The sequence below is a fragment of the Leptonotus elevatus genome, chromosome 12 (genome assembly GCF_054856555.1).
Source record: "Leptonotus elevatus isolate MCC_2025b chromosome 12, RoL_Lele_1.0, whole genome shotgun sequence".
NCBI lineage: Eukaryota > Metazoa > Chordata > Actinopteri > Syngnathiformes > Syngnathidae > Leptonotus > Leptonotus elevatus.
This window is the reverse complement of record NC_141250.1, coordinates 22,883,659-23,000,604: the sequence shown is the minus strand read 5'-3', so window position 1 is coordinate 23,000,604 and position 116,946 is coordinate 22,883,659. Positions and strand designations below refer to the sequence as shown.

The 116,946-nt window shown below is 45.4% G+C and overlaps 5 protein-coding genes and 1 long non-coding RNA gene across 10 annotated transcripts; 2 read left to right on the top strand and 4 right to left on the bottom strand.

Annotated features, from left to right (window-relative positions):
• Window positions 1–359: 359 nt before the first annotated feature.
• On the bottom strand, window positions 360–20,550 carry tbx15 (T-box transcription factor 15). Its single transcript, XM_086091187.1, has 8 exons — window positions 20,100–20,550; window positions 16,033–16,333; window positions 13,016–13,117; window positions 8,872–9,043; window positions 6,473–6,640; window positions 6,333–6,397; window positions 3,095–3,192; window positions 360–1,740 (listed from the first exon to the last, which is right to left on the bottom strand). Exons 1-8 carry the CDS (start codon window positions 20,317–20,319, stop codon window positions 932–934), a joined length of 1,935 nt encoding a protein of 644 aa, XP_085947313.1. The 5' UTR covers window positions 20,320–20,550; the 3' UTR covers window positions 360–931.
• A 2,342-nt stretch (window positions 20,551–22,892) lies between these two features.
• On the bottom strand, window positions 22,893–42,508 carry wars2 (tryptophanyl tRNA synthetase 2, mitochondrial). Its single transcript, XM_086090372.1, has 6 exons — window positions 42,380–42,508; window positions 31,266–31,526; window positions 28,573–28,653; window positions 27,618–27,700; window positions 26,713–26,834; window positions 22,893–25,271 (listed from the first exon to the last, which is right to left on the bottom strand). Exons 1-6 carry the CDS (start codon window positions 42,491–42,493, stop codon window positions 24,823–24,825), a joined length of 1,110 nt encoding a protein of 369 aa, XP_085946498.1. The 5' UTR covers window positions 42,494–42,508; the 3' UTR covers window positions 22,893–24,822.
• A 7,640-nt stretch (window positions 42,509–50,148) lies between these two features.
• Window positions 50,149–64,649, bottom strand: LOC147165083 (uncharacterized). The gene is made up of 3 exons (XR_015096757.1): window positions 64,566–64,649; window positions 53,738–53,995; window positions 50,149–50,275 (listed from the first exon to the last, which is right to left on the bottom strand). It is a non-coding gene; the product is annotated as an uncharacterized LOC147165083 (long non-coding RNA).
• Window positions 64,650–67,034: 2,385 nt separating this feature from the next.
• Window positions 67,035–91,558, top strand: lrch1 (leucine-rich repeats and calponin homology (CH) domain containing 1). 4 transcript variants are annotated; one of them, XM_086090386.1, is made up of 19 exons: window positions 67,035–67,454; window positions 74,247–74,391; window positions 74,722–74,848; window positions 74,938–75,043; window positions 75,752–75,888; window positions 76,657–76,772; window positions 77,835–77,922; window positions 78,768–78,873; window positions 79,467–79,585; window positions 79,992–80,080; window positions 80,558–80,647; window positions 80,731–80,808; window positions 81,587–81,623; window positions 83,077–83,146; window positions 83,622–83,735; window positions 84,573–84,682; window positions 85,527–85,664; window positions 85,741–85,818; window positions 89,602–91,558. In XM_086090386.1, exons 1-19 carry the CDS (start codon window positions 67,238–67,240, stop codon window positions 89,725–89,727), a joined length of 2,091 nt encoding a protein of 696 aa, XP_085946512.1. In that variant the 5' UTR covers window positions 67,035–67,237; the 3' UTR covers window positions 89,728–91,558. The 4 variants fall into 4 exon arrangements, with proteins under 4 accessions (XP_085946512.1, XP_085946510.1, XP_085946513.1 ...); XM_086090384.1 differs by having other exon boundaries at window positions 87,813–91,558; XM_086090387.1 differs by lacking the exon at window positions 83,622–83,735.
• Window positions 91,559–91,641: 83 nt separating this feature from the next.
• On the bottom strand, window positions 91,642–96,259 carry esd (esterase D/formylglutathione hydrolase). Its single transcript, XM_086090390.1, has 9 exons — window positions 96,122–96,259; window positions 95,106–95,173; window positions 94,904–94,992; window positions 93,987–94,085; window positions 93,784–93,908; window positions 93,587–93,706; window positions 93,108–93,206; window positions 92,700–92,867; window positions 91,642–91,819 (listed from the first exon to the last, which is right to left on the bottom strand). The coding sequence occupies exons 2-9, from the start codon at window positions 95,171–95,173 to the stop codon at window positions 91,739–91,741; spliced, it is 849 nt and encodes a 282-aa protein (XP_085946516.1). The 5' UTR covers window positions 96,122–96,259; the 3' UTR covers window positions 91,642–91,738.
• Window positions 96,260–103,123: 6,864 nt separating this feature from the next.
• On the top strand, window positions 103,124–113,895 carry htr2aa (5-hydroxytryptamine (serotonin) receptor 2A, genome duplicate a). 2 transcript variants are annotated; one of them, XM_086090388.1, is made up of 3 exons: window positions 103,124–103,890; window positions 109,715–109,915; window positions 112,759–113,895. In XM_086090388.1, exons 1-3 carry the CDS (start codon window positions 103,512–103,514, stop codon window positions 113,556–113,558), a joined length of 1,380 nt encoding a protein of 459 aa, XP_085946514.1. In that variant the 5' UTR covers window positions 103,124–103,511; the 3' UTR covers window positions 113,559–113,895. The 2 variants fall into 2 exon arrangements, with proteins under 2 accessions (XP_085946514.1, XP_085946515.1); XM_086090389.1 differs by lacking the exon at window positions 109,715–109,915.
• Window positions 113,896–116,946: the final 3,051 nt, after the last annotated feature.

The window sequence follows — 116,946 nt, the reverse complement described above, 5'->3', positions numbered from 1 at the left end:
TGACACGTGTGTTCTCTGCTGTCCCAAAGCGCGGGACAGCCTCCCTCCGGCGTCCTCGCACCGTCGCCTGCGAAACACGGAAAATCTGCCCACAGTTTCTCTCCCGTTGGCGGCGTTTTTGCCCGCTTGGCCGGCGTACGTTCGCAAGCGTCCGGCAGAAGTCGTCGGCGTGACGAAGCGCGTCGGCGGCCGAAGCCTCGCGAGAGTTGAGGTCACACAAAAAAAGGAAATGAAAAGCATTCAAAGGTGGACGTGAATTGAAACATTTATTGACCTTTTTGACGTGCTTGGCACTTTAGACATTTTATGTACATTTGCACAAAAAAACAGATCTTTCTTTTTTGCTATGTCACCCGTTATATAAGAACGACGGTTCTGCTCAGCACTTAAATACCACAAAACACACCTGAGCAACCTGCTTTGCTATTGCTGATAAATTCACACGTTTAAGCTTTTTATTTATATATATATATATATATATATATATATATCTCACTCCAAAATGGCGACAGCGGGTTCCAGTCCGTCAAGGGACTTTTCTTCGGGGCGGATGTTCCCAGAGGACCGTGTCCCCGAAACCCGTGCCAAATGTTCCGATTGTCGCCGCACGGCGGTGCGAGGAAGGGAGACGGTAAGAAAATCCAATCGGCTCTCGGTGACTCCGCCCCCACCTCTGCCAACCGCGGCGCCACCCAACCGCCCGAGTCGCCCAAGCCAACACGGCCGGCGATGTCGCCGCTGTCCCCGCGAGTCCTCGTCATCCCCGCTGCCCGCGCCGCATCAAAAATAAACTTAAATAGTAGTACGGGCGCCCCCACGAAGGCCTTTTTAAGAAGAGGGGGCGCGTTCACAAGCTCCGACCCTTTTTTAAAAGGTTGAGCCCAAAATTCACATGTTCCGAATTTGCGTCAGAATACCCGAGCCGGCGTCTCTACACCATGTGCATGGACATCTGGGAGGGGGCGCCGTACTGGCGGCCGTCGCAGGCGGCGCCGCCCTGCTGCTGGCCGCCGCCGTTGCCGATCATGTGCATGGTGTCCATGTTGCCGTTGGACAGGTACTGGCGCTCGGCGAAGGCGCCGGGCTGGGCGGAGGAGCACAGCAGCCCCCCCCCCTGGGGCTTCTCGGGACTGGCGGCCAGGCGGGGCGAGGCGGGGAAGTTGTATCCGTACAAGTTGTAGGGGTTGTGCAGCGAGAAGGCGTTGTAGGCGCCCTGCTGCACGTGGTGGTGGCCGCCGCCGAACACGTGGGCCGAGGACGGCGAGGATCCGGAGGGGGCGGCGGCCGAGGCGCCCCCGGACCCGCCGCCGCCCGCCTGCATCACGTACTGCAGCTGCGAGGCGGGGAAGGAGCCCAGCTGGCCTCCGTAGGCATCCATTTTGCCGGCGCCGCCCCCGGAAGCGCCGCCCTGCATGCCGATCAAGGAGGAAGTCCTCTGCGGCAGGAAGGACTCGGCGTGCTGGGCGGAGGCCACGGCGCCGCCCGGCGCCTGCAGGCGTCCGTAGGAGCCGTCGGCCAGGCCGCCGTAGCCCTGCAGCGCCGCCATGTTGCTGCGGGCGCACGGCGGGTACTCGGACAGGCCCAGGTTGCACAGCTGGCTCTCGCGGCAGCCCACGTTGAAGGTGTTGGGCGCCAGGTGGAACGCGGGCGGCGAGCAGGACGGGGACAGGAGGTGGCCGGCTCCGGAGGGGGAGGGCGTCCCCGTGCTGGACGTGGTCGGGGACGTGCCCGTGCTGCCGCCTGAACACACACAAAACCGCACATTTGAGCACCGTGGCGGCGGCGGCGGCGGCGGCGGCGTGATGCGTGCCGAGGCCTTTCATGCAGACGGCGCCGGTTCCAGTCCCAGCTTGTGCCCCGGAACCCGCAAACGAGGCCATCGCTGATGACAAATCATGCGAGGGACTCGCCGTGACGACGGAAGTCGCAACAACTGCTCCCGTTTTGGCGGTGCAACAATTCATTAACGATTAACAACCGCGTGATTGTTTGCAGCCAATTGTGAAATTCGCTTAACAATAAATATGAGATTTTTGTCATCTTCTTTGAAAGGCGACCGATCACGTTCGGCTAAGCAGTCAGAAAACGCCGGCCATTTTATTGTGGTAACTTTTACTACTTCCTGTTTCCGTACGCCGCTTTCCTTTTCCTCTTCCTCGTGTCAGCCGTCTTCGAAGGAAGACGTCTTGCTCTGCATGTAATTAGTTTGTGTTGAACCACAAAGAGCTGTTTTTATTTACGCAAATATGACGAGAAAAAAATGGACAATAATAACAGCATAAATGGACCCAAACAAAAATCCGCGATGGGTGAAGAGCAAGTCGTGAGGGAACATTGCATTGGAAAAGTATTCTTCTACTGTTTTTCACTTCCTGTTTTCATCGCGTAACCATGACAACGCTCTCGGCTCACAGTGAGCAACTTCTGATTCTTCGGCTACGTTAGCGCTTAGCGTTAGCCGCAGACGGTTTCAATTGAAAATAATGACATGCAGCATATGCCTTAGATAAGTGGCAGGACAAACGAGGCTCGCCGTGGGGGAGGGCATTCGCGTGAAGTAGATGTGAAGTCATGTTTTCCTTCGTTTCCAAGGACTTGGGGGAGATTCGAGCGGAAGGGAAAAAAAATTGGCCAACGATAACAAACACGACGTCCCACTGCGGCGTCAGGCGAGCCGGGTCGCCATGACGACGGTCACGCGGTGTCGGGAGGCCGGATCGGGTGACTCGCGTCGCGCTGACGCCGGGAGAATTGTTACCTCCGCCAAGGAAGAAGGTTCAATGACGTAAAACCACGGCCGTGAACTCGGAGGGAAGCGGCACGTTCGGCGGAAAATGTCGAGTTCCTTCCACCAAAAATGGTTCCAAAAGACAAGAAGTTCATCTTTTGATTGTGGGATCAAAAGGCCGTAAAAGTTCAAGAAGAACTGGAAAATGCTCCCAAGCCATAGAAAAGTGCACATTGCACATTTGTCATGCGGCGAGAAAATGAGGAAATGGAAAAGTGCACAATTCATCAAACTAGCAAGACGTGCGAAGGCGTGCGAAGGCGTCCGCGGTGCGAAGGCGTCCACGGTGCGAAGGCGTGCAGTCACCTTGCTGCTTCTGCATGTTGGTGAAGTCCTCAAAGGTGAGCGTCCTCACCGGCGGCCTCCAGAAAGCGTACGTCTCCATGATGGCCTCCAGGCCCGTCCTGAAGCGCAACACACGAGACACAACGAAACATCAAGCGACGTGCTAGCTCACGAGCTAATGCTAATGCTAATGCATATTCTTCGAGTAAGCTACTTTTCATTTCTTTACTTTGATTATCAACGTCTTTAGTTTCGAAATGTGTATGAAACGCGCTCTAAACAATAAAGCCACTTTGCCTGACCTATGCTAACAAGTTAGCAACACGTGACGTCACGACGCAGTTCGTCGCGCTAATCCTCAACTCAGCTTCGTCTTTATCGTGCGCTCGCAACCGTCTTTTAAACTTCCCGTTTGTGGCTTCATTCTTTCTTTGGTTGCAAAGCAAATATTGATTTCGAAGGGAGGGCCAGATCGGATTGGATTAAAAAAAAAAAAAAAGTGCACATTGAGAGGCTAAGAAACAGGCTTGCCGGGTGGCGCGTTTCAGTCCACAAACGTTTTTTTTTCTTTTGGTGCTCACTTTCAGAGCAGCACGTGTGAGCGAGCGTTACGGAGACGAAGGAAGGAAGGAAGGAAGGCGTAATATTCCGACTCAAATGAATTCATCCCCACAGAAGTAAACATTCTGTGATTTCTGTCGCGGTCGGTTCAAAGCAAACTTTTGTCAACATCTGTTTTGACTTTGAAAAACAATCAGCAACATTTTGGCCAATTTTCTGACATATTATTGACCTAATTACTAACTGAATCATAATCAATTTATGTTTGTGCATTTTCTGTACTGTCAATTTGAAATCATGTCCTTCCTGTTTTGGACGACTGTGAGGGCGGGAAAATGTGTCGTAGCCTAATGCTAATAATCAACATGCCTTTAGATTTTTTTTTTTATCTTCGGTGGTTCCACAATGATGCCATGAGTGAAACGTGTATGCTAATGCTAGCAAGCTGTGGCTAGCAGCAGCCCCGCCCCGCCTGGTCTAAATCACGCTCGTTGTCATGCGTGACGCTAAAAGGAAACTGGAGAGGAAATGTCGGCAGTAAACTGAAAGCTATTGCAAAGATGAGCTACAAGCGGCGCAAGCGGCGAACGCGTCGAACGCGGCGGGAGAAAGCAAAAGTCCCGCCCGCAGGAAACCCGAGCCGTTACAGGTTTTACGGCGGGCATAAATCTGCGTGAAAGCCTGCAACGCAAACCGCTGCGACGAGGCACTTCCTGCCCGAGCGACTGTGGCGGCGCGTTAGCGCCGATGCTAATTGGCCTCGGGAAAACCGCCTGTCTTTTATTTATTTTTGGACTTTCATGAACACTTTGAATTTGACCTCAAAGCGGAATTGGTCGACTTAAAAGGTTGAGTCTTTAGTTTTGCCCGTTTGTGTTTGTAAACAACCAATTCAAAATGGACTCCTCCTCTTCTCGTCAACATTGCGCCCGCCTTCAGTGACACGCCCCCCCGCTCTGTGGTTGGCTGGAGGGGTAAACATAGAATTGCCGCCCACCAACGTCCCACTCATGGCAAAACACAACAAAATGGCAAAATACAGGCCAGGGTACACGTTAACGGAAGCCCGGAGGTGTCGATTGAGGAGGATGACGCGTTTTTTTCCCGAGTGAAAACTCAAGACTTTAATTGTTAGTGGCTTTAATATTTGTAGAAAAATGTTGTTGTTTTTCGGCACATTTGTGAAAAGAGCCAAAGAAATTTGCTGGGGAATATTTGTGACTTTGGGTCAGGTTGAAATTTGTTGGCGGGACGACGCGATGCGCTTCTTCCATTTGGAGCGTTTCCCGCCGGCGTGAAGTCGCCGTTATCGTCTCGTGTGTTGCTCTTTTTTGCTTTTAACGCTCGGCTACAAATCACAAAGTCTATTGTCTGAAAAGCAAAAAAAGATGTCTGCGCCGCTAATAATGCGGACCAGATGATGGGGGGCTGCTTTCATGTTCGAGCCCCCCCCCCCCCTTCCCTTGTCCCTCCAACATGCTGATTCAAAGAAAGACAAAAAAAAAAGAAAGAAGGTATGATGTCACCGCTGAAGGAACGACAAGAACAACAGAAGCCAACAATCGGCCCAGTCAGGATTTTCATTTCTTACAAATATGTGCTAATCAAACAAAAATGTGTTTGACCTTTGAACTGCATTGCTCACAAACAGTAGCCAGTTTCACACAGAGTTTCACGCAGCAGATGTCAGTGTCAGCATCACGACGTATAAAATGGTAACAAATTGCTTCAACGCAACCGGGGTGGGAGACGTGGAGGGTAAAGTCTGCCGTCCCGGCTTTCCGTATACCCTTTCACGCGGCGACACAGCATTCCGCAATCAAGAGAATTGAGTCACGTCCGCAACAGCTTTCAACAAAATTTGAAACGAGTGTCAGTTGGGAAGTTTAAAACACCGGTCCCGGATTTCTTTCATACCCTTTCACACAGAGAGACAGCGTCAGTGTGTGGCAGTACATAGAAAATCGGTGTCAAACAATTGTTGTCAACACAACGAAAGCAAAATGAGAGAAGGAGCGTTAAGCTCACACCGCTGTCCAAGCTTCTGCTATACCCTTTCACACAGAGACAAGGCATCCCACAATCAGGTCATTTCATGACATCAGCATCTGGTATGACATACAAAATAGTTGCCGTATAATTGCAGTTAGACTGCAACAATGACTTTCAACAGAAAAGTGGCGGGAGTGTCAGGTGTAAAGTTGGACACGCGGCTCTCGGCTTTACTCTATACCATTTCACACAGACGCCGCATTCCACAATCAAACATTGGATCAAGACCAACGTGAAAATCGATGTCAGATCGGGATGATTGCTTTCAACACAAAAGGTGTGTAGCAACCTGGTCCCGGGTTTCCACAATACCTTTTCATACAGACACGGCACAAAAGAGTGTCAGGAGTTAAAACTCACGCGTCGTCCCAGATTTTCATTGTGGCATTTCACACAATCATAACAAAATGACATCTTCAGCCTCAAATAGTTGTCGGACGCAAGGTTCAAGAAACTAGTGTTGGGTGTGAATGATCATTTCTGCTAGAAACTTCCACACAGAGACACCGCATCCCGCCATCCAGCAATGAGATGACACCAGTGTCAAACGAGTTGTCGGACAGTGACAGTTGAGTGTCGGGTGTAAAACTTCACACGGCTTCTCCGCAATTCCCTTTCAAACCTCCCAAGAGCGCAAAAACCGCACCTGTTCCTGCCAGAGTCCCGAAAACCTTTAGCAAAGGGGTTCCGGTCGATCTTGAGTCTGGTGATCTGCAGAGAAAAAGCCGGCGGTGTGAATGCAGGGTCCACTTGTGACGGAGCGCGACGCGACGGCGCGTACGGCACCTGCTGGTTCTGGTACGCGGTGACGGTGGTGAAGACGGTCTCGGGAAAGCTGAAGGTCTTGACGCCCTCGCCGCTGGGAACCGGCTTGTTGGGCGACAGCTCGCTGCTGAAGTCCTTGCGGATGACGTGGACGCGGGGCTGGTACTTGTGCATGGAGTGAAGGATGATCTGCGCGGGAACAGCAAGGAAGCACTCGCAGTCACAATGTAGCGCGTGCGGGAACGCTAACGCAACGCCGCTTTTACGATTCAACTCCAAAACGATTGTCAGAACCAAAACAGCATGAGGTGAAGGGTGCGAAAAATATAGAGGACCGTCATCAATTCTTCCACCTCGTGTAGTGCGTACGGGATCATCAATATGACACACGTTGTTAACTGCGCCAAAAACTATGATCAGAACCAATACAGGGGATTAAACAAAAACACAATGTGATTGAATAGTCAGTGAGGGAAAAATCATGCATTGTCCTATCAGAATAGAATTAGAGTGCAGCGCGTACGGGATCATTAATAGAACACAATTATTAGGTTTGAACTGAACTCAAAACAATGGCATTGTCAGCATGAAAAAAAAAGATGTCTATTTGGATGGACGCTCGCCAAGAATGGACATCAATTCTTCTCCGTAAGATGCTCCAATGTAGCGCGTATGGGAGCGTTTTTTTGACGGTTTCAAAAAAAACGAAAAAAATGAATATGACAATAGGAGCGATCCTGGCGAACGCTCCCCTTTGATTTCCTGGCCAGCGCGCGTGCGCGCCTCCTTGATGACATCACGTGACCGAGGACGGGACCTTGGTCTGCTCCCGATTAGTCGCAAGTGAGAAAACCTCCTGGGGGGGCCAAAACCTTCACACCCCCTTTAAGGGCAGATAGGGGGCGTATAAAAACTAAATCAAAATGAAAATAAACAAACTTCCTGTAAAAAGACAAGACAAGCCCTAAACAGGACAGACAGATGTTTACGTGAAAGGACAGACACACATGAGAATGGACAGACGGATGTTTTGATGATGCGTGGACGGAAGACAGACGCTTTCAATATGTACGTTTAGAAAGGACAAACAGATGTTGACACGATGCAGGTGCGAGTGTTAGCCGGCCGCGGTATAGCGCCAACTACTGGCCAAGGGACTCAATGTCCACTTGCAATCAGGCCGGCACGAGCCCGAAAGCGGCACCCGCGCGTCGTCGGGGCTCGCGCGTCTCCACTGCCGCCTTTCGTGAAAAACATATTTGCGGCACATGTAGCGAGCGCGGGAGCGAGCGAGCGCGGGAGCAGCCAGGGGACGAGCGCTCGTCCTTGTTCGCACTCAAAGGCGCTTAAGGCTCACGAGTGATGTTTGTCTTTCATGTGGCAGCTGGATCGGCGGCGAAAGTCCAGCACATGCAGACAAAAAAAGCTGTGAAGCCGGCGCCAAAACCGACAGGTGGCGGCGCCATCGTCGTCGCCGCCGCCGCCGCCCGGCCATCGCCAGATGATCAAGCAAAATTATTATGAAATGACATTTATGGAAAATATCAGAAAATCATGTGGAAGATTACATTCCTTCTTCAACTGAAGTGACATCAGCGCCGTCACGATGGAATCGTTTTTAGAATCGATTATTCAATCGACTTTTAATGAACTTTTCAATGACTTTAATTTTGCATTAAAGCGTATGATTAAAGCATTTTTCCCCGATTACTGTTTATTAACCAGTGATTGGTGTTTATTTCGTATTCATATCGTGATTAAAATTTTTTGGGATTAAACAGAAGATAATCGGTCTTCTTTTATGAATGATTACAAAAAAATATGCTGAAATGAGACAATTTAGATAATTTTACATTCAAAAACTCCAAACGATGACTCCATTATTAAAATAGCTGTCGATTAATTTGATCATCGGTTACTTGTCAATTAATCCATTAATGTTGACAGCTTTAAATGACATTAAAAAAAAAATCTAAATTAATTTTAAATGACATACAATAATTAACTACATGATTTCAGTAAGACAAAAAGTAAATCAATAAAAAAATAAGTAATTACGCTAAGTATTTAAACCAGCTACAGCTAAATTGAAATGATTCTACTCAATTAAAAATGAAGTGAAATGGCATTGAATTAAATCCAAGATTAATTCAAATGAGCTCAATTAAATTGAGTTTCAATCGAATTTGAAGCGCTCATTTCAACTTCAAAGTCAAATTGACTCCAATGGAATTCAGTTCAATTGACTTGGATTGAAAAGAAATGCCTCGAATCCAACTCAGCGGTGGCGGCCATCTTGCCTTCTATGACCACTCGCCGCGGACTGAAAAGGGCATCGCGAACGCCGGGCGGGCGGGCTCAGCTTGCGAACGTCACATGACCAGAGCCAGCCGGGCTCTCGCGGGCGGGCGGGCGCTTACGTGTCCTTGGTCGTCCAGCTCGTTGTTGGTGAGCTTGAGCTTGTCGAAGCTGACCACCTGCCGCATCCAGGTGTCGCCCGACGCCAGCGAGTCCGGGTGGATGTAAACCCGCGGCGGCACCGGCGAGTCGGCGTTGCCCGCCACCATCCACTTGGAGCTGTGGTACACGTACCTGCCCACACACAAAATGTTCAATTGCTACGGGGGCTGCCGGTTTGGGTAGCAATGCACTTCAAATGAGGGAGGTTTTGTTTTTTTTCGTGCCTCAGTAGGTGCTGCCGTTTAGATTAGCAACAGATAGATGTCTTTAATGTCCAAGTAAGAATGATGATGACAGTCAGCAGACAATATTTTGTACTAATGGCAAAAAGGGAGACATCTATTTGAGGGAGGGGTTTGCTTCTATTAAGTACTCACCTCGGTAGGTGCTGCTGTTTTGGTTAGCGACAAATGGACTCAAAAGTTCATTCTTTAATTTCTTAGTGTGAAACATAATTTGAGTGACGAGGCCATATTTTTACTGATTGAAGAATTGGGACGTGCATAATTGAGGGAGGCATTTGTTGTCATTTTTCACAGCCCCGCCCGAGCTGGTGCTGCTGTTTAGGTTAGCTTCAGAATTCAACCGTGAAGATAATCAAGCTAAATTCTGATGCTGACATTTTGTGATGCTAATCGTTCCTCGTGTTCGCAATTTGTAAGGGCTTGGCATGGATGGCATTTGTGTGACTGAATGCTACGTTTGCTAACGGACGTCGTCGTCGTTGGCATCCAAACATGAAAAGATGGTTTTCATTTGCAACCATCATCTTCATCATTTTCCCACATGATTTGAATTCAATGTCAATTTCACGTTTGTTTGCTCTGGCCTGCAAACTTATTAGCCGTTAGCGTTAAATGTTAACAGATGCTTGTTTTTCCTTGTAAACGCTTTTACAGCTTCCTGTCCTTTTTATTGCTTTGTCTTTCTTTACATATTCTCATTTACATAACATATGAAAAGGTCAAATAACCTGCTTGCCACACAAGAGGAAAACAACATTTTATTACATTTTTTAAAGCCGAAGAAATTATATATATAAGATCTGCAATTATGTAAAAGCTACTGTGTATGTTTTTTTTTGGTGACATTTTCTTGCTTTTCCTTTTACAATATTTACTTTTAAAATAAATAATTCGGAAAATGTCCTTTTCCTTGATGTATTTACATAACTGTACAATTTACGTAATTTATTGATTTACTGAATTTAATGTCAAATTCATTCATGTGTTTTCGTTTTTTTTACATTTTCTTGCTAATTGAACAATTGCTGCTTTTACTTCATTTATTTTCTTACTTCCTCATCATTTATTCATTTCTACAATGATTGACATAAATTAATTGTTCATCTGTTTTTAATCAATTTTAATACAAAACAACACTTTAATTCATGCATTTTATTTTCGTGTAAAAAAGTCCATCCAAAGTAAAAAATTAAAATAAAAAATAAAAAATAAATATATATATATAAATATATATATATGTGTGTGAATATAATTAGATTCTGTGATTATAACAATATCTTCGGTTATTTTTTTATGGTTGCCGCAGTCGCACGTTGCGACTTTGGCCTGGTTGTAATTATTTCAGCCACTAGATGGCATAAATACATCAAACGTGTTTATGTCCATCGCCGCGTTGACGCCCTTGTGCATTTTGTCACAGTTTAAAGTCGTAGCAAAAAAAAGAAGAAGAAGTCATAAATCTGTACGTCCACGTTTTCGATTGAGGATTCTTTGGCGTGGAAAAATAAAACCAAATTGTAAAAAAAAAATGCAAGCTATTTATTCTCCGTCAAATTCGAGACGTCAACGACTCCTGCAAATAGTTTCTCGACTGTCAACACTTTTAATTGTTGCCATTCGAGCGTAAGAAAAACGACAATGAGGTTTCGGGGAAAGACGCTGACTCGCGCAGAATGTTTTGAAATGAAAATGCTAGCGATGAGCCACGTTGCGTGCCACGTTTACACGCCGCTCGCGAGAAGTCGGAAAGCAGGCGAAGGACGAAAACGCGCGCTTGGACGCCTTGCTACGGTCATCGCAATCACGTGACCAATTCAAGCGTGATCAAATAACAAATATGCGAGTTCTTGTGTACATTTCGTAGTCCAAACATTGCCAATCATCCTTTGATGTTTTTTTTCTCCACAACGACATTCACGACGATTTGTGAACAGAAAAGCTCTCAAATCACATTAACCGAGTGTAAGCGCAACTTGCATTGGTAGTGATTTATGTTGACTTTTTAGCACCCTCTGGTGGGCAAAAGTGCATTACATCTGCTTGGCTTGCGTTGACGTCAGTTGTTGAATGAGACCGCGGAAGACGACGAAGCGCTGACTCGGTGGCGCGTTGGGCCACGTCACTTCCTGTTGGCTGTAACGAGCCAAGAGGTTCAATGCCATGTTTGGGGGAATTCGATTGGTCGTAAAAATGTCGAAAAACGAGTCATTGAAGACGTTAGCATCAGTTAGCATCTTATGCTAGCGGATCTGAGTTTGCTACGCTAACTATGTTAGCCTGCCTCGGTTGTGTCAAGCATGCTCATTTATTTGACATTTTCAGTGCTGTGCTAATGTTGTCTTATTTTCATTTTGTTTGAGTTTTACTTTTAATAAAGAGATAAAAGCAACATCTCGTCTGTCTCGCTGGATCGAGCGTCTCGTGAGGACAACAACGACTGTCAAACGGAATCTGTTACATTAAAGTGTGCTACAACTTTTCTCAACCTCGTGTTGCTTCAGTCAAAATGGCTGCCAGTCAATGAGTTCATTCAAAAAAATCGTAAGTTCCATCTTTGCTCAAATTGGGACGCATCAAACGACTTTCCCGTCATTCATGTCTGCGATTGACTTGTCCTACTTTTTCCCAAAGTTTGGTTTTGTTCCTCACGGAGTTTTGTCTCAGCCGGCGGGAATTCTGCCCGCCTGGATGTGAGGAATACATTTGAATGCCGGCACCGGGCTCGGCTCCGGGCTCCGAGCTCGGCTCCGGGCTCCGGGCTCCGGGCTCCGGGTTCGGCTCGGGCTTCAAGCCAAAAGGCGTCCGTCTCGTCCAGTTCCCAGAGTCATCCATCATCACGCCGCCACCGCCGCGCAAATGACGGGAGAACGCCGGCGAACGGTTCGAGAGGCCCCGCCGTTAAGAATTGGCGTCAAGCGGACGTTCGTCTACGGGGAGCGCTTGGCTGGGGCTAGCTAGCTAGCGCTAGCAATAGCGTAGCGTGCGTGTCAATATGATGGACTACCACATCGGCCGAAGTCTACTTTGAGCAAAAACTCAGCTTCGGCGCATCTTTTGGAAATTTCCTTGGCTTTAAGTCTTAAAATACGACGACAAGCTCCATCTTTGTGGGGTTGCGGTTTTCTTTCAAGGAAAGATGATTTTATTCTCGTAATAGCCTCTTGCAACTTTAATCCTAATGAAAAGTAACACGATTACAATTTTGGGCTCCTTTCATGTAAAGAATGTTTGTTTTGTAGGTTTTGTATTGCAAAACATGACAAACTTTTTTGTTGAAAAAGTCTCGAGAAGGAGATTTTCGGACTTCTCAAAATATAAAAAAAAAAAGACTCCTTTCTCGAATGAACGAATGAATATTTGTTTTAGAATTGTAGTGCGAGAAGTCAAATTATGGCCACAATATTCTTGTTGAACATCTCAAAAAACAACATGTTCTTTTTGGAGCCAAGTTGTCAAAAGGACAATTTAATAAACAATAATTCATCTTTTTCTGTATTTTTTATTTGTATTTGTTCACATTTTACTGAACAAAACGATGTCGCTAACCAGTGATATAAAGGCCTAAAAGTAGATTTTTTTATTTTGAAATAATACAATGAAGTTGATTCCCAGGCACGAATGTCGCGCTTTAGGACACAATTCCGACTTTTTGAGCAAAATTCAAGATCACGTTTGAGATCTGAAAAATGCCATTTTTGACTTCCCGGCAAACATTTGGCATCTGGACTTGCTGGGCTGGTCTTTACGTTCTCTCTCCTCACGGCCGCTACTTTTGTTGCGCAATTCCGAAAAGGAAATGGCGAAGTGAGCTTGGCATTTTTCCCAATTCCAGCAAAGGCTAGCGGTCGTCGCGTCTCACCGGTATCGCTTGTTGTCCACGGGTACGATGTCCATGGCGATGTAGTACTGCTGGTGCGGGTCCAGGCCGGCGATCTTGACTCGCATGGCGGGAAACATCCTCCTGATGGCGGCGGGAAAAAAACCCAGCAAACAGTGAGAAAAATGAGCACGCCGAGAAATGGAATTTTTTTACATCTGCTCAAACATCGGCTTGTGATGCGCTGCGGAGAACAAAAAAAATCGACGCGCGATTCCTCAGTCCAAATATGATGCACCAAATTCTGCATTTGCATTTTGGAGGCATTCTTGGTTGCCGTCCTCCATTTTGTCACTCCTTTTGACGGTTGACAATAAAATAGCCCAGAGCAGCGATTTACTCTCAACAATCGAAGAGCGCGAGAAACAATGAAAAAGTCAACCGCAAGCCGTTTGAGGTTAGCGTCGTGTCGCGAGCAATAAAAGGAAACAAGTCTGTGGCTTGTTATTATTGCACTTAATAACGGCAGGCAGCAAAACGCTCATCGGACGACCACGCAAAGAAAGAACAAAATGTGCCGTTTGCCGCTCAGACGCCTGCTCGGCATTTTTCGCACTCCAAATAGGATTCCAAAAATGCAGAATGTCGTCGGGACCTTCCGTGGTGGGACTGCCGCAACGTTGTCTTCCGTGGTGGGACTGCCGCAACGTTGTCTTCCGTGGTGGGAGTGCCGCAACGTTGTCTTCCAGCACAATTGCGCATTTTCGCACTTTCGTTGCCGATCGAAGCGCTTTACAAACAAAAACAAAGCTCGATTAACACTCGACTCATTTGCATGGAGTGCAAAACGAGAAAACAATTGTTTGTCTTGTTCTTCTTGCAATCAATAACTTTTTGCTCAAGGAACACAACGTGAAATTTGTCCTGCTCGTACTCAACATTGCGACTTTTCTTCTTGATTTTCGAGCTTCGTTTTTGGTGTATTTTGTCAGTGATTTGTTCTCGACAATCGGCAAGCTAAAAAAAATGCTGATCTTGTTACCCGCAATGCAGTCATTACGTAACAAACGACAAAACAAAAAGAGTCGTTTTTTATTGCAATTCGTCACAAACTAGCGCAGAACGATATTATATTTTCTCAGTCCAAACTTTATGAAGTCGGATCTTTTTTCCACAGCATTATTTTCGATAAACAGTTGAAATGTAATGAACGACGAAAAGCGAAAGCATTGTTTGACGTGTTTCTATTTTGATCGCGCTAACCTCGACATCACATCAGCTGTAAATTTGCGAGTATGTTTGACTGCATTTTCGCCGTCAAATAAAGATTTGAATTAACGGCGCAATCCCTCATCGCTTTGTGTCGCAAAAGAACACAAGCAATGATTGGTCCCAAAACCTCACTCGAGGACAGTTGCGTTAACGTGACGTCACGTGCAGGGCGTGATGTGTTGTTATGTAGCCTAATAAGTTAACCAGCGTTGTTGTTTTCGACTCCAAAAAATAACAATAAAAACAATAAAGAAAGCAGCACATGGTGAGAAAAGACATGACTCTGCGGGATCAATAAACGTTGGAATGATCTCACGAGGGCCGCCGAGTTCATTCAAATTCCGCGCTGACGTCATCACAGCTGGACGCAGACGCGCCGCTGTTTTACGGCCTTCACTTCGGAATTGAAAAAATAAAATAAAAACTTATAATAAGCCCCGATCTCTGTGTTCTTATCACACGAGAAAAAAAGATGGAAAGGCATAAAAACAATAAAAATGTTTAATGAGGCAAAACCAAATGGAGGAAAAACAAAAGTCTCACGAGAGAGAGAAAACGCAAAAGTCATAAATGAGCCACTTTATTAGGTACACCAGTGTTACGTCATGACACCGAGCTCTGGGAGAAGGTCAAAATATTAGGAACAGCTGTCAGCTTGGCGCAGATTGAAAGCCATGAAAAGGGAGAATTATTTTCCTCGCTCGAGATTGGATTGCGCAGGGGGTACCTAATAAAGTGGCCGGAACCACACCAGCACATTTTGCTTCAACAGCAAACGAAATAACACACAAATAATACATTCGCCATAGGAATCATAATGTTTACCCATGAGACGCTAATGAAGTTGATCTGTCTGTTCCTTTTCCACCAACGCACTTGAGTTTTTCTTGGTTTTATATTTAGATGTAAAAATAAATAAATGAAAATGTCATATTTTCATCACAGGTTTAAAAGGATGCAAAAACGACATATGTGTGCATAACAATTGATGCCATTTTTAAATATACATTTGTTTCATCTCCAAAATATCCAACTGCACAAACAAGACTGTTGTTTATTTTTGGATTATTAAAATGAACCAGATGCGTGCCCAGGGGTGACTTTAAAACTAAATAGGCTATATTGCATTTATGTGCATTAACAAACTATCTCATAGTTTCAAAAGTTAATAAAAAAAAATTACAAAAAATACAAAAACGAAGCCAATCAAGATAAAAAAATAAACGTTAAAATAATTAAGAAAAGGCTTTGGATTTTATTTTAATAAACACAAAATATTTTATAGAATAACTACAAACAGAATATAAAATACTTTATTGAGAACTAGAATATGGTATATTTAATTTTAAATAGTGTTTTTAAAATAACCCAGCAAACCCAACTATGAAAAAAAAAAAATATATATATATATATATATATATATATAAAAATTAAAATTATAAGACAAACCGTTTCTTAAAAATGAGCCACGTGGAAAAATGTTAGAATCAACATTTCACAAAAACAAACTAAGTCATCTTTCATATTAGAGTTTAAAACAAGCTTTAGTCAAAATTTGTATTGATTTATTTAAACAACAAAATAACTAGATTTTCCCTTGCAAATGATAAAACATTATGATATACCCCCCCCCCCCAAAAAAATTTTTTTTTTCTTTTCTCGACCAAATATATAGCTTCATTTGGGGAATTTTATGTTATTTTATTATCAGGATGATGCTGATGATTTATGATGATGATGATGATGATGATGATGATGATGATGATGATGATTATAGGCTACTATACCTGCCGGCCTTGGTGATGATCATCTCGGTTCCGATGTCGTGGAATCGCTTCCACAGGTCGGCGCACTGCAGCTCCACGTGGATCTCCTCCATGGACGCGCCTGAGGAGGAGGACGGCGCTGAAGCGGAGGAGGCCGCATGCAGGGAGGAGGCCGCCAAGGAGGAGGCCGCCAAGGAGGAGGCCGCCAAGGAGGAGGCCGCCAAGGAGGAGGCCTCACTGGCGGCCGGCAGCTCGCCGAACGAACACGACGTCCTCTCCGCCTGCAGGTCGGAGCCATCCGAGCCGGGACTCGCCTCCGAATCTGCGCGAGGACGTTGGACGTTATATATGAGAAAAAAATGACTAAATGGCGCTAAAATATTGGAATGGCGTCACATAATTGCCTCAATACAATCATATTGTTATGTTGATGTCATTCAATATTTTTGTGCTTTAGTCAAAACAAGCATTTGTTAAATTGTGGTGAAAAATGTCCAATTGTGAAATGCATCTTTAATTGCTGACATTATTATTACATTAATAAATATTCATCTTAAATAGGAAGGATTAAAAGTGAAAAAATGTTTCTTAAACTTATTTCATGTGTTATTATATTGCTGTCAAATGATGCATAATTTACAAATACAATTCATTAAAATTACACATACGGATATTATGTCATATTTTAAATGACGTTAAACAAAAGCCTGTATCGTGCAAAACTTGTTGGAAAATGGCGATTAAAAATCTGACGTCATAGTCTCCACCCCCCCCCCCACACACACACACACACACACTTACACTAATCTAATTTCCAATTGACCTGTAGTAACTCCCAATATAAAACTGAAGAATTTTATTTCTTTATTATTTTTTTCATTGTTTTTTTTAGACTCCACGTAATGAAACAAGAGTAAAAGAAAACACCAAATATTTCTTCCCACACTAGCGAAAAGTGCAAAATTCGACAAAGCAGAGCATGGTGACGTCATAGCCATATGCGCAGATGCTTAACTTGCATTTTCACACCTGCTTGACTAAAAAAGAAAAATAAAGTATTTATCATTAACATCCACATTTATTCTGCCTGTGACGTCATACATCGCAGGGGACAAATTGTCATTTAAACGTCACAAATTGTGGATGTCATCATTTTGCGCAAGCTTGCATCGAGCAAGATGCTGATTAGGACGATTAGGATCATTATTAAGATGATTATTAAGATGATTGAGGCTGCAAGAAGCTGTCGCCAACATTTTATCCGCCTGCAAGTTTTCACATCAGGAAGGGAAAAAAGGAAAACCTTTCAATTTAGAAGAAACTCCTCAGAGGGGAAAAAAAGCGGAGGCCAAATAGGAGCTGTTAAAACACACTCGCACACGCGCACACGCGCACACGCGCACACCTCATTAGTGCCCCCAAATTAGGTCAGGAGGGATTTTGTTTGGCCAGGCTTTTCTTTTCTTTTCTTTTTTTAAGGTGAAAATGTTGTAGGTGCCCTAAAAACAAAGTTGAGGTGACTTAACAAAGTCCCAAGTAGGAATTTTGTTGGAAAAGTGATCAGATCTTGTTGTTGTCCTCATTGAACCCAAACAGCTTTGGAATACTTTTTTTTTTTTTTGCGCTCGTGAAATGTATCATTTTTTGTGGCAATTGTAAATTGGGAGCGTTTTTGTTGCTGAACTTGTTTTGTTGTGGCACTTTTTGGGGAGATAGTTTGCAATAAAATAAAATAAAAAACAAAGCCAGCAATTTGGTGCAACATTTTGCAATTTTTTTCTACAGGTACATTTTTGCAGGATTTTCTTCTTCTTTTTCATATCTTGTGAATTTTTACGTTGTGACGCACAAAACATGTTTTATAGAACATGCCTTATAGTGCAACATTTTGGTTGAATTTTTTTTTGGGTGGCATAAGAAGTGTTTATTAATGTTCTTTGTCATTTATTGCATTTTCTTCTACATTTTCTACATTTTTTTAATTGTGGCTTTTGGTGGCAAAACCGAGCGTTTGGTTTTTTTGTTGCATACTTTTTCCTTACTTATTTCCTCGATCCATTGGATGAAAATTTGAAAACATGATATGTTGATCACTTCTTCCTTCATTTCGTCATTTCACCACAATTTTACACAATTTGTCTGCTATATTTTGACCTTCCAATTATGATGTTTTTGCTTTCCTGAATGCGTGTTTGATGTGTGACGTCACAGCGAATACAATCTCTATTTGGTGATTTGGAGTATGTGCGTTGGCCCACTAAAGAACTGAGACGAATTTTCTTTCGAGCGGTTTTTGCTGTTGGGGAAAAAAAGAAGAAAGAAAAAAAGAGGCCAAGCAGCGCGGGATAGCAGGCCGGCGAAAGAGGCTCGGCTGCCGGCCACGAGCAGCTCGATCGTCCGCCGGAGGGTTGCGAGGGCGGGAAAAAAAGGAAAGAAAAGAAAAGAAAAACATTTTCATTTTCTCCGCTTTTGGGGAAAGTTGCGACGCACTTCCGACTTCACCACAACTTCTTCACGGGATTGCAAAAACACTTTTCGACGCGACTTTTGCATCTTATGCTCAAGACTTAATTGGATTAATTATGTCAATGTCTTTTGCCCTCACCAAAAAGAAAACACTTCAGACAACAAATTGAAATTTGGATGAAGATATTTTGTTGATGGACTCGCATTTAATTTTTGTATGCCGTCGTCCGTTTGCATCACGTGCATGCGATACTGCCACTATCAATAATAAAAATAATAATAATAAACTGTCGCTTTTTAGATTTATTGATTAAACACTAAACATACTTTCTTGAATTGTTTCAATATTTGCACAAATATTACAAAGCTTATTTGAACATGTTTGACACGAAGCGCTCTTACTTTAGAAATATGAGCATTTAAAAGTTGATTTTTGTTTATATTTAATTTTATTTTTTATACAATACTGATATTTTGTCTGTAACTTGACATTGATGTTATTTTTACCATTTTTTATATATAAAAAAATATGGATAGGTGGTGTGTTTTTTTCTCTCCTTTACATTCTTAAAATGTTGACATTTCGGAGATTGTTTAAAAAAACGGTGTAACCTTTTTGCATGATTTTGTTTTACATTTGTATTAATTTCCCCCCTGGAACTTGAACTGATGTGATTAAAAACAATTTTAAAATGACCAATGCGTCGTTTCAAACAGCACGTGGCTGTAATTTGAATGAAGTACACATTACATCATAATTGGGATATTACATTGTGTGTGTGTGTGCGTGTGCGTGCGTGCGTGCTTGCAGGTTGTGTTAACAACATGACTCAAGTTCATTGCACGCACAAACAACTAAAAGGCAAATTCTGATGATAACGTTTGCCGACCCGTAACTCGAACCACGTATTTTGTGTTTTGGGACGTGCGCGCTCCCGCTGTCCTGCCGCCAGACTTTCGGACACTTGGTGGGTCGTGCACGCGAGATTAGTGAAGCCTTCAAAATTGTCTTACACTAACAGTTTTTAAACAATGTTGTTGTTCATTTTTCCTTTCATCGTTTTTAGTTTTTAACATTTTCACTAAATAATATCTAGAATATAATTTCCACATTAAAGCTAAACATTTTTTTTCCATGACTAAAATGTCTGTTTTTATTATTTTTGGGGTTTGTGGCATTTTATATGACGTTTTGCCATTTTATTAAATACATATTACAACATTATGACATTTTTGTATAGTGCTACTGAGGATTCTGGCACAACATCGTATACTTTCATTCATGTAAATACGAATAATATAAGTAAAAACTGATTATATCCGCCATTTTAAAAATATCGGTATTATTTATATTGGCTATATAAATATTTGTATTAAACAAACAATTTTTTTTTATGTTGTTTTCGCACGATTTGCGACGTGCGCGCTCCCGCGGGCCCACCGCCAATCTTTCGCGGACATGCACGGCGATCCGTGCTGCCTTCACGTACCGGGGCAAAAGTGGGTCTCCGGTAAATTAAGCGTTGAAAAGACGGAGGTCTTCTTAAAACTAAAACAAAACAACAACAACAAAAGCAAAGAAGACAAAGTTGGCGTGTGGTGTTGCGAGCATGCGCACTGACCCGGCTCCATGTCGAGGCAGTGCGCGGGGTCGTCCAAGTGGAGTTCGTCGTCGTCGTCCTTGTGGTGGTCCCAGCCCACGCCGGAGGCGGCGGCGGCTGCTGCGGCGGCGGCGGCGGCTGCCCGGAGCTTCCGTTTCTTGCTGGAGCCGATGAGGGCTTCCACGGAGAACGCGTGGGCTCGCGAGCTCAGAGCGGCGGCCGAACGCCTCCTTTCACTCATGTCGGGAGCGGCGGGAAGCCAAACCAAGCGCCCGCTCGGTCCTCACAGCGCGCGGCGGCCACACACAGACGTTGACTTCCCCAAAAAGAGCCCGGAACCAAAAGTAATCCAGTACTCAGAAGGACGAGGAGAAGGAGAAGGAGAAGGAGAAGGAGGAGAAGGAGGAGAAGGAGGAGAAGGAGGAGGAGGAGGAGCGCTGCGTGGAGCTTCCCCTGCAGGCCGCCATGGTAGAGTGTGTGCTGGGGCGAGTCGCCTCTGATTGATCGGACGCCTGCACAGGCGCTTTTTTTTCAACACTAGGGCGGGGCCGCTTCCGCCGTCCAATCGGAAGCGAGAGCGGGCTGCCAGGCAAACTTTTTCCACCAATGGCGCGAGAGCCACTCCCGCCACACGGCCAAAATGGAAGATTTCACCACGGCTGTCAATCACTCGCACACACGCAACCAAAAAAAGCAAAATGAGGGAAATAGCTAAATAAATGCTTGACGTGTAGCCTATAGTCGACATGGATTAGTCTGACATTTAAAAAACAATATAGATATTAAAATAAATAAATAAATACAACTCGCAAATGAAACCACGCGAAGGGGGTCACAGAGGACGCGCACGCGCAGGTATGCCTAAAAAAAGGAAGAAAATTAATATTTGAATGATTTACATATTATTATTACCGCTAATGTAAAAGTATTTCATTATTTATTTGAACTTGTAATAATAACATCAATTGAATTCCAACAAGTCAGTTGTTAAATGCACAAATGGGAATGTAGCCATTATTATATAATTATGACAAATTGCTCTCGATATTGTTAGTGAAGTTGATTACATAGTCTAAAATGAATGAATATAGGCCGACCAGTGGTTTATTAAAATGTAGAAAATCAATCATCACAAATATTTTTATGCTTACACAACAACAATGTGCTCTTAATATCCACCTCATTAATGTAACATTATTAAAGTGGAACATCAAGATGTGCATGCCTTACAAACTCAATAAAAATAATAAATAATGCATTTACAACCAAAGAATATAACTACGAGTGTCTTTTTCTGCTCCGCACAATAATAACGAGGGCAACAAAATGTGAAAATATATACAAAAAATAATCAAATAAATAAAATCCAGGCCGGAGCAAATTGTTGTTTTTAGGACTTTTATAATCTGATTTACTGGCATTTTGCACCTACTTTCCGAGCACGTGCAAAAATCGTGTAGGCTTTTTTTTTTTGCGACTCTGCACGTCGACCTGCAAACACACACACACATACACGCGCACACACAGACACATTTGTATATCATAATTCATATTACAGCGCAAAGGGGGGAGGATTTGATATAAGAAATCAAGAAAAAAGACGTAGAATATAAAACATTCATATTGCTATTATTAATTTATTATTATTGATATTTCATATTACAATATAAAATAGTTGAATAGTTTATATTGCATTTCAATACAATCATGTTATTTTTTTGCTGACAATACGTAAACAGCGGCGGACCTCATTTAAATCTTGTCGAGATCTTTAATAAATCTATTCATAAAACGGGACTTTACGAATGAATAGCTGTTGCTTTCTTTTCAATTCAAAATGTTTCACTCACATTTTCTTGGTTTCTTTTGAATGAACAACGTGAGTTTGGTGAATTTCATCTTTCCGAGTGTCCACGCTGCGCACGCCTTTAATGTGCAATTAGCAGAACCTTTCTGACCCCGAGCGTGCAAAATAAAATCATAATAAGAGTAGTAAAACACTTGCACGAGGCCCGCGTAAGCAGACCTCCGCCAAGCGCACACACACTTGCACGCACGCACTCCCACACACGCGGGCGTGTTTTCTCTTTTATGCTTCAATAAAAGTAGTCAGCGATGTGATTGTGTGCACAAAAGTACAAATGTCATCATTTTGAACAAGAAACATACAAATGATACACGCCATTAAAGAGTTGTTAAGAATAATAATAAAAAAAGAAGCTTTAAAAAGAAAGAAAGAAACGTTTTTGCAGTTTAAACACAAGTTTGAATTGTTTAGGGTTATGGTGACTTTATTACGTTTTTATATTTCTGTGCATAAAACACGTTCGCACATCTTTCGGTTTATTGTAGACTAAAACGAAGTAAATAACACTTTTAGTATGTTTTTATTTGACGTTGATTTTTAGGGTGTGAAAATGTCCTTTTTTTTAAGGAAGGTTATTAACTGAGGCGTGTGTGTGCGTGTGCGTGTGTGGGGAGAGAGAAAGGGAGAAAAAGAGAAGAGGTAATGGTAGGAATGTTGGGTATTTCATTTTTTCAATCAAAATTATTGTAATAATTGAGTGCATGTTTTGGACAAAGCAACGGACGGACCTTATTATTTTAACTTGCATTTCTTAATCTGGAAAAATATAAAACACACAAAAATAAAAGGTTAGATGTCATAAAATGCTTTATTTTAAAATGGAGGACAAACATTCGGATATGTACAATTAAGTACAAATAAAGACAAAAACAAATGTTTTGTTGTCTCAAAATGGAGGTAGGACGCGAGTGTGTAATTGTGATGCCATAAAAAAAAAAAAGAACCAATCAAGTGGCGTAAATTTAATGTCTGCCTGTTAGTAAAACGAATGTGACCAAAAGTCATTTTAGTGAAAAACAAAACATTGTGTTGTAACTGACAAAAAGAAGATCATGTCTCACATTTAATGATCCATTCCAAATGAACATGAAAAGACGTTTTGCAGGAAAGCAATGACGTCAAACAACAACAACGACGACGAACCAATCAGGTGGTGGCCAGTCCAATTCCGCCTGGCAACAAAACCTGAGTAGTCTTCTCAACGTAACTGTTGTCGAGCACAAACACAACAAAAAACAAAAACTGAACATAATCACGAAAGAAATGGAAAAAAAAAACCTTGTGGAGGCAGGATGTGTGACGTCATCCAACCAATAGACTAATCAGGTGATGCCGAATCCAAGTTTGCTCGTCAACAAAATCCAACTTCTCAAGTGAAAACCTCATTAAATGGCCTTTAGTATTTTCAAATGCGTAATATTTCTTGTTATCATGATTAAAAAATAAACACACATTTCAGACGGATAAGAATCGACCATGTCTTCAAAACAAAACAAAAAAACAGACCAATCAAGCAGCATCTGTTCCAAGTCCGCCTTTCAACAGAATCGGGTGGTTTCAATTAGGTATGGTCTCAGTATCGGTGCCGATAGCAGCCTTGTTTGAAGATGTCGGTACTCCCAACGGTCTTCCATGTTGTGGCCGTTTTGCAATCAGGAATTACAAGGGAGAAATGACAGGAATAGAAATTTGCCTTCAAATTCATGCAAATTTAAGGGAAAATACTATACTGGGATGTATAGATCTGTCTGTGAAATTATCTGTCATTTTGGGGGGGAATTTTATTTACTCGTGGTATTGGTATCTAGTATCGGTATCGATGACTACTCAAGCGTGGAGTATTGGTGTCAGTATGAAAAAAGCGGCGCCAAACATCACCTGGTTTCAATTCCATGTCTGCCTAACAATGTCGCTTATTCGTCATATTGAGAAGTGAAGCCATCGGCGGCCATCTTGCATTGCCACTCGCAAAGCACACCTGACTTGAAAACGTTGATTTCTCTGCAAAGTTTTGACGCTATTTTCTGTCTCCGCGGTGAAAATGCCGCAGCGTGTGGCGCATGCTTGCCCAACAAGTGCGGGAGAAGCGCTACAAACGCGTATCATTGCTGAGGATGTCAATGTTCGCTCCAAGTGCATTTCTACTCAAAGGTGCGTCTGCATCATGCTGCCGTCAACAATGAAAGGCCATCAGAAAGAAAAATGGAATGAAATGTAAATCTAACCTCTGGAAGTCACAGAAGAGGATTAGGGCCAGTGAAGAGAGAGAGAAAAAAAGGTTTGGCAGGATTCTGACTTTAATCTCACAATTCTCACTTTAAAGTCAGAATTGACGTTAAAGTCCAAATCCTGCCAAACATTTTTCTCTCTCTCTCTCTCGCTTCACCGGACTTAATCCTCTTGCGTATTAAGCCCCGATTCACCATGCGGAGATAAACATACTCTGAATGGTCGACGCAAACTTGTAACAGTTGTCAGTAACAGTGGCAATGCAAGATGGCTGCCATCTGGCATCGTCATTAAATGGTGAAATAAATCAATTATCTTTAGCATTTAAAAACCTGCAATATTTCTTGTAATCATGATCCAAAACGAAAACGACAACATTCAGAGACAAGAAATCATGTACGATGTCATAAAAATAAAAATCGGACAATTCAGGCAACATCTGTCCCAAGTTGGCTTTTCAACAGAATTTGACGAGACTTTTGTAGTAACGAAAACATTTCTTGAAATATTGTTTGTATTATTTATGGTAATCATGATTAAGTCCAAATAAATAGAAAAATAAAAGGTTTTGAGGCAAGGCGGCCACCTATGACGTCATCCACAAAAATGGACCAATGGGGTGGCCGCTTTCAGTTCCAAGTCTGCCCGTCAACAGAATCCGACCAATCTTTTGACTTGCTGCAACGTGGGCGTGGCCAGCTCCCTGGCTTTGCGTCGCCCCTCGGCCAGCACCGCCTCCAGGTGGGGACGCTCCGCCCTGAGCCGAACCAGCCGCTGGCGAATGGGCGCCAGCCTCTGGACCACCGCCTCGGCGACCACTTTCTTGTACGCCGCCGTGTCCAAACCTCGGGCCCGCGACACGGCCTCGTCCACGTCGACGGCGGCGGCGGCGGCGTGGATGCTGACCAGGTTGGACACTCCGGGCCTCGTCTCCGGATCATACGTCACCTCCGAGGTAAAGTCGGTGACGGCGCGTCGGATTTTCAGAGCGATGTCGTCCGGCGTGTCCGTGAGGTAAACGGTCGCCATGGTCTGGGGGTCCGATTTGGACATTTTAGATGAGGGGTCGCGGAGGGATTTGACTTTTCGGCTGGAGCCTGCGGAGGCAATCGGATGGACAACGTGAGGGTCTGGGAGCGGTGCGCAAGATCCTGACAGGGGTGTGCAAGTGCAAATGGAAAAGGGTAACGTCATCGCTTGGAATCACCACAGTTCCGTCAAAACGGAGTGAAAAGGGAGAAATTGATCGGTGGGACACAAAGCAGGGGTGCGCTAACATCCGCGGGGGTGCAAAGGTTAAAATCTCTGTGAAAGATTTAGCTAACATGTCACTTTTGCATAATTCCTAAATTGGGTCATTTGTTTGAGGGTGTGCAAGCTCCATTCAGATGTTGAAGGGGGTGCACATGAGAAAATGTTGGCGCTAGGCTAACGAGCAAGAAGGTGCAAAACATTTCCAGGCCAAAAGTGACTGAAAAGTAAAGTAAAGTCAGAGGTGAGAGACAAAGTAGGGTCTGCACTCAGTCTGGTCAAGGGGGTGCGCAGTTGTAAACATTTGGCAAACACTGAAAAAATAGCAGTCACATTTTTAAGGGGGCGCTAACAGCCTAAAGCTGATTGAAAACTTGGAAAGTGATGAGTCAGACGCAAATTTGAGGGTGCGCTGGCTCTGTTGAAGGAGGTGCGTGACATGAAAATCTTGGGAAAAGGAGGTGTGCAGCAGAAAACCTCAAGAAGGAGGTCTGGTATATGAGGACATGTTAAGAGCCCAAAAGTGATAGAAGGGTTAGAAAGAAAAAATTGGGGGTGCACTCGCACTGTTCAATGGGGTGCACAGCACAAGACATTGAGAAAATGGTAGCAGAATGCCAGCCATGCATTCATGACACGTTTACACACCAAACTGAATGCAAATTTGGAAAGTGAAGGCCCAAACACAATTTTGGGGGTGCACTGGCTCTGCCGAAGGGGGTGCGGAGACAAATTTCTTGAGGATAGTCTATTAAGAAAGTGATACAGTAAACAACCACACATTGACAGCCCATACGGGACTTCAACGTTGGAAAGTGAGAGGTGGCACACAAATCAAGCGCTCTTGAACGGGGGTGCGAAGCTGGAAAAACCTGACCCAGGACGAACTTTTGCTAACCTAGCATGATGAAACCTATTGCAATTTTTTGAGGGGCCTTCAAAAAAGAGAAAAAAAAGAAGGATGGCGGCAGGCCACGGGAGATCAGACCGTCTCGTCGCCGCCCGCCAATCAATCAGAAGTCCCGCCCCCCTCAGCAGTCAATTATCACCCTATTGGTGGCAAAGAGGTTTCTTTCATCAAAACTGCTGACGCCATTTTGTACTTTTACGATGCTTGGGAATAAACAACCGCACTTTGAGAGTGTGTGTGTGTGTGTTGACCATGTGTGTGTTTAATTGCAAGGAACTTTTAGTGCAAGCGTTTAAAAATAGTCTCATCCGTGTCATTATGATCACAATTGCTAAACGGAGGTTTGATTAACTCAAGTGCAGACGGGTCCGGCTTACTGAGCAAGGCGCGCGGCTGAGGGAAGACGGCGGCGTCGAAGCGTTGGTTGAAGATGCGAGCCAGGTCCTGGGCCAGCTCCAGATGCTGGACCTGGTCCTCGCCCACGGGGACGTGCGTGGACCTGAGAGACGTTCGAGCGGACGAGAGCACGTCAGCAAGACAACATGCGCTCCAGCAAACAAAAACAACAACTCCGATTGCAGGATGAAATGAATGTTTAAAGACTTTTTTCATGGAGATTTTTTTCCAGCAGTGAAAAGGATACATTTGAAAACCTGGTGGATTTTTACGAGACTTTACACAGATGTGATCAGTTGGATCGGATCGGCAGATATTTTGCATTTCATGCAAAATCTTTGATTGGTTGTAATGTTATAATTTACCAATCGATCAATGACATCATTGATCATGTCTGCAAGATAACCTTACAGCAAACACAATCTCCTTCACTCCGGGGAATTCTATATTTTTAAATAATTATTAAAAAAATATATACAAATGTTATCAAATGTTTTCATTTAATGTTATTTTTGAGAAAAAATAAAAATTGGGCCACAGCCCGAACTGATAAAAAGTTTGTTAATTTTTTTTTTACGATAATCCTGATCTTTAACAAAAAAAAGAGACAACAAAACAACAACGTCAGTGTCAGGTGTAAACTCAATTTGTCCAAATATGGTCAATTTCTGTAGCTTTTTTGGGGGTGGGGGGGGGGTTCCTGAAAAGTAGCCAAATGATTCATGGCCATGCTAATATGTAAAAAAATAATAATAATAAGCTCAAGGCTGATGATTCTATTTTGGCACGCATCAGGATAAAGCTGAGTTTGCAATTGCACATAACGCCGCCTACAGGCCTGGAGTGAAAGTGCGAGTGGATTGTTGCAATGTGTCCATATTCTCACTTGTAGAGGAGAATATCGGCAGCCTGGAGGACGGGATACGTGTACAGGCCAACGCTGCCTTCGTTCTTCTGCTTGCTCTTCATCTGGACACACAAAAAAAAACAATACCTTCAGTGATTCAAGACATTTTCCGACTTGTCTTTTTTGTTTGACTTGTATTTTTTTTCTTCCTGTTTTTGGCCGCGGCGCTTCCTCAGGGCCCGATTGACGCCGCATGTGGCCGGGAAATGACGGCTATTAAGAGGACAAATCTGGCAGGTGGAGAAAGCAATAAAACAGACGACGACAACGACAGGGAAGCGAGACGGAAATGTGATACGCGGCGGGAGACGAAAAACAATGTGCAACTATTACAAAAAGCTTTGTCCACTTGAACAAATTAACACCTTGACTTTGTGTTGACAAAACTGAAGCTCTCCATTAGGGGTGGGTAATATGGCCTAAAAACGATATCACGATATTTCAAAGAAATTTGCGGTGACCATATTTTTGGCGATATTGGTAATAATTGGTGCTTTGGAATAATAGAACTTTTAATTGCAGCACAATATTTAAGCCACCTTTTTTTCCACAATTGAAATGTAAGTTGTCCAAGTTGTACACAAAACAAAATGAATAGATTGTGTGTGTGTGTGTGTGTGTGTGTGTGTGTGTGTGTGTGTACCTGTACATACAACATTGTGAGGACCAACATACGTCTTAAACCAACAGATTGAGGACATTTTGGCCGGTCCTCACAACTCAAGACCTCTTTTTGAGGGTGAAGACTTGGTTTTAGAGTTTAGGTTTGAATTGGGTTATGGTTGAGGTTAAGGTAAAGATTAGGAATGAGGGCCCTAGGCAATCATTTTGGATGGTTGGGGTTAGGGGGAGGGGCTAGGAAATGCATTATAACTATGGATGTCCTCACATTTATATAAGCGCAAGTATGTGTGTGTGTGTTTCCCATAGCTACCTTCCACTGCGGCAGGTGTCGGAGGCGCGGCATGCTGGTCAGGCATCCGAGGATCCAGGAAAGTTCAGCGTGCTCGGGCACCTGCGAAGGTTGGAAATGTCCGCAGGTCTTTAAACGCAGCAGCACCTTCAAGCTGAACTTTCGTAATAATCCATGATGTTTAGGAGCCACTAAACAAAACAAGACGGCAAGTGTGAAGGTGACTCCCTGTTGCCGCAGAGAGGCAGCGGAAGGTACTGCAGCCAATTTTAAAAAACAATACGATGACAGACGCAATAAGGACATTTGAAGAAGTATGCAGTGGCTCTATTGGTTTAACTGAGAGATGTGTGTGTGTGTGTGTGTGTGTGTGTGTGTGTGTGTGTGTGTGTGTGTGTGTGTGTGTGTGTGTGTGTGTGTGTGTGTGTGTGTGTGTGTGTGTGTGTGTGTGTGTGTGTGTGTGTGTGTGTGTGTGTGTGTGTTGCTGGGAAATATCCTCCCACTGGGGCAAATTAAAGTTTACGGTTGTCTGGCTGCGTTGACATCCTCTCTCGTCAACGTCAGCTAACTGGGACTTGGATCAGGAATGGACATTGGGGACCATCTCTCCCCTTTCACGCCGTGAAAAGAACCAAACGTAGGACGCGAGATACTTGGTTAGGTACGCAATCGGATGGACAACCGCACATAAAAGACGTCAAGTGGAAATCCACGCGGATTTGAACGCATGACCAGGGACCAGAAGCACTAAAAATGGAGTCTTCTGTTTACTTTTTTTGTTCTAGTCATTTTTTCTCTCATTCCTCATTTTCACTTGTCAAGAGTAGTCTTTTTCTTTTTCTTTTTTTAATCCAAGAAGGGACTTCCTAAATTCAGCAAGAAAACAGTGTGCCACTAAAAAAAGGAGACTGTGGACTATCATACTAAGCAAAAGCCTAGCGATGGAGAAAGTTCAGGTTAGCAAAAATGGAGAACAAAGACTTCCAGTCTCTGCGCGGTAAAGAGAATGTGGTCTGCTGCAACTAGCAAGAGACTGGGGAGTGTCATACGTAGCAAAAACGCAACAACAATAAGAACTCACATTAGCATCTATGGAGAACAAGGGTATCCTGTTTATTTCTGGTAAGGAGACTAAGGATCGCTAAAGCAAAGTAGAGTATAATACTGCAGTTGCAGCTAAGGTCCAGAAGTTTTCAAGAGCATGTTATCATTTCTAACCGTGTGTTTGCAAATGTTACAACGAGGTAGCAACTTTATCCGAGAGGAGACTAAGGGCAGCAAAAAAACAAGGACGCCCAGAGCCATAGGGTAAGCTAATATTAATGCACATGCTTATTTCTAGCCATGCATCCACAAATGGTACAATGACGAGGAACTTTCTTCCGAGAGTGGCAAAAGCTGCAGCCAAGCAGAGACTGTGGAGAATTCTACTGCAACATCCCTAACTAAAAATCATCAAAAGAGTAAATGTATTATTGTCATTTCCAGCCGTGTATCCTCAACCGGTTAAAGGGTGAGGCAATGTTATCCAAGAGGACACTAAGGGCAGCAAGAAAATGCAGTGCTGCACTAAGGTGATACAAACATTAACGTGCGTTAATGCTTGTCACTGCAGATCAACAAATGGTAAAATCATGAGGATTGTTTATCCGAGAGGAGATTAAGGGTTGAAAAAGCTGCAGCCAAGTGGAGACGGTGGAGAATCGTACTGCAGCATGAAGAGCGAAGACGGACAGCTATCCAAAGATCCTGTTGGCCATGTTCAGAATTTTATCCGAGAGGAGACTAGGGGCGGTGAGAAAGCGGCGCAAACTAATACGGCAACGTCCGTTTTAACAAGCGCTGGCATATAAAAAGAGTTTGTGGTGACAAATTGCACCCTGGGATTTGCCGCTTTGTCGTCGCCGTAACGCTGACATCTGCAATTTGCTCCAGTGATGAAAACGCGCAAAATGGCTCCTTGTTTTTTTTCCCCTCCTTTCCACCGACATTCTTTCATGTGGCTGAAACGGCCACTTCTCTGCGGTTTCTGTTTGTGTGTCTTTCCATCCTGCCCTGTCAAACAGCCTGCCTGGGTGTGTGCGTGCGTGCGTGCGTGCGTGCGTGCGTGCGCGCACGAGTGAGATAAAAATCAAGCGAGCGCCTTGAAGCACGCGAGGGTGTCGGCAGGTAAACACGCCGGCGGTAAAATCAACTACAAGAAAGAAAAGAAGCCATTGACAGATTGGGGTTTCAAGTAAGGGTTCGATAAGGTGTTCAAGGAGGGTTGGCAAGTGTGAGGGATTCCAAGCTTGTGCTCGCTTTTTAAATGAGAGTTTAAAACCTACGGCTGTGTGAATTGTGTTAGGCTTTTGAGTGAAGGTTTACTTGTCGAGATTCGGGTTTTGAAACAAGCACTATGGTTACAGACTAGGGGATGGAACGGCCGACCTTCTGGTTACTGAACGACCGTCTCGACAGCCGCCAAATTAGGGTTTCGATCCTAGGGCTGGGTTAAAAAAAAAATAAAAAAATCTATATATTGATATCAAATCGATATTCATTTTCATAGCCCAATATCGATTCATAAAACCATGAATCGATACTTTTAAATGCAAATGTGCCCTTCTATTATTCAGAGTACCCCGAGAGGAGCCCAGTGTTTTTTTGCCACTTTATTGACATAATGCTGTGGTTGTAATCCACCATGCAGATTTTGTGCTTTTGAGCGTCACCTGCGACTGCTGGAAGAGGACAACCTTGCGCGGGTCGATTCCGCACGCCAGCAGGCTGGCCACCATGTCCAGTGTGTTGGTTCTGAGAGCGCGCGGGTCCTGCGGCTGCGTTATGGCGTGCAGGTCCACCACGCTGTACAGCACCGACGGATAGCGGTCTTGCAGGGACGTCCAGTTTTCCAGGGCGCCCAGGAAGTTGCCCAGGTGGGGCACGCCCGTGGGCTGGATCCCGGAGAACACCCGCCAGGTTGCTGCCGACTCCTGCCCAAGAAAAGAAGATAACTTTGAGCATTAGCCAGTTGGCTAGAAAATGCTAATGCTATGCAACTCATGGACACTATGAACATGGTTCGGCCCCTTATCCTAGTTTGACACCCCAATGCAGGTACAGGACTCCGAAACCTGGTTTGAAACCTGACCCCAAGTTGTAAACCTTAACTTGAACCTAAATCCAGGCTTCAAACCCTAAATGCCAGTTTGAACCCACTGACGCCTTCTTCTTGGTGTTTAGGGCCCATGTGGATTGAGAACGGCGCCCTCTGTGGAAGGGAGTAGACATCGCAGCATTGCCGGAATTTTCTCGCAAGCCCAAAGGGGGAACAAAGTACGCCCTTTTGTCACATTGTGGATGTGGAACGGCACACTCGACCATTCCGGAGGTTTGTCGCTCCCTCTCCAGCTCCAGCGTTCGCTCCGGTGGCCAACAAAGAAGAAAAAAAGTTTATTTTGGCCCGCAAGGTGCTGCATTCTTTGCAGGGAGCGCGTTTGGGAGAGAACACGAGCGCTTGCGTCCGTGGTGTCAATTTGACACTTTGCTCTCGCAAGTTCACTCTCGCACACTCGTTGCCACTTTCGCACATTTTCACTTTTTCCACTTGTGAGCATGTTTATAGTCGCCGCATAACAGGAAGGATTTCAAATAAAAGGTTCAAGCTTGGGTGCCGGTTTCAAAAAAGATTTTGGGTTTCAAAATAGGGTTTGAAGCCACCCTGAAGAGTTTGAAATTAAGGTTTCACCGACGACTAGGTGACGTTTTCAACGAGGCTTAGGGTTTCAAGCTTTGGTTCAGGTTTTACAGAGGGATGGGTGCGTACTGATACGTTCTACTTTTAAGGTATCGGGTACAGGTGGAGGTTGCTGATACCAGCCACCAATACTCAAGACAATAATAATAATATAAAAAAAGATCGGACCTCAAGTAAGTCCTCCTTGGGAGTAGTTGGTGCTATAACGCAGTAGTTTGACACATCAGTAAATCATCATCTGAATTAGTCAGAAAGTTATTTTCACAATCTTTGTGTTTAATTAAATGTTATGGATCAAAAGTACGAGACGTATCGGTCTTGAATATCACTCGTTTTAAACAAAGGTTGGGTTGTTTCAAAATAGAGTTTCCATCTCGACATCGATCAAAATCGAGCCAGATTTAGGGTTGGAAATGAGATTTTCAAGCCTTGGTTATGGTTTTAAACTCAGGTTAGGGTTTCAAGCCAGGGTCATGATTTTCAAACTCGTGCTATTGTTTGAATTTGGGATTTCAAACAAAAGTAAGGGTTACAAGATTGGATTAGGATTTATCAAAGGTGCTGAAGTCTAGACTGGGTTTGGGTTTCTTGTCTGTGGCTTAAGTCAGGTTTTAAGTTCCAAGGTTGGGCTTTAAATGTGAATTTCAAGCCCGTTTGGACTCTGCAAACTTATCAAGCAATTCAAATGCTCCAGAGCTTTCTTTTCATCGGATATCCTTCTTGCGGCACATCGAGGAAACCGGCATCACATTCAATCAATCTCCGCGGACCGGTCCCGAGATCAGCCGGCAGCCGAACCCCTGCACGTCGCAGCCCTGCAGCCGCGGAACAAGCGCCGATCGCAGGTCTCCGAAAAGCCCTCGGCACGTCGGAACACGAGCGAGGCCGGAAGGAACTGAGCGCTTATGTCATTAGCCACCGCGTAATTGCGCCGAGCCTCTTCGGGGGTGTCAGGGTCGATTTGGGGCGCAGACGGGACCCCGAGCCTGGCTCTTGTGTGTTCTCACCTCCAGCCGACATGGTACCCCCTCAGCCCCCCTCGAGGGAAGCCATTAGCCACGCAGACATGCTAATGGCGTCATTTGAGCCAATCAAGTGTCAAGCAGAGTCAACAGCGGCCACGAAGCAGCCGTCACCTGGCCCGACGCCTCTGAGGAAGGAAGGCCGGGGTCTGGAGACCAGTTTGCGGGGAGCGAGCGGGGGGGGAGGAAGAGGTAAATCAGCCCCCGCCCGACGACAGGCCGGACAGCCAATGGTGTACGGCAATTAATTTTATGACGGATGCCGCAACATAAGCGCAACAGTCGTAAAAGGTGATACGCTTTTAAATCACGGCAGCGAGCGTCTGAATGGAGCGGACATGATTTGTCCCGCAATATTTCATACGGCTCATAAAATTATCGGAGAATAAAACGCGGCATGTACTTGGTAACTTGAGTTGACGTTTAAAAATGGACTCGATGAGACAAGCATGTCAGTTTTCACCACGGTCAGGATAAACTAAACCATTTATTGTCACCTGACCATCTTGAGACAGATGAGCCCGTTTGTGATCAATCAATTCTTACTACGGCTAAATTGGCTCATCTGTACAGTTCGCTCCGCAATTTTGGAATCCGCAAGCCAGTTTTAGTATGAATTAGCATAAAAATGTAACAGCGTCATATTTTAAAGGCTTCGAGGGTTCATCACTTGTTGCAGCTTGACTTTGTTTTAGTGGTTGAGAATTAGCGGAAGCTCCCAAATTGCCAAAGTGGAATTCAACTAAAAGGACTTTTGCTATGACAACGTCTTCCTCCGGGCCTCGTGCAAGCCCTCGCCTGGAGTTCAAATGTTTCTGCGCCTCTCGCATGTATTGTATTTATTAGGCATTCTTGCGCAAGGATGTCATTTTGTTGCGGCTGATTAATCCAACGTTTTCTCGCCGGCGCCGCAGCGTGCGGTCGCTCGCTCCGCGGCGAACAAGAAGAGAGAGAGACGTTGGAAAAGGGCTGTCCTCTGCAAGTGGAGTGGAAAGAAAGCCGCCGCTCGCTCCAGCGTTAGCGTACGAGTCGCTCGTTGTCCTCACATGACGTGACGGCTATTTTTCCGTCTGCCTTTTTTTTTGTGGGGGGGGGGGGGGGGGCTGATCTGTCCAAGTTTAAAATGGACACATTTCCTCCACACCATGTTTGCGCTTGACCTCCGCCCCCCGCGGACGTTACCGCACACGAGCACCGTCAGACAAATGAACAGCTATTCCGGGAAAAAGTGTGAAAACACGGCGCTAACGTGTACGTAACCTTCCGAAAGCCATCGCCCTGCGTGCCCCCCCCCACCCGTCAGACTTTGACTTTGCACACACAAAGCATGTAATGTCTTCAGCATATGGCGGCCGCGAAAGAGGAAAGCTTTCGTCACCTTAGCGACGATGTAGCGCGACGGCTGTTGGTGCTAAAATATGAGGAGCGAGGGGGTCTGTTATGCGTCGTCGACAGGCTTCCATGTGCTGACGTTTGTTTTTTCTTCAATTTTTTACATTTCATTTGCCAAAGAGGGAGAACATTTTGTCAGCCGCACTTGGCCGTGGAGACGCCTCAGAATGATCGTCGAACTTTGACGCCATGCTGCGACCATATTAGGGTGCGTAAATAAAAACACTTCACCACTTTAGCACCCAACTTTCGAAGTTTCACTTTACAACTACGCGGCCTACAATTCACCCAAAATGTCTGACAGTGTGCAACTTTAGCCATTTTGTGCGTCCTCTTATGACAGACATGTCCACCTAATTTCGTGTCAATTGGTGAAACTGGTCTGGGAGATGATTTTTTATTTTTTTACCAACTTTGTAAGGCCTAAAATTCACCTAAAATGGCTGCTTCAAGCCAACATGTCCGATTCCCTGTTCAATTTTGGTCATGAGACTTTTTTCTTGCGTCCTGTTATGACAGACATGTCCAGCCGATTTGGTGTCCATTTTTTGTGAGCATTTAGTCACAGACAAAACATGCCCCCTAGTGGCTGTGGGCAGTATAGTGTCAGAGATCTTCAATTGTAATGAAATTGGCCATGCGCTTTTGGCCATCAATGGATGTCATTTTCTTTTGCAGACAACATCCAATATTTTGCTGCTGATAAGCAACAAGCAACACATTTAGTTTTTGTCCTGTAATATTGCGCTTCTGATAAGTGCTTGGTTCTGAGCAATAGATTTGGATTTTGGATTGCAATGCTTGACTTTTTAGTCCCCAACAAGCTACACATTTAGTTGTCGTTTCATTTTCAATTGGGGATGAAGTTTCTGGCCATGCCATGACATCAATGGATGTCATGGCATGGCCATGATCTTGAAAAATGTCCAATATTTAAGTAAAGGAAGCATCATGCTGGGGCTGCTTGATTATGAAGAAAATATTCATCAGGATTAATTTGGTAATAATTGAAATCACAATTAGGATGATCATTTGTTTGTTGACGCAAAAGAAGAAAATGTTGGAAATTAAAGCAATATTAAGACAAATACATTTTCGTTGAAACACTAGAATTTTGCAAGTTTCTTTTGGACCCAACAAGATTGATTAAATTAGTTATTTAAAAAAATAAAATAAAATTGCAACTCTATACATTTAAACAACTCAAAAGAAGTATTAATAATCTTTTAGTGCGGTTTACAATTATGGTAATTTTGTAATAATTGAAAATGCACTTGAATTTCGATTCATGGCCCTTCGTCATGCAGCAAGTGAGGAGTGGCTATTGTCATCAAGTATTTTCCAGCAGAGCCGTCAACGTTAATTAATCACAGCCCAACAGAGCATATCTGTTCCGTGATGTGCTCTGGGCGTCCTTTCAGGGCTCATAGGTTCGATGGCAGCCAAGGCATTTCACACCGACGACCCGCGCCAATTTCAACAAGTCTGCGGGATGGCCGCCGCTCGGCCCCCCCGCTGTGAACGACCATCAAGTCTTTGTAGGGGGACTCCGGCGTCAGATCTTTGCCAACGCCGCATCCCGACAGGAGTGCAGTTGGAAGGACGGAAGGATTTCCCCCCCCCCGCCAACTCCCCCTTCACCCGACTCTCCCGCTGAGCATCCCGACACAGAGGGTCCAGTGTTCCCCTTCCGTGCCGGAAACCACCGCCCCTTCCCTTCCCCCGCCGTTAACACCGGCACGGCGATGTTAATCCACCTTGACGTGCCTCCCCTCCCTATCCGACTTGGCCATCTCTGTCCCGAGACCTGTTAACCGAAATCTACGGCATTGTGTGTTTTTTTGTCCGAGGTGAGAACACACCGCAGCTTGGGATCGAGTACGTAGCAAGAAAATGTCACGCGAAAAGAAAACCGGAATGTTCATCCACAAACCTGCGAACTCCAAAATTTCCCTTTTGATGGTTCTTCAAACCGTTTGGGTGGATTTGCACCTGCAGAAGTAAAGTTTTCATCCGTGGAATCTTAGCGTTGGCCATGTGGTTGGAAAGAAGCCAACCATAAGAACCTCAAGCACCCGAACAGCAAGTGGGACAGAAGAATGCAGCTAATGAGGTCAAGTGAACAAACGCAGACATCGCAAATGCGACTACAAGTGGACGATGTCATTTATTTGTTGATATTTCATCGGCTTCACAGCAACAGGTCACAACTTCACCTGGCCTGAACCCAAACTGCGCCGACTGTCAGATTCTCCCTAACCCCTCAGCCGTAAACCCATACACATGTGAAAGGAAGAGAGGACCTTTCTTAACCTTAATCCTAACCCTAAACCCTTTGTCCAAACTTTCACCCTAGGATTTTTACTAAACTAGTAACTCAAAGCCTTTAATCCCAACAGGTGTGCAGATGAAAGGTTTTCCCTACGCCTAAAATGCTAACCATAGAAAAGAAAACCTTTACACTAAAATGAAAGGTTACCGGGTCTTTAATCCAGTAACCCCCTAACCCCAGATTTAACCCTCAACCAGATAGGACTAAATAACCTGATGACCGTGACCAGAGGGAAACATAAGCTAACCTCAAACCTCAACTTGAACGTGAACCTAAATCTTGTCCAATCATGTTAAGGTTCAGATCTGAACCCAGACTTTGGTATTCAAAACTACCAAAGTCTGTGCCCGTGCCTCCTCTGCCCTTTAGTAGGCCCCGATTTCTCAAATGTAACCTCAACTCATAAGGCAAATCCTAACCCAGATGTAAGGATCTTCCGAACCAGAAAAGCCCAACACTAACCCTCAACATGTACCCTCGTCCCGACTCCTAAACTCTGGAACATTGCAGTCACACATTTTCCTGAAGTGCCTTAAATGCCAGGAGGTTAGAAAGAAAATGCCGCAAAAAACAAACATCCAGCAAGTGAAAACTGTTTTTTTTAAAGCCCGTTCCAGATTTCGCCGTGCGTTTTTCTGTTTTTCCTCCACTGAGGGTGCCGGAGGGAGGCAGGGAGTTGAGGGGGTGGGGGTTGCCCCCCCCAAAAAAGAGCATTTGATTAAATCTGCGGTGGGAAGGCGGGACAGGTGAGATTGATGAGGTTCCTCCCAGCTTCACACTGTGCGGAGAGCGCGGGAACAGAAATGCCGCAGTGTGGCAGGCCAGGCAGGGCTGGCGGGCCGCACTCGCGCCGTGGGGTCCCCGGCCTGATTAATGGGGGCTGGAGGCCCTTCAAAAAAACGCTCCAAAAATAACTTTGACGGGCCGCGGCTTCTGAAGGGTCCAGACTTCAAGACAGCCTGGAGGGAGGCCAGGGGAAGAAGGGGGGGGGGGGGGTCAGGAAACCGTAATCTGCCTCATTAGGAACTCAACCTTTAACGAGCGTTTCCAGTTTGCGCAAAGTGACAAAAATTGACGAGGGCAAGCCTATCAACTATATGATCTTGCGAGCGGTCGCTGTGGTTACGCGCGAGTGACAGATGCAATTAGCAGGAGAAGTTAGCGGGACACTCGGGCCCATAAACGACATGATTTAGCAACGTTTGCGGACGTCTTTCAACAGCGAGTTAGCAAGTCCCAAGGGGACACCGGCAACGGAAAAATCGACTTTGCTCTTACTTGCGACAACATTTTCCAAGTCGAGGGCAGCAAGAAGAAGACGGGAACATTTTCAGCTTAAAAAAATTAAACACAAAATGCAACAAGGATGTGATTTGTCACATGACCAATTTAAGCAAAAGAAATATTGCAATACCGTGTATGACCGAAACTGACAAAACGTGAATGGAGACTTAAGGATTTGGTTTGCTGCCTCAACAGGTTGCGTACAAATCAAAACGGAAAACGTCACATGAGGAGTTAAAAAAAGAAAACCACAAGAAGGTTGACCCCACATATTTGGGTTCAGGAATTGGGAATTCATATATTCAACGCAACTCAACGCAAACATTTTTTTTACCCCTAGTTTGGATATTTTTTTCATAGCAAATATTAGTAGCATCAATAATTTGTGGATTTTTGCTATGGGGCAACAGACCGGGCCCAAACCCGAGTTGTCAAAATCCATAAAGAAATGATGATTGGCATCAAAAAAACAAATTCTGACAAAAATGTGAATAAACTGTTTTATTGTCAAATAAATGCAAATAAAGGCTAACAGAGAAAAAAAAAGTCAGTTGTATTAAAATATGGCAAATTAATTACCCGTAATTGAATTAATTTGTACAACAAGGGTATTATTTGAATAAACAATTTGGTGTGCATGCATAAGTGCTGAATGAAAAGAAGTTTTAAAACTCAAATGTGGTCTTTGAGGAGAAAAGCAAAGTCGAACATTTTTGGGGCTGTTTTGACAACACGAAGTGAGCGAAGGTCATGCAAAGTGTGACCCGAAGCGTCATCTGTCCCCCGGAGTTGGCTTGTTGCAAGCAAACGGTGCTGCTGAGAATGACCACGGGGACGACTTTGCAAGCCGAGCCAGCGCAGCGGGACGCCATCTTACGCTATCATCGCATGGCAACTTTTTCACTCCTGTCACCGCGCGCTTGCCTTCAGGGAGGTAACGAGACGGAGAGGGGGGGCAAATAGAGACAAATTTCAAGTCACAACAACACACGCGGCGTGGAAAAGGGGGCCGAGGGTTGGTGGCGCGCTTAAGGCAAAACATCTCGGCGGGTCGCTTCCCTGAAAAATATCATCATCATAAATCTGACTCGTGTGGCTTTTTTTCTGTTCTTGGGTAAGAAAAAAAACCTTCATAAAAATGGGGAGCAAGAAAAAAAACGTGGGAATGTTTCATTTCCTCCAGCTTGGGAGGTTGACGCTGGATGCAAGCAAGGTCTTGGCACAAGCTCTTTTCAACGTCAAGCTGTCTTGCTATGATTTGTATTATGTCAATATGTTGGCCGAACCGTGTACCACCTGGAGGAATTGGCGCTCCTGCCTGACATTTCAAAACAGCCAGTTAATGAACAATCACCCCCCCCAACCCCACACGCAACTCTCCCCGGGTGGGGCCGAGGGGGCTTTAATGGTTTTAGCCGACACTCGAGTAAGTGAATTTTGGGGCTGCGGGGGGGGGGGGGGGGGGGGGGGGGGGGGGAGGAGAACCCAGAGGCCGGTCACAAGTCACTTCCTGTTTCCTGCGGCCACGACGCTCGCAACATATTAATTAGTGCAAATGGACGCAGAATCCATCGGATCTTTACACTTGAACAGCAACAAGAAAATGCTTCTCGAGTGGCGCGTTTGACACATTTGAGCTGTCGCTCGCACCTCGCGTGCGTTCACCCTTGCAGACTTTTCTGCTTTTATTGTGACAGGTGGACAGCACCACAGAAAATTACAATCGCCCCACGGGTCACAAAATTCGGAATTCCAATTCCAAACAATTCTCCGCCATTATTTACGCCATAAACACACCTCTACACTTATGTTTGCCTTTCATTATTTCCACCTTGAAAATACGTCCGCATTTTCTCCTCAAAAAAACAACGGCGCCTTCATTTTCGACTTAGACTTCAAACATCTCTCCATCTAAACTTCAGTCCTAATCCAAACTTTCAAAATACCTCCCCACCTTAAATTCCACATTCAAATCAGACCATCAAAAACACAACTCCATCTTCAATTCCAACTTTAACTTTTCAGTTGCATCTTCATTTCCACCTTAAACAAAGCCCTCCTCCTCTTAATGCCACCTTAAACGTAATTCTTGATAATCGATTCATCGGTCAAAAGTTGATGAATCGGATAAAACATTTGAATGTTTGATTAAAAAGAGGACATTATTTCAAATTGACAGTGGAGAAATACACAACTGTAGTTACTGGTTTTGTCCGTAACGTCAGAAAATCAGGGGGAAATAGTTGATCATTGTTTTACAAAGTAAAAGCACATTTTTTATTTTGATCAGCCCACATTTTTGAAGGATTATATAAATGAGAGAATATTTACTGTTGAGAAGTTGAAATTTGGATATTTGAAAAATATTACATTACAAAAGGTATCTAAAGTAAAAAATGTATCAGTTATTTGTCAATGAATTGCTGCAGCTCCACTCTCCACCTTAAAAACACATCTCCTCCTTTGGCGTTGCCTTAAACACACCTCACACCTCTGCTGTCTAATTTATTACTTTAAAAAAACCTTCCCACATTGACTTCCACCTTAAAAAAACAAACACCTTTGCATCTTTGATTGCACCCTAAAAACAACTTTCCGCGTTCACCTGCCCATGCTTATTATATGCATCTGGGTAAATACTTTGTTTTCCTGTTCATCAGGTAAATTGACTTTTGCGTTTATGTGACATTTGAGAATGTTAAGATTTGACATAAAACGTTGCCTGAGTGTATACACTTCATAAAATCTTTTCCTCTGGCGCGCGTCCACCATTTGCTACGGGAAAACATTTGCAGTTGAGGCCGAGGAAGGAAGAATTCTGTTGAGCTTGCAGCAATAAGACGGCAGATGAAGTGTTGCTTTTCATTTCTTGCAACGCTCCCCAAATGTGCAACGCGCCTCGCACAAAAGGGGCGCCGAGGTGTGATGTGCGTCAAACCTGGACGCCCTTCGCTTCACGTTCACGCCCTGGAAAAAAACACAATTCTATTTTGATGGATTTATTTTCTAACCTGACTGCAAGATGAAGTGTTGCCTCTCCGTCACATCTTCGACACTCTCACACGTGTGGGCAACATTTTAACATCAACACTGCTTCAATTCTCTTTACACTTGTATGACAGCAAGACAATTTAAGACGGAAAGAAATGTGGAGAGGTGCTAATAAAGGTCATTATTTATTTATTTTACAGTGGAAATAAAGGTGGAGAAGTGTTTTGACGGTGGGAATTAGGATGGGGAGGTCGGGTTTAAGGCTTGCATTTTCAAGACAAAGTAATGAGTACGATTACATATACAAATACTAGTATTTGGTTTGTGTTTGTTAAGTGTAAACTTCAACTGCGAGTGTCAATAAAAAAAATTCTTCATGGATATGAAAGTGGAGTTGCATTTTAAAGGAATTCTTGACTCATTTAGCCATTTTAAGCAATAAAAAGTTCATATTTTTTTCCACAATTAATCTGCTAACTTCATTATTTTTCCCAGAATGCATTTCCCTCATGAATACATTATATCATATAATAAAATCCTGGCCTGCAATTAATACATTTAAAACGTTTAAAGACAGCGAGTATTTAAAAAAAAATATATATATATATATATATATATTATTATTGTTGTGCTAACAGAGATATTTGTAACCTAGAATTATTGTACACTCTTTAAATAACTTATTCGAGCTGAGAAACATCTTCTGTGGTTAAACTGTAGACTATAAACTGGAATCAGGACGCTCATCTGCTAGTACGAATAAGTCAAATATTACTAGTAGAATTAAATTAGTGAAGTTAGTAAATTCATTCTGTAGTCAAGTGTTTATACATGAAAATACGTTCTGGTGCAATGCTCATTTAAAAGGACAGAATTACCACTGAATGTCACATTTGGACCAAATACAAGACAGATAAAAAAAATATGAACATTTCGCGTTTCCTGAAGATTTCTACTACTCGTGAGTGAGGGCAAACAGGAGAGTGAGCTTCCGAGTCGGCGTACAGGCAGACAAAAGAGCATGAAAAGACACTTGTCCACACACAAGATGGACAACATCTCGGTTACCTTGTCTTCCGATGTGCCGCCATCGCAGAGAAACTTTCGGTGGACTCGCTGAAATCTCCTGGTGAACCGAACGAGGAGATGTCGCGCTAGCTTAGCCCGCACCGGCAGCGCCATGTTGACAATGGGCAAAGGAGGGGGAGGATGGTGACGTCACGTCGTAACGACTACGGCAGCCTCGCGAGGACAAAATGATTTGAGCGAAAGGACGCAGGACATTTTCCATTCAAAGAATATTACTAATTAAGTCATTTTAATCAAGTCCTTGTGGTGAATGATAAAAAAAAAAGCAACCATATTTATGTGGTCATCGAGGTGTGTTAAATGCATAAATGAAAGTGGAGAGGTGAGCTGAAGGTGAAAAGATAGTTGGAAAGGTGTTAGATAAAATACAGGTGGGGAAGTGTGTTAAAGATGAAAGGGATGATAAAAGGGTTTCTTAAAGGAAAAGCAAGGACACTGTGGGGAAAATAAAGGTGCTGAGGCAATTTAACAAATAAAATAAAGGTGAAGAAGAGGCAAAATAAACAAGAAACAATGTAGAGAGGTGCGTTTAAGGCGGAATCGAAAGTGCGGCGGTGTGTTGAAGGTGCAAATAAAAATCAAGAGACGTGTTCCAGGTGGGAATAAATGTGGATATGTGTTTTTAAGATGAAACTTAAGGTGGAAATAAAGGTGAAGAGGTGTGTTCAAGGTTGAACTTAAGTCAAACATGCAGTAAAAGGTATTTGAGGTGGATATCAAATGTGTTAAAAGTCTCAATTACAGTGACAAAAAGTGTTTGCGGGGAAAATAAAAGTGGAGGAAGGTTGTTTTGTTTCAGGCGATGAACGTTACGGCGGAACTATGCATGTTGAGGTGTGCCTCGGCTTGGCGGCCATGCTCATTGTTGTGTCTGGGCCCCGACTGCTTCCCCTTCACTTTCCCATGGCCGCTGAGCTCTTTTCCATGCGCGGCCGTCATGTATTATTAGGACACACATCGCCTATATTAGCGATTAGTCGGCACACGGGGGTCGGGTTACGCCACGGTGCGCTCGGCCGCTACCTGCATGAGCGCTTTCATGTCGGCAACATCTGCCGCATCTGGTTGCGTTTGCCGCGCAAAAAGGCCAGCGCGTCATTCCATATTCATTAGCGTTTCCCCAGGCAACGCAAGCAACGCCGCGGCTGATGCCGCCGCCGCCGCCGCCGCCGCCGCCGCCTTCTCTCACGCTGCTCCGTGCGTGTGCATACCTGTGTGTCGCTTCAGCTCCTGTTTCCTGCATGGCCACGCGCACGCACGCACGCACGCACACACAAGATGGTGGAGCCAGTTGAAAAATTCCTCGACTTGACTCAAGGCAAAGTTCTTTGCACTGAGGGGGGAAAAATGTTGAATAATAATCAAACAGAAAGAGCTCCGGTTACACGTAACGCAGTCACGGGATTGTTCAAATGGGACTGGAATGCTAATCAATTAGCATTAGCATGAGATGAAAATAAATGTGACTACATACATGGAAGTCATTTGCATTCATTGTTTATTGTTCAAAGGAACTTGAGTGATTTGTAAGCGTAATTGATCACATGCAAATGATGATAATTATGCAATTTTACGGCCTATAAATTAAGATCTGCGATCCATCCGTCTATCCCAAGTTTATTGTTTATATGGCTTTGTAATTGTGTGCGGATAGAATGTACAACAAATGCAGACGTAAAGTAATCAAATGAATTTAAATACTTATTTTGTAAACAACTTTTAGGAGCATGATCGGAAAATGTGACTTATGCTGTATGTACGTATGACGCGGCGCACTGCAGTTGGCGTCAAGGAAGTTTGGTCATAAAACATTCAAGGTGTCCTGAAGAAGAAACAAAGTTTGACCCGAGGAGGGTGACGAGCGATGAGCAACGAGTGAACGCGTCAAAACACTTTCAGCAATAACACACCATCACAACATCTCATTTGTCTTCCTCCTCCTCCTCCTCCTCACCATTGGACACTTCATTAGGTACACCCGCACCAACAAATACAAAAACACGTTCTGCCTTTCATTTTGCAAGAGGAAGGAGACGAAGTGTCGTGAGCGTTAGAAATGGAGAAGTGCGGTTAAAAGTAGCTTTGAGGGTGGAAATAAAGGTGAAGATGCGTTTGATTGCAAAGGTGGACATGAAGGCGGAGTTAAGGTGCGAATAAAAGTGCTGCGTTTTTTTAAAGATGGAAATAAAGGTTTGTTTTAAGGTGGAGAAAAATGAAGGTGATGAGATTGAGAGTTGCTTTTAAGGACCAAAAGAAGTGTGTTGAAGGTACGAACACGTACAATATGACTGTCTGCTGTTGTAACGGAACCTTTTTTAAAAGTTGTCACTGGTAACGCTGAACGTTGTTTCGAAGGTGGCAGTGAAGACGTCGAGTTGGAATTCCAGATGGCGCGAGCTGAAGGACGTTGGTGTTTGCTGGCGTCTTTATTACGCTGCTTGTAGTTTTTCAGTGGTGGCGTCCACCTGTCATAATAACGCCGGCCTTTCTTCTCAAGGGGGACGGCGGGCGCTGAGTGACGCCTCGAATGTGTGTGCGTGGATGTTGATGCTGAAAGACGGCAACTCCTTGGGCCGACACTGGGGGCTTTCAGCGTGCGCACGGGACGGACGGACGGACGGACGGACGGACGGACGGACGGACGCCACCCAAGTGGATAATGGATGGGCAGACGGATGGACGGACAAACCATTAAGGATTGGGCTGCAGTGACAAATTATGAGGACTGAAAAAGATCCAATTAGGACATTTGACGTCTTTGAAATTTACATGAAAATTCATTCATACAAAAAAGTGTGTGTGTGTGTGTGTGTGTGTGTGTGTGTGTGTGTGTGTGTGTGTGTGTGTGTGTGTGTGTGTGTACTTCCCTGAGGGAGGTCGGTTTCAGCACCTTGTCTCATTGCCTGTCGTGGTGTCGACAGCAGCTGAAGTGCGTGTGTGCGCGTGTGTGTGTGCGTGTGAAATGAAGTGAACGGTTGAATCAGACAAGTTCAAGCAAGATCATGTCGGTTGATTTCCGGCGTAAAGTCAAAGGTCAACGTCAGCCACACGAGCCGTTTCGGCCTCATTTTGATTGATCTGCTGAGAATGAAAGCGGGCAGACTCCTTCATTTATTGATTTCTCTCTTTATTTATTTATATAAGTATTTATTTATTTAGCCATTTTGAAGTTAAAGGCAAGGCAGCTTTATTTCTTGAGTAGGGGTGGGAATCTTTGAATGTCTCACGATTCGATTCGATTCCGATTTTTGGGGCCTGCGGTTCGATTCAAAATAAATTTCCGATTAAGAGCGATTTTTGCTTCAAAATGATTTGATTGACAATGATTTTTGCTTCAATCTATAGATGTGCAAGGAATTGTAATGATCTACTCCAGTCTGACTCGCTAATGCTAATTAGCGACCTACTCGCGGCACTTTTATCACTCAAAAGAACGGCTCCAGGCTGAAAAAAATAAAACTTTTATTGGAATAACTTGATCGTGACTTTTTCCTTCTACTCTCTAATGTGGCTACAACTTAGCAGTGTATTAGACGGCGCGGAACCACACTGCCCCTCAGTGGCCAAACCGGGTACAACATGAACAGCGCTCCAAATAAAGGCACACACAGACAAAGGCAAGACAGTATCAAATAATTTAAATAAAATTGATTTGGGGACATTTAAAATGGATTCTGAATCGTACTAAATGAGAATCGCGATTCTTATGAGAATTAATTTTTTGGCCCCCCCCCCCCCTATTCTTGAGCACTTTCCGTACCCAATGTGCTTCACGTCATTCAAATTTACAAACATTTACAAACAAAAGAAGTAAATACGTTTGAAAACAAAGTAAAGAAATAAAACTAAAACAATGTGGAGAACAAAAACAAGAGAAGATACCTGAATCAATGTTCTTGGTCATAGTTTGGAACCTGGATTTAAAAGCATTTCCACTTGTGTCTGACTTGACTTCTGTTGGCCGCTACTTCCATTTGCGTGCGGCATAACGGCTAAATGCTGCTTCACCGTGACCCTACTGGCTTTACGGAATATTCCGTGAGCATTTCCTTAATGACAGACAGATGCAAGGCTCAGAAAGTAACTCGCATATGATTATAAGTGGCTGTTAATAATCATCGTTCATAAAATATTGATCAATTTGACGGATGTTCGGACTTGGACCGCCATCACACAAAGTGTTTCTTGTCATTTGCATCAGCAAGGATTTGACTGCAGTCATAACACTTTGATGAAATCACGCCTGCTGTTAGCATGTTAGCATAAAAAGACAGTTGGCATGTTAGCAAAAAGACGTGTTAACGAAAAAAAGACTGTTAGCATGTTAGCATCTCACTGACGCGCCTCATTGTTTGGTTTTGCATTACCGGCAGTCTTAACAAAGTGGCAAACGTGCGTGGACACGAAATCCACATCACGCGCGGGAGGAGCTTCATCTTGTCCTCGTGCGCGCGTAATCAGAAGCAGACCGGCAATCCATCAGCGAGCGCTCCGTCCGAACATGACACGCACCAGAGACACCAGAGGATGGAGACTTTCTCCTCTGCTCGTTAGTCAACCTGACACACTCTGACGGAGCCGCTAAAACTTATTACACACTCACACACACACACAAACAAAAGTTGTAGTAAGACGTTTGTTGGTGAAGGTGACGTGTAAAAAACTTTATTCTATGAATTTTAAAATTTCCATTTTTTTTTCTTGTATTATTTGAGTTTTTTTTTTTCTTGCAGTATTTGTAGTTTAGTTACGTAAAATGTGCACTTTGTTTCACAATTTTATTTTATTTGTTGAACTATTCAGACTTTTTTTTCCTGTAAAGCTTGTATCAATTTTTGGTCATATTTTTGTATCTTACTTAAAATTTCTAAACAATTTTTGTTGTGTTCACTGTACTTTTTCTTCATCTTGTAATATTTGTACTTATTTCCTCTGTTGTTCTTTTAATTATTTATTTATTATTCATTTTCTTGCAATAACTGTACTTTTTTTCCTGTTATATTTTTGTGCTTTATTCTAACAATTTCTAAACTTATTTCTTGCAATATTTGTACTTTAGTTTTATATTTGTACTCTTTTTTTCCCTGGTATTTGTTATCTTATTCTATTAATTAAAATTTTTTCTTGTAATATTTCTCTTTTTGTCATACATATATTTTTCATTGAATATTTGCACTTCTTTCTTGATTTTTTCAAAATAAAATGACAACTTTAGTGTCATATTTATACTTATTTTAATTCAAATTACTCATGAATATTTTTCTTGACTCTAAAAAATAAATGGACTATTCTGGCCTTGTTAAAATGTTTATCTTTATCTCTTGTATTTATTTTTTTTGTACTTGCCTGTTGCGACATCTTGTTTTGCTCATGCAGCTTTCCCGGTTTCTCATTTTTTTGCTAATCAACATTTTTTTTGCTAATCAACATTTTTTTTTGCTAATCAACATTTTTTTTGCTAATCAACATTTTTTTGCTAATCAACATTTTGTTGCTTAAACCGTAGGTCGGGACTCACCAATGCGACCGCACGAGTCGCTCGCGGGCCTGTTCAAAAAAAATTGCTCACCGGTGATTGCAAATAATATTTTTTGAAAGTCATTTTAGCAATCGTGTATATAACTGGCAGCCATTTGCATTCATCAGTAGCCAAGAAGCGGCTCTCAGTTTGCGAAGGTTGTTGCGGCCTGCCGCACGTCGACTTGTTGTTGTGTTGAGCGCGAAGGGCGTCCATGTTTCCATTTAGTAGAGATGACGCAACTTGAAAAGACTTTGAAGTTGATGCAGATGTCGGCTTTATTGATGCGACATTTTTGATACGCTCCAAATACGCCGGCTGGGATGAGAAGAGAAACGCTCGATACGTTGCGTCTGCTGCGACGTTCCCACGCCCTCGCAGGCATTTGCGCACACGTGTGTGTGTGTGTGTGTGTGTGTAATAGACGCGTAATATGCGCCGGGCGGCCTCGCCGCCGCTGTCACCACGTCGGAAATCAGCCGCGTTGGACGGAGGATCGCTTTACTCGAGTCGATGCGGAGTTTTGGGAGCAGATGAAGGCCGACTCGGGATAACGCTAACGCGGACGGTCGCTCGTGTTGGAACACTCGGGACTCAAAGTCGTGGTCTTGTCTCAGTCCGACTGGAGATTGTCTGTCAAGACCAGCCGAGAGCAGTTCTGATCCGCTATTCGCCAACTTCCGTTCTCTTCCGTTGATCCCGCGTTGGCGGTGCAAACTGAGCAACCTTGACGCAGCGTGTTGTTAACAACTCGGACAGATTTCAATCATTTAAGACGTGGCTTGAAAATGGTGAGAAACCAGCCCGCGCTGTCTCTGCGTGGGAAACCACGCCCCCTCAACTTTCCGCTGCCAATCAAATGTAATCATCACATATTTCTGAAGCCTCCGACATGTTTGAGATCGGAAAAGATATCCAGCCAAAGCCTCCGGTGGCTGGAAGGCATCCCAGCGGGTGGTTGCTGGCATCTTCCACGCCGCAACAACAAGGCACTCTAAAACAAATCTGCCAGTGTGAAACCCGTGAGCTCGATGTTGTTAGCAAGTCAAAGCCCTGAATTCACTTTACAGAGTCTTTAATTGCCCCGAATGATGACTTTGGGTTTTTGAGTTTGTGCTTAGTTTATCAGCTACTTTGTTTTGGCTCATGTTTATTTAGGGTGTAATTCCACTATCAACCACTCGATGGCGGCACTCTGTTCTGTTTTGTTTGACCCTGTATACGAAAAAAAAGAATGAAAACAAGAAGTTTTTCAAGTCCGCCTAGTTTTTGCTGAAGATTTGAGTGTGAAAATCCTCTTCAAACCTGCTTTTTATGCCTACAGAAAAAGTTTTATAATGTACATCATAAGGTATGATGTATATCGTGAAGTAGAACTAAATATCGTTATTGTCAACACACGGGGTATCAATACTGTTAAATTGTACAATATTTGTGTCTTTCTCTCTTTAATATACTGAATGTTTATAAAAGTGTTTGCATGATCTTAAAAGCGTGTTTAAAAAGTACAGTAAATGCTCCTTTCCTGTACTAATTCCTATTCCCCACCGTTTACTTTTCCTGTATTAACGGTTAAAACACGTCGCACATCCATTGAAATTTTTACAGCTGTAACACTTTCCACATTTGCGCGCACTCACTTCACGCTCTCTTCAAATGCTTGGACGAATTCCGCAACGGACATCATGATTTATGAATAACGTGCAGGGGGAAAAAAAAGAAATTATTCTTTGTCTTGCGGAGGACGCGCACGGGCAGTCGTGCTTTATGAGCTTTTATGGCCGCACTGACGGACACGTGGGGAGACAAAGAGTTATGGCCGCACGCACACGCACAAAATATAAAAATATTAGATGAGATAATACTGTACCCTAAAATACAAACGTATTAGAAGACACAAATATTGGGAAAATAAAAACAATATTACAAATAATACCAACTTCATTAACAAACATTTGATGAAAGTATTAGGAAAAAAAATACCCACATTTTTGGAAACAATCCAAAAATGAAAAATAGCAGTTTTATTTTTGTTTAAAAGAGGGAAAAAAGCGACTTCCTTGCGGTGGCTGATCTTGTGGCGGCCATTTGTCAGCACGTCAGTCTTGCTGGCGACGCAGGTGCGAGCGTCTTTCATGTTTGTGTCACAGCTGGTCAGTCAACGTGGTCTTCTTGATGAGTCGGCCCGCTGCCGAGGGTTCGCACCAGGACTGCCTCTTCTATTCTTCTCGGGAAATTCCACAATGTGGGCTACTTGTTGCATAATCTCACGATCACACAACCAAAAATAACAAACCCCAAAAAAGCCTGCCGCTAATAACTCCCTGGGTGTCGTTACTTTGGCACGAAGGTTGCATCTGAAACAATAACAGCGCAAATGTGCAGAGCTGGAAAGATGTTGACACAAAAAGGACAAAACGTCTTGAAATCATAACAAGCAACGCGAGAATTCGTCTTATTTCTTGGTTCCTTTGTACATTCCGCCAGAAGAAAGCCTGATTTTGTTTTGAAGGCCTGACTTTGGATGCTACGAGGATCTTGTTGAGCGAAGCGGGAGGCTCGTTCTTGCCTTGAGTTGTTAATAAGCTTGTCGTCCGTCGAAACATTTCTTGTGGACAATACGCAAAATACGACCCCAAAAAATACAAAGCGTCCAAAGACAGCAAGCGACATGAGAAATGGCCGCTCTGCGTATGGAGCATGTTATTCCACCGTAGACCACTAGATGGCGGCACACTAACCGACAGTGTAAAATTGAAAAAAGAAGAATGAAAACAGGAAGTATTTGCAGCTCAGCCTAGTTTTTGCTGAAGACGATTGAACGTCAAATCCTCTTCAATCCTGCTTTTTGACAACCCATTTTTTGTTTCAGCGCCGTTTGCGGGTGGAACAATAGCCGAGCGAGCCGAGCAGTTCCGCCGTCGCCAGTGACGCCATCCCGCAGGACAGCAGCCAACGTCAGCCCGTCCAGATGTTTGGTCAGGACACTTGAGACTACGCAGCAGCTGCTCATCTCAGACGAGGAGAAACAATTAGGGCTCATGAGTGAGGCAAACTGTCCGTGACGGGGGGAGTAATGACTCCGCCGCACTTTACGGGTGAACGGCGGGTAGCGGGCGCCGCTAATGGAAACGATGCGCGCTGATCACGTCTTAAAGGAAGACATATGAGCGAGCCGGCGGCTCGGCGGGCCGCTCGGTCGCTTGGGCCGACGCGTCCCCGAAACGGTTCCTAATCAAGGCCCGCCAGGCGGCGAGAAATGCAAAAGTGATTTGAAGTCAAATGCAGCCGTGTTGCCTGGGAACCCCGAGCCCGAGAAGTCAATCATGTGATCCATCGCTGGCATCTGGAAAAGATTGGGCCTTTGGGGGGGCGGCCGGCCGTCTTTTTTTGCCCCCTCTCGCTCGCTCTCCACGACGCTGTTTATTTGGGCAGCCGCAGCAACAGGATTACGCGGCCAATCCTACACAAACACTGTTATTAAAGCTGGATTTCGGAGATATCCTCCGCAATAATCGACTTACAAGGAAGGGATTTTTTTTTCACGCCCCCCCGCCAAACGCCATAGTCTCTCTTTTGTCATTGGTTTTCCAGAAATTGAAACCAGATCTGGCAGCTCTGTGCGCAGCGAGAGGGAGGAAGCCAGCGGAGCGCGGCCTTGAAAGACTTCCGCGGCGGCCCGCGGGCCACGTTTGGCCCCCGTCAACGCTTGACTTCTGCCCGAGACTGAAGGAACGCGACGCGGCCTCTTGAGGCGTATCGGAGGGAACCAAAAAGCGCTTCTGTTGCACTTGACTGACTGCTTCTTTTGCTATGATGCTAAACTTGCTTGCAAAGAAGACAAACAATTGATGTTGAGCTTTCCTAAACAAAGGCAAATTTGTTTCTTGTATTTTTTTTTTCTAAAAGACAAATTGTGACAAATCTTGAAAATGTTGATGTTGACATTTACTAAAAACGGGACAAACTATGGATGTTGCACGAGACCAAGTGTTGATTATGAACTGTTTGAAAAGTAGGTCAACTACTGTTCTGAAACAAAAACAGATTTCCTAAAAAGAAAACTAAGGATTGTGACCCCCCCCCCCCAAAAAAAAAGATAAGGATGATTGATTGATTGACTGCGATTGATGTTCCAACATCTTAAAACTAAGGTTCCGTTCCGTTCCGTCTTCAATTCCGCTTATCCGGGGTCAGGTCGCGGGGGCAGCAGCTTTAGCAGGGAAGCCCGGACTTCCCTCTCCCCAGCCACTTCAGCCAGCTCCTCCGATGGGATCCCGAGGCGTTCCCAGGCCAGCCGTGAGACGTAGTCTCTCCAGCGTGTCCTGGCTCGTCCCCGGGGCCTCCCGCCGGTAGGACATGCCCGGAACACCTCCCCAGGGAGGCGCCCAGGAGGCATCCGAACCAGATGCCCCAGCCACCTCAACTGGTTCCTCTCAACGTGGAGGAGTAGCGGCGAACTAAGGTTCGCTCCATTATTATTATTTTATTTTATTTATTTATTTATTTATTTTTCGCTCCATTATTTTTGGACATTTTGATGTGGTTTCACACGTTAAAAGCAACAACTGTTCCGACGTTGTTGTCAAGCTGACGCAAAGTGCGACGCTAAGAGCGATGACGAGCGAATCAGAGCGGAAAGGATGGAAGCTGTGCTGGGAACGAGCTTATTAGGAGCAAAGACAAATGTTGGATGAAGACAAAATGTGGCGATAACGGGCTGCTGACAAATTTGCTCAACTTGCTGCTCGGCCCACGCTGGAGCATTTGCAGCATTGTGTTGAAATGCGATGAATGATGAAGCAAAACAAACAGATGGCAGGCGAGTCCCGAAAGGCTGAGTCTCGACTCCTCAAAGTCTCGGGCTCCCGTTTTGGTGCCCGGCGCACAAAGTGCAGTTAAAGTCAGCGCATGCTTGGACTTCGGAATTCTCGCAAACGGACACAGTTGGAAAATGCCGTTTGAGCCGTTTGTGATAGTGGAGCAACAAAAAAATTCCCAAAGGCGCTAAACTCGACTTGTATACTCCTAAAGTATATTTGGTCTTTTCCTGGTCTGGACTTGACCAAGTCTTGCCTCCTTATCAATAGGAAATATGGTCAATAGGAAAGCATTCCCACCTTGGGGGAGGTCATCGAGTCAAAAAGCTCAGCTCAATGCTGTTAACTGGAAGTGGACGGACAAACTTACACAAAGTCCTCAGCTATTCGATGTGACAAGAGACAGGAGAAGAGAAATGACATGAAATTTGCATGCAATGAGACAGTTGGACGGCGCCGAAGTGTTCTTAATTAAGAGCAGTCATAAATGCAAACATCAAACGATAGCTTTTGTTTTAGCATCTGATGCAAATGGCGCCCACCAAATGAAAGTTCATATGATGCTACGAGCAACAGAATACAATTCATACTGTACATTTGATCCGTTCAAACGTTTTTTTTCAACACACTCCCACAAGCAAAGTGGGCACACGACTCTACCAGGTGGAACTCCTCCAGTATTTTAGCCAAATTTGTAGTCATTATGACTTTGGCAGAGGTACATTTGAAATCATGAACACCTTGGGGAGGTCATAAGAAAGGCAACAACTGAGTTTGAAAAGTTTGACACGCCTACAAAGCAAAGTGTTCTGGCAACTCTTCCAGGCGGAACTCCTCCAGGATCGAGAGCGGCAAAAACTAGTAATCCTGCCTGGGCCATCATCTGGATTATATTTCTGCGCTGTAACATGATTGAAAGCGTTGGAGGAGGAAGCGATGTCGAGATAAAGACAAAAAAAAGCGAAACAAGGGTGCGAGATGATGAGAGACGTGACATACGATTCTCTCCTGGTCTAATTTGGCGTCCTCCGCAACAGGAAGTCAGGCTGCCATGTCTGCTTTCCCCCAGCGTCCCTCAGGCCGGGCCTCCTCCCGCCTCCGAGCGCGAGGTGCCAGCTCCAATCTCCGCTTCGCCGCCTCGCCGCGGGGTCCTCGGGACGAGATGGTGGGGGAGGGGGGGGGGCCCTCCCGGTCCTGCGGGGGGACCAGGGTTCTTGTGGTGCGAGTCCCTCCACAGTACACTCGTTGAGATTTACGCTACAGAGACATGTGTTCATTATCATAACGCAAAAATAAGGTTCGAGGCGGAGATATTTGTCACAAGAAACTGAAAAAATGCTGGGATTTTGGTTAAATTTGTAAAAGCCAAATTCGCACCTTGAAATGATCTTATTCAAAATACAATAATAATCCTCTACAAACTCTTTTATGTTTCTTTTTTTTTTTTTGCACGTGACAATTATTTTGTTGTGGATTACATTTATTATTTTCTAACATACAGAAATGAAAATTCTTCGATTTTTCTGATTGACATTTTTGCCAACATATTTATACATTTTAATTTATACCACATGACAAAAGTAGACAAATGTTTTACTCTTTATGACATTGTGATGCATTTGTTTATTATTTTGCATGACAATGATTTAATTATAGATATTTTTGTATGCTATCCTGTAATTCCATATTTCTATTTTTTATTTTGTATGACAAAATGAAATATGCATGTTATTAGAGTGACTATTATCAGATCTCTTGATCAAAATAGTTTTTGTCATATTTCACGGCAATGAAGGAAATTATTGACACTATTAAAAAGACGGTGAGATTAAAGGCAGTCTTTCTCCAGCAAATGAATCAAACATGTGGAGCAAACAAATGCGACATTTCAACAGATGGTAACGTTGGAAAAAAAAAGATTTGGGCGAGAAATAAAAACTTTGCGTTACAAAAACAAAACAAGATCAAGCGCTAATCTGGCTGCAAAATACACAAAAGTCATTTATTCAAATTGGTGCGGTTGTTTTTTTTTTTGTTGTGTTTCTTTGTGCTGACAGACGGACAGAGAAACAAATAAAGCAGCAGATGTGGCCGACGGAAAAGAAAGACGTGCTAATAAATCCACACATGCCGCGTATGGTTCCCGACGGCTCGTTTGCGTAGCGTATTGTTCCCATTAGGCTTTTGAAATGACAAATTCGCCGTATTGTTCTTTGCTGGCCGCGGTGGGTGCGTGCGTCGCACATGCGGCACAGACGCGTCGCCTGCACACGTCGCACCGTCCTCCAGAATCAAGCTCAAACTCACCGGCGACAAGCGGGCGCTGCAGTTCGGGTCAAGTGGTTCGGGTCACCCGTCTCACAATTAGAAATCATGAATATAAACATGGAAGGTTTGTCGTTTGTCGTCATATCCGTCATGACGAGTACACGTGCAAAAAAGTAGCATCAAGAAGGCGTGCTGTAAAACGCATGGGAAGTCGGCCATCTTAGTTTAGAGTCACTGGCCATTTCCATCAATTCTTTTGAAAATTCAGTTTTACCTAGCAACATGAAATTGGGTCGTCATATTCGTCATGACGAGTACACGTGCAAAAAAGTATCAAGAAGGCGTGCTGTAAAACGCATGGGAAGTCGGCCATCTTAGTTTAGAGTCACTGGCCATTTCCTTCAATTCTTTTGAAAATTCAGTTTTACCGAGCAACATGAAATTGGGTCGTCATATCCGTCATGACAAAGTGTACCAAAAAGTCTCAAGAAGCCGTTCCGTAAAAACGAGCAATTTCCGTTTGGCCTTCACAACGTGTGCGAGTTCAACCCCCGAAGCCAGTTTGACTTAAAACATGACATTTGCTGGGCGTGCCCATCATGAGTAGAGCCACAAAAAAAGTCTGCCATTTTAGTTTGGTAACGTTTTGCCCTGCATCTTGTTTTGCTGGTAGGATCGCCACATCTGTTGTTAAAACCCCAACGAAAGCCCGAGTGCCCCCCCCCCCCCCCGGACAAAATGAGGGCCTGGACCGATTCCCGGCGCGGAGGAACCCTGCGGAGGCGAACCCGGACCAGGCCGGCTCCATGTGCGAGCCGGCTGACGATCTGGGCACGGAGATAACAACAACACATGCTTGAATCCTTTTCACAAGTCCGACTGCACACATCAAAAGCGTGTCGGACGCAATGTGAAACGCCGGAAGCGCGCGTGCGACAGAAGGGATTAGATTGTTGTCGAAAGCGCGCGGGCGGGCGCGAAGCCCGTGCGCTTTGATGACGGCGAGAAACGGAGACGAGACTCGCTTCCTTCCGCTCGTAAATTCAAAGCGATGACGACGACGCGTCCCAAAAACAATGGCGGATCTGCTCCGCACATGACGCGGATACGACGGTGACTTATTGCCGGCGCGAGAGTCCATACATCACGATGCATGTACGATGCATGCGCGTGTTGCCACAGCGCTTCACTGCACGGCGGCGGCGGCCCGATAAGTCCGAGCGAGAGAAACCCGAGAGCTTTTGTAACATATGCGCGCAAAGGCGACAGCGTGGAATTTAATCTTCAACATATTCTCCTCGTCCCAGTCGAGGATTATTGCGAGATGAAGAAAAGCCCACAAATGGGCATCGCTTGCGGCTTTAATGAAAAACAGCAATTGAAGACCTCGCAAATTTTTTAATGAGGTCCATGCAGACATAGCCGAGAGATATGCTGTGGGCTTTATTATTATTATTATTATTACTATTTACAAATACATTTTCGTACACGCAAGACAATGCGGACGTTGTGTGAAATTAAAATAGAAAACTTCCTGTTGCTTTTTTGGGGCGTGGCGCTTTTTGAGACTTTTTGGCGGGTCTCCTCGAGATAAAACGTGCCCACCAAATGTTGTTCATTGAAACCGGTTTTGGTTGAATTTTCAGACAGAGTTCAAGAACCTTGAAAATGGCCAATAAAAAAATGGCCGCTTCGAAGGAAAATGTTCAAATTTGGGACGTGGATCCGTCAGACATTTTCCTGCATTCCGTCGTGATTTTTGTGTCAATCTCATCGGATTCTGAAAAAGTTGAGAATTGGCTTCTTCAAACGTGGGTCCTCAAGACTTTTTGGTGGGTCCTATTATGATAGAAATATCCAACACATTTCATGTGGATCGTGTCAAAGGTGAATTTTGCCCGGAAACAACTTTGAGCTCAGGAATTTGCCACAAATGTCTGAAATTTGTCACGGCTTCTTCAAACTTTTTTCTTCATCCTGTCACGACTTTTTCAATCCAACGTCCATCTGTGAAGCTTTCGTCACACTGCAAAAACGGAAATATTTTCATTTTTTTCCATTTTTGAAGACCGCAGCGGTTGAGTATTATTTTCATATGTTTCAAAATCTTACAGCTAAATTGAAGTAAAATGTTCTTGTTGTGTTGGCAGATCATTTTGCTTATTTGAAGTCATCATTTTCTTATTTTACGATATATTTTTTTTCCCCCTTTGACGTTCAAAGTTTGAATCCTGGAATTTTCCCAAAAATGTCTTCTTCAAAGCAAAGTGTCTGATTTTGGTGTTCCATTTTGGGGCAAGGACATTTCGGTGCGTCCTGTTACAAAAATGTCCGCAATTTGTCGTCAATCTGCGAAACTGCCGTCAGGACGTCATTTCAGACTCAGAATTTCATGCGCCAGAAACCGCGTTGCGTTTTTTTTTTTGCTCCCTTGACGCATGTTTGTCATCGGAACCCTCGCGAGCTCGTTTGCTTTTCTTCACAGGACGTCCTTTCGTGTTCCGTCGGCAGGAGGCCGCGTTCTCGTCGTCGGCGTCATCTGCCTTTGCTTTTCGCGCTGGCCGGGCGGCGGACCGTGAGCTCATCCCAGCGTTGTTGCCGGAAAAACAGCACATGGCGGATCAAACCGTCAGCAAAACACGAATCCAAACGCATCCTCTGCCAATTATTTGAGCTCACGTAGCCGTTAAAATGCGGCTCAACGTGATACTGGTCGAGTTCAGGACCTCACGCTGTTTTTCAAAGTATTCTGCCGGTTAATTAATGCGCATTTCTCCGTCTTTTTATCGACTATTGTTTGATGTTTTGGCTTGGAAGCAACGACGGCTTTTCCAGCGGTTGATTTTCTCATTTTGTGACCGGACGACAAGATGAAGTCTCCGCGAATCTTCGGCTTCTTTTTATGAACGGATCGATCAGGCATCCGATCCGGCCATTTTTTTTCCCACGGGGACCGCTCGAGGTCGAGGTGACGTCAGGTCACCGCTCAGAAGCCTGACCGCTGGCGAACGCCCGCCAGCTCACATGAGAGAAACGTGCAGATCTCAAGAGGAGTCTTCAAAGGAGGACGGCTCAAAATCGGCCGCCGGACCGCTTTGGCGAGCAGGTTTTGCTTTTGGAAATCGTTTCCTAATCACATCCTTTGCAACGGCTTGCGTGAAACAAAAAACGACAAACATGAGCAGAGTCGAGAGGTCGTTCCGGTTGCGCGACACTCGCAAGCGTTTTGGAGACAAAGAAGACGGGAAGGAATTGTTTTGAATATAAAAGTGGCGCAAGTAAGACGAGTCGGAACGCCGGCAGAAGACGGTCGGAAGACGGCGATGATGACTCGGCATAACCGCAGTCGCCGTCATAATGAGAGAGGACAACAAGTCCGATTTCAAAAAAATAATAAGAACGACATCCACGTCATTGGACATTCGATTGGTCATCGAGCTTGTGATCATTTTTTGTAAACAATATGAAGAAAGGAACTTCCGGGTGGCACAACGTAATTAGCGACCGCTGGCATGAGCTGAAAACATGTTTTCGGGATTTGTAAATATTCATCGCTGCAAGTATATGGTTTCAAAAGCTCCCTCCTACAACATTCCTTGGAAATCACAATGTCCCGTCACTTATGAGCTGTTTTCAGAACGGGCTACTGAGGCACTTTGATGTATGAAATGGTCAAACCTGTGTCACGACATGGTAAGGAACGGAATGACATGCATGATATGATATGGCGCCACATGGTATGCCTGGTGGCAGGATGTGGAATTGCTTCGTATGATATGATCGGAGTACGCCATGGTACGACATACGGCATGTTATGGTCTGGAGGATTTGATATGACGTCGCGTGACGCCATCGTTGCTATGATTTGGCATGAAATGAGACTCGTATGACGGCATCGTGTCAAATGACAACAATAAGTTCTGATATGATGCGCGACCGGCAAAGACTTGGCACGATCCGGTACGTTATTCGGAGCAAGGCGTTTAGTCTGCCTTCAGTCAGACCACCGCAATCATTGATAAAAGGTCCCGTTGGAGAAGGGAGTTCCTCAGGGACTGCTCTCAAGAAGCCACATTAGGATTACGGCTGATCCCGTGCCGAGCCGTCAGAGAAATATGCCTTTGCTTCTTTTATCAATCGGCGGGCTGGCATTCGCTCGCCTGTTTTCAGGGGCCGAGGGCAGCGTTGCGTCTTTTGCGAGCCGTGCCAGCCCGGAAGGAGCTTTGAAAATGAAACGCCAGACGGGCCAGACGGGCCCGACGGACGGCTGAGGCCAAAGAGAGGAAAATGATATTCTTCTCGTTACAAACTCCCCCGGTGGGAGTGGACGCGGGCCCTTTGTTGTGGGGGCTTCTGCTTTTAACCAGAAACAGGTCCGAACGGCCGAACGAACAACCGGCCGACCGACCGACCGAACGAACAACCGGCCGACCGACCGACCAACCGACCGGCCTGCCGACCGACCGACCGAACGACCGACCGACCGAACGACCGACCGACCGGCCTGCCGACCGACCGACCGAACGACCGACCGACCGACCGACCGGCCGACCGACCGGCCTGCCGACCGACCGAACGACCGACCGACCGAACGACCGACCGACCGGCCTGCCGACCGACCGACCGAACGACCGACCGACCGACCGGCCGACCGACCGGCCTGCCGACCGACCGAACGACCGACCGACCGAACGACCGACCGACCGGCCTGCCGACCGACCGACCGAACGACCGACCGACCGACCGACCGGCCTGCCGACCGAACGACCGACCGAACGACCGACCGACCGAACGACCGACCGACCGACCGGCCTGCCGACCGACCGACCGAACGACCGACCGACCGACCGACCGGCCTGCCGACCGACCGACCGACCGGCCTGCCGACCGACCGACCGAACGACCGACCGAACGACAGGCCGGCCGACCAACCGACCGGCCGACCGACCAACAGAACGACCGAACGACCGACCGACCGGCCTGCCGACCGACCGAACGACCGACCGAACGACCGACCGACAGGCCGGCCGACCAACCGACCGGCCGACCGACCAACAGAACGACCGAACGACCGACCGACCGGCCTGCCGACCGACCGACCGGCCGACCGACCGGCCTGCCGACCGACCGACCGAACGACCGACCGAACGACCGACCGACAGGCCGGCCGACCAACCGACCGGCCGACCGACCAACAGAACGACCGACCGGCCGACCGACCGACCGACCGACCGGCCTCATGTCGCACCCTCGCAAACACACGTGCAATCTACGAACACATCATAGAAAGTCAACAGGTGAATTTCTAAAGTATCTTTTCTTGTCATCGTCATTCTTGCCTTTGATCCTAAATGATGGCCTCCATTCTCTAAAAATAAAGACCACATTTTCCACCAAAAAAACAAAAACAAGTGACTTCAATTCTAAAAACTTTATAGACGAAGAGATGCCAGATTTATGGGATGATATGTCACATTCACGTCACAGCAAATTGTCACCTTGCCGAAACCTTTTTTCCAAAAATAGTTGGATAGGTTTCAGATGTGTCTTTTTTCGTGTCAAATCTGACTTCTTTTGAGAATGTGACGAGATGTTGGTCAGCGTTTCTTTCAAATGATTTTGCGGGTTCGCCAACCACACTTTGAAAAGCAAGCTTAAAAAAATCTACGATTTTTCAGTGCTTCTCATTCCCACAGTGAGTCCGTTTTCTGGCTCGGGTTCGTGTTATTCGTGTTATTCGTGTTATTCACCCGATTTGACACACGTTGCTTTTGTTAGCCAAGAAATGTGGCCTCGAAAGTGAAAAAGATATTAAGAATCGTGTAAAAATAGTTGCAACTTCAGAAATATTTATTTGTATTTACATTGGAGTCCAATGGAGGAGGATTAAGGCCAGCGGAGAGAGAGAAAAAAAAGTTTGGCAGGATTCTCACATTTCTGATTTTTAAAATGTGACATTTCTGACTTTCAAGTGAGAATTATCCCCCCCCCCCCCCCCTCACTGGCCCTAATCCTCTTCCGTATCACAGGGCTTGTGTGGAAGCAAGTCATTTAGTGGAACAAAAACGAGAAAGAAAAAACAAGCGACACCTGGACGAGACACTCGTGCGTGATTGGATGACACAAGGGTCCGACCCGGATGAGGAGCACAAGCTGGATAACAAAAGTTCTGCACAATAAACCTTCTCAAATGTCATTACGGTAAATCTAGAAAACAAAACAGTTTGCTGTTATGCACAATGTGAATTTAAGAAATGAAAAAAAAAGAAGAATAAAAACAAATGACTTAGAAAGTTGCTCCTCAAATGAAGTCAGCGATTTGCAAAACTGCGCCGCCAAGAAAGGAAATATTTGGAGCAACGGGAAAGCGTGCGAGGGAACGCTTATCTGTCTGCTTGGCCGTCGGTGTAAAATGGCTGCAGCGAGTCGGACTCGGGGCGCCGTAAATCAAAGGATCGGCGTGCCAACGTGTTTGTCAGTGACCCCACGCAAGCAGCAGATGTGGACCAGATCAAGACGGGTTCTAATCAAATCCTCCCCGTCCTCGCCTTCGCCATTAGCATAAATTGTTGGCGAGGGGGACGGCGAGGCCTGATTAAAGGCCTTGTCACAGTCCATCGGCGTTCTTCCCCGTCCGTCGCCAAGCCGCCGCCCGCCTGCAGGACACGTGGCAAGCGGGCCCAGGAAGCCGCGGAGCAGGAGACGGCAGCCGGGCGGGCTCTTGTTTCGGGCCGGGCTTTTAAATCAAAGCCCGGCGGATTGTCAGCCGGCTTTTTATTTGCCTTTTTACGAGCGATGCGACTTTGATGGCTTTTAATGGGCCTTCATTTGGCGTGGCGGTGACTTCTTCAAGCCCCGCCCCCCCCGCAAGCCAGTCAAATACGGGCTGGCAAGCGGACAGCCATCGGAACTGCTGGCAGGAGATTCAACACGCTTTTCTTCCTCTCAGCAATGAGCGTCACCATCGCGCCGCCATTTTGAATGCGAGTCAAAGAGGACGTCAACCGATGCCATGTAGCAAATTCATTTCCCACATTCAACACAACTGAAATGCAATGAATTTGGTCCAAAAATGTAACCCAAAAAAATGGAAATCTTTTGACTGAGAATCGGCACAAAAATTGCCAATTGCTAAAAAGTTGCGTTTAATTGACAACAGATTGGGAAAAGATTTTCTTAACCCCAAAAATGATGACTAGGTGGCGATATTTCATCCTCAAGCGTTTTCCCTGAGTAACGTGTTACCACCACACACCTGAAAAAAAATGCCAATAGGTGAATCGTGGCGTATGCGCGGGTCCAAATTGATCTGTTTTGAGATGAAGACGACTATTTTATAAATGCCCGAATGTCGTCTCATTGCATCAGAACGCATCGCTGCGCTGAGGCAATAATATAAATGAAAGAAAACGCGTTCACACAAACGACATCTTACATGCATGAAACTTAACTAAACAGACTCTATAGCAAAAGTGTCCATTTTGTTTTCTTTGACAATAACTTACATGAGCCATTTCAAAAGTGGAACAGTCACTTGAGGATTGTGCTCGACTTTATTCCACAATTCTTAGTGACCTTTTTTTTTTAATCTTGCACCTGACAAATAATCCATCTATTTACTAAAAACAACTAAAACTAATACAAATTAAACTAAAATTAAGCTTCTTTTTTTTTGCTCTAAAAACCAATTAAAATAAATGAACAAAGTCAAAACAATTTGGATCCATTGAGTCTGCTTCAAAGTTTTTCAAATCAATTTTCATTTTCATAGCCCGATTTTGATTTTTAAAACCCATAAATCAATCATTTTATCGTATATATTTTTACCGATCAATATTTGTCATCACTCAATCGAATGAAATGCAACTCTCGTGAATCCAAATCACGTGGATTCGATACCCGGCCCCGTTTGGAAAGGCCAGCCGGAGGTGCGAAAAAAGAACAACGCAGGAATGAAATTGTCTCCGTCTGCGTCATCGGCGGAGATTGATGCAAGACGGACAACAATGAAAATCGACGTGCGTGTTTTAATTGGGACCGTCTCAACGGAAGACGGTCCGATTCTTTCTTGGCCATCGCAAACAACAAACACGTTGGTACGAAGCTGCTCTTTTCTCACAGAAATGTCATTCGCGTGTTCCAGCCACGCAGACGCAAAAAAACAACACTTGGGACTCCATTTTCATGAGCGCAAGTCGAGTGCAAACTCGATGCATGCGTGTTGCAATCATGAAAAACAAGGTCAGGTCCAAAGAGCCGCGCGCGTTCCGCCGGAGTCGTGCGGTCAGTCAGCATCGCAACAGAAGTTGCTTCTCTCCGCGTTTGGGTCGGAAAGTCCTGTTTTGGGTGAAAGCACTTCGTGTTCTGCTGCTGACATTTTTTTCTTCTTCTGGTAATTGAAGAGCATCGAAGCATGTTTTTCTTTGTTTTGTTGTTTACATTGCGACGGATCCAAACGTAGCGCGGGTGGCGAAATGCTGTAAAACGACCGTCGGCCGCCTCCCACCTTTGAGCAAGTTGGGAATTGAACCAAAACCACAAAATGGTCTTCAGCCTTTTTTTACGTGTCAGTTTAAGGAGGTCAAAAACATTGCGTAAAATCGACTAAAACACAAACGTATGTCTTGTTTATGACTCATTTTGGAGAACATGAAAAGCAAAGCCGGAGTGAGGAGAGCAATAATAAAGCACATAAAATGTTGCGTCGAACGACGAGCCAACGGAGAGAATGCAGCGTCCCATTAAAAACAATTGCTCGATCATTAAAAAGTCCGGCTAACGAGTGTTCATTACACGCCTGGTTTCGCCGGGTTTCTTGTCGGCATTTTGACAATTCCACGCGACGCCATTTGTCGGCAACAGTAAAGATAAGTGTGGCCGTCGTAAAAACACTTTACGAGACTCACAAAAACAGAAACAAGCAATTGTTTGTCCGCATCGCGCTTGTAAAAATTCAACTCATTGAATGTCTTCATTTCTCCGCCTTTCAATCGGCTCGTTTACGGCCTTTTGTTTACATCGATATGCGTTGCTCGTTTATTGTTGCTTGAATAGCTTGCGCCGTGATTGCGTGGGAACGCAGGAAAGGCGTCTGGAAAAAGCGCAGCAGGTGAAAAACGTTCGGCCTTTTTCCCACTCAGAACATTCGCCGGAATGTTGACTCCCGCCATGTTGACTCCCGCCATGACAACCACCGCAGCTACTTTCCCCCCAAGATTTATTCGGGTTGTCACTATCGCATCTTTTTGAAATCTTTTATCCTATCGATTATTCCATCAAATTTAACCCCCCCCCAGCCCTACATATATATTATTTATTTATTTTTAAAAATGGGGGGTAATTCACTAAGTTGCAATTATGGATACAACTGCTATTATCTTCTGTGCATATTATCATTACTGAATACCAACAACATTAGCCTATGCTAAGATGTTAGCAATCGCGATTAGCATTAGCGCGCTAGCGATGACCATTTAGGGTAAACAAACACTAACCACCATTTTAGCTCACACAAGCATTGTTATATTGCGCATGTAATCGTGTCTTAAAGGTCGCTTACCGATGATGCGTCAACAAAAGTCCGTGAGTAAGAAGTGAAGTCAAGCTGTTAGCTACGATGAGCATAACTTCCTGCCCACTGCAAAAAGTGATCCGTGTCGAAGCACGGACGGGCCACAAACATTGTCCGTCTCTCAATATCAATCAATATCAATGTGACGCAACGAGTCGGGTCTCAAGAACGTACATATCTCGCTGGCGTACTTCCGTAATTCATCGCACTTTTATCACCTGACTCGCTTTCAATCCATTTGTTTCACATTTCAAAATGCCAATCCACAAATGGGTTGACAATTTTTCCACAGCGGAAAGTCGGGGCCTGCGTTTTGTGTGACAACATCGGAGGTGATGGCCAGGGCACGCACGCTAACGCCTTGACAATTGGACGCACGTGTGCTCCGGTGCGAGCATGCGCAACAACTCGGCTCACAGGTGGCGGCCAAGCGCAGCTGCGGGCTGACGCACTTTGCGCAGGTACGGCGCCACACCTTCAAACTCAGCCAATATGTCACACTTTCGCCATGCAACCAATTTCGTGCAGCTGTGCGGACCATCACGTTGCAAAAAAATCCAAATCAGACCATCAAATAAATATGGTGCAGGCAGAACATCAAATATGTTACAAGAAGTCAGCAGGCAGACTACTTTTGTCTAAATCCGTTTGTTTTGTCACGGGCCACATGGTAGCCATGATATTCTTCGGACGAACCTTATGACGAGTCTGCGAACCCAAATAAATGGATTTGATCATCGCCTCATATGACGTACGACTGGTGTCAGGCGGAATCCTCGTACCCCCAAAATCATCACTTTTCAGGTGACCCCAAAAACAGCAGCTATTAAAATTGCGCGAGTCATTTTCAACACTTTACATTTGCAAAGTGAACACACGAGGACGACTAATAAATTGCATTTGAAATGCATGAAATCGGGACATCGGAAGTTACAGCCCGACGTAAGTGAAAAATGGACGAATAAACAGTTTTCTAATCATCTAAGGCCAGTGAAAATTTGCTTACATTTATTTTAAAGATTGGTAACAATAACGCTTGATATCTCAACTTTTTAAAATGGAAGCCGATTTACAATTTTGGAATTTCAGCAAAAAAAACTAAACATTTACAGAAATTGATACACAAATTGCTCTTGTAGGCCACATAAAATGATGGGGTGGGCCGGATCTGGCCCGCGGGCCGCGGGTTTTTCTCCGGCGTCTCAACTTGTGGCACGGTGATGCCACCAGATGGCGCCAAAGCAATTTTTTTCTTGCTTTGGTCTGAGCTCAAATCACAAGTGTGTGGAGATTTTCACAAAATAACACATTTCCGCCTTTTCTCCATTTTAAAGTTTGTCAATGCAACTCAACTCTTTTTGCAGTGTTGCTTCGTGCTGCACATTTGCAATCAAGTCAAATTTGTCTGTAAAAAGTGGACGACTTGAGCAAAGCGCGTCTTTGAACTCAACCGCCCGTGTCGCTAAATGTGGGTGTTTGCTGGCATCTGGCGGAAGAGTTGAGGATTGCAGGACTACCGAGGCCCACTTGCCACCAAAGAACGCACCCGAACCGTCTGCGACGAACCCGATCCAAAGCGGAAAACCGGCCAGCCAGCCGCCACCAAGCTGTACAAATAGAGTTTTTACAAAGGATGTGAGGCCAACCCAATTTTGAATCCAACTTTCTTTATTCATTTCCACCCAAAGACATGACAAGGTCGACCTCATGATCAGGCGATCCGAACTTTTGGGTGACGGCCATCGGTTAGCTTGTCAGTAGCATCTTGCCTTGAATCTTGACAGTTAGCTGTCAGAGAACTCCGACTGAACAACATAAACAATGAGCTCAAATGAATACGACTGACAACGGAGTGGAAACGAAGTCATGTGACACAGAAGCCAAGTTTATGTCCAGTTTAATGACTATTTACTACTTTGTAGTTACACACCTTGAATGCAATGTCAGTATGTCATTGGTAGGCACCTTCTTTATATTCATCAAACCGTTTTTGAGGCGGAGTCATTTTGCTGTTCAAATATTAGGTTACAACAAAGTATTCTATGTACTTAATACACTTCTCAAATTTGTTGTAAGAAGGACACACAGTACCAAAAAAAAGAAGAAGAATGTCTTCAACTTTAACGCAGCTGGGATTCAATTTCGGTTTGCTTGAGCAAGCCCCAAAATGCTTCCCGGCCCAATGTTTTCTGCGCAGGACACAAGTTGTGGAATAGGAGCATTTGGCTTTTTCTTTGGCTTTTTGGTGTGATATCACCGCTGTAGGCTACTGGAAAAAGTGTGACGAGAAACATGGAACCTGGAAAGAATGATTATTGTGACAGGAAAGCTTCAGCCACCGAACAGGTGACGCCCCCTTGCATCCACCAGAGGTCGCTGTCGACCCACTTTCGTCCCTCCTTCCCAAGGCGCATGCCCAGTGCGCTGACGTCCCCATTTTCAAAGTAACTGCCGTCTGGACGAAGCACTTCCGGTCGGTCGTCGTATTTTGAAAGGGCGCAGAGCGGACGTGTCGCGCTTGTTTTCTCTCGGCCGTTGAGTTTGATGCCGCTCGCGCAGCATCGACGCTGCTGGAAGCGGAGCGACGAGCGGACCGCCACCGACAGCGAAGCAGCAGCAGCGGCGGCAGCGGCAGCGGCAGCGGGAGCGGGAGCGGGAGTATGGCGACGCCAGGACCGGAGCCCCTGGACGCTCAGCCGGCGGCCTCGCCGCCGCCCCCCGGCCACAACGGCGGGCCCGCGCCGCCCAACAGCCGCGGCTTGGAGCGAGCGCTGGAGGAGGCGACGCTCAGCGGCGCGCTCAACCTCAGCGCCAGAAAGCTCAAGGAGTTCCCGCGCACGGCCGCCGGGCTCGACCTGAGCGACACGGTGGAGGCAGGTAAGCGGGAGGGCGTGGGCGCGGGCGGGGGTGGGAGGTGGGGGTGGGAGGTGGGGGCGCTGTCAATGCGTTCCCCTGGAATTCCCCCCGTCGCTTCCTGTCTGTGACTCGGCGCAGGCTTGTCAACATCCACGGGGGCGCGCGTGCCGTCAACCTGGGAGGTCTGTGTCGTCACAAAGGCGCGTCAGTTTTCCGCTCATTTCGGCGTGCAGGAATCAAACACATTGGACGCAGTCCAATGCACACACTATGTGTGGATGAAGCAGGGCTAAAAATAAATAAATAAATAAATAAATAAAGGACAGCTGAACAAGTTTGACCAACACGTGTGCATTTGCCTGCACGAGCCTCTGAATGACATGTTATTACAAATTAATATGATATTCGGTTCAATGTGAAGACACTGACTATGAGTACACCTGCAGGTAAAAATTCGAAAACGTTCGGGATAACTCATTTGCATGTGTGAGTGGACAGTTACTGCCCCGTGCATATTCCGATTCTCAGTGACACATGGACAACATTGTTGTCATTTTCACTTTTAACTTTCTATAGTCAATAAAAGACATTCGATTGAATAAAGTAGTCACTTTCTTCCTGGGTCCAAAAAGTCTGCTGCTTTGTTGCGTCCGCCATGTTTGTTTACCTCTTGCTTGAGTATTTACTGGTGGGTTGCGCACCAGACTCATGGACTTATATTCACACGCGTGTGTGTGTAACTGTGTACACAACGCGCTGTATCATTTTTATCAAAGCGACAAAAAATTTACATGAAAATGCCACAAAGAAATCATTGTATTCAAGTTAGGCTCGTGGCAACGTAAGATGGCCGCCGCGCATGCAAGAAGGTCCCAAAACGATGCGCTTACTTGTTCAATGGAGATTCGTGTTCATCGAACCAAATATTGGGGTTAGAAAAGCGTATTTGGGTTTTACACGTGTTTACATTCCATTTGTCTGCAAGTGGTGAAATGTTTCCTTTTAAAAAGGAAATCAAGATGTCAATGTTCCAAATTTTGATCAGGATCCGGATCATTCATGAGCGAGATCTGCCGATACCGATACTAAACACATGGATTAGCTGTGTATGTCTCCATTTTAGGGATGCTCAATACCCCATTTTTCTTCCCGACCGTTAACAGTACGCGTATTCGCTCTTTGAGCACTCACCGATATCTCAAGTCCTTTTCAGATCTAAAATTGGATTCAAAACAATGACAACAAATTGGCAACCTTAGTGCGAGATGCAGCTGATGGATTTTTTGTGATCGGCAATGAACGGCTTCGATCAACAATGCCAATCGCACATCCTCGAAAATCATCCGATGGAGGATCCGAGCACCGTTAGGTTACAATGTCCCATCGTTGCTGAGCTATTGTTAGAACGGGCCCGCGTTGGGGGCCCGTGCGGCAGTCGCGGAGACCCGGACTGTAATAATGCAGCAAAGTGGAGATTGTGGCGCATGATGAAGGGAAGGAAATGTCGTTTCCCCGGCTAAGAAAGAACAACAGGCTAAGCTAGCATTAGCACGTGTGTTTATTTTTGTCATGTGTGGTCTTGGCTCCTGAAACGCGAGCCCCCCCCCCCCCCCCCCTCCGCCCCCACGTCTGGCATGAACCCACTCGGAACGGAAATCTTTGGACGGGGAGACGCGCTAGCTAGTTGGCTAGCTCGCCGGCTCGGCGTGTCGAAGCTAACCCCGAAGCGACGGGAAGTGGCCGCACCCCAGCTCATTGTTTTGCGGAGGCCATCCTTTCCTTTCCTTTCCTTTCCTTTCCTTTCCTTTCCTTTGCTTTCCTTTCTTTTCTTTTCCTCCGCTGGAAGGCGAGAAGCAGCTGGCGGCAGCCGAATTATGAGCGCTTTGAAAAAGTGGAAATAACAAGACGGATCATTTGCATACTAAGATGTTCATTGGTTGTAACAAATACTTTTTCGGGACAAAAATAAACAAGCTCAAACTCTCTTCTAAAATCATCTGACAGTGAAAGGAACATTTATTTGATTGAATTTCTTAATCAACCGACTGAAATGATTTTCATTTCTTCAACAACTCGCATGATTCGAGACGAGTCGTGTGAATGATTTTCATTTCTTTCCTTCCAACAATATCCGCAGTTGCCTGCAAAATATATTTGATGTTTCGACAACTTGCTTGTTTCAAGCTTACTGAAGGTAGAATATTCCATTTTGAATGGCTACTGCCACCTGCAGACGAAAAGTGAAACTTCACGTACGCGACTCGCACGTCGTAACGTCACATCCGCAGACACAACGCGGGAAATTTGAACCCGAATCCAGTCTGAAAACGATTGTTTGTTGTCTATTGCTGCCCATTGTGAACAGCGAAGGTGTGGGCAAATGGGCAAATAAAAATAAAAAGGCTAGTGTCGTTTGGGGGGGGGGGGGGTTATATATATGTGAGGGGCAAAAAAAGGATAAGAGAACAAATCGCACGCCGATCGTGCCAGTCAGAATTGATCTCTATTTCGGGATGTTTTGCGTCTCATTGGACGAGCCCAAACGAAACAAAGACGCTCGCGGGTTTGTTGCGCGAGACTGAAAGACGACGTCCGCGTGTCAAGACGACATCGTCTGCGACTCTGCGGCGTCCCCTATCTGACAGACGCCAAATCCTTTTCAATAAATAAACTGGAGCAGTCGCTGCCCCCCCCCCCCCCCCCCCACGCCCCCACCCTCCAAATGTAGGCCAAAATCAAGCGCGCACACGCATACTCTCTCCACAGTGCATCTCTTCAGGCTTATCGTAATAGACCGTGAAGCTCACGGCGGCGTACATAAAAAAGCGTAAGCACACGTGTGCACGCACGTGCACGCACACGCACACCCGCTTACGCACGATTGGCTTTCAGTCAAATCAAATGAATTGTGTTGACGGGAAGCTTTTTAAGTATCACTTCAACTTTTGACTCAATCGTGTGTCGGGCTGGGTTGAGTTCGTCTTTCGAACGAGCCCTGGAAAACCAAAGGGACAACATTTCAATGCGCATTTTTAGCGTCCATCTGGCTCCTTCAAAGAAAAGTGTGTGTGTGTGTGTGTTTTCAGGCATGGCTTCTTGAGATGTTTTTTTCTCCTCGTGATAGACGAGTCTACCAAATTTCAGGCTGCTCAATAAAACTGGATTTTCAAACATGTTGAAGGAACCAAGCAAGCGGCGCCATCTTGTCGTCGTCTTGACATTTTTGTGTGTCTCGTCAGGTGCAGCAAATTTGCTGTCGCTGAACGTCAGACAGGCGCAATTTGCAAAACATTTGTGAGCATTCGTCGGCGTGATTGCATCCACACTTGACAGTCATGCTTTTAGTGGAGCGGCCTTTTAGCTTAGCGACGTTAGCACTGTAGCGCTACATGTATGCCACACACACACACACACACACACAAACCCCCACTGACCCACATATTACTCAGCCTTCAGCAAACCCGTGTGTGTGTGCGTGTTTTGACATGTCAAATGGGTTCCCAGTCTACCCCCCTCCCCCTTTTTATCTTTAATCCTGTAAATTTCATTTTGGCCTCCTCCCCTTTTTAGCGCCTCATCCTGGCTTTTGCAGCTCGTCCCTTTTTTTTTATAGCTCCAGCGAGCTAACAATGCTAACGAGCTCGTCGTTACTCCCCCCCCCCCCAAAAAGAACAAAGACATAACGTGCGCGACCGCTCTCCCTCCCGCTCTCTTTTCTGCTCGTCCTACTTTCTTGCCAGGCGCCAAAGTGGGACACGCGGACGAGGAACGACGGCCGTCAAGGAGGCTTCGGTCTTATGTAACAACGCAGACAAAAAAACGTTTAGTTCTCCGTCGTCTACTTAACGAAAGCGGAACAAACCTCTTAGGTTACATTTGTATTGTGTGTGCGCGTGCGTGCGTGTGCGTGACGACGCACCAGGTGGACGCAGATAAAGAAATTGTTCATTTAAAATTCCTGTGAGCAAAACTGGTCTTAAAAGACCCCATCCAAATGTCCTCACATGGCACTTTGATATCGGCACACTAATTGTACATAATTGTGCAATTTTAAGCCCGTTGAAACTTGTCGGGAAAATATCAAAGACACCATCAAATTGTCTTTGCAAATCATCATTTTTTCCCACAAATTTCTCATCTTAGCCTTCAGTGGACAGGTTTATGGTTACAAACACTTGATGAAAAATTGCATTTTTATTACCCCTTGAAAGCTCATCTTAGAAAACATCAAAGACACCATCAAATTGTCTTTACAAATCATCATTTTTTCTCACAAATTTCTCATCTTAGCCTTCAGTGGACAGGTTTATGGTTACAAACACTTGATGAAAAATTGCATTTTTATTACCCCTTGAAAGCTCATCTTAGAAAACATCAAAGACACCAGCCACCATTTCAATCTTTTTTTGTTTAATCATGGCGTCAACCAGTGACAGCAAATGGACAAGTTTAAAGGCACAAAAACATGCAATTGTATGGAATTTGGAACTCATCTTGAAAACATCAAAGACCCCACCATTAAATAATGACACGTGTGACATTAACCTTTGTGACAGCAGTTGGACAAGTTTAAAGGCACCCACATGAAGGCTTTGGCAAATGATGCCCCCTTGAGGAGTCATCTTGAAAACATCAAAGACCCCCCTCACAATGCTCAGTTGAGACTTGGTCCTCATTTACACGTTTCACGCTTTTTATATGCCGCCTGAACACCCGACGTATTGAGTCATCTGGATAACATCAAAGACGCGGTCGAAACGTGCACCTCCTCGCGTACCCTCGCGGCAAGAACATCAAAGACCCAAGATGAGAACCGTGGCTTAATAATCGTGTCATAAAAATATGAATAGCCAGGAAGACGCGTCATAGCTAAAACATCAACGACCGCATCCAAATGTGCTAGCATGACACATTTAGACTTCGTGACGTGAGTCTATGTTTAGAAATTGGACAAAGTGCAAATATGCAGTTCTCAGTCCAAACACACACGCACACACACACACACACACACACTGGTGCTGACACACATTTTCAGCGCCGCTCATGCGAGTGGACGCGCACACACGGACTGCATTCATGCAGAAAGGCTCTCACGCTGGATGGCTCGCGTTGGCGTGTCGTCTTATTTCAGTTTTGGGTCACGTGACCGTGGGAGAACGCCACTTTTGAGTCTTTGATGCGGACGGCATCGGCCACGTCACGTGACATCCTCGCTGCTCCTGCTGCCGCCTTCAAACGTTACCGCACTTTCTAAAAATACACACGGAGATGTGTCTGGGAGTGAGCGTGTGTCGGTGCGGGAGTGTGCATGCGTGTGTGTGTGTGAGTCGACCTGTGTGTGTGTGTGTGTGTGCGTGTGCGTGGCAGGGCTGTGCAAAATTCACAATTCATTTCAATTCAATGGATGAATTTGAAAATTGAATTTGAATGACAAGACAATTAGTGCTGTCACTATCGAATATTTTTAGAATCGATTATTCAGTCAATTAATCGAATAATCGGATTCATTTTAATTTTAAGTGTATTACAAAAGCAATTCTTTCCTGATTAATTTTAATTAACCAGTGATTGGTGGTTATTTCGTACTTCATATTTGTATATCAATAAAAAAAAAAAAGTGGGGTGGGGTTGGTGTACTATGTTACCGATTCGGTCATTGTTTTCCAACGTAAAAACATGTTTGCAAATGTCTCATTTTGATTAAACATGAGGTTAGCATCATATCTGTGAAGGAAATTTCACATCCAACTCGATTGGGGGGGGGGGGTCAGTTTCCTGTAAGCCAATCAATCAATCGATCTTCCAAAAGCAAAATTAGTTCTGACTTGTGCCATTTTCTTTTGAGGAGGAGGAGGAGGATGGCGATGATGAAGAACGACAGTATGTTGTTGCTGCACTTTTGCTGGAGTCTGTTATTATAGGGAGGAGGAGGGAGGAGTCTCGCCTTTTTCCTGAGGATGCAGCTGCCACACACACACACGCACACCCACGCACACCCGCACACGCACACACACACTAAGGCTGGGTTTACACCCAGCCAAGACGTGCCGACCTTTGCAGAATTTAAACGTGCAATCTACTGTTTTCGAGGCCAGGTAGTATTTGTACGTGTGCGTGTGCGTGCGCGTACGTCTTCATTAACATTTCTTTCCATTGAATGAGACGAGCTGAATTGAATGAGACGAGCTGATTGGCTGGCTTTGCGTTCAGGCCAAAGCAACAAACGTCTGTTTGTAGCACCTTGGTGCCAAGGCACGACAAAAAGTAGGGCTCTGCCGCCATTTTGTGGCACCCGTGGTCATGAATTAATGGACTAATTATGAGTGATCTTCCAAGACAACAATTTAAGCATCAGATCTAAACAAAAGATGTTACCCTCGTTGTCCACCAGGATAAAAACGGTATATTTTGTGTTTTTAAAAAAAAGTCAGGCGATTACATTTTTTTAATTGTAATTAATCGCACGACTTCAATATTTAACTCCCGATTAATCACAAATTGTATATCTGTTCTAAATGTACATTTAAAAAAAAATGCTGTTAAAATGAATTTTGACGTCTATAGCCGTCACTGGCAGTGAATGAGTTAATAATGAGCATGAGGAAATGAATCTATTTGTCAGTGGTTGTAAATGATTGAATTCCAGTTGACCAAAAGCAGCATTGATGCTAGTAAATCTGTTAATATACTTGATGGCGGTTTGTTGTTGATGTCGTCATCACAGCCAAAATGCGCTAACCGCGTCCGGAAAGCTGATCTTATGATGATCTTAATTTATGGTGCGACTTTGTTGGCTTTGCTTTGACGATTCAGATCTGTCCAAGAACCGTCTGTCGGACGTGCCCTCGGAAGTGTGCCACCTGGTGGCCTTGGAGAGCCTCAACTTGTACCACAACTGCATCCGCAGCATCCCGGACGCCGTCATCAGCCTCCACTCGCTCACCTCGCTCAACCTCAGGTACGCCGATTACGCTAGGCAGCCAACCGATTTGGAGTGAGTCGCATCCAATCACGATGGGGGGGGTCGTTTATGTTGAACAGCGTCATTCTGTATGTCGAGGGGGGGGGGCTATTTTCCGTATTTGTATAACAAGAAAAAAACGCATGCAATTGGGCTAACAATATCACAAATTGCTGAATTGTTTTGAATCTTACAATGAATCTTATTGTCCAGTCATTGGAAGCGTATCGGCGCATCATTTGAACCACGTCACGAGATCGCAAGGACGCACGAACGGATAAGAATGCAACAACGTGTGTTTTGTCACTTCCTGGTTTGTCCATTCAGCCGCAACCAGCTGAGCTCGCTACCGGCCTGCCTGTGCACGCTACCGCTCCGAGTCCTCAACGCCAGCAACAACAAACTGGTCAGCCTGCCCGAGAGCCTCGGACAATTGCGGCGCCTCATGGAGCTGGTGAATGCCACGCCCACCACCGTTTGGGGCTACGTGCGCCGCAATTCCAGTCCAAAACATTTCAAGGGGAATTTTGTCTTCCCCTGCAGGACATCAGCTGTAACGAGCTCACGACTCTCCCGCGACACATCGGACGATTGCGGGCGCTACGGGAGCTCAACATACGTCGGAATCTGCTCTGCGTCCTTCCAGAGGGTCAGTCCACCTTGACGCTGTGATGAAAAAAAAAAAAGGGACATGCTAACAAGTAGCATGCTAACATGTAGCTATCTAACACCCTGCGCAGACATGTGGCGTTGCCTCAGAAACGCTTTGGGTTCCAGTGGACAGGAGCGCTCCTGTTAAAGCCGACTGACAACGGATCAAATGCTAACATGCTAACAGTTGGAATGCTAAGCCGGATAGCAACATAAATACATAACTTGCTTGATGAAAAAAGACAAGTGGATCAATAATGATTTGACAGCGTTGGATTTCAAATGAGACTTGCTAAAATGCTAACATGCTAACAGTTGTTATGCGGACATGTAGCCAGTTAGCGACTGATTCTCTCTTCTTTCATCAAATCGTATGTAGGAATGGAATCAAAATGTTGGTTTGTTAGTTTGATGTTGTTTCTGTGAAGCGCTTTGTGACAGCTATCTAAATAAAGATGACTTGACAGGGATTCGACATCACGATATTACATGAGAACCGATCGCATGCTAACATGCTAACATGCTAATGGTCGCTATGCAACATACATAAATGCTAAGAATCCGAACGCTAACATACGTTTGTTCCGATAGATTGTTGTCCCGGTAAATTGATTTGAAATGAGAACTCGTCAAATGCTAACATTTAGCTTAGCTTCTTTTAGCGACATGGAGGCTCACGCTGACCAACGTTGTGTTGTGCGTGCAGACCTGGCCGACCTTCCTCTGGTCAAGTTGGACTTCTCGTGCAACAAGGTGTCCACCATCCCGCTGAGCTACCGCAGGATGGCGCAGCTGCAGGCCCTGCGGCTGGAGAACAACCCGCTGCAGAGCCCCCCGGCGCAGGTAGCCGCCCTCCGCTTTTTGCAAGCGCAGCCTTGTTTCAAAATAGACCACACACGTCATGCAATGGCAGCAGACAAATGTTTTCTTTTTGTCATTTAAAAAAAGAAAACCCCAAAAATGACGTCAGCTAAGCGTTCCGTGTGAAACTTCTTTCAGGACTAAAAACGTTGCTCCAGACGAGACCATTCTCTTTGGACCAGAACCTTCTGTTTGGGCTCGAACCCCGGATTGCAATCTCTCGGATATTTCTGTGGGTCTTGAACCTTCTGCTGGGACTAAAAGCGTCCCTTGTGGCAAACTTTTTCTCTCTGGATTAGAAGGTCTTTTGGAAGACAGACTCCTTCTGCTGGGTTAGAAGTTCCTTCCCTCGGAACCAAAAAGCTTTTTTCTCAGGACGAGCCCATTCACTTGGGACTAGAATTTAGGATTAGAACCTTCTCATGCGTCCAAAGTTTTGCCAAACGGCTGTAATCTTGTCCAGGGACGACAGGTTTCTCATGGTCCGAGACCAGGGGTGGGCACACTCGGTCCTGCAGCTTTTGGACGTTACCCTTCTCCGACACAGCTGATATAGGATCAGCTGATCAGCAAGCTCTGCATGCGCTTGGTAAAGATCCTGTTGATTGGAATCAGCTGCGTTGCAGCAGGGAAACCTCCAGAAGCTGCAGGACGCCGCCGGCCCTCCAGGACCCAGTTTTCCCACCACTGTCCCAGACCAAGAACCTCGTCTCAGGCCTAAAACCTGTTCTTTTCCTTTCTACCTCTCAGATCTGTCTCAAGGGCAAGGTTCACATTTTCAAGTATCTCAACATGGAGGCATGTCGCAGCGACAAGATGGCCGACGCGCTCTATCTGCCCGTCATGGAGCGCCTCTGCCTGACGCGGTGAGTTGCATGCTAACGGTTAGCAACGAGCAAACGCTTGCGTTGCGTTTTCCATCTGATGATGTCGCTATTTTTGATGCTCCCAGGTAAAATAAATAAATAAATAAATACATGCCTCCCTCAAATCGAGGCTTCGCCTTCCACGTCCGACCAAATATGCTGACTGAAGTAATCATTTTGCTTGATAGACGCTATTAGGATAGCATGAGCACGGTATCGAGCACTCACGAAGGCTGCTGATACCAGCCACCAATACTTCAAGGGATACTTGACTCATGGAGCCATTTTCAACAGTAAGGAGATCATATTTTGTCCATAATTCATGCGATGACTTGATTACATTCCATGAACAATTAATAGCTTTGAAAACTTCCGCCTGCTGTCGACTGATGATGACATCACCTGCGCTGTGGAAATAAGTTAACGAGCAATCATGGCTCAGTTTGCTGAGCAAATCCAGAAAACTGGTGAGCCGCGATTGGTCGTTAACTTATTTCCACAGCGCAGGCGATGACATCGACAGCAAGTGGAAAAATGACTTCTTGATTGCGCATGAAAAATAATGACGTCCGCAAAATATGAACTTTTTCCTGCTGAAAACGACTCGCGAGTCGAGTGTCGCTTTAAGGCAACACAAACCCGACATGAAGTCGACTTCGTCAATACTTGATGACATCAGCCAATCGTGGCGTGGACTGTAATTGAGCTCATAGGAATTTCATAAAAGTACTGAATAATCGTACCGGTGTTGGTTTGACAAAAGTGCTAGTGAGCCTCCTTTTTCTTTTCCTTTTTCATATTACATACCATTTTGAATCTCATTTCAGCCTTAACTTAAAAATACTACCTTTTCATTACATCCCAATTTATTTGGAATATTTCGCTCATGAATTGAATGAAATTCCAATCAATGAATTCATTGGAGTCAATTCAAAGAAAAAGTCTTGGGTTTCTGCCGGGTGGGCCCAGAGAGAGAGAGAGAGAGAGAGAGAGAGAGAGAGAGAGAGAGAGAGAGATGAGCTTCACGTGCGTGTGTGCGTGCGTGCGTGTGTGTGCGTGCAGCGTGGAGGACACGGACCAGCAGAAGAAGCAGGACAGCGACTCGGGAGTCGGCAGCGACGTCGGCGACAAGAGGCTGTCGGCAACCGAGGTAGGCGGCGGCGGCGGCGGCGGCGGCGGCGCGTGTTTGTCCAAATCCGTCACGTGTGCATTCCTCCTCCCAAAAGTTGAAGGAATTTGCATTCTCCTATTTGGAGGATGACTTTGGTCTCCGCGTGTACTCGTACGCTCGACGTTTGGAACGACGTCTCGTTGGCGTCGGCGTGTGAAAATGAATGCATTTCGCTTCTGCTGCGGGCTTCGAATGTCGAACCCGCCGACGGACTTTTGCATGCGTCTGCTGCTTCATTGGCGAAACGGTCTCATTTCTCCGACGTTAGCTGTGCTTTGTATACATTAAATTCCGGGAGTTCAAATTGAAAAAATAAGTTACAAATACAAAGATTGAATTTAAAATATATGTTAAAAACCAGCCCGTAATAATAAGAGTAATGTTAATGACATATCTATTAGCAATTATCAAAAATGATTCAAACATGCATTTCTAATTTGAATAGTAAGGAATTACAAAGAAAGTCACTACATTTAGAAAATATATACATTTAATTGATTTGTAAAAATCTGTATTGCTGCTGTCAGTTTTTTTTTTTTTAACAATATTGTCACAAAATATACACGCTATAGAAGTAAAAGGCACTTTCATTAATTCCATTTAATTCAATTTAAAAAATGACAAATAAATGACCTTTAAATCATCCAAATGTTTATTATTTAAAAAAATATTTCACTTTGATTAACAGGTCATTAATTGAAATTTGTGTTTGTTATTGTAAGTGCGAGAAGAATGTCCAGATTTAAGGAATGGCCCACAATATTGTTTTTTTTCCCCCCTCGATATTTTATTTTGAGAGTATTTGAGTGTTGTTGTGTCGGCAGCCATCGGACGAAGACAGTTTGAGTCTCAACGTGCCCATGAGTCACATCACGGAGGAGGACGGACTCAGCAAAGACGACTCCAGCGAACACATCAGCCCCCTGACGGGTACGCGCGCACACGTCACACGCACACACGTCATACGCGCACACGCGCACGCACACGCCCGACACCACCACGGAAATAGACTTCAATCAGCCGGAACCGGGTCAGAGCAGGCGGGACATTAAAATGGACACAAAAGACGCTCACTGAATTGGTGCTCGGGTGGAGCCATTTTGTTTCTCAGCTTGTTTCACACAGAGATGTTGTCAATTTACCGGACAGATTTGATCAGCTGATGTCTTTCAGACAGAACCCAGCAAAGCAGGACCTTGCTGTGTATGTGGGCACGTTTACGTTAACGGCTTCCCGCAATCGCAGACTTCATATTTCAATGCACCCGTTTTGCGGAATTTCTGTTTTTTTCCCTTCCACGCCTTTCGCACAGAACCCGACCGACGAAAGTGGGAAATAGCCGCATCGTTGCACTTTCACACGGCAATATGACTTCCGGCAATCAATGGATTCACGCTTGAACGCCCCGATTTTGCAATTTGTGACCCCCGCCCCCTTTTTTTCGCACAGAACCCAGCAAAATCCGCCTTGATTGGGTTTGTGGTGGATTTGGTGCAACTTCTGTCTTGTGTTTGCCTGCGCAGATCCCAGCTCGGAGGCGGTGCGTCTTCTGGAGGAGAGTCCCACCGAGGCGCTGAGGGAGCAGCTGGCCTACCGAGACGTCGCCGCCGCCGCCGCCGCCCGCCTGGTGGGCTACGTCACGGTGAGTCCCAAGTGGGCCGCCGCCAAATAAGGACAACAAGAAGAAAGACGCTCTCGGCCTTGTAAACTGTTCAGAGCCCCGCAAAGAATAAAAAGTGCAGACGGCGAGGACAAAAAAAAGTGTTTGGCTTCACAATGCGAACACAAAAGAAGCGAATCATTTTGGACATTTTGGCTCCAAAGTCATAGAAATGCAAAATGTTGCTACATTAGCTCACAAAAGGTCAACATTGGTTTTGGATTTGAATTATTATGTATTTTCATAGGCTTTTTGTGAACAAAAAAAATATGAAGGAAATGTAACGTTTAAAGTGGAAACACAACAAACTTCATTTGAGCCTTTCGTTAAAATTTGGATGGTTGACAATTTTTCCTGACGAACGGCGTGCGTTTGTTTTGTCTTTCAGGGCCGTACGACGACGACGGCGGCGGCGGCGGCAGACTTGGACGAGCCGCTGAGAATCGACGAAGATTCGCACTGGACGTCGGCGCAGGAGTGAGAAACGTCTCGCTTAGCTTTTAAGGCTAATGATGCTAATGCTAATTGATTGCAAAATGCTGCCTTCAGACTTCAGCTTCATTTTTACATTTGCCTTCAAAATAATCAAATATTGAAGAAATCCACCCTTTCATGCGATTCAAAAATAAATAAATAAAAAGGTATTGTTAGCGCTCTTAATGGGCATATTTAATAACAATAAAAATAGGACGAATTATAAAAGCCATAAAAGAATGTATTTTTTTAAATTCCATTCCATTTATTTTTAACACATTTTCAGTATTTATATTATACATGTTTTTAATGTTTTTCATGTAAATGTTTATAATTGGATTCTTACTGCTTTCCCATTGATTGATACCAAATTAAGATAAAAACACTTTAATGAAGATGTTGTCATTCATTTGCAATTGCTGTGATTATGAATCTGTATTTGAAATATGAGCGTGAACTGAAAGCTTTTGACGCTTGCAGGTCAAAGGTGACGGGGGACGACAGCGGGCTGCACCTGGACATGATCAGCCAGCTGAAGGAGGCCGTGGAGCTCCTGCAGGATCCCGCCAGGTCAGCGTTGCCCTTTGACCTCCTCGTTCACGTGCTCGCATTTGCGTCCGGAATTCTCCACGTGTCCTGCGTGTGCGCTTCAGAATCAACTTGGAGCAAGAGGACCTGTGCGGCGTGCGACTGTACCCCGTGGAAATGGTGGCGGTGGACCAGACCGTCAAGTAAGTCCGCCCCCGCTGGATGTTAGCGAATCAGGCCTAGCGTCCGCAAACGGAGCTTGTTTGAGCAAAATGTCAACATGGACACATTTTGCTTTTGAAGGCGCTTTCAAGTGACTGACGGCCGCGGACGTCGCAGTTCGTCAAAATGGCCCATTTTCAACGGCGAGGCTCACATGAGGGTCTCGCCTGCCTTGATTTGAAACTGCAGTGTTCCCTCGCTATAACGCCGTTCACTTTTTGCGGTTTTTTTTTTAGTGCCATTTTGCCTGCAAATATTTATAATAAATGTCAAACATAACGTTAACTACTTTGTGGATTTCACTAATTGTGGGTATTTTTTTTAACCTAACCCCAGCGGAAAACTTTGTACACTGGAATGACCAACAGATGCCAGTAGATGGCGACGTTGCATCGCTCTGGATTTGAGATCAGCGCCGTTTTTGAAAGTGCTCAATCTGAGCTTGTCACGTCAAATGCAAACTACCACTTTACTGACCTATATTGTTTTTATAGTTTGTATTTTGGCTGAAAGTAGAACATTTCTGTGTCCAAATCATTTTGTGACGATAACGTCTTGTACGCCAAAATATGACTTCTAACCAATTTTTGTGCACAAAAGTGTGACTTTTGTGGCCTAACGGAATCAATTTGTGACAGTTGGTATCGGCCTTTTGCGCAGGACGATGGAGACGCGAGCCATTCCCGTCTTGCGCCGCAAAGGTTTTTGCGCGTACGCTCGATTGACGTGCCCTAACGAGCCTTTTTGTTTCCTCTGCAGCGGGCAAGACAGCGACGACGACGTCACGACGCCAAAGGTACGCACGCACGCACGCACGCACGACTTCAATGTTTTCATATTTATGAATGATAACAAATATGAATATGTCAAGAGTTCAAACGCAAAAGCAGACGTCAGACGCATTTTATTGGAAGTAAATATCACTTTAAGAGGTTCATTTGTGAAAAGTGACTTTTTTTCTATAAAAGTCTTTCCAAGAAAAACCAGACAGACGTCTTCAACAAAACGTATTTGACGTCTTCCAATCGGCGACGCCCATCACGCATCTCGCACGAGTAACAGCGGCGGCTTTCATTTGATGGCGTACCTGCTGATTGATGGAGGCGTGGCCTTCAAACTTCCACTCTTAACGTCACATTGTTGGCGAAAGGCCGCATAAAAAGGGTCTCCAAGAGTCCCAATCGGCCCGTGAAGTGAATTTTGAAATCCTGCAGCAGCTGCAGCAGCATGCGGTGGAGGCGGAAGAGGTGCGGGGTGACTTTGAGTTCCAGAAGAAGCGACTGATGATTCTGCAGAAGGCCCACTTTGCGGCCCAGCTCGTGGCACGCCAGTTCCACTGGCACACGTCCGTCCAGGTAAAAGGGCGGGGCTTGCCGTCTGTCGGGCCAGCCGCCATGTTGTCAAAGCGACGGCCGCGTTACTGACTTGGTTTTTGGTTTTGGTTTTGGTCTGCTGTGCTTTGCGGGCTTCGCGCAAGCTGGTTGACGCTTTGCCAAGCTTGTGTGCTTCGTGAAAATTGAGCCAGTTTGACTTGGCGGCGTGAAATTCGAGAGGCGCGTCTGACCAATGAAAAGAAGCTATGCCCCAATAAAAAACTAAAGAACAGGAAGTCAGCCATTTTGTGGGTCATTTTGGCTACTTCCGGGGTCCTACCATTTTTTTTATTTATTTAACATACTGTACTGTTCAAGCCAGTTTCACGTAGCAACATGAAATTTGGTAGGCGTGTCATTCATGAGTAGACCAATGAGGAGCTCTCCAGAAGCCATGCCTGAAAAGACACAGGAAGTCAGCCATTTTGATTTGAAGTGGGTCGATTCCTTCCGTTTTGGGGGGGACGATTGAGGACCTGAAGCCAGTTGCACTAATTAGATAATAAGATGTCCTGTCTGGAAAGTGACAAGATGGCTGCCATTTTGCTTTTAAGTGGCCATTTTAGGGTCCATGTTTGTCATTTGTAGGGGTCCTTCAATTTGGGGGGGAATTCAGAGCCTGAAAACCAGTTTGACACAGTGACAAGACAGAACTGGACTGACAAGAAGTCTCAACACGTCACGCCTCAAATACACACAAAGTCATTGAAGTGGCCATTTCGGGGTCCATTTTGAAAGACAAAGTTGGCATCTCTACTCAGCTGTGTGGTTTGTGTGTCGCAGCCCTGTTTTTTCATTGACTTATTTATCTTGTGCCTTAAAGAATTGTGCTTGAAAGCTCATATTTTTTCTTTTTTCTTTGTGTTGTGACTGTAGCGACTGGAGCAGTCGCTGGGCAGACTTCCCTCGATGTCCAACGCGCCATTTGGACTGAAACCTCGCTCAGGTGAGTTGTAATCCAAATATTTGATCAAATAAACCAGTTCAAATGTCAGCTGGGGTCAAATGTCGAGTCCGGTCCATCGTAACCTTTAGTTGTGTCTACGCGTTGTAAAGTAAAGTTGTAAGTATGAGCTAACTGTGCTAATTGCTAGCGTCAGTTAATAACTGCTGACTGCCGCTAATGTGCTAAACACTTAGCATCCTAATGCTACGTGCTGTGGCTTAGTTGTGCGGCTGTGGGGGCCTTTTGTTTGCTTAGCATGTGACCTGTTGCTAACCGCTAATGAAGCTAACGTGAATCTTTGTGTGTGTTTTTTTTATATGTGCTGTCTCATGTTGGCTGTTGTCGCCTCCCATTTTGACATCTGGTGACTATTTTTTTTCCTCCCGTTTATTTACAACTCTTGCGATGATACGCCGCATGAACTTTTACCCACAATGCACCTGCCTGCATGCGCCCCCCCTTTCACTGGTTGCAGCCCCGCCCTCGTTGCCCTGCTCGGCCCCTCCCTCCCCAACCTATCTCTCACAGGCCCCGCCCCCCTTTGGAAGTTTTCACCGTAGCCGTGGCAACGGAGGCGTGCCGGAGCGTGGTAGGTTTCGGCCCAGCGACGTCCCGACGGCCTCGGATTTCAGCAACTTTTGTGCGTCCCTCGGCTCGTTCGGGACAGTTTGATGTTCTTAATGGAGGAAATCAATTTATTTTCTTTCTTTTTGTTAATGGGGTAGATGCCACAAACTTCCGACTTCCGGGTTTCACACATCAGTGTCATTTCCGGCCACTGATGGCCGCATTCCAACACTCGCACCCCCACCCATGCGCCCCAACAGGGCGTCTCGACTCCGTGAAATGCTTCGGACGACTGAGACGGACACACTCGCACCCGCGGACGGGAACGGGCAACCAAGGGACGCAAACGCAAGAACTGGAACGCGGCCCACACGTCGCAAACAGGAAACGGAAACAAAGATGATGTGTGAAAACCAGGAAGTTGGAAGTCCCGCCTCCTCCGTGGCATATACCCCATAAAACAAGGAAAAGAAAAATAAGAATGAAAAATAGGCTTTTTTTCCCCCCACAGGAATTTTTTGTTCAAAGAAAATACAATAGCAGTTTTTTATTAAATGACACGCTCATTAGTGACTAATGTACTAAAATGGCTGAGGGGCGCATGACATCACAAGGTCGCATCCTGTGCGTGTGTGTTGATGTCACAAAATGAAGCATAATTAAAGTGACACTTAAAATTTCTTAATTGACCTTCATTAGTGTGCAATTCATACGCTGCTGTCGTCAATGAATGCCATCATTTGTCGAAGTCTCCAAAACTGCTGCCAATATGAGCGAAAACGCCTGCCAATGAATGAAAAGCGTTTTCCTAAATATATATATTTAAAAAAGAAAAAATGTCCCTCTGCTTGTTGTTCAGTGTTCCTACGCAGCCACAAGAGTGCCGAGTGTGTGGACCCTCAGTTCACCATGAGGAGGAAGATGGAGCAGCTGAGAGAAGAACTGGATCTGATGGAACAGCTCAGAGACGTAAGGAGCCAGCACCAGCGCTTTCCGACATTCGCACCTTGTTTTTTGTTGAACCCGTGACATTGGGCAGTCTTGTCGATAATGAGTAGAGCGGCAGGAAAGTCTCTTCAAGCCAGGCCTGAAAAAAAGGTGCAGCTCGTCGGCCATGTTGGATGGGCCGGTTGAGGACGCAAACGCAGGGAAGCCAAAGTCATTTAACAAAAAGGCAAACAATGGACTTGAAAATCCAAAAAGACAAAATCAACAATGTCCGCCAATATGAGTCTGACAACCAAATCCAAGACATGATGAGGACACAAGAGAAACGGAAGTAAATACACGAGACAATCAGCGACACCTGGCGGAGGGAGCCGATTGGACGACAAATAAAAGACATTTTGTGGAGTCCTTTTGAAGATTCAACCCGTTTGACTGAGCAACATGAAATTCGGTGGGCTTGTCCAAAAAGAGACAGGAAGTCCACCATTTTGCTTCAAAGCAGCCTTTTTGATGTCCATTTGTTTGACTCGAAATTTGGTGCGCATGTCTGTCATTTGTAGACGCACAACAAAATGAGCCGTTTTCGATTGGAAGCAGCCATTTTATGGACGTTTCATTCCATTTGAAGGCTCCTTTAAAGATACGTTTGTCTTATCAATGTTTTGTCCCGTGGCGCGCGTATAAGACAGGGAGGTGGAGCTACATTTGGAAGAATTCATCATTGTGTGCGTGTGGATGGAACTCCACATCGTCCCAACTTTCACTGTTGTGAAGTTTTCAGTAGTACTTTCAAATGTCTTTTTTCTGTGAAGGTAAAAAAAAAAAAAAGTCTTTGATGGAGCAAACGCTGTCCCTCGTCCCACAGAGCATTGAGAGCCGCCTGAAGGTGGTTCTTCCCGACGACCTGGGCACCTCGCTGATGGACGGCGTGGTGCTCTGCCACCTGGCCAATCACGTCCGCCCGCGATCCGTCGCCAGCATCCACGTGCCCTCGCCCGCCGTGGTACGCCCCGCCCCTTCTTTGCTTTTCTGTGCCGCCGCTTTGGAGTCCTTTTCCTGACGTTTGCTTTTTGCGACAGCCCAAACTCAGCATGGCAAAATGTCGCCGCAACGTGGAGAACTTCCTGGACGCCTGCCGGAAGATCGGCGTGCCCGAGGTAAGACCGCGTGACGCGAGAGCGACCCCGGGGCGCAAACTGGGCGCGTTCTGAAGTTTGAATGTTCGCGGCGTGCCAACTGATGAACTCAAAGCAGCCGCAAAAGCTCCCGAGTCACCCTGGAAAATTTCAGCCTGAAAAGGAATTTGGAATCTGAAACACGGCCCATTTTCAGCCGTAAATTTCAAATTGAAAACGGATTTTGGAAGCTTTGAAACAACGCCATTCCAATGCGTTTGAACCTGAAAATGGCCCCAGTTTGAACCTGGACACGCCCCCAATCTCACCTGTCCAGATTTTGAGCTGCTTAACGGCCCCGGCCTTAACCTCATAGTTGAAGCAGAAAAGGGCTCCAATTTGAACCCAAAAGTGCCCAATTGGCAACCTTCCAAGTTCGAATTGAAAACTCGTTTGGACATGCAAATTTGAACCTGAACACGAAGCTAATTTCAATTGGAAAACCGTCGAGATGAACGTCCCCTGAAAATTCTCTCATCTGAAGAAGAAAACCAATTTGAACCAACAGCCGAGCTCAGTTTCAACCTGAAAAGAGCCAAACTTGTGTTTGATGTGCCAGATTTCACGCTGACGAGCGAGGAAAACTGAAACCGCCCCAGTTTGAGCCCAAAATGGCGTCCACAGTTGAAGCTTGTGCTGCTGTTTGACAACAAAACGCTCTGTGAACTCGTTTGCACTTTTTTTGCGTTGCTGAAGCTTTTGACGCGGTCCTGACGGGAAGGCTGAGGGTTTGACGTCCGTCCGTCCTGTTTTGGGGAATCAAACCCGGAAGCGCTCAGCTTTCCCCACAGGAGGTCACACTCGCGTCATGGCTGCTTCCTCCATCCGAGTGCCGACTTCCTGTTTGTGCTCACTTGTTTTTTGTGCGTTTTTGTTTTCAAATGTGAACATCCTCTGCGCTTAAATGTAAACACAAGAGCGCAAATGCTACATTAGCAACGTTAGCTTGAATTGCCGCCAACGTCTGCTCCCGTTCCGCGCTCGCACTTATCGCTGCGGTCGCAATGTGCTGCTAAACTGCAGACGACAAGCTAGCCGTGCTAACGCGATTCTAGCTTGTGTGCTAAATGCCTGGTAGCTGGCCACAAGCTAGCTGTGCTAACACTGCTGGCTCGTCTGGTGTCCTGCTCGCTGTCTCAACCCGCCCTGTGCTAACTGCTAACTGCTTCTGCCGCACTGCAGTGGCCTGGGTTATTATTAATATTCATATCATTATTTTTATTATGGGTTTACATAACACACATCAATTCATATGTTGTCATTAGCCTTTTCCTTGTTAGCCACGCCCATTCTTGTAAGCAAAACAATGAGTCATACACTGTAAAAAAAAAAAAAGGAAAACGCGTGTATGCAGAATCACCGTCTGAGATCACAACAAGTGCGTACTGGCACTTTTTTTGGGCAACACTGTGCTCATGTTGTTGACAAAGAAATGTTAAATGTTTCAAGCCTGAGCCGCGGCAGCAACGGGCAACTGTGGCCGCTGTAGCGACAGAAAGCTCACCGAGTCAACCTGACAACTCGACACGACTTCCATCAAACCCTTTTCTTCCTCCAAGCAGCCGCTAGCATGCTGCTGACTTCCTGCTAGCTGGCTTCCTGCAACCCATGCTAACACACTGCTAGCTTGTGTGCTAACTACCCGCCTGAAGGCTAATTGCTACCTGCGCTAACCTGCTTCTGCTTGCCAATTGCATGAGGACGAGGAGGAGGCGGACCTCTTCCTCGTCCTCCTCCCCCCGGACAGCATCCCCACTGGTTGCCATGGTTACGCCCGTCTCTGTCACCATGGTTACCGACTCCCTCTCCTTGCTCACTTTTTAACCTCTTGCCTCTTTTTTTCTCTTTTCGCTCTCCGCCTGGATTTTCTTCCTTTTCGTCGTCTTCGTGGTCTCTTTTCCCTCCATCCTTCCCACTCCTCCTCCATCCCTCCATCGCTCCCTCCATCCCTCCATCCTTCTCCTGGGGGGCACCAGTGTTGTCTGTGCTCCCCGTATGACATCATCCAGCGCCGCCTGCCGCCTTTGTGCGCCACGGTCAGCACGCTGGTGGGCAGGAAGCGGCCAGAGGTCGTCCCGCCTCAGAAAATAAAAGCGGCCCCCCTAGCGCCGCCGGACTCGGTCTCGGTGACCACTCAGACCCCGCCTCCGGCATGGCGGTGGTGGGACCTGATTGGCTGCAGCCTAGTTCACGTCCTCTGCCTGCTGCTGCTGCTCTTTGCCGCCGTCTACATGTGGAGCGAGCTGACGTAACCGCGGCGATGGCAAAAAAACGTTCACAGTTTTGCACAATTACAACCTGAAAAGGAGCAAAATATCAACGGAAAAACGGTCCTAACGTAACCAAAAATGTTTGAATTTCATTGAAAGCATTTCCTCTTGTAACCTTGGAAACATTTTCCATTGGAACATGAAAACGGCCAAGTTGTAATGAGGACGTGACCCCAATTCTGCGATGAAAGCGGCTTCCAATTTCAACCTTCAATTCGAACATGACGAGCCAATCAGAAATCAATCGACAAACGGTCCCAATTCCGAGCATGACAATATTCTGAATTGGAAAGTGAAAAGAATTTCATTTTGTTTCTTAAGTCATACAGCTCAGTTCTTATCAGCTCAGTTCTTAGAAACGCAAAGCTAACACTAGCCTTATGTTAGCATGGGCGGGTTAGCATTTAGCGTTAGCATCTTCCTGCGTTGTCTTTTTGAATGTTTTTCTCGTTGCTTCTCTTTTTGAGCCACAAAATGCCGATCGAGCACAATCGTACCAGAATGTCTTAACAGCGCAACGACTGCTAGTGGAAATGCTACTTTGGTTAAGCTAGCAAACGGTTAGCTGATGCTGGCTAAACAATGGTTGAAAACACGTGTAGGAAAACTTGCCTTTGGTGGTTCGAAACCCACCAAAAGATTATTATTATTTTTTTCCTTTCCCAGATGAATTACGTTAGAACCGTTTCTAGCTAAGCAAACAAGCTAGCGTGTAAAAAAAAAAAATCCCTTCCAAAACACAAGCCATATGAAAACGCTCAGTTGGAAAATGTGAATTTTGTGCGTTGTTGTATCCTTGAAAACTTGAAACGTTGAAGCGGTAAAGCAAAGTTAGAAAGTTAGAAAAAGTCGGCTTTGATGTTGATAACAACAAGCTCCATTTAACCATTTGTATGTTTAGCTAATTAATGAAGATGTGAAAATATTGGATGCATTTTGTGTTGTGTGGTTATTATTTTGAAGCCGCTCTCGCCGACCGTTTCCACCTTTAACAATTTCAAACCACAATTTCAATATGGACATTTTAAATGTAAAACAATTTGAACCCAACATGAACCCGATTAAGAACAAATATTTTAACCTGAAACACGACTTGAAAAAAATGCTCACACCTTCAAGATGACGAATTTCAAGACGAAAACAGCCTCATGCCGTCGTGATACCAAATTTGGGGCACAAAACCAAATCTGACACATTGCAAAAGTCGGGTTTGAAATGAGGTTCAAGTTTCAAATCGAGGCTTAAATTTAGGGTTGGGGTTTCAAAGTTTTGAATTAGTTTCAGGTTTTCAAATCAAAGGTGAAGCTTTCAAGTAAGTAAGGTTTGAAACTAGGATTAGCGTTCCAACGTAGGGTTCGAGGGGAAAGGCGAGCTCCCCCTTTCCGCTGCGGCACACCCAAGAAAGGACGCGCGGACAGATGGAAGGTGTGCGTGAAAACTTGCGTGTGTCACCTTTTTGTGGCGTGCGTGTGCGTGCGTGCGTGTGCGTTTGCAGGACAAGCTGTGTCTGCCGCAGCACATTTTGGAGGAGAAAGGTCTGCTGAAGGTCAGCGTGATGATCCAGGACCTGCTGGAGCGCAAAACCGCCAGCGCCGCACCGGCACCGGCACCGCGCGCGTGACCGCGTCCAGTCATTCTGCAGATTTTCCTTCCCTGAAGAAGCAAAACTCAACCAAAAGCTAACATTGGGAGACGTTCGCTAGCACTTGAAGTTTGCACCACCCCCAAAAAACAACAACAAATCTGTCCATTTGAAATCCAGAGACACGTGATTCGTTTTGTGGGCGATTTGTTTTTTATTGCCAGGACTGAATTTGAATTTGAAAAATGTTGCTTTTGTGAAAGATGCTGTTGATGAGATGCCAGCGCGAGAACGCCGGCTCATTTCCTGTCAGTGTCCCGATTTGCCGGGTTCTGCGTGAAAGGCGCTTTTCCAGCCTTTCGCACGTCTCATTGTTATCCTGCTTGGCCGGGTTCCGCGGGAAATGAGCATTTTAGCTCGTACTCGCTTCGTACCACAACAATTTGATTTAAAAAATGAAATCAATTCCTAATTTAATGCTAACCGTTTTTGCCAGCGTTTGTATTTCATTGGCAATGAAACTATATTTATAAGCGGACTTTGTATACATTGAAGATGATGAAGTATTTTTGGCAAGTATATTTTTGTGCAGATTTTTTGCAAAGACGTTTGTGAACTTGTTTCTAAAGTTTTTGTTGGGCTTCCAAACATGTCGCTGAAACATTTTGGACAAAAATTTACACGTTTTGTCTGTGGCGAGTGTGAGCCATCGGCTTTTAATTTATTCTTTCGTTTTGTTACGAATAAGCGGGTTCCGGTTTTTTTGTTTTTGTTTTGTAAATACAACTTGACCAGAAGAAGAAAAAAAAAAGTTCCGCATCAACTTTGAACTGCGCTAACACGTCATGTTGAAATGAGCGTCGTCATCATTCGCGGCCATCGAAACGCTGGCTTTTGTTTTGCTCAACGCGACAAACGTGAAGCTCACGTTCGAACGTGATCACGTGTGAACACGATCGCCTTCGAAATTCAGACTCGGCATGTTTGAATGCTCACATTCCGACCCGATGATGAACTTTTTTTCTTTTCTTTTTTGGCTTGTGTGGATTTAAGATGAACACGCGTGAGTAGGACTCGTTCAAAAAGATTCAGAATCCAAAAATGTTATAGTGACATGCTTTTTTTTTTTTCTCACAATCTCGAGTCACAAGTATGTGTCCTGCTTTTGTCCAAAAAGGATGAAAAAGTTGCCATTTTGTGTTTTTGAGAGCAAATTTGTTGCCACGGTGAAATCGAAAGCGTTTGTGGCGCCAACGTTGAACAATATTCTCATGTATGCTAATACATGCTAATGCTGCCAATTTGTCCTAAACTGCTGCTCTGCTTACCTCTTGGCTTTGACATGATGCATTTCAGCCAAAGCGTTGATTTCCCTTTTGGAAGAGAAAATTGGTGCAGGCTGGTCAGTCATTATGCAAATTAGCCCCACCGTGATGTCACAATTTCGAGGTCTCATGTCAAATCAGCAGTTCATGTGTTGCCAACCCCCCAAAAAAAACTGCACACGGCATTAAAAATGGAATTTTTCAACACTTCCTTGCAAGTTTTTTTTTTTTGCTCCCTTACAGCAATAAAGACAACTGACACTTTATCGGCACTTTAACTTTTGTATTTATGTTTTCTTTTTCTTTTTGACTGTGACGCTAAAGAAAAACTTTGATAAAAACAAAAAGTTGTGTAAATACCTTCACTTGTTTTTGTTGAGTTTGGAATCCAACGGGGAGCAAATGTATTTGGACTATTTTGATGAACGCTTTTTATTGTTGTTGATGCATGAAAAGTCCCTTTAACGCGCCTTAACTGCTGTGGAGCTTCTTGTACATACAAAAAGTGTTTGATCACTGCAAGTAAACAAACAAACAAACAAAAACCGCATTCGGCATTCTTTTGTTCCCAAACCACTTCAGCACTTTTCGTTTGGCGCTAGAGGGCGCTACACAAACACCGATCCAATGAAGAAGAAGCAGAACTTTTTTATTGCGCAACAAAAGATGCGTTAGCATGCTAACATGCTAACTGTGGCTCGCTGGCTGCAGTGCTGAGAAGTTGTTCAGGCGTTGAGGAACTTGGCGTGATGCTTGATATGATCGTTGATGAAGGAGTAGATGAAGAAGTAGCTGTGGTCGTAACCCTGCCAGAGAAGAATCCACAGTAAGTGATCACTGCCCCCTGCAGGCAGGGAGGAATAGCAGCCTTTTGAAAACCCATTTTTTTAACTCAAGCCACTTCTTGTTCCTGAAGAACATTCTTAAAACGTCTTCATATTTTAAGTTTGTGCATTTTGATCACTACTTTGTTTAATTTCATGTTAAGCAAAAATATTTACATTTGATTAAGAAAACTTTTTTTTCTTTCTCGTTACATGTGGGGTTTTTTCTCATTAAATAATTGGTTAATTGATTTGGTATTTTATGACATTAAAATGAATTAAACACAGCTATAATATATGACAACCTAATGTGAATGAATGAGTACAAATATTACCATAATATATATTACAAGTATTTATACTCTCATTAAATTGGGCTTTCTTGTAAGTAATAAACTTAGATGAATACTTTTATTCATTAAATAATTGGTAACTGCTGTATTCCTACAATTCATTTTACAGATATTCTTAATTGATTTAATGTCAATGAACAAAAAAGAATGACATTTATAAACGGAAAAATCCTTAAATTAGTTGATTTTTATAATTAGTATAATATTTTACTATTAGGATCCACTGTTACACATTGACACCAATTTAGTTTCTCATTAAATTACTATTGAATTAATGCTAACATTCCAGGATAATTATTTATTAATATACCTTGTGAGTATGAAGCAGTTGATCAAATAAATGGATATAGGAGAGAATTATTGTCAATTAATGAGACAATTGAATGTGTACATTTAGTATTGGTGTGTTGTCAAAATGAATTTAAAATAATGAGTTCATAATTGACGTCTGATTTGGATCCACTCCATTTTGCAGCAATGTGCGACTCGGCGGTCTGAATTTGACTGACGGGCTGCAGCCGGAAGACGACGGGGATCTTCTTGTCGGAGCAGACGGCGATCAAGTTGTCGGGCAGCAACTGGCCGGCCGGCAGGAACTGGTCGTCGCGGCCCTGGTCCAGCAGGATGTCCAGTTGCGGGCCCGAGTAGCCGGCGGCCAGGACCGTGGCGTCGTAGGCCTTGGGGGAGGTCGCCGCGAGGCTGCGTTAGTCTTGGCAGCAAATTGCGCAATTTGGATTCGCTCATTCACCGCCAAAGACGTTTCGGTTCCCTCGACTGGAAACTTTGGCCTCTTGGCTGCCGCTCGTGCAAGTCCGCAAAACGGTGCGAGTCGTCAAGTCAAACGTTGCCAGTGAATGAGCGAAACCAAAGCGAGCGCGGAAGGTTCGGCGCTCAGGAAAAGGTCACGGCGCTTTTACCTCCCAGGCGGCGCGGTCAGGACCGAGGTAGGCGGCGAACGCTTTCTGCCCCCACGGGCACTGCACGGGATTGCAGATGGGAGCAAACGCAGACACGGCCTGACCAGAACAAAATGGAGCCATTACAATTTCTTCAATACAGTCAATTTCCATTTTTGCCAATGTCGATGAATTATGGAATATCAATTCTTCTTCAATATCAAGGACGTGATAAAAATAGATGAAATATGAAATTCCAAATGTTATATATACTATTTCCTGCAGCCCCTCCCCACCAAAACAGATTCGAGTGTTGAGGTCAACCCAAGAATTTGTCAAACGTGGGACAGCAGCTGCGTGAAAAAGGAAAGCGCTGGAAAAGTCCCGCCTCTAAAGGCGGGGATTGGATATTATCGGCCAATCAAAGGGTCCACGTGGATTATTTGGAACCCTTGACAAGCAAACGCTTGTTGGTGTAAAGCCACGTTTGTGGCGCCCACCTTGTACTTCCCGGGGTTCTTGAGGGCGCAGATGAGCGCCCCGTGGCCGCCCATGGAGTGGCCGCTGATGGACATCCGCTCGGGGTCGGCGGGGAAGTTGCTGTTGATCACTTTGGGCAGCTGAGGGCGGCACCAAAAAAAAACGAAAACATCCCAGCGTCAGTGTTTGTTTTGAGGACGGCGTTGTCGTGTTGTACCTCCTGCGTGACGTAAGAGTACATGCGGTAGTTGCTCTTCCACGGATCCTGGGTGGCGTCCACGTAGAAACCGGCGCCGGTGCCCAAGTCCCAGCTGTCGTCCTCGCCCTCGACGCCGCAGCCGCCTGCGAACGACACGTGGCCAAACGTCACACACGTGCACGCGTGCGTGCGCGCGCGCGCGGACGTGCACGTGAGCCTACGTGGGCTGGTGTCGGGCGCGACGACGATGATGCCGTCCTCCGCCGCGGCCAGCTGACTTCCCGCCTTGGTGATGAAGTTCTGCTCGCTGCACGTCAGGCCTGCCACACAACGCAGGACCCGGAAAAAAACAAACAAACAACTAAACCAGCTGTCCTGACATTCGCCTGTCACAATTTCATCGCAAATTTCATTTATCTGGCCGATAAAATAACATTGCTCATTTGGGGGGGGGAATAAAGCAAGCAACATTCTTTCAAACTTGACTAAGTGCAATTTCTGCAGAAATGGCGGGAATGTTGAAAGCGGAATGCTAAAGACGAAAATTGAAAAAAAAATTATGTGAAAACTGAAAATGACATGAATTTATTGTAGTTGAAAGATAAATGAATAAAAAGAACACTTGAACCCGGAAGTGAGACGTCGAAAAAGTTCAATGTCAGTCCCATTGAAAATGAAAAGTTGACATTGAACATTCAATTGTGCCAATAATGTCAGTAATGTGGGCTCAGACGATGAATACCCCGGAAGACGTGAATTTGGGCCAAATTTGAACGATGAAAATCCAAAGTATTATGAGGGAGCATAAAAGTCACAATAACCTAATGAGTTTTTTCCCTCCAACATTTTGAGCTGGTTTTAGATTTGACATTTAATTCAAGTACACAACTCTTTTTAAAGTGCTCTATAAATAAAGTTGAGCTAAAGATAGAAAAATATTGATGATAGCAATTAAAATGTATTGCACAAAGAAAGTGAAACAAAACAATAACCAAAGTTGAACTGTACTTGTAAAGTCCTTTTTATACCACTAGAGGGAGCCCAACACATTGCACGTCAGTTGACCAAATAGGGAATTTTTGGGGACAAGCGAACGCCTAAAAGTTTCAACTGGCTAACCCAAACAAAAGCCAAAAACCTGAGAGCCAGTACAGGACGGGACACTTGTGCGTCTCCGCTTTGGGCGGCAGGAAGACGGCAAACTTCATTTTGCACTTCAGCTCCACGCTGCAGAAACAACAACAACAACAACAACATGAAGAAGAAGACAAAAACCAAGACGGAGACCACCAAGAGGGCCGTGTCAGCTACGAGCGAAAGTTAGCGACAAGACGCTTCACCTGTCATGTTCAAAGACCTTCTGGAAACCTCCCGCACACTTGTTGGATGACACCTGAGTGAGCGCCATCTGATGGTGAAGAAGAGCACGACATTAATAATAGCTTTGGTGACATTTTCTCACACACCCCAAAAAAAATATATTTAAAAACAATTATAAAATATATATATATGTGTGTGTTAACCTAATACAAATATTGTCTTTTTAGCTCATTGATAGAGTAATTTCATAGTCATTCATAAAGTTATTTGACATTAACATTAAAAAGATGTAATGTTGTGTAAAAAGGAGTGTGAAACATTGATTTGCGTTGGTGATTTTTCTGCCACTAAGTGTCATTAGCGTTTCATGTTGGACATCGGTGACAGCAATAGTGCTTTTTTTTTTCTTTTTTACATTGCTGCTTCATTTTTGAACCTGTGCACTTGTGCATATTTTTTAACTTGACCCCAGTCCCCACTAATATATGCATTGGTATTATTAGGAATTATTATTGCTATAATTACCTATAGAGTTAATTTGGATGTTGGACTTGATATAACAATGTTGTGAGCGTGTGACCTTAACCTTGGACTACACACCTTTAAATGCGTTGGCAGGTGCAAAGCTGGGACGAGCAATGTCGGCCCGCGAGTCGCATAAACAACATTTATTTATGAACATTTTGTAACAATTTAGCAAGTGGAGCGGCCGATCAAAAATAGCGGTTGATTGTCTTGCAAAGCGATACATTCAAGCAATCTGTAGCGCAAATAGAAAAGCCGCAGCACCGCCGAATTGCCGAGAATCGTTTGCAGAAGGCGACCAGCGTCGAGTTTCGCCGAGCAACGAGTGAGATTGGTTGAGAAGCAGCAAAACTACGAAAAAGGGCGAGTTTTCAGAGCGAGTGTCGCGCGGACTGGACCGGGCGCTACTTCGGTGGGCGCTGCATCTAAAAAGTTAGCTTCTTGTGTGAATAAACGCCTCGCTGCTCGGGCATGACGTTAAACGTTCGACTTTCAGCCGCCTGGAACGTACCTTGATAAAATGTCGTATTTTTGTTGTCAGCGTGTGGCTTGGAAATGTCCGCTTTTAGCTTCGACACATGCAGCCAAGAGTCCACAAGTCAGGTTGCGTGCTTCTGGATGACGTCGTGACGTCACACGTCAGCCCCGCCCCATATACGTCGCAGCTGAGAAAATGTTGTCCGGCCAGCAGATGGCAGTAGAGCTCAAGTACAGTAGTTTTATTTTGATGGACTAAATACACTCGAAACTTAACCCAATTGTAGAAGTTGGGTGAACGACTGGTTAGCACTTCCGCCTCACAGTGTCCACTCTCAATTTGACAACTTAGCACAACAGACAAACAAATCCTTTCCCACTTGAAGTTGCCTTCAAAATGATTATTGAAGATGTGTTTGGAGACAGTTAACTCTGGATTTTTTTCATATGTGTATTATTATTATTATTATTACCATTATTAGTATTATTATTTGTGAGTTCGATAAATGCCTGGGACACGAAAGAGCCACGACGGCGCATCCAGGCTCAGCCACACGAGGGCGCCACCAAAGCAAAATAAACTTTCTCAGGGGCCTTGAGTTAAGCACCCTGGGGTGGGAGGTCATTCCGTCCATCACTCTCACACGCACACACACACACACACACGCGCGCACACTCTGTTGCATTTGAAAGTTTAAAAGTTGAAGAAAAATGGGGATGGACGTTGGTTTGGGTTTTTAACCAGGATTAGGGTTTTAAATGAGTGTGATTAACATAATTAAGGTTGTTGTTTTTTTCTTTGTGAGTGTTTGTTAGAGTTTCAAGATCGCGTATTAAACTGGGGTTGGGTTTCAAATTAGGACTTGGAGCCCTTGTTTCAACTCAAGGTGGTCAACACAGCGAAAGTTTCAAACGAGACTTGAAAACCCTCATTTGTAAGACGAACTTGAAACCCGACCTTGGCTTGTCTTTCAAAGCGGGCGACCTTGGCGAGCGGGTGGTCTCTGGTGCGTTGGCCAACGACAGGGATCGGGCGTCCAATCACAATGGCCGCCATGTCGAGTGACAGCGGCGGTTGCCGTGGCAACTGCTGCCACACTGCGCTGCCAACAGGTGGATGCGCACGCGCGCACACACACGTGCGTGAGCACACTGAATTCATGCAATGTTTCACACACAAGATGATGTATGGAGATTTTAAAACACGCTCACACACACGCAGGATTGTTGGCACGCGTACGCGCGCACACACTCACGTGCGCGTGCGCGTACGCGTGCACGTGCGTGCGAACTGGCCGGGCATGAAGTGTTTGAGCCTTTCATTAAATTGGACTTTAGTGTTCTGAGCGGCACGCAAACGCTCCAGTTGTTCTGATGTCGATTAAGAAAGTTCCCATCGGGTCAAATGTGACGTCATCACGCGGGACACTTTTTTTGTTCACTTGAAGCCTCAGCCCGGGTTTGAAAGGCGACTCGGAAAGCGTAACTTGTCTGCGGTCGGGTCGGCGCTGAAAATGAGAAGCTCCTTCAAGAAGAAATCCAATCACGTTGAAAGTTGCCTTTTGTGTTTGATGGCGGCCCGCGTGCGCTTCTGATTCCGTCTGCTTTCTCACGATGACGAGCTGGATGGCGCCAGAGTTTTTCTTGGTTTGCCTTCCGGCTCAAACATCCGCCGGCTTACCGACGGCTCCGTCGAAGAATGCGGCCGCACGGGCCAAACTTCACGTGGACGCCGTTGACGCATGCGCAGAAATGGCCGCCAAATGAAAAGTCGCCGTCCGCTTTGTTAGCATTGCCGCTTACTCACCTTTGGGAGAAGCCAAGCCACTGGCGGCCATCTTGCATTGCCACTCAAAAAGGCTTCTTAACTTTAACATTAATTTCTGCCTCTGCGGTGAAAATGCAACCGTGGACGAGTACAAGTTTGGGAAAAGCGCACCATGTTGGCGACATTTGATTGCTAAGACAACGACTTGTCACTTTCTCTTATAAGGAGCTCCTCAAAGATTGGTCTGCATCATCTTGTCAGAGCCATCAACAATCAGGCAACAGTAAAGCCCATCGGGAACAAATTTGTTGTCAAAGACACAATTCATGAATGTTTGAAATGCAAACAGTTAAGTTGGCTGTCGTGACAAAACACAAGTTGTCAGTAACGGTGGCAACGTAAGATGGCCACCGTCTGGCTTCAGCCGTGGGGGACGTTTTGAAAGTCCATTCATGTACGAGTCCGCGGTGACCGCGCGTCATCGCACAACTTGAATCCGTGTGACGGCTTGCGCGATAGCGTCGCGCTGAGTTCAAGAAGCGGCGCTCAAACGTCAAACGCAAGACACGAGATGGTGAAATCCAAAACGGCGCACAAGACGAGTCGCCGAATCCGCTGGGAAGAAAACCAAGTACAGAACAAACGTCTTCCTGAACCGTTGCCTGCTACAAAAACAAACATGTTTCCAATGCTGAACCTTCCTGTGTTGTGTTGTTGGTCAAAATGAGCCATTTGCAAGTTCAAGAACAAATGTTAGCTTTTTGCTACCAAACTTCGCACATTTTGACATATTTGCAATGGAAACGGTTAAAAAAGAAGGTTTTCCTGGATGCTGTCGGAACATTGAGCATTTGAGGGTCAAACTGACCCAATCGATTTTTTGTTGTAAAACTTCACATTGGGTTGATTTTGGAATGCTAAACCTTCGGAGTCAAATTTCAGAGTGAAAAAGTATTTATTTATTTATTTAGCCATGAAACACCTTATTGACATACAAAATTGTTTACTTTGACATTTTCAATTAAAATGTTCATGTTTATTGGAACGCTTTTATAACATTTGTCAAGTTCAGCCGGGGATGAAGACCCAAAGGCAGACAAGCACAGATTTGAGGCAGGAATGCTCGGAAAATTACATTTAATAATAACAAGGTGCTCGAGCAGCCCAAAAAAAACAACATCCAAAAAAACAACAACAAAGGGACCACAAAAGGAAGAAAATGGACAAGACCGGACCAAAACCCAACAAGAAGGTTTGAAGGAAAGCAGAGAAAGTAAATACAAACAAGTTGACGAGACAACGAGCAACACCTGGACGGGACGCAGGTGGCTGAGGGAGCTGATTGGATGACGCGAGGGACCGGGACGACGAGCACAGGTGGACATCGTCAAGCTTGATGAGACACAATCAAGACAACAAGGAAAAAACTAAATATCACCATAACAAAAATAAATAAATAACAAAAGCCAACATTTCACATAGCCCGGGTCAAATGGACCCATTTTATAGTTGAAGAGGTTGTTTTGCGATGAAACGTCTCATCAATTAAGATGGTTCATTTGGACACATTTTTTATTAAAACGTTTATCGGAATACTTTTGTAACATTAGGAACAGCTCGGGTCAGATTGACCCGATTGAAAGTTGAAGCACAACAAATGAATACTTTTTTCACAACGAATTGTGAACACATTTGCATTGACAGTCATCAGCTCCAGTTTTTGGAGCGCCAAACGTAACCCGGGTCAAAACGGACACATTTCAAAGTTGAACAACTACAAAGAGATGAAACTTGCCGTGGCAAAGATTTGTAATGAAATCGGTTAATAAAGTTTATTGGAATGCGCTTCCTATCGTTCAATATGGGCAGGGTCAAATTGACCCGGGAACATTCTTGCTCTTCCTGAGAAGTCCGCCGAACAGGAGGGTTCAACCAAGAAGTCCTTGTTGCCTTCTGCGAAGGACATTTTATCAAAAACAAACAAACAAACAAACAAACAAACAAACACACATCAGGAAAGACATGAACCCGCCGTTTCATATTAAACGCGTCCACCCTGAGCCGTTTGGGACCCTAAAATGAGGTCCGGGACCACAGTCTGGCGCTTGCTTGCTTTTTAAACATAGTTCTTGGGGCGTGACAGGTCAGCAGGCTCAATGCTGGTGTCACTGTTGCCATGGTAACGCGTGTGTGTACACACACACGCACACACAGATGAGTCACCTGAGGGGCTTGATTGACAGATGGTATTTGGAGGAAGTCGGGGGGAGGGAGGAAGAAACGACTGTGATAAATACGCAACACAGGTTCAAACCTTACATAACCGCTGCAACAACACTGAACACGCACACACACACACACACACACACACACACACACACCTATAATAAATCAATAATATATATCAACACAAGTGACCTTTTGCAGAGACGTCGTTTGTCCTCCTTTTCAAGTCAACAACCAAGTTACAAACCAAGAGTCAAGAGTTTTGAACCAAGATTAAAAAACAAAAAACTGGCAAAAATCACATCATGTACCAAATCGAGAAAAAAAAAGATACAAGCCAAGCAAAGAACCAAGAACCAGGCCCAAGAAGCCATAAAACCAAGACCAGAGACACACCAACAACCATACCAAGAACCAAATAAGGAAAAAACAACAACCTCAAAAGCAAAGTTAAGAACCGGACAAGAAGTCAAGAACCAAGTGATGGACGACATGAAGAACTTTATAAGAACCATATAAGAACGATGCCAAGAACCAGTCAAGACCCAAACAACGGAGGCAGCCAGAAACAATGAAGAACCTGGTAATAAATAAATAAAGACCTTCAAGAACCAAGATGGGGTCTGAGTTAAGAACCGCAACAAGAACTCAGCAAGCACTGAGGTCAAGAACAGTTCAAGACTTCATTGAGAACAAAATCCAAAACCAAGAACCGCATCAACTGTGAGTCAAGAACCGCTGCCGTCTTTCGTTAACTCTGCGTGTGTGTTGGATTTTGGATCTGGTGTCAGAAGAAAGCGAGACTCTTGGAGGAGGGAAAAGCGGGCGGGCGGACGGACGGACGGACGGACGGTCGGACGGACGCAGGAAGTCCGGCTGGATAACGACAACTCGGATGTCTGCTTCACGGACTTCCTGCTGCACTCAGCGTGTGTTCGTTTGGTCATTTTATGATGTCATCCAAATAAATACACATCGTTTATGTTAATTAGAATTGGATTCTATTTTTAAAGGTATTCGTCAAGGTTAAGCAATTATTTATTCAAATAACACAAACTTTGACATAATTACAGTTGAAAATTTAATAAAGACATTTGAATAGTTTAAGTAAAAAACAAAGAAAGTGAGATGAACGTTTACTCCACGAACTCAAATCCAAACTACAAAAACGTGAGTTCTAACCCGAACCCGACTGTCAGCCCAGACAGATTTCCTGGTTTGGAAGTTGAGTTTTCCTGGGGAAGGAGGGAGGAGTGACCGCATTACGCGGGTGAGAGTTTTCTTCAATAAACGGTAGTCATCACAAAAGTTAGTGAGGTCAGGTTTGCCCCCCCCCAACCCTAACCCTCCTAGAACCCAACTCAAAGCGTTTGGGTTTAGAGCTCTGGGTGAGGAGGTTAAAAGGACGTGGGTTCGTGGTTTAGGGTCTGCGTCCACTTCAGAGAAGGTTCGAGCTTAGAGCACCAAAGCCATCGCGGAGCCGAGAGGAGCCCGCAGGCCACTTTTTTTTGCTCCAAGCTCGAACCTCCGCTCCGACCTTCCGTCGAGATCTCCGAAGTCCCAGGATTGAACTGATATGAATATTTAGCGATCCCACTCGTCGAGCTCGACAAGCCGACACGAGATTGGCTGAAAAAAAGAGGCTTGTGGTGATTGAAGACTTTTCTGGTTTTGAAGTGGCGGCAATCAGGTTCGCCGCCGCCGGCACTTTGTTGCCGTCAGCGGCGAGCCGCGGCTGATTGTGGCGCGCGATTGCGGCCGTCGGTGCCACTCGTCATCTCCGGCCGCTGTCTTTATTGTTTCACGTCTTTATGCGGTCGCGTTGCTTCCGAATATATTTGCTTGCGCTTGTTTGGAAAAAAGCTCAGATGTGCTTTTTGCGCTTTCTTGGGTTTGTCCCGATTTTTCAAGGCCTCCTCAAAGCATTTCAGTCTGAAATGCTTCGATAAATGTCCGATTATTTGACTGAACTCTTGCATGATTATTATTTTTTTGTCTGCCTTGCTTTGTCTTAATAAAAAATACAAAAAAAGTTTTACAATGAAGACCTAAAAAAAGGACGTGCATGTTTGTACAACGCTTAAGTCGACTTGACCTTGACGTACTTAAAATAACTCGAATAAATACACAACATGAATTTACTGCATTTATGTTTTGCGTGCTGTTCCCAGAGGATTCCAGTCGGCCTCTAAATTTATACTTCAAATAGACAAGAGTCACAATTAAGGTTAAGATTAGGGTTACGGTTTTGGTCAACTCTGACCTCTGGCAGCTCAGCGTGACCTTAAACCTTAATTGAGACCACTAACATTCTAAAACTAGTCCCAAAGCCTAAACCGGATGATGAACCCAAACGTAAAACCGAATCACGAACTCTTGAGAGGAAGGGAAAGAGCAGAGGCGGACCAATCAGCATGCCAAAGATGTGACCTCGAACCCCGAACCCCACAAAAAGACATCTCAAGTCATTTCGATGGGGAAAAAATGAGCGATTGAGTTGCGAAACCAAACAAAACGAAACTGGTCAGACGTCTCGAACTCGTCTTCTCTGGAGCTTTCATGAAACCGAATGAAAGGACGCCTTTTCACGGACACATCGACTTCTCGGACCGCCGCCCATGCAAATGACCGCCGAGATCCCTCGAGAGCCCACGCCGGCGCCTCGCGTTTTTTTGAGACTGAGGATTTTGCCGGCACAGACGTGAAGCCGAGAGACGAGAGCAAACGTTGATTCGTGCGACCGGAGCGAGCGCTCGCGCTGTGACGGCGAGTAGAAGAGAGCGAGAGCGAGCAGCGGGATGGGGGGAGGAAACAGGAGGCGGGGGGGGGGGGGGTGCAAGGGGGGGGCGCCCACTCGAGAGCGCAAAGAGCCAGTGACAGCGCAAAGGAGACGACAAGACCAAATCCACCTCGGCTCTCCTAATTCCCTTTGGATTGCCCCCCCCCCCCCCCCCCCCCCCCCCCAAAACCTCCTGGAAAACCTGCGGGAGATCCTCGGACGAGACGCTTCTGAAGGATTATTTGAGGTTTTAGTCCCTCCTGTTTGGCAAAGTCCCCCCCCGAGCATCAGGTGAGGGTCGAGACGGCAAGGACACACGCATCGGTGGGAAGGTAGCAAAAGATCTCCCTCGTGCCGGAGATTTCGGATAAAGTTTCAAGAAAACTCTGGATTACGACTTGTCACTGAAATCTCTTGCGACTGGACACGCGAGGAGGACCGGCAAGAATCAGTAAGTCCTACGGCAGTCGCGCCGCGATGCATTTGTGCGGGTTGTTCTACTTTCAACATTCAACAGCGTCCCCGGAGACTTGATTTTTGTTGACATTTTTACCCAAAATGTCTCGGTGGCTTCCACCGAGTGACAACCGGGCTTCGGGAGAGCCAAACACGGCCAAGCTCGACCCGTGTCCCTGAGTGGCCGGCAACACCATGAACCTGCGCGCCGGCAATGTGTCAGAGCTCATTTGTCAAACGCTGGCGGTCGCCACCCCCCCGCAGCTCCTGGAGTCCGACCCGCACGGGTTCCAGCCGGGCCCCGCCAACGGCAGCCGCGACGGGCGCCCTTACGCGGGCAACGGCTCCAACGGGGAGGCGGCGGATACGGCGGAGGCGGGCAAACACTGGGCGGCGCTGCTGATCCTGGCGGTGATCGGCGTGACCGTGACGGGCAACATCCTGGTCATCCTGGCCGTGTCTTTGGAGAAGAAGCTCCAGAACGCCACCAACTACTTCCTGATGTCGTTGGCCGTGGCCGACATGCTGCTGGGCGTGCTGGTCATGCCCGTCTCCATGGTGACCATCCTCTACGGTAAGCAGCTAGCCGACGTGCGGTGACTCCGAATTGAGGCGGCGCGGTGGCGTCGTCGGTTGAAACGTCCGCCTCGCAGCTTTCGGGTTCAGGGTTGGAATCTGGGGGTCGTGAGCGCGTGTGTTCGCACCGCCACATTTGCACATGACGCTGAAAGAAGTCGCTCGTCTCAGTGGCTCGGCTGGCGGTAAAACATTTGCGAGGCGGGACAAGATTTACTTCCGTGAACACCGCCACGTGACGCGGTTGTTTTGGGTGTTCGTCACGCGACGCGTCGTTTTTGTAATGTGAACGCTCCGAAAAAAGATCGGATTGAACCAAAAATCCAAATTGGGCGTCACGCCCTGCGGCGCGAACGCAACCTTTGGCTTTGGCCTCAGGTGCTTGTACTCAAAGCGGCAGGTAAACGAGGTCGTTACGAGAAGCACCTGCGGCGAAAGCCAAATTCCGGCAGGGGTTTTATTTTCCTGACCTGCTTTTCCCATCTCAGGTGTTAATTGGAAGGAAAAAAAGCGTTTTGCCACCATTTTGTGGCTTCGATGGATCATTGCAAATCTTGTTGAGCGGCTGAGAATCACTTGCAGGTGATCTCGGTTCGCGGCCGGGTTTGGCCACGAAAAGTCCGCTTCGGCGTCCATTCTTTTAACAGCAAACTGAAGTTGGCGTCCGACGTCACGGCTATTTGTATATTTGGAAACATCAACACGAGGACTCGTACGAGGCCCCTAAAATGTGACATCGCTTACCTTAAGCATCCCTCGTCGCGCCCCAGCCAATCCATCCTTTTTTTTGTCGTACCCGTTTCATCCTAGCGAGCGCTAAGCTCGGTGCGAGAGAGGCCGACAGCAAAGTAACGAGAGACGCGGCCACACTGCCGAGGTGGACTTTTTACTGCACGACGAATTAATTAATTAATTAATAACTAATTAACTAATTAGCTGCCTAACTTTTCCCGTACATTTGTGTCTCTAATTCAAAGCATTGCTCACTTCATTCGAACCTGCGGCCACTTTTCAAAGCAGGCGTCTCCATGTTGACCGCCAGTTTCGGAGCATTTGGAAAGATTTGACAAGAATACTGCGAGCCTTTTCCTTCCTATTTGTTTTGTCCGCCAGATGACGTCTGGTCTGGGAGCGGGTTTGAAAAAAAGATGTTTTAATAAGGTGGGCTTAATCCAATTCGGGTTCATGAAGACAGCATGCAGGCGGGGGGGTTGGGGGGGGGGGGTTATGGCCGCAGCCTGCAGGCTTTCCTTCACTGTCCACAAAAGCTTCCACATCTCGGAAGCAACAGCTGACGCGTCGGCTTAATGACGGCACAAATCCAAGACCACGGTGCGAATTTAGAGGTTGACTCGTGACGGACGCGTTCGCCGTCTTAAGAAGTCAACAATATTGAAATACAGGACTTCAGATCTTTGAGTTGTTGATGGAGAAAACACGAAGCTTGCACAGAGAACAAAAAGCCGAGTTCATGAATGAGGAGGAAAAGAAGAAGCGGGAACCTTCGGCGCTGATTGGTCTCTTTAAGGAGGACAAACAAGTCATTAGACAAACCAGCAACAAAACACGCGTGCGGCGCAATTAGCGGCACAAACCGCTTCTTCAAACCCGGGAGAAGACCCGCCACATCAAAGGAGACAGATTATGCATGCTGCTCTTTGTTTTTCTTGTTGTGTTTTTTGCAAGGGGGGGGGGGGGCGGGGGGGGGGGGGGCTCCAGGTGTCTTATTAACATGTCTGTGGCACGCGCTTGCCAAAATATCCCATGCATCAACAATGACAGACATATTTGAGAGAAAAGCACCCGAGAAAATGTGGAAAATGTTTTGTGTATTTATACAATAATGTTTCTATGAGAGAAAAAATATTTTCGAGATTAACGTACTCATTTCTGGCAAAGGTTGTATATTTTCGAGAAAATACTACTACAAAAAATTGTCATGTTTGAACTTGATAGCTATAATTGTCGGGGAAAAAAAGTTGTCCAGAAAGTCGTACATTAAAAAAAAAAAAGTTTGATATTTTCAAGAAAATGGTTGCGTTTGTTTTAAAAAGCAGCTAAAATTTACAAAGAAATACTATAATTTCCCGCCAAACAGGTTTATATTTTTCAGAAAAAGGGGGAAAAAAGTTGGACATTATCATGAAAAAAAGTCATTTATTTACCCCAAATTTTTCTGAAAAAGTTTTTTCTTAAATACATTTTCTTGAAATATGATTTGTGTGTCGTTTTGGTTACAAAATCAAATGTATTTCCTCACGAAAGAATATTTCCGAACAAAGAGGTTGGTTTGTTTTTATGGTGATGAGAGAAGGTTGTACAAAAACAAAAAACACACACACACAACTTTTTCATGAAAAACATATTTCAAAATTATTTTCTGAAAAAAGTCTTTTGGTGAGAAATCATCGGCATGCGGACGTCAAAAGTGAAGACGTGTTGATTTTCTGCGAAAGGTATTGTCAACTTTGTCAACATCTTGCGCCACGAAAGAACCTCTTCGACGTTCTGTCCTCGGAGAACGTCATCCAAACGCACCCTGTCCACTTTGAGGGCTGCCATGGCAACGAGCACGCCGCCGTCCCTTCGGGGGGCCGCCGCTGTTGACGAGCCGGCGCTTTCCGCGGGCTTTGGCCGCATTTGAGTCATTCGCCGTTTCTTTTGTGCTGGCGCTGACGAACGGGGGAAATAAACGTGTGCGGCGGAGGGAATAAACTTCAGCAGGATGGCGTTCATAAGCAAATTGGAAGGCGTCCTTTGGCGGCGTTTTCATTTTCTGCGTCCCGCTTAATGAAGCCAACAAATCAGACAAGCGGACAATAAAAGAGCACAGCAGCTCACGGAGGAAATTCCAAATTCGCCAGTTTTCTGTCAACCGTCTGTCTATCTGATGACGCACACTTCTGTGGTCATTTCTTAATACAAAATGGCCGCTCCAAATCCAAAAGGCAAATTTGCTGTGTTTTTGGGGATAATTAATATAACAGCAAAGACGCAACTTTCATGTTGTGGAAAAAAAATCATAATTCAGCTCGGACTTGACTTGAGACTTTTTTGTGCGTGTTTCTAATCATAACAGACAAGTCCGCCAAATATCACGTTGCAAAACGAAACTTGGGGGCTGAACTTGACCCCCACCGGAAATGGCAAAATTACCTTAAAATGGTCTCCATTCCGTTCCGTTCCATCTTCAATTCCGCTTATCCGGGGTCGGGTCGCGGGGGCAGCAGCTTTAGCAGGGAAGCCCGGACTTCCCTCTCCCCAGCCACTTCAGCCAGCTCCTCCGACGGGATCCCAAGGCGTTCCCAGGCCAGCCGTGAGCCGTAGTCTCTCCAGCGTGTCCTGGCTCGTCCCCGGGGCCTCCTGCCGGTAGGACATGCCCGGAACACCTCCCCAGGGAGGCGCCCAGGAGGCATCCGAACCAGATGCCCCAGCCACCTCAACTGGTTCCTCTCAACGTGGAGGAGTAGCGGCTCGACGCCGAGTCCCTCCCGGATGACCGAGCTTCTCACCGTATCTCGAAGGGAGAGTCCGGCTACCCTGCGGAGGAAACTCATTTCGGCCGCTTGTATCCGGGATCTCGTTCTTTCGGTCACGACCCGCAGCTCGTGACCGCAGGTGAGGACAGGAACGCAGATCGACCGGTAAATCGAGAGCTTTGCCTTTCGGCTCGGCTCCTTCTTCACCACAACGGACCGATACAGCGTCCGCATCACTGCAGACGCGGCGCCGATCCGCCTGTCGATCTCCCGCTCGAACCTACCCTCACTCGTGAACAAGACCCCAAGATACTTGAACTCCTCCACTTGGGGCAGGACCTCATCCCCGACCCGCAGAGAGCACTCCGCCCTTTTCCGACTGAGGACCATGGTCTTGGATTTGGAGGTGCTGATCCTCAAAATGGTCTCTTCAAATGAAAATGGCGGATTTCCTGTGTCTTGGCAAAAATGGCTTCTCCAGACTTTTGGGGTGGGTCGGCTCCCTCCTAATTTCATGTCGTTCTGCGCTTGAATTCCAAAGCAGCTGACAAACTTCGCGAGCGTTTGAAGCTCCTTACGCTTCCGAGGCCTCGTGTAGGAGAACTTGAGTGGGTTTCATACAGAAAACCAGCAAACGGCCAAAGCCAGGAAACGCCGCACGCACGCACGCACGCACAAAAAAAATCCAGATTCATAAATCTGTGCATGAATTCAAACGCATTCCTTATCTTCTCAATCAATGCGTAATTGAACGCACATGTTGGCACACCAGACTCTCCACGCCCCCATATAAATATGCAAATTAGAATAAACAGGGCCTGATGGGGGCATTTCCTCATTTCCCAGCAGATGGGGGGGAGGGTGATTCTCTCGATCGCAGGTTGTTTCTTTAGCAACGCGACGAGGCTTACCTGGCTTTCTTTCAATCCGTTTGGCGTCGCTCGGTCGAGAGCGGCTGCCATTCTACGTCACTACGCATTCGGCATACGTACAAATCAAGTTTCTACAAAATGTATTCAACTGGAATGAGATGTAACAACCAAAATAAAACAAATAAATCATATAGAGCAAACGCGTCATTACAGTGGGGGGGGGGGGGTGCTCATTTGTTAAATGTGCCGCCCAAAACCGCTCGGCTGGATGTTGACGCTAGCGAAGGTCGCGCCGTTTGTTTCCGTCCTAACGAGTCCTCGCTAACGAGGCAGCGGAAGCCGCCGACATGTTGTGTGACATTAATTGTTCATAAGCGCCTCCCACATCTGCTCGTGACGGCTCCAGGGCTATTTTGGGGCCTCTTCAAATGTCATCATCCGAAAGGCCCAATAAATCCCGTTGGCAACAGCTCACACATTTTTGCAGCTGTGACTAAAATGAGTTTTGAGACGGGTGTCCCACGCATTTGGAGAAATAAATAAATAAATAAATTGAACTGCGTCATCTTTTCTCACAATGACGGCAGCAAATACTTTATTTTTTATTTTTTATTTTTTACCATACTCTGTCATGTGCCTGCCTAAACTTCTATCTGTGTGAGATTTTAAGGCTGCTAATGTTGGAAATCAGTCCTTGATTTCTGCGTGTTCAAATTAATTCAAAGTTGAAATCTGTGAACAAGTTTGCCAGCTTTTATTTCAGAGTCTGAAAGACAAATTAGGGGCTGCTCAATCATAGCATCTCAACCACAATGTGTCCTTCTCAAAGTTCATGCATGCACATGTACACAAAACGTTCCCACCCCCTTCATTGACAAGGAAGTACCTTTTGCCCCTTCCAGGCGTAGCCCCCCCCCATGTGGCATTTCCTGTCAAAACAAGTCTACACACCCCCTCTCCTTATCTCTACCTCAGGATGTGGGCAAACACTTGGCCCCCGCCACCTCCTTGCACCAGGGACCCCCATAAAACCCCACACAGATCTTGTCCTGTCAGCAGAGTGAAATACAATCAGGTTATCTTCCATTGAGTTCTTTTAGTCCACAATAGATGTGGATAAATAATTGGCTCCTGGATAAACAATTGGCCCCTGGAGCCTCCTCGCACCAGAGATTCACGCAGACGGCCCTTTTGTTCCGACACCTCTTATTTAGATTAAATCAGACACCTTACTATGACAGGGAATAGAACAAAGACCACAGATAAACTAACATATGGGGAACAGTTGTAACATATCTAACTAAAATCAAAAACACTTTGAAAAATATAAATTGAAACAGAAAAACAATGTTAATAATCCAACACTAACCACTGACTATTAAGTAAACCTTATCGATTTGCCTCGTTAAATGTTAGCGCCGTATCAGGTTAGCGTGTTATGATTTGAGGACGTGACCTGTGATTTGGCCAGATTACGGCTGGCCTCTGCCTTCAGAGCTGTGTCCCGTGTGGATCTACCTGGACGTGCTGTTCTCCACGGCGTCCATCATGCACCTGTGCGCCATCTCGCTGGACCGCTACATCGCCATCCGCAACCCCATCCACCACAGCCGCTTCAACTCGCGCACCAAGGCCCGCATGAAGATCGTGGCCGTGTGGACCATCTCGGCGGGCAAGTGCTCACGTGACATTAACGCACACAAACTCTCGTGTAATTCAAATCCTTAAAAAGATTTTCGGCACAGGAGTTGCTATCTTGCTATATGTTAGCGTAACAACTGTTAGCACAAAACTCACTTAGCATGTTAGCATTTTAGCAGTTCATATTAGCCAATTATGGGGTACAATGTTAGTGCTTTCTCAGGTTTACCAAGCCCTGTATTAACATGTAAACTATTAGTATGCTAGCTATTCACATCTGAAATTCACTTTCTTGCTATATGTTAGCATAACAGCTGTTCGCGCCGCACACAGACAACGCAGGCTTAACATGTTAGCATTTTAGCATTCCGCCTTTAAAACATTAGCCAATGATGGGGTGAGCCATGTATTAACATACCAAATATTAGCATGTTAGCATTTTTAGTCAGTTACTAGGTGACATTTTTATTCTACTCAGGTTGCCCTCTTGTTATGTAAACTGTTAGAGTAGACAATAATTAGTATTCTACTCTTTGCGTGTTCAATTAACTGAATGGTGAGATTCTGGTGAAGAAGTCCCTTTGCAAAGGTATCATTAAAACAGAAGCTTCTGATGACAACAATTGACGACACTCAAACCGTGGCCTGTTCAGATTGTGTGTCCTCTCTACTCCGGCACATCATTATTTATTGAAAAGTGGGTGAATACCAAAAGCCTCCTCCCCTTCACAAAAAGGCAGAAGTTCTCAGGAATACAAATCAGATTAGACCTAAACAATAATACATCAGCCTGTCTCACTTCGACCGGCTGAGACCGGTACTAGACTACACTCCCTTCTAGATAACATGGAAAAGAACTTGTTGCCCTTTTCTTCTCAGGCGAAAGAGACAGATAAGAATACAATAGACAATTCTATTCATTGAGCTACACAGCTATAACTAAATCCAAAACGGCTAAAATATAAATTGAAACTGAAAAACAATGTTAATAATTCAACAAAACATAACCATTTTGTTAGCACATGTTTTCCACATAGCATGTGTGTAACTGGAACATCTGGGTATTTTCCAGCTCCTCTTCACAAAACTGCTCGCAATCTGTCAGATTGTGACGCCTCACCTGTGTCCAGCCCTTTCGAAATTGCTGCACAAGTCCTTCTTTTGTCGATTTGGGTGTGTGCTTTGGGCCAGCGTCATGTTGAAAGAGGAAGTTTGTGTTCATCTTCAACCTGGCGCCGTTGCACTAATGCTGACTGATATACATCCTTTTCTTATTGTCCAAAGGCACGGAAGGCGCCGACTTTGACACTCCTAGCTTAGCATTGCCGTAAGCACACAAAGGAGGTGCGTTGTAAAAAGGTGAAATGTTCAAACTGAGTGACAGAATCATTTTAAAGATGCTTTATCTTGGTCTAACAAAAACCCGGCATGTGAACAGGAGTGCGTAGTATTTTTTAGTACGCGTGTGCGCGGGCTGCGGTTGTTTCCCCTTGGTCAACTTCCATCGACAAGATGAGCCAGCGTAGCGCTCCCGCTGGAGACCACCGGGCCGTCTGTCTGCACACACACACACACACACGCGCGCGCACGCACAGATGGTCCGGCTCGACAGCATAAGCGCCGTTGCCGTGTGTGCCGAATACGCGTCTGTTGAGACACAGATGGTTTTCATTTGCCCGCAGTTGCGAGCGTTACAAATATTGAATATGCTTCCGTCATTTTTAGTCAACGTTGTGAGAGCGCGGCCATCATCAGCAACAATTTGTTGTTGAAGAAGAAGAAGAAGAATCCTCTTGCGCAACTCGGCGAAGGATAGCATCAGCTCGGTTGCCACGGCGACCGTCAGACACTTGCTGTGCTGCGTTAGCGCTAGCGTCGACGCTAATGTCGCTATTGTTCACACTCGTGTGTGCACCCTTTTATCAAGCCAAATAAGTTGTCCACAGCTTTCTTTTCAAACTGAGATGAAGCAAATCTGGAGCTTTGAAATAGCAATGAAAGTTCGCGTTTTTTAACACGGAAGCCAGCAAAGCGAGATATGATTTCAAACAGCAACACAGAATCGCAAATCCTGCATGAAGGATAAGGTGGCAGCGACAATTGCTTTCAACACAAGAAGAAAAAACAGCTATTCGGTCCTGTCTTTCCCTTCTACACAGAACACATACTTTCACACAGAAACCTGCAATCTTTGCTTTCAACACAAATGGGGGCAGAAGTGCAAATCAGGTGTTGAACTTCACACCCATGTTCGGCCAAAGAAAATCCACCATTTGCTTTTCACACGGAATACTGCAAAGGACGCTTTCACACAGAGACACGGCATCATGTGGGACGATGTTAAATTGAGTATAAACTTGATATAGACGTTGTTGGGCAAGTCAATTCCAAAATGTCATTTGTATTTTGTGTTATTGCTACTTGGGATGTCACGATATCCAAATGTTACAATACGATAATTATCACGATATTGATGGGAGGTTGGAAACGCTCATGGCACCGCGACAAAGAAATAATCTTGGCCAGTGGTTTTATTTTGTTTATACAATGCTAACGAGCTTGCTAATGCATTGTGAACCGAGTCAATTTGTGGAGAAACGCAAACGCTTTGTCCTTCACTTGCTGATTAGTGCGAGTCTTAAATGTCGCCGGCGAAAAACATGCCTAATTCAAATTAAACTGTGCTCATAATTAACCACCAGAGGGCGCTGGAATAAATGGAAATCAAGTTGACCTTTTGAACAGATGTCATGCTTTTACTATTGTCACACGACGACAACAATATGGCGGCAGTTTTAATATGAGCGTTCTTGTTGCATCGGTACTCGTTACTTGAATATGAATATCTCCCGCGCTTTTCCTTCCCATGCGCAGGCATCTCCACGCCCATCCCGGTGATGGGGCTGCGCGACCAATCCAAGGTGTTCAAGGACGGCAGCTGCCTGCTGACGGACGACAGCTTCGTGCTGGCCGGCTCCTTCGTGGCCTTCTTCGTGCCGCTCACCATCATGGTGGTCACCTACTTCCTGACCATCCGGGCCCTGCGCAACGAGGCCACGCTTTGCCTGGACCGGCTGGTGCCGCGGCCCAAGTGGGGCGCCGCCGCCGCCTTCACGCTGGGCTTCTTCCCGCAGGCCTCGCTGTCGTCCGAGAAGCTGGTGCGGCGGGAAGCGGGCGGCGGCGGCGGCGGTCCGGCGGCGGCGGCCCTCTTCGGCCGGCGCACCATGCAGTCCATCAGTAACGAGCAGAAGGCGTCCAAGGTGCTGGGCGTGGTCTTCTTCCTCTTCGTGGTCATGTGGTGCCCCTTCTTCATCACCAACGTGCTGGTGGCGGCGTGCGAGGCGCCGGCCTGCGACGGCGCCCTCATGGGGGGCCTGCTCAACGTGTTTGTGTGGGTGGGCTACCTGTCGTCCGCCGTCAACCCGTTGGTGTACACGCTGTTCAACAAGACGTACCGCGCCGCCTTCCTGCGCTACCTGCGCTGCCGCTACGCGCCGCCCGCCAAGAAGCCGCTGCAGCTCATCCTGGTCAACACCATCCCCCCCATGGCGTACCCCTCCATCGAGGGCATTCGCAACGGAGCCCCGCTCCCCGATTTCTCCTTTGCCCGCCGGGAAAAAGAACCGCGACAACGGGACCCAAAGACGGGAGGTGGGGACGAGAGCTGCGTGTGAGCGGCGAGCTATAAACGATCACCGACGACAACTATGCACGACAAGCGCAGCCCGGACATGGTTAGCATTAGCTTAGCATTAGCACTGAGCTGTAAACCTCATTCAATCAGCCCATCTATGCTTGAAAAGCGTCTCTTATCCAAACTTATTTTGTCACAGGTTCTCACTGTCACATGCAAATAGCAAGCACAGCCCAATTAGCGGTAGCATTAGCTTCTCTCCAAAAACATTAGCCTATTTCACACTGCCCATCTAAGCAGGATTTTATTCTTGATTCTCACTGTCAAATAATACAACATCATGCACAAGCCAAACATGATTAGCACTTTACCGAGCTTAGCATTAGCTTTAGCATTATTATATCTCAATCATATTTATGGTTGCAGGGGGGGGGGGGCGGGAATCGGAATTGTGCTGTTCACACAAAAAACCCATGTAAACACCAAGCACAGCCCAAACAAGATTAGCATTAAAATTAGCTTAGCATTGCATTAGTATTAGCATTTGACAGTCAACTAACTCAACCCATCGAAGTGGGCTTTTGTCCGAGCCCACTGCTCACAAACACCAAGCACAGCCTAAACATGGTTAGCATTAGCTAAGCAATAGCATTGGAAACATTCATCCTGCCCAAGGTTGCATTTCCTCAAATTCTGGGTAGCATTTTAAAAAGTTATGCTAACACATAGCAAGCTACTGTAGCAACTTGACTACAAAATGTGCACGGGTACCCGTACGGGTTTTGGGCAATTCTAGTATCATTTTCAAATTGCAATTGCTAACATGCTAACAGCTGCTACTGTAACAAATAGCAACAATCAGTTATTTTTATTTTCTTTCCATATGATGTCATATTTAATATATATGCCTGTTTGTGCCAAAAATAAGTAGGAGTCATTTTACCAAAATGAGAAATGTGTCAAAAATACAAACTGTACAAAAAATTGCTAATTGTGTCAAAAATGTGAATTGTACCAAAATTGGAAATTGTGCAAAAATGTTGAATTGCCAAAACTTGAGATTGTGAGAATTTTGCTTGAAAGAAAAAAAAAAGAGCGAGAGATTGAAAAGTTTGTTTTTGAATCGTGTAAAAAAAAAAGGGATATTTCACCAAAATATGTGAATGTTGACAAGAACAAGACTTGAGTGAAATATGTTCATGATGTGAAAAGAAGCAAATTGTGCCAGATGTTGCTGACACAGATGTTGCCTTTTCACTTGCAGTGAGACGGACGGTGGACAAAACGTCCGCGAGATTGATGACTTGGACTATGAGAAAAAAAAAGATGAAAGGAGCTGGGCGTCCCTGCGTCTTTATTTTTGTCAAATGCCAAGAAAGAAAAGTTGGACACGTGTTTACTCTTCTGCCAACTGAGAAGACAAAGCGAGGCTCGGAGTTCGGCTTTGAAAGTCGGGACCCGGGATCTTAGATACGATCACAGTTACTCAGCAAAGTCAGCGTGCGTTTCGCGACACACCACAAGCGTGTGCTTGGAAAAGCAAACAAAAGGAAGAACATTGACGGGATTTGTTATTTCCCGTCCGCCATTATGATTTGATGCAATGAGCAGCAGTTTGTCAAGTTGACAAAACACTGAATGTCGTGAGTGACATTTTGGAAAAAGCGCCCGCCGAGACGACAAATGAGACAATCCGGCCGGGGGGGAAGCAAAGAAAGGTCATCGCGCAGGAGGAGGAAGAAGAGGATGAAGATGAAGATTCGTCTGGCCCACGGGACGCCGACGACTCACCTGCAACGCGTCATTTTGGTATTTTTCAGTCGACACATTCAAAGCAGGAAAAAACTGCGACCGTGTCCCAATACTTTTGTCCGTGCCACTTTACTTTACAAATCCAGGCTCACCGGCGGCTTTGCCGGAAAGTGAGCCTGCTCAAGCGCCCTCGCCGTGGCATTTCGGAGGCGGGGCAAACCTGAGCTAACACAGTGGAGAGAACCAATGAACGAAGAGCGGACGCCACGCCAGAAAATCCAACATGGTTACGAGCCCAAGAGAGACAATCGCGAATGACTTGACGTCACGCAAACAGACACATTCGATTGGTCCGAATCGCGGTCCATGGCCGCCCGCCCAGTTTGGCTCGCCAGGCTAACTTTTCCACCTTCCTGAGTCAACATTGCACAATAGAAACAAACTAGAAATCATCAACAGTCATGTAAGCGAGCTGGGCCCGACGTCTCTTTTGTCAGTTATTCACCGTAATTGCACAATAGAAATGAACACATGGCCTATAGAAATAATCCACAAAGTCATAAAAAAATCAGCACACATGCTGTCACATGTCGGAAATTGACTGCAATGGTGCCTCTCAGCAGTTATTTATCATAACAGCCACCTTGCACAATAGAAATGAACAAAAGTCTTGAAAAAGATTTTGCATCTCAATGGGTTTATCGCACGGTGATAACAATTTCAACATCCAAAAAATCATTGCACACTGACATGCATATGAGGGAAGTGTGTCAGATAATGTGACAAGTCCTTTCTCCAATGATTCGATATAAAAAAGCCACGTCGCACAATAGACATAAACACTAGAAATCATCTATCCAATAAAAAAGAAAGCCCAAATGACCCAAAATTGTGTGTGCATGTAATCTACACGTCGTATAAATAATGTGACAGTTGTGCTCACCACTTATTCATGATAACAGCCTCCTTGCACAATAGAAATAAACATAGGAGTGATTCACACAATCATACATAAAAACGTCAGCTCGCCCCTGTAGCTACGTTGCGCAATAAAGTCAAAGTGAGTATAAAAGAGTTTTCCCGAAGCTCCAGGAAGGTTTTTACTCGGAAAGTGGTTCCCCTTCACGACTCTGGGTCGGTGGAGGGCAAAATAATCCACATCCATCACCGAGATGTGGAGAGCGAGAGAGCCAACAACGAGTAAGACGGGCAATAAACAAAGGAAATTGGGAGATGTGCCACCTCGCAAAACAAACCACAGCAGGTGACATTTTTCAAAAGAAGGGGAAAGAGGCGCTACATCAAAGGCGTACACCATGCAGGAGACTTTGGATTCATTTATTTCTTTTGTGCAAGGTCGGGGCACTCGCAAATGTACAGTCATCGTATGAAAGCAGGTCTACTGTGCAAGCACTGAGTAGACTGTGGACTTTTTTTTTTTTTTTACAACGTGGACTAGTTTCCAATGTAGTGTTAATTTCTATTGTGAAAGGGAGCAGTTTTATCATCATCATCATCATCATCATCATCGGCTGGCAAGGAATGATCACGACCCAAATTGTATGACTGCTGCACTGTGCATGCACGCACAAGACGTTTGACTGTGGATTATTCCTAGTCTCATTTCTATTGTGCAAGGTGACCGTTATGTTGACGAAATGGCGAGCGGAGCCACA

What these genes read in the sequence shown, in the direction of transcription:
- lrch1 (XM_086090384.1), top strand. Translation starts at nt 67,238, where the DNA reads ATGGCGACGCCAGGACCGGAGCCCCTGGACGCTCAGCCGGCGGCCTCG. An exon ending in TGCAGAGCCCCCCGGCGCAG is followed by an intron (nt 75,889 to 76,656) that starts GTAGCCGCCCTC and finishes TCTACCTCTCAG; the next exon opens with ATCTGTCTCAAGGGCAAGGT. An exon ending in GGAAGATCGGCGTGCCCGAG is followed by an intron (nt 85,819 to 87,812) that starts GTAAGACCGCGT and finishes GGGGGGCACCAG; the next exon opens with TGTTGTCTGTGCTCCCCGTA.
- wars2 (XM_086090372.1), bottom strand. Translation starts at nt 42,493, where the DNA reads ATGGCGCTGCCGGTGCGGGCTAAGCTAGCGCGACATCTCCTCGTTCGG. An exon ending in GCCGATATTCTCCTCTACAA is followed by an intron (nt 26,835 to 27,617) that starts GTGAGAATATGG and finishes AACGTCTCTCAG; the next exon opens with GTCCACGCACGTCCCCGTGG. An exon ending in TCAGCCGCGCGCCTTGCTCA is followed by an intron (nt 25,272 to 26,712) that starts GTAAGCCGGACC and finishes TTGCCTCCGCAG; the next exon opens with GCTCCAGCCGAAAAGTCAAA.
- esd (XM_086090390.1), bottom strand. Translation starts at nt 95,173, where the DNA reads ATGGCGCTCACTCAGGTGTCATCCAACAAGTGTGCGGGAGGTTTCCAG. An exon ending in ACTCTTACGTCACGCAGGAG is followed by an intron (nt 93,707 to 93,783) that starts GTACAACACGAC and finishes TGCCGCCCTCAG; the next exon opens with CTGCCCAAAGTGATCAACAG. An exon ending in TCGTCTTCCGGCTGCAGCCC is followed by an intron (nt 91,820 to 92,699) that starts GTCAGTCAAATT and finishes CTTCTCTGGCAG; the next exon opens with GGTTACGACCACAGCTACTT.
- tbx15 (XM_086091187.1), bottom strand. Translation starts at nt 20,319, where the DNA reads ATGAGTGAAAGGAGGCGTTCGGCCGCCGCTCTGAGCTCGCGAGCCCAC. An exon ending in ATCATCACCAAGGCCGGCAG is followed by an intron (nt 13,118 to 16,032) that starts GTATAGTAGCCT and finishes CGCCGCCATCAG; the next exon opens with GAGGATGTTTCCCGCCATGC. An exon ending in CCGCGTACCAGAACCAGCAG is followed by an intron (nt 6,398 to 6,472) that starts GTGCCGTACGCG and finishes TTTTCTCTGCAG; the next exon opens with ATCACCAGACTCAAGATCGA.
- htr2aa (XM_086090388.1), top strand. Translation starts at nt 103,512, where the DNA reads ATGAACCTGCGCGCCGGCAATGTGTCAGAGCTCATTTGTCAAACGCTG. An exon ending in CATGGTGACCATCCTCTACG is followed by an intron (nt 103,891 to 109,714) that starts GTAAGCAGCTAG and finishes TGATTTGGCCAG; the next exon opens with ATTACGGCTGGCCTCTGCCT. An exon ending in CGTGTGGACCATCTCGGCGG is followed by an intron (nt 109,916 to 112,758) that starts GCAAGTGCTCAC and finishes TCCCATGCGCAG; the next exon opens with GCATCTCCACGCCCATCCCG.